This window comes from Aquarana catesbeiana, linkage group LG11 (genome assembly GCF_042186555.1).
Source record: "Aquarana catesbeiana isolate 2022-GZ linkage group LG11, ASM4218655v1, whole genome shotgun sequence".
Classification (NCBI taxonomy): domain Eukaryota; kingdom Metazoa; phylum Chordata; class Amphibia; order Anura; family Ranidae; genus Aquarana; species Aquarana catesbeiana.
This window is the reverse complement of record NC_133334.1, coordinates 281,137,168-281,281,346: the sequence shown is the minus strand read 5'-3', so window position 1 is coordinate 281,281,346 and position 144,179 is coordinate 281,137,168. Positions and strand designations below refer to the sequence as shown.

Below are 144,179 nucleotides of genomic sequence, written 5' to 3'. Positions count from 1 at the left end.
ACCCGGACATAATATTCATAATGGAAACCCGGACCCAATATTCATAATGGAAACCCGGACCCAATATTCATAATGGAAACCCGGACCCAATATTCATAATGGAAACCCGGACATAATATTCATAATGGAAACCCGGACACAATATTCATAATGGAAACCCGGACATAATATTCATAATGGAAACCCGGACACAATATTCATAATGGAAACCCGGACACAATATTCATAATGGAAACCCGGACATAATATTCATAATGGAAACCCGGACACAATATTCATAATGGAAACCCGGACACAATATTCATAATGGAGACCCGGACATAATATTCATAATGGAAACCCGGACCCAATATTCATAATGGAAACCCGGACATAATATTCATAATGGAAACCCGGACATAATATTCATAATGGAAACCCGGACATAATATTCATAATGGACTTTGGCTCCCCAAGTGACCACAACCGCTGAGTGCATAGGGGTGTGTACAGAACCCATTCCCATCCACAGACAGGAGAGGAGAGAGGACGAGATCTGCTCCTCCTTCTCCCACCCCTACAACTCTGACTGCCCCCCCACTCTACTCCAATCCCCGGTGTTCTGGTCCTCTGGAAAGGGATGTGTGGGCTGGAAATCTGAAGTTCAGCAACCGGCAGATACACCGTGGATGAAAGGTGCTGATGCCTGAGCCTCCATCCTTGGGAGAGTGAGCTCACCATCCAATGTCTGTAACTGAAGTTCCCCCCCCCCCCCACCCTCATTTCTCTCTCCTACCTCCGAGCGAGTTAATACACTAAGGTAAAAGGGACTCCGATGTAAGGGATGCCCTGTGGACTATGATTTAAGGGGGTATTTTGGAACCGCGATTTAAGGAGGAATGCTGGGAACTCTGATGTAAGTGGGAGGTTTGGTGAGCAGAAAACCCCCTTACATTGGAGTTCCCCTTTATATCAGAGTCCACAGCATTCCCTCTTAAAAAACCCTCGTCTGTGAGCCGCTAGCAGGGATATGCAATTAGCGGACTTCCAGCTGTTGCAGAACTACAAGTCCCATGAGGCATAGCGAGACTCTGACAGCCACAAGCCTGACACCCAGAGGCTGAGGCATGATGGGACTTGTAGTTTTGCAACAGCTGGAGGTCCGCTAATTGCAGATCCTTCCGCTAAAGTTTTGGGGTTTGGCTGGAAGAGAAGGTGGCGACCCCACGAGCGGGATTTCCCGCAGGAGGGCGGCTCTGCCGCAGTATATCAGCGCCGGATGTTCCATAACAGGTCATCGGCTCCCAAAGGCACATTGCGTTTTGTCCAGCCATTGCCACGCAATTTGAAATCACGGGTGGGAAACGCGGCGATTCTGCGCACAATTCCAAATCGCAAAGTGCGAATGGAGCCTTAAAAAAAAAAGAAAAGGAAAGCAGCCGCAATCTCTTGCGTTTGTGATTGGGGGATTTGATCTACTTTAAACAGCAGAAAAATAATCCCAACTTTATGGAAGCGCGCCCGGAGTCCGGCGTGATTTGCTGGGAGCTGTCATGGCGGCCCCTTTGTCGCTGGAACTGTCACTTTTGTCTATCTGTCACTCCGGCTGACATTGTTCCCTTTATCTGTTCTCCCTGCCCCCGCTCTCACGTCTCTGTGCCCTTCATCAATGTCACCAAGCCATCCTGATTGTTACACTGAAATACTAGACAGTTTCAAAACCGCGAACGCCCCCCCCCTCTTCCTGCACTCCACGTCGATGCACACTGCGTCCACGGGCGTTAGCAATCTGACCCCGGCTGATGCCCGCCAGGGTGGGGGGCAGCTGAGCAGATGTTGCCTGCCACTGGCACTCTCCGGCCCGGGCACGGCCACATCACATCACATCACGGCAGAGCAGCACAAAGCATATTCTGTCCGTCCTCCATCACCAGCTGAAGGACTCATGGCGCCCCCCCCCCACCCCCCCTGCCCGCCCCAGGGGCACCGAAACCAACACAAAGAGACGGAGCAACCGCACAAGACGTGCGTCTTCAGATCGCTGTATACGGTGCCGAGCCGATAGACAAGGGGGACTGGATGTTGTCATTGAGGGGAGATTTACTAAAACTGGAGCACACAGAATCTGGTGCAGCTCTGCATGATAACCAATCAGCTTCTGACTTCAACTTCTTCAATTAAAGGGGTTGTAATCCTTCGTGCATCCTATGCATTAAGGTGAAAAAACACCTGACAGTCACCGGCCCCCCAGCCCCCCCCGTTTTACTTACCTGAGCCCCAACGGCGAGGACGCGCTGTCCCACTGCCCGGGGTTCTCAGCACTTGATTGGATAGATTGATAGCAGTGCAGCCATTGGCTCCCACTGCTGTCAATCAAATCCAATGATGCGGGCGCCGAAGGGGGCGGTGCCAAGTCATACATTCAGCGGCTATAGACGCCGAATGCTGGACTCTGGAGCACGCCTGCAAGGTAACCCCCCCCCCCCCCCCGGAGAGCACTTCTCCAAGGGGGTTATCCGATGCGGGGAGGAGCCGCGAGAGCCGCTGAGGGAACCCAGAAGAGGAGGTTCGGGGCCACTCTGTGCAAAACGAACTGCACAGTTGAGGCAAGTATGATAGGTTTGTTATTTAAAAAAAAAAAAAAAAAAATTTGAAGCTTTACAATCATGTTAAGCTTGACAATAAGCCCCGGTTCACACTGCCGCGACTTTTCATGCGACTTGAAAGTTGAAAGTCACATGACAAGTTGTGCCCCATTACCAGCAATGGAACCGTTAACCTTTCTAATCTGTGTGACTCAAGTCGCTCCAACTAAGACCTCTTTCACACTGGGGCCGCGTTCGCGGTAAAGCACTGCTCGTTTTAGTGGTGCTTTACCGCTGTTTAAGTGGCGCTTTTCGGACGCTAGTGGGGCACTTTTAACCCCAAAGACGGGGTTAAAAACTCCCATGTTGCAGTGCTTCCAAAACACTTTTCAGGCGCTTCAGAAGCGCTGCCCATTCATTCCAATGGGCAGGGCGTTTTGGGAGCGCTAAATACACCGCTCCCAAACTGCCCCAAAGATGCTGCTTGTAGGACTGGTGGCAGGCAATGTAGCAAGTGACACGCTGCATCTGGTGGCAGGGGACATGGCAAGTGACGCAGCTACAATCCGCATCTGGTGGCAAGTGACAAGCTGCATCTGGTGGCAAGTGACAAGCTGCATCTGGTGGCAGAGGACATAGCAAGTGACAAGCTGCATCTGGTGGCAGGGGACATGGCAAATGACAAGCGGCATCTGGTGGCAGGGGACGTGGCAGGGGACTTGCCACCAGATACAATCCGCATCTGGTGGCAAGTGACAAGCTGCATCTGGTGGCAAGTGACAAGCTGCATCTGGTGGCAGAGGACATAGCAAGTGACAAGCTGCATCTGGTGGCAGGGGACATGGCAAATGACAAGCGGCATCTGGTGGCAGGGGACGTGGCAAATGACAAGCGGCATCTGGTGGCAGGGAACGTGGCAAGTGACGCAGCGACAATCCGCATCTGGTGGCAGGCGACGTAGCAAGTGACAAGCTGCATCTGGTGGCAGGGGACATGGCAAATGACAAGCGGCATCTGGTGGCAGGGGACGTGGCAAATGACAAGCGGCATCTGGTGGCAGGGAACGTGGCAAGTGACGCAGCGACAATCCGCATCTGGTGGCAGGCGACGTAGCAAGTGACAAGCTGCATCTGGTGGCAGGGGATGTGGCAAGTGAAATGCTGCATCTGAAGGCAGGCGACGCTGCAAGTGACACGTTGCATCTGGTGTCAGGCGATGTAGCAAAGTAACAAGCTGCATCTGGTGGCAGTTGACATGGCAAGCAACAAGCGGCATCTGGTGGCAGGGGATGTGGCAAGTGACTCAGCAACAATCCGCATCTGGTGGCAAGTGACAAGCTGCATCTGGTGGCAGGCGACGTAGCAAGTGACAAGCTGCATCTGGTGACAGGGGACGTGGCAAGTGACACGCTGCATCTGAAGGCAGGCGACGCTGCAAGTGACAAGCTGCATCTGGTGGCAGGCGATGTAGCAAAGTAACAAGCTGCATCTTGTGGCAGTTGACGTGGAAAGCAACAAGCGGCATCTGGTGGCAGGGGATGAGGCAAGTGATGCAGCAACAATCCGCATCTGGTGGCAAGTGACAAGCTGCATCTGGTGGCAGGCGACGTAGCAAGTGACAAGCTGCATCTGGTGGCAAGTGACAAGCTGCATCTGGTGGCAGGGGACGTAGCAAGTGACAATCCGCATCTGGTGGCAGGGGACGTGGCAAGTGACAATCTGCATCTAGTGGCAGGCGACGTGGCAAGTGACACGCTGCATCTGAAAGTAGGCGACTTGGCAAGTGGCATCTGAGGCAGGCGACGTGGCAAGTGACACACATAGAATGCATTGAGGTGAAAAACCTTGAGGGTTTACAATCCCTTTAAGAAACATATTTAAGTAGAAGAATGGTGACAGGGGTTCAATGCTTATTTTACCTGCTGTAAGTACCTGTAATAGTAAATGAGGGGAAGCTTTGCTGACTTCCATCATCCAATCATGTGCAAGCAAAAATGCATTTTTTTTTTTATTTCCCTTTTCATGTGATTGGATATTTCTGTAAAGTGAAAATCCTCCTCATTTACTAAGCTCTGGAGCAGCTGCACCTGCAAAGTGCACCGTCTATTTGCCTTCAGTAAATCTACTCCAATCTGTACACATACCTGAAAGCTTCACAAAAAAAATGCATCTGAAATTCAGGTCTGCACCGGGTAGGTAGACAGAGATCTTGTACTTTCCACAAAGGAATAAAACCTTTTTTACAATACAGCCAGGTGCACAGAACATGCGGCAAATGCGTCGCCAACACACTTTACACCAACTGCCTGGACACACCCTCATTTGTATTTTGCAGGTAAAGTATCAAAAAGCATTTCGGCAATTCCCATCATTTCTTTTATTTAGTGAAATGATCACATTATATATTAAAAATGTTCTGCAATTTTGTGACCTTCTACTTGTCTGGCAATACTTGTGCTGCCACAACTCCTGCTGTGCCTCTGATTTCACACACATCCCCACCTTGTAAGGTTAGGTGACGGTATTCTATACACACACGCGCTGGTTTTTGGGGGTCGCAGAGGTATACAGGGGGTGCCATATGAATACAGATGAGGGCATCAATCCTGAGAAGACAGGGTAAGTGGGCCATACATCCCCCCCCCCCCGCCCCCCCACCATGCCAGCCAAAGGAACAGAAGTGTACGGCGTGCTGTCAGGGGAGAGGATCCTGCGAGGATAGGAAGAGCAGCACATATAGCGGCAATAAAACCAGCCGAGCCTGGAATTTTTATCTGGCAATAAAAGATAATGTCAGCTATAAAGAAACTTGGAGGCCCAGCACCCCCCCGGGCACACATTCCACCGTCTGCTGATTGCTGCAGACACAGCACGGGCAGAGCGCGGAGAGCTCGCGCAGCACAATGCACAGAGCGCACAACATGATAGCGGGGGGCACGCGGGCGAGGGCAAAACGGCAACGCCAGCCAGAGCGCCGCAGACCTCTGGGCGTTAAGTGTTCATTTGAAAAGGGGAAAGTACAGCGCAGGGACGTGAATGGATCCATCGCGGCGTTAAAAAAAAAAAAAAGAAAAAGGTCACCGAGCTCAGCTTAGACAGAAAACAATGTGATAAGGACAAAGTGCAGAGCGCTTAGCTTGTCCGTAACAATGGATAAAAAAAAAGGGGGGGGGGGGGGGGGATAAAAAAATAAATGACAACAATGGGCACAGATGGCAATGCGCAGGGGATAATGATGCCATTAGGAAGGGTCCATGATAAACAGAAGACGGGGCACAAAGAGGGTACGGCAGCTGCAATGTCGCACACACCATGCAGAGGGCGCTGTGTATAGAATGGGATGGTGGGGGCCAAAAGTCATGACTGGCCACTATGAGTTACTGGGCTAAATTCACAAAACGTTATCCACCGGATTAGGATCAGCGGTAAATAAGCTCATAGCGGTTTTCTTTTTTTTTTGAACTTCACTAAAAGACCCTACGAATATACCGTATGTGCCATTTCGTAGTAGTGCGGTATTTTAGTTAGGGTTGCAGCGATACTAGTATTTGCAAATGCACTGATACCTGAAACCGATACTTTCAGGCTCGGTCATATGCGTCCGCAGGTAGGAGCCCCCCCCCCCCCCGGAATCAGGGAATGGATCAGGAGTTCCCCACTCGGTCTTTATCCTAGCGCCGGTGGCCGGCCCTGCTCGCACCTGTACACAGTTTAGCAGGGCCGGTGACAGCTGGTGTGAGGAGCAGGACAGCGAAGACCTCAAGGGGTGGGAAAGATGACATCACCTGGTCTACATAGTGGGAGCGAGCGGCCCAGGAGACGGAAGCCTCAGAAAAGGAGAGCAGCAAGACACCAGGAACAGCGGGCACAGCGTCCCCGGCGCCTCCCAAAGCCTGGAACCCCCTGGACTCCTTAAACCTCCTCACCGCTCCCAGGCCTGGAGGACAGACTGACCAAGGGGTTCAGTGTCTCTCGCCGTCAACCCCCCCCCCACATGTCCGCAGTCTCTTAGAGTCTCTTGTGCCATGTCTGCAGTCTCTGACCATCTCTTGTATCATGTCTGCAGTCTCTGACCATCTCTTGTATTATGTCTGCAGTCTCTGACCATCTCCTGTATCATGTCTGCAGTCTCTGACCATCTCTTGTATTATGTCTGCAGTCTCTGACCATCTCTTGTATCGTGTCTGCAGTCTCTGACCATCTCTGATATCATGTCTGCAGTCTCTGACCATCTCTTTTATCATGTCTGCAGTCTCTGACCATCTCTTGTATCATGTCTGCAGTCTCTGACCATCTCCTGTACTACGTCTGCAATCTCTGACCATGATAATGTGATAATGACATTATAAAAAAGGGTCAGAGCATGGGTGACCTTAAAATGATGCCCCTCCCCCCGCCCCCCGAAAAAAGTCCTGCGGATGCCCATGGGCTCGGTTCTTTGAGCTGTCAGTGGGGTCTCCCCTGTTGACAGCTAAAGTGCTAAAGAAGTCCGGTAATTGCTGAAACACTAAAATAAAAAGAAACATTGTTTCTTTTTGTATCTTTCTGTTTCTTCAACTGCAGATCAAAGGGATGAACAAATGTTCCTCTGCTTAACCCCTTATTAACCCTTCATTTACTCTAATCATCCTTAATTAACTCCCTATTCGCCTCCATTTAATTATTATTTTCCTGCTTTTTTTTTTTTTTCACGTCTATTTTATAAACGATAAACATGTAAAACTTTTTTTTCATTTGCTTTGTTAGTGAATATTTTTGCACATATATATAAACATATATTTACACATTTCACATTGAAAAAATGCAAAATTAAAAACAAAAATCAATTTATTTCATTTTGTAAATAACTTTTCAATGCTTTGTACCATTGCTGACTGCTGAAGTGAATACAAAACAGTTGCGGTAGGTATCGGTAATCGGTATCGGCGAGTACTAAAAAAAAAAAAAAAAAAAAAAAGTTTAGGTACTCGTAAAATGATATCGGTGCATCCCTAATTTTAGTAGTGAGATATTTCAAAACTGGCAACCCACCAGCGTCCTTAACAACCACGACTCGTCTGCTGTCAGCGAGATTCCCTGCAGAGGGCGCTGTGTACAGAATGTGATGGTGGGGGATAAAAGTCATGTGTGTGCGCTGACTGGCCACTATGAGTTACTGGGCTCAATTCAGGAAACGTTATCTATCGCTTTAAGATCGGCGGTAAAATACTTCATAACGTTTTTCACAATTTTTCTTTGCAATTCACTAAGAAAACGCTAATAAAATACGGCATGTGCTATTTCTTGAAGAACTGTGGTATTTTAGTAGTGACAATTTTGCAGTATTTTAACACTGGCAACCCGCCAGAGTCCTTAAAGTGGTTGTAAAGGCAGAAGGTGCATTCTATGCATTAAGATAAAAAGTCTTCTGTGTGTACAGCCCCCCCCCCCCCACATACTTACCTGAGCCCCCTCTCGATCCATGAGTGCCTCAGCCATCGGGGACTACTCCTGGCTGAAACACAGCAGTGGTGCCATTGGCTCCCACTGCTGTCAATCAAACTCAGTTAGCCCATCAGGATAGAGAGGGGGTAGGGCTGAACAGTCTGAATGGATACAGAGCTGCGGCTCGACTCGGGTGTCCCGAAAGAGGAGGATTTGGGCTGCCCTGTGCAAAACCATTACAGAGAGGAAGTATAACATGTTTGTTATTTTAATAGAAAGAAAAACCAAGACTTTACAAATCACTCGAACAGCCAATGATGAAGACATCAAAAAGATGTCTTCCTTACTATGTTTTTCTGTAATGTTCTCCATGAGCTCCTTTCCTCCCTGACCCCTCAAGTCTATGTGTTTGGAACGAGCAGTGCGCATTAGTAGTGGTCATGTGTGTATGAACACTCCAAATCCCATAGTCCATCTTGGGAATCACCAAGAGAGGGGGGCTACATTCCTACATACAGGGGGTCCAAGAGAGGGGGGCTACATTCCTACATACAGGGGGACCAAGAGAGGGGGGCTACATTCCTACATACAGGGGATCCAAGAGAGGGGGGCTACATTCCTACATACAGGGGGTCCAAGAGAGGGGGGCTACATTCCTACATACAGGGGGACCAAGAGAGGGGGGCTACATTCCTACATACAGGGGGTCCAAGAGAGGGGGGCTACATTCCTACATACAGGGGGACCAAGAGAGGGGGGCTACATTCCTACATACAGGGGGTCCAAGAGAGGGGGGCTACATTCCTACATACAGGGGGACCAAGAGAGGGGGGCTACATTCCTACATACAGGGTGACCAAGAGAGGGGGGGCTACATTCCTACATACAGGGGGCCAAGAGAGGGGGGGCTACATTCCTACATACAGGGGGCCAAGAGAGGGGGGGCTACATTCCTACATACAGGGGGACCAAGAGAGGGGGGCTACATTCCTACATACAGGGGGCCAAGAGAGGGGGGGGCTACGTTCCTACATACAGGGGGACCAAGAGAGGGGGGCTACGTTCCTATATACAGGGGGACCAAGAGAGAGGGGGGGCTACATTCCTACATACAGGGGACCAAGAGAGGGGGGCTACATTCCTACATACAGGGGGACCAAGAGAGGGGGGGCTACATTCCTACATACAGGGGGACCAAGAGAGGGGGGGCTACATTCCTACATACAGGGGGACCAAGAGAGGGGGGGCTACATTCCTACATACAGGGGGACCAAGAGAGGGGGGGCTACATTCCTACATACAGGGGGACCAAGAGAGGGGGGCTACATTCCTACATACAGGGGGACCAAGAGAGGGGGGGCTACATTCCTACATACAGGGGGACCAAGAGAGGGTGGCTACATTCCTACATACAAGGAGTCCAAGAGAGGGGGGGCTACATTCCTACATACAGGGGGGCCAAGACAGGGGGGCTACATTACTACATACAGGGGGACCAAGAGAGGGGGGCTACATTCCTACATACAGTGGGACCAAGAGAGGGGGGGCTACATTCCTAAATACAGGGGGACCAAGAGAGGGGGGGCTACATTCCTACATACAGGGGGACCAAGAGAGGGGGGCTACATTCCTACATACAGGGGGACCAAGAGAGGGGGGGCTACATTCCTACATACAGGGGGACCAAGAGAGGGGGGGCTACATTCCTACATACAGGGGGACCAAGAGAGGGGGGCTACATTCCTACATACAGGGGGGCCAAGAGAGGGGGGGCTACATTCCTACATACAGGGGGACCAAGAGAGGGGGGCTACATTCCTAAATACAGGGGGACCAAGAGAGGGGGGCTACATTCCTACATACAGGGGGACCAAGAGAGGGGGGCTACATTCCTACATACAGGGGGACCAAGAGAGGGGGGGCTACGTTCCTACATACAGGGGGACCAAGAGAGGGGGGCTACATTCCTACATACAAGGGGAACCAAGAGAGGGGGGCTACATTCCTACATACAGGGGGACCAAGAGAGGGGGGGCTACGTTCCTACATACAGGGGGACCAAGAGAGGGGGGCTACGTTCCTATATACAGGGGGACCAAGAGGGGCTCTATGTTGAAGTTTTATACCGGCGCTTGGATCCAATATGTGCCAAACCTAAAAAAATCCAAAAAACTATGAATTAAATAAATGTATTATTCTTAAATGTGCAATCTGCTTATGACCGGCTGCTGCTCTAATAAGGTTCTAGACCCTCAAGAACTGAACCAAACAATGAATGCGCTCCCTAGTCTATTCCACAAACCATCAGATAGATAAATGTGTCACAAAATCAATCAATTAAAATATATAAACACAGATATAATAAAAATGAGTCCATATGTGTGTTCTTCATTTTCATGAAATAACAGATAATAGCGCAGTCTCTAGTAGCGCCGTGCTCTATTCCTTAAAATACGGTGCAAATTGGCAATGTGGTGCTCCTCACCAGTCATCCCGCTCACTCACCGACCACTGTGGACTCTCAGGTAGATATAGGAGTCATACACACTGTTGTGCTGGGGCTTGTGGTCCTCCGCTTATGACTGTATCCTGTATCCACTGGCAGTATATCATATTTCATATATATCATATATTTTTTAAATGCTCTTAAAATCAGTTACAGTCACATGAGTACAATGAGTATACAAGCAGAGTGGCCGAATCGGAAGTAATGCACCGGCGTGCGCTCCACTGGTTGGATATGACGTCACTAATGGCTGTCAGCTGACGCGTTTCACTTCTCCTCCTGGGCATCTTCAGGGGTGAACCTCTGAAGAGGTGAAGCCTCAGCACAACCAGGATAATTTCACAAAGCGTGAATGACAGTATACAGTATATACCTGAGAGTTCACAGTGGTCGGTGAGTGAGCAGGATGACTGCTGAGGAGCACCACATTGTCAATTTGCACCATATTTAAAGGAATAGAGAACAGCAATACTAGAGACTGCACCACTATCTGTTATTTCATGAGTGAACACGTGGATACTGTTGGATCTAAATCCTATATAATAATAATAATAATTTGGACTTATTTTTATTTATCTGTGTTTATATATTGGTAGTGGTCTCCAAACTGCAGCCCGGAGGTCAGATACGGCCCTTTGTGTGCCTTTATCGGGTCCTTGGGGTGCTATTCCTTCCACTGACACCAATGATGGGGCACTATTCCTCCCACTGACACCAATGATGGGGCACTATTCCTCCCACTGACACCAATAATGGGGCACTATTCCTCCCACTGACACCAATGATGGGCACTATTCCTCCCACTGATACCAATGATGGGGCACTATTCCTCCCACTGACACCAATGATGGGACACTATTCCTCCCACCGACACCAACTATTTCTCCCCTAATACCAATGATGGGGATTGTTTACTCCCACTTGGCACAGTCCGACCCCCCTAAAGTCTGAAGGTCAGTAAATTGGCCCTTTGTTTAGAGCGTTTGGAGACCCCTGGGTGTAGGGGGATTTAAAAGGGAGGTTCTGGTTACCATGGACAACAAGAACAGTTCTTTCTTCAGCCACTTCCATAAACTAGGCTCAGTCTTATATAAGAATCACGGTCCATAGACAATGCCGGTCATTAGTCTTGTAGGCATTAGTCCTGTCATTGCCCTAGTAGTGGAAGTGGGATGTCACCAGTCCTGTGGCGAGGTCAGGAGGTTAATTGTGGAGCGGCGGACCCAGCACTTCCTTTTTAGATGCCATTTATCATATCAGATTCCTCTGGATTTATATTAATGATTCAAAGACCCCCCATCACCCACCCCCCCCCCCCCCCCCATCTCCCCTATCCCCATCCCATCACACAGACTCACTTCTTCATTACCTACGGTTGGACTGGCCCAGAGATGGATCGTTAGCGGTCTGCGTGCTATTTATTCCCTGCTGGGTCCTGCCTGTCACACGAACAGTTATGAATGAGCTTCTGCTGCTCCGTATTGATCTGACTGCCAAGTCCTGGAGATGTCACCGAAAATCAGGGCCACACTGGGGACGCCAACGCCGCGGTTAACCCTGTGCGTCACAGACAGTAATCAGATGGCAGTACGCTCCAACGTATAGATTATTCCTTTACTTACTGTGATACATTGCCGCGGGACACACCATAGGACATACCATACTACAGTGTCACCATGCTGGGACTTATTGATGGAGGACAAACTATATGATATGTCATCTTCATACCGGAACATATTAACGCCCGGGGACGCGGGGTAATAAACATTATATTCACAAGGTGACGCCTTGCTTTAGGTCACATCATACTCCATCTTATCCTTATACAATGACCTGACCAAAGTGACCATCATTCTATGACATATTGCTGCAGGATGTACTATAATATATATTATCTTCATACTGTTACGTATTCATTCCGGACATTCTACAGTGCATCCAGAAAGTATTCACAGCGCTTCACTTTTCCCACATTTTGTTATGTTACAGCCTTATTCCAAAATGGAATAAATTCATAATTTTCCTCAAAATTCTACAAACAATCACCCATAATGACATGAAAGAAGTTTGTCTGAAATCTTTGCAAATTTATATAAAAAAAAAAAAATGTACATAAGTATCACAGGCTCCTCCCATGTACATAAATATCACAAACTCCTCCCATGTACATAAGTATCACAGGCTCCTCCCATGTACAGAAGCATCACAGACTCCTTCCATGTACAGAAGCATCACAAACTCCTCCCATGTACATAAGCATCACAGGCTCCTCCCATGTACAGAAGCATCACAGGCTCCTCCCATGCACATAAGTATCACAGACTCCTCCCATGTACATAAGTATCCCAGGCCCCTCCCATGTACATAAGTATCCCAGGCTCCTCCCATGTACATAATTATCCCAGGCTCCTCCCATCTACATAAGTATCACAGGCTCCTCCCATCTACATAAATATCACAGGCTCCTCCCATCTACATAAGTATCACAGGCTCCTCCCATGTACATAAGTATCACAGACTCCTCCCATGTACATAAGTGTCACAGACTCCTCCCATGTACATAAGTTTCACAGACTCCTCCTATGTACACAAGTATCACAGGCTCCTCCCATGTACATAAGTATCACAGGCTCCTCCCATGTACATAAGTATCACAGCCTTTGCTCAATACTTTGGTTAAGCTCCTTTGGCACCAATTACAGCCTCAAGTCTTTTTGAGTATGATGCTACAAGCTTGGCACACCTATTTTTGGGCAGTTTCTCCCATTCTTCTTTGTAGGACCTCTCAAGCTCCATCAGGTTGGATGGGGAGCGTCGGTGTACAGCCATTTTCAGATCTCTCCAGAGATGTTCAATCGGGTTCAAGTCTGGGCTCTGGCTGGGCCACTCAAGGACATTCACAGAGTTGTCCCGTAGCCACGCCTTTGTTATCTTGGCTGTGTGCTTAGGGTCATTGTCCTGTTGGAAGATGAACCTTCGTCCCAGTCTGAGGTCCAAAGCTTGTCTATGTACATTGCTGCATTCATCTTTCCCTCGATCCGGACTAGTCTCCCACTTCCTGCCGCAAAAAAACATCCCCACAGCATGATGCCACCACCATGCTTCACTGTAGAGATTGTATTGGCCAGGTGATGGGCAGTGCCTGGTTTCCTCCAGACATGATGATTGCATTCAGGCCAAATAAATCAATCTTTGTTTCATCAGACCACAGAATTTTGTTTCTCATGGTCTGAGAGTCCTTCAGGTGCCTTTTGGCAAACTCCAGGTGGGCTGTCATGTGCCTTTTACTGAGGAGTGTCTTCCGTCTGACCACTCTACCATACAGGCCTGATTGGTGGAGTTCTGCGGAGATGGTTGTTCTTCTGGAAGGTTCTCCTCTCTCCACAGAGAAACATTGGAGCTCTGTCAGAGTGACCATCGGGTTCTTGGTCACCTCCCTGACTGAGGCCCTTCTCCCCCGATCTCTCAGTTTGGCCAGGCGGCCCGCTCTAGGAAGAGTCCTGTAGGTTCCAAACGTCTTCCAGTTGTGGATGATGAAGGCCGCTGTGCTCATTAGAAACTTCAATCAGGGCCGGACTGGCCTATTGGGATACCGGGACATTTCCCAGTAGGCCGCTTTGAGCTGTGGCTGTAGCGCTCCCCTCCTCCTCTTACGTGTCACACACGGCATGGAGCTGGGTCTGTAACAAAGTCCCGACCGCCCTAGAGCGGCCCGTGTGATAGAAGATGGAACACTGATTGAAGATATTTATACTAATATGTTGAATCTAATTTATACTTCCCCTACTTTAATTTATAAGGATATAGGAAGTCAAGGAGGAGTTTTACTAACATGGCACAGGGCATGGTGATTGCGGTTATTAAAAACGCAAAAAAAAAAAACGCAAAAAAAAACAACTAGCGTATTGATTAGCTAGTTATGTGTTATATTATTACTCTACACCTAAACACTATATAATACCATTATTGGCCTTCATGTAATAACAGTACTCTGCAAGGCAGTGTAGTACAATGATCTGCTCTGCAGGTAATTGCTATGTAATGCTCTGCATGTTATAAGTGTGCTCTGCATATAATGACACATTCTTGCTCCGCACAGTCTAATCCTATGTACTATACAATGATACAGCTCTGCAGATAATTCCGGTATAATGCTCTGTACAGCATAATACTGCTCTGCTGGTATTTCATGAAGTAGCAGAAAAGATCTAAAATAGACCTCCCAGCTTAGGCAGCGCTAAAACAATAAAAACACATTAAGTCTAAAAATAGTGTGTGAATCCAGGTGCCGAGAAATTCATCATATCAGTTCATATCAGTTCATGCAGCCACAGTTCATATCAAAAACATCAGCTGAGTAGACGTTCGACCATCACCACACCATGTGATTGTGATTCCGCTCCCTTTAGGAGTTGCACTCGCCGAAATCCCAAAACACAATCGCCTTTTGTATAATATGTTCAGCCTTTGTAATCAATGCCCAAAAGGAACTCAGCATGGAAATCCAATGTCGACCAACCAGAAGGATATCGAACGTTCTGATCCTGTGGCTCGCCCAGACTAAATAAGCCACAATCCTTTCCTACAGCTTGGGCATAAGGAAGGAAAGGAATCCTCATTAGTGTAAAACTGTAAAACTTTTATTCAACAGACAAACTCATCCCTTATGCTAATGCACTTACAAACATGTTATAAAAAAAAAGCATTAAGTAGATATTGTATACATTCTGTTCCGATATTCTCACCACCTCTTGTGGAGATCAGATCGTCCGTGGTGGTTCCCGGGGAAGAACTCGGAGCCGTTGACAAATGCAGCAAGCCGTGCGGTCACGCCTAGACGCGTTTCATCATTCCTAGACGAGTTTCGTCATTCCGTCTTTGTCAATAGGCATGACCCACACAGCACAGACTAGGAAATTTATAGACTACCCATATTGTGCGTTAACCCTTTCTGTATGTCAGTGCACGATCCTCAATTGTTCCCACCACAAACGATCACACTCGCACTGTGCACACCAATTCATAATATCTATCCAGACAACATCATCGTAGACTATGGGAAAGGTGGCCAAACAAACCAATAGACAAGAGTCATTGTATGTTTGTAAAGAGATGGTTGTCACCACCTATCACCAAAGCTAGCAAAATGAAAGCGTGCACATATATCAGAAGGGCTCCGCATATTAATACCTAATTGATTGGTATAATGTATTCAATAAAACCTAAACAGCAATAACATTAGTAATCAAAAATTGGTATATTAGAGGGCAACTATACATTAATAACTGTCCATTGACATGCATCTATTCCGCAATGTAGACAGTTAATTAATCGAATAATTTTATACATTATTCATTCTGCGGACATCATTATTTCAAATGTGTCAGCACCTCAAAAGGAATTCATATCCCATGAAACCCAAATTCTAAGCTATTCCAAAAAAACAATTAAATATATTAACGGTAGTAAAACATCCAAAAGGATATTTCTTGTAAATTTATAGTATGAATTATAAATTTTAAAATGTAATAATTCCTCAAATAGATCAACAAATTAATAAATGTGAATAAAAAAAATATATATTATAAAAAACTGTATATATACAGAAAATATAGAAATAAAAAAGATCCTAAAATTGATTCAAGAACTGGATATTAAACTCATAAAATTCATAGTATTCTGAGAAAAGATGTGAAGGGAGTGGGAAAAAAGTACTGTTCTTATGTTCACAACAAAGGGAACCAACACACAGCACTGCCCTATATTCCTCCTATATTCTTTTTTACTTATACTGACACTAGTTCATTATATTAAATGTACGACCTGGAAAATCAATAGATCCATTTAGGGTTAACCCGCTATCTTCCGCATAACCAAGCAAGCCATACAGTCTCACAAGAGACTGCATAGCTTATACCTGAATAGACCTTATGACGTGAACTCGATCAATAATCACTGATAAAGCAATTAAGATCGAATTCAACCCTGCAGGTTGGAGTGTATTAGTGGGATATATCCATTTTGTCTCACATTTGGAGATCTCCCTCACCATATTTAAACCCCTGGAGATCTCCCTCACCATATTTGAACCCCTGGAGATCTCCCTCACCATATTTAAACCCCTGGAGATCTCCCTCACCATATTTGAACCCCTGGAGATCTCCCTCACCATATTTGAACCCCTGGAGATCTCCCTCACCATATTTGAACCCCTGGAGATCTCCCACACCATATTTAAACCCCTGGAGATCTCCCTCACCATATTTAAACCCCTGGAGATCTCCCTCACCATATTTGAACCCCTGGAGATCTCCCTCACCATATTTGAACCCCTGGAGATCTCCCACACCATATTTAAACCCCTGGAGATCTCCCTCACCATATTTGAACCCCTGGAGATCTCCCACACCATATTTGAACCCCTCCATGTGGAGCTTAGTTTCTCTATACCCCCAGAACAGCAGACCTGAAGGATCTCTGTTATGTTTACATCTGAAATAAAGTGACTGATCCTTAAACCCAATCAAGATGTTGTAAATATGTTCTGAGACTCGTTTAGCCAGAGTTAGTTTTGGGCGGCCTATATACATAAGGCCGCACGGACACTGTAAAGCATTAACTACGTGTGTAGAGTTGCAAGATATAAATTCATTGATATCAAACTCCCTACTATCCGCCATAGAGGTAAACGACGCTAATCCTCTAATGTGAGTATTGGTCTTTTGGCACACCTTACAACTTCTACAGGCATAGAAACCATTCCAATCCCCAAACATCCTTGGGGTTGATTAAACACCTTTTTAACAACTTTATCCCCAAAGGAAGATGTCTTCCTATGAATGAACATTGGTTCCTTAGGTAATACTTTCTTGAGGGATTTGTCCATACTTAGAATCTCTCAATGTTTCTTAAAAATCTCCTCTACCTCCCTGAATTGAACATGGAAGTTACTAATAAATCTCCTCTCTTGTCTCTCATCCTTAATCCTCTCTTTATCTTCCAAACACAAAGTTTGTGGAAACTTGTCCCACTTGTTGTATAGTTGAATCCAAAATTTCTGCTTGATAACCTTTCTCCACAAATCTTGTTTTTTGTAAATTTTTGATTGGGCCTGATAGTCGGAGTCAAATGTGCAGTTCCTTCTGACACGTAAACTGACCCTTTGGTATGTTTCGTAGCCAGGTTGGATGGTGACCACTATGCATTGATAGGTAACTATTTTGATCTGAAGATTTAAAGTATACTTTGGTGACTAGTTGTTTAAACCGTTTCGAAACAGTGACATCCAAATAATTCACCTGATCTTTACTATACTGGTAATCCCATTTTATGTTATTAAGGTTAGAATTTAAAAAAAAAACTCATAAAACCTTTCAGTGACTGTTCCGTACCTGTCCAGACCAAGAACAGGTCATCAATATACCTTTTAAAAAACAGCAACTCAAGTCTTCCTTTGGGCATAGATGAAGTTATCCTCCCACTCACTCATGAAACGGTTGGCTAAGCTAGGTGCGCATATCGCAACACCCCTCCTCTGGGTATAAAAGGGACCTCCATACCAGAAATAATTATGTGAAAGGCAGTACTCCAGTACTAGTCTTAAGAATTTCTTTTGGATGTAGGGAATGTCTTCCCTCTGGCTAAATGCCCAATTAAGGGCTAGCAATGCATTGTCGCGTTGTATGATTGTGTACGACGACGATACATCTGCCGTTACCAAATAAGTCTCGACACCTTTTGGGAGCTTGATTCTACTAAAGGCACAAAAGAAGATCTTTGGTGTTCTTAAGATAAGCTCTGGTACTAGTTACACTAGGCTTCAGAAAGCAATCTAGGTATTGTCCTAATCTAGCCGAGACCGAACCTATATTGTTCACAATAGGTCGTGCCAGAGGGTTAGTCATATTTTTGTGAACTTTCGGGAGGGTGTATATTGTGGTACAAGACTTTTTTTTGCTTCTTTTCCTTAATGTTTTAGATCAATATAGCAGCTACTTAGTTTTATCAGGTTTATGTTCATATCTAAGCGCTGGAAAAGTGACCCTGTTACTTCCCTTAAAAGTATTTCATAAAACTGAATAAATAACAAGAGGCAAATTTGTTACCAATCCGACATTTCAGAAAATTAAAATGACCTTCCTTGTATAGAAAAGGCTTTTCAGTGCCCCTCTCTGAGAGTGAGCTTGGTTTGCTACGGAGGTCTCGGCTCTCTTGACTTTGGTCTAAGCCCCACCCCTTGGTGCTAGGCCCCCCCCCCCCCCACAAACCTGTCAGCTCACCTGCCTAAACCATCAGAGCACCCTTCTTCCTTATTTTAATGAACAGAGAGGTCAGGCTTAGCGCCGGGCGAGGAAAGCTTAGGCCTAGCAAAAAAAATCTCAGATGGTTTAAAAATCGCTATAAATATTTTTTCTTGCAATTTTTTCATATCTGGCTCTGGGAACGTGAAGGTTTTATTCTCCTTCATGGCCCCTGAACAGATAAAAAATACATTTCTGGCTATATTTGCAAAAAACGGGAACACTTGAGAGAAAAAATCCTTTTCAAAACGTGTTGGAGACCTGAACTTACAGCAGCAGAGAAGAAGGTCCTTATCTGAGTCCAGAAACACATGTAGTTTAAAGCAGAGGTTCTCAACCCTGTCCTCAAGTACCCCCAACAGGCCGTGTTTGCAGGTTTTCCTTCATCTTGCACAGAGTCAATGGCTTGGTATTTTGGACAGCTATTTTATCTAAGAGAAATTCACAAAACATGTCCTGTTGGGGGTACTTGAGGACGGGGTTGAGAACCACTGGTTTAACCACTTAAGGACCGGAAGGATTTGGCCCCTTAATGACCAGGCCATTTTTTGCGATACGGCACAGCGTCACTTTAACTGACGATTGCGCGCTCGTGCGACGCTGTACCCAAACAAAATTTATGTCCTTTTTTTCCCACAAATAGAGCTTTCTTTAGGTGGTATTTGAGCACCTCTGCGGTTTTTATTGTTTGTGCTATAAACAAAAAAAAAAGACTGACAATTTTGAAAAAAAAAAATCATCAGTTTAGGCCAATATGTATTCTTGTACATATTTTCGGTATAAAAAAAAAAAAAAAAAATCGCAATAAGTGTATATTGATTGGTTTACGCAAAAGTTATCGCGTATACATAATAGTGGATAGATTTTTGGCATTTTTAATATTAATCTTTTTTTTTTTTTTACTAGCAATGGCGGCAATCAGCAATTTTTAGCGGCACTGCGACATTGCGGCGGACAGATCAGACACTTTTTTGAGACCATTGACATTTAAACAGCGATCAGAGCTAAAAATAGCCACTGATTACTGTATACATGTCACTGGCAGGGAAGGGGATAACACTAGGGGGCCATCAAAAGGTTAAATGTGTTACCTAGGGAGTGTTTCTGACTGTGGGTGGGACTGCTGGAGGAGGAGACCGATCGCTGTTCTTAATCAGTAGGAACAGCAGATCTGCCTTTCCTCCCCTGACAGAACGGAGATTTGTCTATTTACATTGACAGATCTCCGTTCTACCTCTGTCAGGAGCGATGGCATGTGCGCCCCCTACATCTCTTGAAGCGGCTGACGTACCATGACGCTGATAAGCCCAGGGGAGCCAATATAACTGCGGCGGCTGGTCCTTCAGTGACTAAACAGCACTTGTCAACTTTTGAGCTAAAAGGGTCCACAAATGTGGCCCCTAACATCATCAAAGGGCAGCACATAATGTTTAATATATAAAATGCTGGAGACGCAATGCTTGCTTTATTTATATTCTCGAACTCTAGGCTTTGTTTTCTCTGTTTCAGAGCACTTCCAACCATTATCTCCACCATTCCCTGAAGAAGGGATTCACCCTGAAATTCCCGAAACGCGTTGGGATATAGAAGTGTCTCTTTCATACTATATGTATATTATGTACTGTTTTATATATGGTGCTGTTTTACACTATATTTTTTTTAACTTCTAAATAATACATTTTTCTATGCTTCAAAATATTTTGTTCTTAAGAGTTCGCCCTTAAAGTCCCATGATACCGGGGGGGGGTACTTTCTCCTTTTGAAATGCTGGAGAGGACTGTCAGAGACTGCAGACCTAATAGAGGAGATGAGGGTCAGAGAGTGAGGACAGGATACAATATTGGAGGTCAGAGAGTGAGGACAGGATACAATGTTGGCAGTCAGAGTGAGGACAGCATACATTGTTGACGGTCAGAGAGTGAGGACAGAATACATTGTTGGCGGTCAGAGTGAGGAAAGGATACAATGTTGGCGGTCAGAGAGTGAGGACAGGATACAATGTTGGTGGTCAGAGAGTGAGGACAGGATACATTGTTGGCGGTCAGAGAGTGAGGACAGGATACATTGTTGGCGGTCAGAGAGTGAGGACAGGATACATTGTTGGCGGTCAGAGTGAGGACAGGATACATTGTTGGTGGTCAGAGAGTGAGGACAGGATACATTGTTGGTGGTCAGAGAGTGAGGACAGGATACAATGTTGGTGGTCAGAGAGTGAGGACAGGATAGAATGTTGGTGGTCAGAGTGAGGAAAGGATACAATGTTGGCGGTCAGAGAGTGAGGACAGGATACATTGTTGGCGGTCAGAGAGTGAGGACAGGATACAATGTTGGTGGGGAGACAATATCAAACTGGGAAGATGTTACACAAGGCTGGTAGAGATCAATGCTATTCCCCTAATTTTATGTTCCCACTACAAAGTGCTGAGGGCCGAGGGACGCACATCATATACCAAAGAGCCACATGCAGCCCCTGGGTTGCAGGTTGGGCACCAGGGGTTTATATCTATGGAATGAGCAGAATATTTTCCTACCAACAAGCTTTTGCAATGGAGTTGCTATAGGGGTGTGGCCCGCACCTGGATGACAAGTGTTGACCACCACCCATAAAAAATATGGCTGTGGGATGACTTTGGTCTGCGCATGCGCAGTTCCAAAACCAACATGCTCGGCTATTTTCGGCCAGGCGGGCGCATGCGCAGTGACATCATGGCGCCATGTTTGAATGAATGGCAGCACAGCAAAGGGCACGCCTCCTGAGTCCCGACCCAGATGCTGAATCCCTGCCTGCCATCCCACCATCATGCCACTGTGAGCAGCACAGACATGGAGTTAGAGACTGGACCCCTGCCCTTCCCCATCCATCCATGGCTGTTAGAGACTCCCACCACACCACTGTGAGCACGGCCACACAGAGTCCCAGAGACTGGACTCTGCCACTTTCCATCCATGGCTACTGGAGACCCCCATGCCACCTAATTCGGCTGAGGCCACAATCTCTGACCATCTCCTGTATCATGTCTGCAGTCTCTGACCATCTCCTCTATCATGTCTTCAGTCTCCGATCATCTCTTGTATCCTCTCTGCAGTCTCTGACCATCTCTTGTATCCTCTCTGCAGTCTCTGACCATCTCCTGTATCATGTCTGCTGTCTCTGACCATCTCTTGTATCATGTCTGCAGTCTTTGACCATCTCTTGTAGCCTCTCTGCAGTCTCCGACCATCTTTTGTCCTGTCACTGCGGTTGAAACAGAACGTCGACTGGACCTCAAAAATGAACAAGCATACATAAAATTAGGGCTGAAACAACTAATCGATTAATTGACAACTAATCGATTATGAAATTAATCGATTACTATTTTCATAATCGATTAATCGGCCAGTAACATAATGGGATTAAAAAAGCTCAAATTAGCCCTATATAGTACAAAAAGAGCAAATAATCTCTACTGTAAATATTACTTTCACTGTTGCACAGTAAAAAAAACTATTTTTTGAATTTATTTTTTTTAACTCCATTACGTTACTAAATGTCTTAGGCCTGGTTCCCACCCATGTGTTTTTTGGTGCTTTTTGCAGAAATGCACTACAGTTCATTTAACATTCACATCTGTGCTTTTTTCAGCTGCTGTGTATTTGGAAAGGGTCAAGGACCTTTTTCAATCCAAAACGGTGCTTTTTTGGTTCAATATACTTCAATGGAGAAGCTGCATAAAAGCATGTAATATTACAGTTCTGTTTGAAAATCTGCAAAACAGTCTAGAATTTTTTTTTCTTTAAATAAAAAAAATTTGATCTGAGTCCAGATTCAACCTCTAATAGTATATAGAGTATATCTCTTCTGTCTGTTATTCCCAGAGATTAATGATTTTACTCCCTAACTATATAGTTGGTTATTTATATTTACCCCTGCGTATTAAGATATTTAGGAATAAATTGCCTTTTTTTTAAACTTTACATATTAACTAAATTATACACCACACTTTCTTTTAAGGTTATTAACCGATTAATCGATTAATCGAAACAATAATCGGCCAACTAATCGATTATGAAAATAATCGTTAGTTGCAGCCCTACATAAAATTAAAGATTAAAGAAATCCTACCAGTGTACCGGCTATAGAAAACGAGGCATATTGTCCTGTCTTTGCTTTGGGACCGCGCTGAGCAAGGCTAACCGGCCCAGCCCCAAATGCATGTGGTATGAACAGGCCCTTAAAGGTTATGGATAACAAACTTTTTTCTTTTTAGTTTCAGGTTAAGTAGGGAAGGCCTATATTGGTGGGGTGGGGGCCAGGGAAAAGGAAGGGGATCTACGGTATAGAGTTACTGGAGGGAGAAAGTGGTTACCTTAGCAATTAATGGTCAGTACATAGAAAAGTGGTATCAAAGGTAACAATTTATTAATTCATTATAAAATCACCTGGGTAAAGTAGACATACAGATGTACAAATTATAGCACTAGAAGATGCATAGGACTCCTAGTCAAGGTTAGCTTAAAAATGGACTAACAAACATGACAAACAAGACACACACACAGAACATACTACGGCACAGACACTGTCCGGACTGTTATATGCTGCTCGGCGGCCAGGCAGTCAGGTTAAGTCGTGGCAGTTATGGATAGGGACCAGTGGGAAATTTGGTGGGATGTGCTGCCGAGAAGCATATAAGTGGAGCGGGGAGGGGGAAAGAGACCCGGGGAAGGGGGATGCTTGGACCAAGGGGATGGCTGGGCTGGACTTGGCAGTTGAAAATGACCTTTGAGGTTATGAACAAGCTGGATGTTCAATAGCGATGAAGCTATAAGTCTATACACGATGAGATTCAATCATACAATGTAAGCAGTGGTAATAGTCCAGGTTGGTTAATAGAACTGATTATACACTGTGATCAGCAGGCTTCAGGGCTATGCATAAAGTGCAGTAAGGTGCGGTATAAGATGCTCCAGTAAACGTATGGCAGATACAGGACCAAGGCTATGCGTAAAGCTGTATAATGTCCCCAACTTTAAATGAGTTATGGATGCTCATACTTTACCCTCCGCAAGGATTCCTGGAGGCTGGTCCACAAGCCATACTGAAGATGACTGACAAGGTCCAAAGGATTGCCAGGCCGGCACTATGGCTGCAGCCGTTTGTCCCCTTGGAGGTATCCTGCCGGGTCCTATAATGAGGGAAATCCCTTGCTGGGTACAGGTCGCATGAGCAGCTCGAGGTGCCCTCAGCGTGTGCTGTGGGCTACGTGATGCCTCGCAGCTGTGCAGCTCCTCGCACTCCGTCCGCTCGATAGACAGCGCTAGTGCCGGTGGTGGCGTCAACGCGTTTCGCTGTTGTGTGGTAGCGTAGCTTCTTCCTGGACGTTTGATTGGTGAGGCCAGCACACACCTTTTTTATTTTGGCGAACTGGCTTCTGTATAGCCAATCAGCTGTGTGATTGGTTCAAATAAGATATTGCCTAGTAAAGGACAATATGGGCCGTGTAATTCATTCATTTCTCAGCAAACCAACATATGTGATATTAGGGAAGGGTTAAATCCTCTGTCAGGTAATTTTTTCTGGTGTCTGTCAAATCGGGGAAATTTTCGCTTCTTGCATCATGTCCGTGGCTGGAGGGGCATAACGGATTAGACCATGTTTTACGGTACTGGGTGACACCAACCCTAGTGATGCCACAAGCTTTTGGATTACACCTTAATTACAGATCAATCATTTTCCTATCCGATGGGTTATTGACCTACTAGAACCTAATTTTCATGTATGGTTATATCCACATCAATCATGTCATAATGGAATGATCAATGTTCGTAGAATCAGGTCTTCCAGTCTGGATGGCACCTTATCAGAAGATAGGGGAGTATTCTAGGTCTCCCTCACAATCGGGAATATATTAATGACAGACAATGGAAGGGTAACTGGTCAATGATCAGGGTAAGCAGAGACAGGTGGGGGGACAATACACACAAATATATATAGATCGTTATAGCGCAAAGAGTAACCAATCGGCTCTATATGACAGTCCTCTATATATATGAATATATATGTCCTAGCTGAAGAGTGCATTGTGTCCATAATAGGCACATCAAGGGTTTAGTCAGCTGGCTTCAGTGTGGACTTAGGGTTAACCCTAAGTGCAACATCTCAGCAATTAGGAGTATCTGTAGTAACACAAAAAGACACAAGAGGGCGCGATCTAAGTGCAGCATGCTGTGCCTTTATTGCTAGAACCAAACAATGGGCACTCACATGTTTTCAGATGTATACCGTCGGTAGTAAACCAAAGCTGTCTCAGGTGCCAGTGCTGAACATAGCAGTCAAAGTGATCGAAGCCTCTGGCTTGAAAAAGAGGAATTACCGCCTGGAAACGCGTAGCCACGCTCCCTTCCGGTATCTGATGTCACAACCTGGCTTCCCACACTGTCAGGTTGTCTTTCCTGGCCAGGGATTGCTTTAATGCCAGTGGAGATCCATCGCCTCTTGACTTGGACTCGGATTGCTTTTGTTCAGCACTGCCATCTGATGACAGCTTTGGTTTACTAGAGGCGTTCTACGTCTGAAAAAACGTGAGTGGCCATTGTTTTGGTTTTATTAATATAGACATGGCACGCTGCACTTAGAACGCGTCCTCTTGTGTCTTTTTCTATTTTTTTCTTTAGAAGTCAGAGAAAGAAAGACTTCTATCTAGGCTATACACAAACAGACAAAAACCCCTGTTGTTTAAGGGCCCTTTCACAGCGCCTGAAAATCTCAAGAAAAATGCTTCGCTTTAAAACCAATAAATGTTTCACACTCTGGTGTTGCATTTCCGTTGCAGTAAAAAAAAAAAAACTGCTTGCAACATGTTTGGGGAGCAAAAAAAAAAAAAAAAATGCACCAAAAACACTCCTCCTTATTGAAATGAAAGGTAACCCCTTCAAAAAGAGATTTTGGTGCAGTTTTTTAGTCACATGTCCTTTGAAAAGAGCACCGCAAATGCTGCAAAAGCGCTCCATTAATACATAGGTGTAATACATAGGTGTTTTACTGGCAGCCCTTAGCCTCACTTTAGAGTCCACTAATGAGGGCAGGTGACCTGAGCTGCAGTGCTGAGTGTTGGCCAGCAGATAAGAAAGGTTCAAGGTGGACACAAGTACGGTACATACAGTATTGTTTAGTCAAACACAAAGTAAAAATAGACGCAATCTTTATTTATTTTTATGTATTTCTCTTTTTGAGTTAAAAATTGAAAATCAAATAAAATTAACATAAATTAAAACAATAAATTTAATTCTAGAAGTTTACTGCACACCAAGGTCAAAACGTGGAAGTTTCCACACTTGAGGGATACCACAAACTGAGTAAATCAGCGATCACAAAAAAAAAAAAAAGCTAATTTAACCTCTGAACCTATGGTTATAGTGTTACACATTATGTGGTGCTTTACAGAGTAAAATGGTGGTGCACAGTAGTCCTTGTCCCCATGGAGCTTACAATCTAATGTTCTCCCACACTCATACGTCTTCTAGAGCAGTGCCTCTCAACCTTTTTACTTTGGAGGAACCCCTGGCAAAAAGTTTGAGATCTCGGGGAACCCCTGAAATAACGTTCACATCTCCAGCTCACTGAACATTGGGGTGATCAGCGCGCTGTTGATATAACAATTCATTTTAGAAATAGCATTAAATAGAATGAATATTAAAACGTACCTGTTTATTGTAAAACTTGTGCTTGGCCTTTTTTCTGCACAGATTTTCAATTCTGGGCCAAAAATTAGATAAACAGTGTACAGGGGGGCAGCAGGGCACATTACATGAGGGGCAGGACACATTATGAGGCACACAGCAGGGAAGATTAGATGGGGGCAGGGAACATTATGGGGCACATTATATGGGAGCGGGGCACGTTATAGGGCACACTACATGGGGGCAGAGAACATTATGGGGCACACAGCAGGGCAAATTATATAGTTGCAGGGCACATTATAGGGGACACTACATAGGAGCATGGCACATAACAGGGCACATTACATAGGGGCAGAGAGTCCCCGGACTGAGGACACTGTCCCCGGATTGAAGGGGCGGTGCAAGGTGCAGGGCTGATCCTGGGTGGGTGCTGAGGCAGAGGGGGGGAGGACGCCTAAGCCAGTGGCATACCAATGGGGGCTAGTCAGGCTAGATATATGGGCACTGGTCAGGCTGCATTGCTGCACACTAGTGAGGCTGCATAGATGGGCACTGGTGAGGCTGCATTCTTTATGTAGCGCATTGCTGAACTCTGCACTCTGTTTTTTCTCTATCTTATCTTCATAACATTTAGTAGTCATATCTCAAAAATTCTAACAAGTATCTTTTTTTGTCTCATGGATGAAATGTGGGAAATGAAATGGCACGTGTTGCAGTCTGATTAATGGGGAGGGGAAACTGAGGAAATAACAGTAAGAGTTGAGTCTACAAAGACTTTTCAAAAAACTATTTGAGCAAAGCACATACATGTAGCAAGAGACCTGTGCCCTATACGCTGCTCCATTGCCGAGTAATGGTCTCCTGTATTTGGCTGGGAATCTGACACTTCCAGGAGTGTCCATCTCCCGGGTCCCCCACACAGTGTCGGGACAAGGTCATCCAGTGCCCAGGGCAACAATGCCAAACTGCGCCCCCCCCCAGTGTGAGGAGGAGGTGGACGGGGGTAGAAGATAACATAAGAAACAGGAAGAAGAAGGAAGAAGGAAGAAGGAAGAAGGAAGAAGGAAGAAGGAAGAAGGAAGAAGAAGAAAGAAGAAGAAAGAAGAAGGAGGAAGAGGAAGGAGGAAGAGGAAGGAGGAAGAGGAAGAAGAAGAAGAAGAAGAAGAAGAAGAAGAAGAAAGCTCTGTGTGGCCCTCGGCTGTGCTCTCTCTCCCTTCCTGCCTCCTACCAGTGCAGAGCTCCGGTGTCTGATTACCTCTGCCAGCTTCTAAACAGTGGACTGATGCACTGACAGGAAGGAGGTGGGGGAGAGAAAACACAGCCCGCACCGCTTCCCCCTCCACCCTCCTTGCCGCTCCCACTGCTGCACCAATATGAGTAGTGATGCTGCGGTCACTACTTCTGTCAGCCTTGTAACAGAAGGAAGGCTCTCCCATCCCTACAATAAACCACTGCGCCCAGGGCAGCCTCCCCTACCGCCCACCCCTTGTCCCGACCCCCCCCCCTCCTCCTTGCCGCTCCCAGTGCTGCACTAACAAGAGTAGTGATGCTTCGGTCACTACTTCTGTCAGCCTTGTAACAGAAGGAAGGCTCCCCCCCATCCCTACAATAAACCACTGCGCCCAGGGCAGGCGCCCCACCTGCCCCCACCCCTTGTCCCGCCCCTGCCCCCACAGCTCTCACTGGTTCCTCTTGCTGTTCTCTGCATCAATACGGTGTCCTGTAGGTGTTGAGCCTCGTTTACAGGTACGTTGCTTCGTTCAAACCATTAAATGATGTGAAAGGGTCTCTTTAAAGCTTTCACATGTGTAAGGATGACCCACACCTTTATTTTGGCCAATTTACCAGGACGTATCAGAGGTATTTTCTTCTCCATTCTGGTGGTGTTAAATCAGCTATACCACCTACAGAAACTGGCCGCACAACGCCGTGCAGGCATCCACTGCTGTATCTGCATAGTGATCGTGGCCCCTGAACGCAGGGCTTACGATGAACGTGGTGTCCCGGGGTGTACAGGAGCGCGTGTTCAGGCAGGTATAGTCTGATTCCCCCCTTCTGGCTTGAGATAGAACAGAGACAGCAGTTGCTTTTTATTGATTTTTCCCATCTGGTTTCGGGGAATTTCTTCCACCCGGATGAGCTCAGCAGGAATGCAGTACGGGGCCATGAATGCCCTAAATGAGAGAAGGGAGCCTGGCTTAGTTACACGCATCATCACATACATGCTGGTGTCTGCACAACTGGTGTATGGCGACCACAGAATTCGTATTTAATAAAAATTACAATGCGGTTTTTGTTTTTTTTCAACAAGACGCTGTCCACTAAGTGCAATCAGTTCATTTAAAGCAGAACTACACTTCATCTGAGCACCGAAATAGCAAAAACGATATTTAATTCATTTTTAATAGTCAAAATAAACTCCCCCCTCCATGCTTTATTTTGCTGAGAAATCACTTGGAAAACACCCCCCTAGCATTTCTAGCTGGTGCCATTTTGAGTAAGGATGAGCTCAGGCGTATTCGCAAGTCCATGTGCCCGCCAGGAAGCTGGCACCGCTGATCACAGGTAGCGAGACATTCCCTGATCTGTGCAGCCGCGGATCGGGAAACGTCTCACTGCCTGTAATTAGCGCTGTGGACATGTGGACTTGCGAACACGCCTGAGCTCATCCGTAATTTTGAGTAAGGGCAGACGAATCATGCACAGGGTGTGCCAGAGTGCCTTGGCACACCCTAATCACCCTGTGCAGCGCAGATTCCTCCTACTTCTCTGGCCTACCCCTGCAGCGCTAATGGCTTCCCTCGGCTTCTCTCCCACCAGCTGCTGCGGGCACACACACAGGGGGATGTTTTAGGATGAGTGGGGGAAGGGGCCTGCAAATATGTAATTTACCAGCCCCTTCCCTTTCTGAATGAACACAGCGTGTGATCGGTACTGTGTGTTTGAGCCTTGGAGTGCACACCCTAATGCAATAGGCTGCGCACACCAATATTCATGTAGCATTGACTTCCTGGAATCCATCTGCCCTTAGTTCAGCCATACAAGCAGGAGGGCGTGCCTAGCTGAGAAAACCCCTCCTTCCTTCCTGATGACTCTTGGGATGTATGACATCATTTGCCTAGGCAAGAAACCAGGAAGCAACTGAAGAAATGTAAAAAAAAAAAGATAAAATAGTTTAAAACAAGTAAATAGGATATACTTTCCTATCTATTTACTAGGGATGGGCTCAGGCGTGTTGAGATCGTACCTGCAAGGAAGCCGTCACTGCACACCGCCAATCATAGGCAGGGAGGCATTTCCCAGACCGCAGCTCCACACACACACACACACACACACAGCCTATGATCGGTGGTGTGCAGCGACGGATACCTGTCGGGTACAAACCGAGCACATCGGAGTCCATCCCTACTACCATATTTACTAATGCAATGCTTGCAGCATGAAGGATTGAAAATACTTACTGTTGATTGGGAAAGAGTGAAGTTCCACTTTAAATGATTGCTAATGAAGCAACTAATGTGCAAAATTCCAACACTCCACTACTGGACAGTAGTGCATTCATGGCAGCGGTGGGGCTGCATTCATGGCAGCGGTGGGGCTGCATTCATGGCAGCGGTGGGGCTGCATTCATGGCAGCGGTGGGGCTGCATTCATGGCAGCGGTGGGGCTGCATTCATGGCAGCGGTGAGGCTGCATTCATGGCAGCGGTGAGGCTGCATTCATGGCAGCGGTGAGGCTGCATTCATGGCAGCGGTGAGGCTGCATTCATGGCAGCGGTGGGGCTGCATTCATGGCAGCAGTGGGGCTGCATTCATGGCAGCAGTGGGGCTGCATTCATGGCAGCGGTGGGGCTGCATTCATGGCAGTGGTGGGGCTGCAGATGGGCACTGACCCCTATTTTGCTTCATGGTTCTTTATTTAAAATTTACTTATTTTTCCTGAAACTTCCCTCTTAGGGTGAAGGTGTGTGTTACACGAATATAAATACAGTATATCCAAATAACACGCCCGAGCTCATCTCTTCACCACACACAGCACAAAGGCAATTCTTGTTGGGCCGTGTATTAGTGCTCGGACGAACACACTTAGACCGAATTTTAATGGTTCAAAGAATTTCAGGCAAAATGGTTGGCCCTCACACATGTTCACTTCATCAAATCTGGCCCTCTCTGAAAAAAAGTCTGGACACCACTGTATTACATCATGTATATAGCACAGTTTATGCAGGAGAAGGAAGTGGAAAGCCCCCCTTGTATTATGGAAAACAAGCTTCTATTTATTTTTTTTCCCACACACATTATTAATGTTTTTTTTATTGAAAAAAGGAGACACACATAAGATATATAGTCAACCAATACATTTATACATCTAGAACGTATTGGTGAATTTCATAACTAAAATTAATCAGCATGAACAAGGATTAACTATAGTCTGGTATTCTCTGCTAGTACTGTAAAAATATGATTACCCCTTTATATATTCTTTATTGATTTATTCATGGAGATTATATGGGAAATGCATCACAGGTGCTGCCTATCCTTTTCCTCTCTGGAGGTCAAAATGTGTGGCTCCTTGTATGCCCTCTGGAGCTGGATTTCGCCTTGAGGAGGTGTGGACGGCTCATGGAGGCCCTTGGATCGCAAAATTTCTTTTAAAATTCTGGTTGTAGGACATATTTTCTTGATTCCACTCTTTGATCAGTAAGTATACCACCAATATGTATATAGATGTTTGTACATTTCCATGTGTTAGAATTATGAGTTTTTTTTATATATCTCTTTAGAACAAAAATCCTCCTGAAGAAGACCAAGACTGTATGGGTCAAAACGCGTTGGGGTATCAATATGGATGGCAATTTTCTAATGTAACCATTTGTTCCTCTGTTCATATTTTAAACTAATTCATGAATTTGAATTCTACTTTGGTATAATAAAAAGATTTAATCAAAACATTCATTTTTGACCAAATTACTTTGCTGCTAAAAAAAAACCCTGGGGGAATCGTCCCATATTGCAAATATCTTGGGGTGTGCAGCCCCATCTTCTCTCATATATGTGTTTTCTAACAATCTTCTTCTCTGGCTCAGGCCCAATTCATCAGCACACACAGGGCTGGTTCACACCAGCTGCAGTGGGACTGTGTTTGACGGCTATTTCAGCGCATTCCCACCACATGGAAAAAAAAGTGTTGTCTCCTATGTGCCTCGTTTACACCATCGCAGGCACATGAACCTCAGTGACTGAGGTGGGCTATTACTACCTAAACATTTTTTTTACTTTAATGCAAGGAATGCATTAAGGTAAAAAATGTTTAGGCTTTAGAACCACTTTAGGCTTAGCTTCAGCTACAGAGAGATTACTTACAAATTTTTTTTTTTAGCCTCTCACCTTGCCCACTGCTTCAGTTCATTCAAGGAAAGAGTATGTCCATCCCGAAGTTTCACAACGGCTGACACGCGCTGTCCCCAGATGACATCAGGTGCTCCAATGACAGCCACATCTATAGAAGAAGATAGCATAAAAAAAAAAATTCAAAAGCTCTGAAGGTGGAAACATTTTTTTGGGGGAAATTCTTACATACCTGTAATGCTTGGATGAGCCAAGAGGTGGCGCTCCACTTCCAAAGCGCTTATTTTGTACCCTCCGCTCTTTATGATGTCTACAGAAGTTCGGCCGAGGATCCAGTATGATCCGTTTTTATACACTGCGGTGTCCCCTAGAGAGTTGCAAAAAAAACAAAAAAAAAAAACAATGCAGCAAAAAAGGGATACAGAACAATCACCAGGTTCAATCAGCAAAGGAAACAATGAGCACAAACCCCTTCTCCCATATATAAAAGCATTCATCCATCTTGGTTTTAGAAGAAAGAAAAATTTCACTGGCCAGTTCCTAAACGTATTGAACATTAAAGCTGAAATCCAGGCAGAAAATAAACACTATTTAAAGCAGATGTGCAGATATAGATATATCTCTCTCTCTATCTATAAAAATCTATTTTTAGATGCCGCTAGTATAAGTGCCTAAATCTATCCTCCTAACAGCTTCGTCTATGCAGTAGAATTCAGAGTGGAAGAGGGAGGGTCAGTATTCTGAGGTGCACTGCATACACATGGGCTGACAGGAGAACGGACAGAGATGATTTTATCAGTCTGATGAGGCTCCCTAATTAAGGGCTGTGGTTGGGGAGGTAACCAAAGCCTCATTGCTTAACTGCAGCAGAGAAACGCAACATAATCCACCCGGCTCTGTTGTGGGATAGAGCTGTGAAAGGCTAGCCATACATGTGTAAATTCCTCTCATTCAGCCCCACAGGGGCCCAAAAATGTCTGAACCCTATAAAGCAGTATTACAACACAACTGACAGAGGGCGCACCGTCTATCCAATGTACACACCTTCAGATGTATTTGGATGATCTTGGTTGTCTTGCACACAGCCACCCTTATTCGTACCCATTCTCCAGCTGCACTATTTTATTGATCATCTATCTTGCGGTCCCATTCACTGTTGTTTGACCTTGGCCATTCTAATTTTACTCAGGTCAAGCCAAGTGACCCTGGCAGTTCCATGTATAATAATGTTAAGCGGTGTCATGGACGGTCTCACAAACCTGGCTGTCCCACTATTCCACACTCTTTACTATTCACAACCATCTGAATGTAGGCTCAGACTGCCCATGCCATAGCCATCCAATGGTTCCTGTTACAAATGACCCTTCCTGTTCTATTTAACCCAGTAGGTTGTACAGGTCACAGTCACCTGTTTTACTGCTGAGCCATTTACACCCATCTCAGACTGGTTTTCTTACAGCCACCTGACCATGGCTGTCTCATCTACACTTGTCCCATGCCCATGCACTGGTTCCATTTCCGCTCATCCCAGACTGTCCTATTTGTTTGACCTGACCCTGGCTGTCCCACCTAAGCTTGTCCCAAGCCCATGTATTTGTTCAATTTCCGCCCATCCCAGACTGTCCTATTTGTATGACCGGCTCTGGCTGTTCCACCTAAGCTTGTCCCAAGCCCATGCACTGGTTCCATTTCCGCCCATCCCATACGGTCCTATTTGCTTGACCTGACCCTGGCTGTCCCACCTACACTTGTCCCATGCACTGGTTCCATTTCCGCCCATCCCATATGGTCCTATTTGTTTGACCTGACCCTGGCTGTTCCACCTAAGCTTGTCCCAAGCCCATGTATTGGTTCAATTTCCGCCCATCCCAGACTGTCCTATTTGTATGACCGGCTCTGGCTGTCCCACCTAAGCTTGTCCCAAGCCCATGGACTGGCTCTATTTCTGCCCATCCCAGACTGTCCTGTTTGTATGACCGGCTCTGGCTGTTCCACCTAAGCTTGTCCCAAGCCCATGGACTGGCTCTATTTCTGCCCATCCCAGACTGTCCTATTTGTATGACCGGCTCTGGCTGTCCCACATACGCTTGTCCCATGCCCTGGTTCCATTTCTGTCCATTCCAGACTGTCCTATTTGTATTACCAGACTCTGTCTGTCCCACATACGCTTGTCCCATGCCCTGGTTCCATTTCTGTCCATTCCAGACTGTCCTATTTGTATTACCAGACTCTGTCTGTCCCACCTACGCTTGTCCCATGCCCATGCCCTGGTTCCATTTATGCCCATCCCAGTCTGTCCTTTTTGTATGACCGGCTCTGGCTGTCCCACCTACACTTGTCCCATGCCCATGCCCTGGTTCCATTTCCATCCATCCCAGACTGTCCTATTTGAATGACCCGGCTCTGGCTGTCCCATCCATCGCCTTCAGGTTCTCCCAGACATATCCATCTCCTCTGTCTGTTTACAGTTATCATTCCGGTCTGCCTTGTAATAAACACAGCGATCTGTCCTAACCTGTAAAAGGCATGGAGATAATCTATCCCCACCAATATCTCAGAGGTAGTAAACACAGCAGTGCTCCCATGGGTGGAAGGGAGGGGGCTTGGGGTGAATTAAGAGCTGTACACATCATCTGCTTCCCGGAGAAGTCTGCCTGGGCATAGAGCGACTGGAATGGGTTGGGTAAAAAAACAAACAAAAAAAAACAGCTTTCATGCGCGTCTCTCACTTTGATGGCATTGACAAAAGGCGAAAAAAAGCAGAGACAAGCATTCAGTGGCCGATTTTGAGAACAGAAGCGCTATTATTGACTACAGCAACCAATCGGATTCCAGATGTTCTTTTCTGGTTCACGATAGGAAGCGAAAGAAACGATCTAAATCGATTAAGTTATCATATTGGCAGAGATAAAATTAAAAAGAAAAAAGGGCATTTGTAAGAATCTGGACCTCCACTCGTAGGCCTCATTTCACACCAGCGTTTAGGGCCACTGGGCAGCAAGCATCAGCGTAAATCTGTGGCATGGATCACAAGTGTGTGCGATTAGATGCGGCCAGGAATCCTGTACAAATCAATGACAGGCTGCAGCGGTCTGCATCTAATCGCACATCCAAAAGGTAGCACGCGGTTAGGGACAGATGAGTGCCACCCAGACGCAAACTGTGCAACTAATCGCATGAAGTCACTGGATATGAAGTTACATGGGAACAGCCATGGTACCCGTCATTGATTTGTGCTGGCTTCCTGGCTGCAATTGCACCCACCTGTGATCTCAGACGCAGCTTTACACTGATACTTGTCACACCCTGGCTGTAATTGGCCATGTGAATGAGGCCTTAAAGAGGATGTAAACCCGCTCTCATCCTTTCTAAACTACTGCCACGGGGGGTTATCTATAAGGATATAGATGCCTCCTGCATGTATCTTTACCTGTCAAATGTCTCCCCTCTGTCTGTTACAAGAACAGAAATACTGCAGATTCTGTGGGCGGGTCTGTTGTCCGGAGCTCAGTGGGTGGAGTCGTGATGTCAGTATGTATGTCAATATATATATACATACATACATATATATACACATACATATACACACACACACACACACACACTTTATAAGGTGCCTGAAAAGATGAAAAATGATTTAATGTGTAATATAAATGACACATTTTAATAAATACATTTGTTAAAAGAGATATGACAATCTTCTTGGTAAAATAATGTGACCAAAGCAATAGTAAATGTAGTATAGCTACTGTACAAGGACGTATTTCTCGACATGTTTCGCTAATATATATAGCTTCTTCAGGAGATTCGTAATGGTCTGTGTACAGCGTATTTACTGCAATACATAAAGGAGATAGATAAGACAGAATACAATAATGCAAAATAATAAGGAAACAAAAATGTCCTAATTCAATCATCTGAAAACAAGAACAGAATTGTGCAGGATCACTTTGGTTCTCCTACGACACACTGATATCCTTAATATTTGGCGGTCCGGTGGCCGTGGTGTGTTCGCATATTGACCTGAAATGAATTTCGGAGTAAGAGCAGTTCCGGTTGTTCCAATTAGGACATGAGGTGTCATTATTTTGCATTATTGTATTCTATCTTATCTATCTTATGTATCACAGTGAATACTCTGTACACAGACAATTACGAATCTCCTGAAGAAGCTATATATATTTTAGCGAAACATGTCAAGAAATAAGTTTTTCGTACAGTAGATATACTACATTTACTATTGCTTTGGTCTGATCACATTATTTTATCAAGAAGATTGCCCTATCTTTTTTAACAAATGTATCTATTAAAATTTGTCATTTTTATTACACATAAAATCGTTTTTCATCTTTTCAGGCACCTTTAAAGTCCCCTGTTCCATACTCCAAGTTTTAACACTTGTCAAAGTCGCAAAATTAGGCATTTGGCTTTGTTTTACCCTTTGGCATGAAGGCGTGTACCTGTAAAAAGGACAATTGTAACAATCCATCTCTCTACTATTAAAGAATTAAATGACTAAGGGCAGTCCGGGGGATTTAAAAGCAAACTGAACAGCCGACATCGTCTTGGATGTTAAACAGAAATCTGCTTTCCATACAGTCAATGATAACCAGGCAGGACTAAAAAATGGTTATTCATCGCAGGCGGCAATCGTTCTCTCATTTTTATAGTCATCACAATGAATGACCAGATGCAAAAGATTCCTTTTCTCCTGCACTGTATGTGGAAATATATTCGACTCAGGCCCGCGACCTCCCTCGCGTCTCAGCGGGGAGCTGAATCCTCCCTGACAGTGCCTCTTGTATGTGCGTGTGGCATCCCCCAAAATCCCCCCCCTCCCTCCTCCAAAACATAAGGAGCCGCATCAATAGTCCTCCATCTGCTCACATACATCACGCTCTTCATTTCAGTTTATTAGCCGGAATAAATCATAAATATTTCATTGTACATCAGCACGGCCAGCGGGGGGAGCCGAGTCATCCATCTCACGCCTGCTCCCGTCCTGCCACCCGCCAATAACCCTTCCACTCTATTAAACAAGATTGATACAGTAGTGGAATCTGTTCGCACGGGGACTAAGGGGGGTGGGGGGTGGAGGGGGTGAAGAGGCTCAGGGGACCCCGGGCAGGCCGGAGCTGCACAGGAATCCACTCGGCACAATGCAGAATTACGGACGCACACAGCGAGCTTTTCCCGTTGGTTAGTTAAAGTAAGTGAACGCGGCGGAGCGCAGGTGGAGGCAAATACAATAATGCCACACAAGAAAAAAAAAAAATAGAGCTTTGTAAAAAAATACTGTCTGATCAATAATGTACTTCACTGTAAAACTTCCCTCAAAGAAGTTTCCTCTGGATATCACTGGGAGCTGCTAATGGGGAAAAAAAATAAATATCTGAATTAATCTTTAACCACTTGCTTATCGGCACTTTCACCCCCTTCCTGCCCCGGGCCTATTTCCATCTTTCAGCGCTCTCACACTTTGAATGACAATTACGCGGTCATGCAACACCGTATTCCTATGACATTTTTATCATTTCCTTCCACACAAATAGAGCTTTCTTTGGTGCTATTTAACCACTTCCAGCCCAAGGACATCATATGTCCGAATGATGCCTGCAGCACGTTATGACGTCACGTCCGGGCCGCGGATATAAACAAAGCTGCCATCCCTGGTAAGCATGAGATCGTGGATTTTTTTTTCTTACGATTTCATGCTTTCCAGCCTGGAGGAGAGATGTGGGGTCTTACTTAAGTTTGGCGTCATTCAATGAGCGTGCGCAATTTTAAAGCGTGACATGTTGGGTATCTATTTACTCGGCGTAACATCATCTTTCACATTATAAAACAAAATTGGGCTAACTTTACTGTTTTGTTGTTTTTTAAATCATGAAACTGTTTTTTTTCCCAAAAAAAACGTGTTGGAAAAATTGCTGTGTAAATACTGTGCGAGATAAAAAGTTACGATGACCGCCATTTTATTCCCTAGGGTGTCTGCTAATATATATATATATATATATATATATATATATATATATATATATATATATATATATATTTATTTTTTTTTTTAGCAGACACCCTAGGGAATAAAATGGCGGTCATCGCAACTTTTTATCTTAATATATATAATGTTTGGGGGTTCTGAGTAATTTTCTAGCAAAAAAAAATTTTGATTTTTACATGTAGGAGAGGAGTGCCAGAATAGGCCCGGTATGGAAGAAAATCACCTCTGGGGTTTTTATTTTTTGCTAAATAAACAAAAGACCGAAAAATTTAGAAAAAAACAAAACAAAAACGGTTTTCATATTTTGTTATAAAATTTTGCAAACAGGTAATTATTCTCCTTCACTGATGGGCACTGATGAGGCGGCACTGATGAGACACTGATAAGCAGTACTGATGGGCACTGATAGATGGCACTGGTGGGCACGGATTTGCAGCACTGGTTGGCACTGTGTGGGACGGATGTCCCTCTAAGAGAAGACGGTTACCGGCTTTATGCTTTTCTTCAGGCCGACAGCGTGAAAAAAAAAAAAAAAAAAAAAAAAAAGCTGGTAACCGGCTTCTGATTACTTCTGTGATCAACGGTCATTGGTGGACAGCTGATTACGTGGTATAGGGCCCGCTGTGATTGGCCCTTTACCCTGCTCTGTGATCAGCCGAGTCCAAAGGGCAAGGCGATCACAGAGCGCGGGTGGTGCTAGAATGGGAGGACGTACATGGACGCCCTCCTGGCATTTGAAGTCCGCACTGTAGCCGCCTTTCAGCTATAGCGCAGACTTCAAACATTTCTATATTCTGTCCGTATCTCTGTCTTCCCAACACCAGCATATCCAAGTAATCCACCCGTAAATCAAAGCGATCTATCGCTTCCAAACTGTAAATCAATCTCTCTTCCATCTATTTATTCCATCATATTTCTCATTTATCCTCTCAATTCATTACCTATTCATCTATGTCCATTCATCTACCTTCTATACATTTACATATCTCTCTCTCTATATCTTATATTCATAAATTATCTATCCATTATCTATCTATTTACCTTCTATTCATATCCATTCATCCACTATCAATCAATCTTTTCCATACATCCAGCTATCATATATCCATTCATTTACCTTCTATACATATCTCTCTCCTATTCTATCCTAAACATTTATCTATTATATATTAATTTACGATCTATTGATTTTACTAATACTGTAAATCAGTCTATCTACACAGAAAAATAAAAGAGAGAGAGAGAGAGAGAGAGAGAGAGAGAGAGAGGAGACAGAGAGAGAGAGAGAGAGAGAGAGAGAGAGAGAGATGAGAGGAGAGAGAGAGAGAGAGAGAGAGAGAGAGGAGAGAGAGAGAGAGAGAGAGAGAGAGAGAGAGAGAGAGAGAGAGAGAGAGAGAGAGAGAAGAGAAGAGAGAGAATCTCTCTCTCTATAGATATATATATATATATCTATCTATCTCTATATATCTATAGCTCTCTCTCTCTCTATATATCTCGCTCTTTCTCTCATAGACACTTTTTTTTTTTATTTTATTATTATTATTTTTTTTTTTTTTCTGCAGGTGTGAAGAAATTCTGTAAAGTAGAATGTTCCAAATTATAGATTTTAAATGCTTATTTTTTTTTTATCAATTTCCACAATGCCAAAGCGGCTGCGAACAAAATCAAAATCCCAATCACGATTTGGTGTGACCGCACCCCTTTGGCTTCAAACCAGCATCAGTTCTCACACTGGCACTGTCAGGGGTCTTGTAGGATTAGAAACATATAGAAAAGGAAAGGAGGGCGCACCGACCTTGTGCCTTACCAAAAATAAAATTAATAAAATAGGTGTAACAGCGATGATCATACTCACATACAGACGTGGTAAAAAATAAGCTTGTCAATACAACAGCAAAATGAAACTGTCTCTCTAGAGTCTGCAACCTGGAGCGGAAATTACGGAGGGACCAGGACGGCATCGCAGGGCGGCCTACGCGTTTCGAAGGAGGACCCTCTTCCTCGGAGCCAAAGCGATGAATCAGCTCCAAGGATACCCATTGTTCTGAGGAGGGCAGCAAGACCAGTGACATTTTATACCAGGGATCCTCAAACTAAGGCCCTCCAGCTGTTGCAGAACTACACATCCCATGAGGCATATGTAAAACTCTGACATTCACAGACATGACTAGGCATGATGGGAATTGTAGTTCCTGAACAACTGGAGGGCCATAGTTTGAAAAACAATGTTTTATACAAAACTAAAGGGTTGACTGCACCACATACATATAGACTAAGCCCACAAGAGCAGGAGATTGTTCTGTATTTCTTGTAGGATTAGAGTCAGGTGTATGATTAACCAGTTATACCAAGCAGGTGCTCATGATCATCAATTTCATATGTAGGTTGAAACACAGTCATTAACTAAAACAGAAACAGCTGGGTAGGAGGCTTAAAACTGGGTGAGGAACAGCCAAACTCTGCTACTGAGGTGAGATTGTGGAAGACAGGTCAGGTCATACATCATGGGAAGATTTTAAAGCAGAATGAGGGTTCAAGATGTGCTGTTCAAACTCTTTGGAAGAAGCACAAAGAAACTGGCAACGTTGAGGAGCGTAAATGCAGTGATCGGGGGGGAACCTTGAGGAGCGTAGTGGTCAGTCAAGGAAACCTAATGCAGAAGATGAAAGACACATCATGCTTACTTCCCTTCCACATCGGATGATGTCCAGCAGTGCCCTCAGCACAGAACTGGGGTAAAACCAGTGGGACCCCGGTACACCCATCTCCTGTCCGGAAGAAGTCTGGCCAGGGGCGGTCTTCATGACTTTAGAATTGAGGCCAAAAGCCATTCCCCCAACATGGAAACATGGCTAGGCTTTATATTAGCTCCTTCACTTCCTGCTCCAATATTATTATTATAGATTTTCTCCGGAATGGCGGAGGCATGGTGGATGAAGAAGGCTGGATCGTCCGGAATAGGGCGCTCCTTAAATTTCTGTATGATTTGACGGACCATCTTTTTCCAAAAGTTTGTGAGTTTGGGGCAGGACCAGAATGTGTAAGAGTGCTCCTTCGTTCCTTTTGGCAGCGCCAGCAGCGGGCTGAAGCGGAGGGGTAAATATTTGTGTCATTGTGACGGGTTACGGTACCACCGCAAAAGGATTTTACAGATTGAAGGAAGAATACGGTGTCGTTGATTTGGGTTGAAACCTAATCTATTTTATTTTGCTTAAAAACTGGGTAAGTATCTGCTTGGCAAACCCTTGTACAAATATTGTGTCTATTAGAAAATTGGAATTACTAATTCTATATTAATATTAAATATATTATAAATGATATTAGATATTAATTCTGCAGGGTGTCTGCTTTCAGAAAATGCTTGGGGGTTTTAAACTAATCTTCAGGCCTAAAATGATTTTTTTTTAATCACTTGCCGACGAGATTATACTGCGGCAGGTCGGCACGATCCAGCGAACCGTTGTAGCTATATGTCCGCCCCTTTAAGTGCGATAGCAGGCGCGCGCGCGCGCTGCATTGTGGGAGTGATGATGCTCGTGGCCGTCGCAATGACCGCCGGCGCGTGCGATCGCGGGCAAGAGAGGCAGAACAGGGACGTGTGTGTGTAAACGCACAAATCCCTGTTCTGTGAGGAGAGGAGAGGCAGATCGTGAGTTCTTAATAGCTAGGAAACACGATCTGTCATCTCCTATATTCAGTCCCCTCCCCCCTACAGTTAGAACACACACAGGGAACACACTTAACCCCGTGATCGCCCCCTAGTGTTTACCCCTTCCCTGCCAGTGACATTTACACAGTAATCAGTACATTTTTATAGCACTGACCGCTATAAAATTGTCAATGGTTTCAAAAATGTGTCAAAAGGTGTCCGATGCGTCCGCCATAATGTCGCAGTCCCGATAAAAAAAAAAAAAATTGCAAATCGTCGCCATTACTAGCAAAAGAAAAAAATATATAATAATAATAAAAATGCCATCTATCCCTATTTTGTAGACGCTATAACTTTTGCGCAAACCAATCAATATACTGCGATGTTTATTACCAAAAATATGTTGAAGAATACCTAATCGGCCTAAACTGAGGAAAAAATTTGCTTTTTAAAAAAAAAAAAAAAATTGGGGATATTTATTATAGCAAAAAGTACAAAATATTGCGTTTTCTTCAAAATTTTCGCTCTTTTTTTGTTTATAGCGCAAAAAATAAAAACCGCAGAGGTGATCAAATACCACCAAAAGAAAGCTCTATTTGTGGGGAAAAAAAAAAGGATTTTTGTTGAATTTTGTTTGGGTACAACGTCGCACGACCGCGCAATTGTCAGTTAAAGCGTCGCAGTGCCGCATCGCAAAAAAATGGCCTGGTCATTGAGCAGCCAAATCTTCCGGGGCTGAAGTGGTTAAACACATGTGCAAATTACTCAAAAGCTGCTCTTGCAGCGAAAGGATGTAGGCTATGTTTCCACTTCTGCGACTTGTCCTGCGACTTGGAAACTGCAAAGTCGCATGGCAAGTCGTACCGCACGATTTCCAATAAGTACCATTCATATCTGGGTGACTTTAAGTCGCAGCGACTTCAAAGTAGTCCCTGCATTACTCTGAAGTCCCACTTTGATGCGGCTTGAGGTCCATAGACTTCAAGAATACACAGGCATTGATTCAAGTCCCATAAAAATCGTGGCAAAAATCGTGCGACTTTGAGGTCGCAATAGTGGAAACCTAGGCTAAAGGAGAACTCCACACTGCTGTTCCCTCCTGGGGAAGTGTAATCAGTGAACATTGCGGACCTTCTTTGCCTCCTTCACTCAAAATGCTGTGGAGAAGCACCGGGGGGGGAAGTCGTCCTCTTGTGGTCTGTGGGCTACTGCAGTTTAAATGCTGCACAACAGAACAGAACGCCGCTACTAAAGACACATCAACAGCAGCTACAGCGTACATCCTCTGCAGTGTCCGCCAGCAAGGGAGGTCAATGTAACTGACAGTTTAAGCTTTCTATATATGAGGGAACTTGACTGTCTGTTCCGATGTAACCAGACCCAAAGGGATTCCCTGTCCACCACGCATGCGCATTCAGCGTTCAGCGCACGCCGGGCAAGCGACTTCTGGAAAATGATCTGGTACTGATTTCTCTGTAGTGCGACTGTCTGTCTGTGCTAAAACAACAAAGAGAATTGGAAATCAGTGAACGTTCCAACAGGACGCATCTGATGGAAGCTCAATGCCGGTCTGCCTGTCTGTTGCAATTCTCTGTACCCCGGTGCCGGGGTCCCGGGGGGCCCCGCTGATCAATGAACCCAACAAACTGCAGCTGTCAGTTAGTTCTTTTATTATTATAAATGGAAGACGGTGCTCACCGTTTCCAAGACTTGACCGACTAAGCGCCGGAATTCACCCTCTCCGATCCTGTATACAGTGAGAGTGGGAAGGCTAAATATAATATAATATAATATAATATAATATAATATATATTATATAAAATCAAAAATATACATCTCTGCACAACTATAATGAGTGCATGTTCAAGCACAATCAATGGACGTCTAAGAGCCTTTAAATCAGGGGTAGGCAACCTCGGCCCTCCAGCTGTGATGAAACTACAAGTCCCATGAGGCATTGCAAGACCCTGACAATCACAGGCATGACTCCTAGAGGCAGAGGCATGATGGGATTTGTAGTTTCTGCACAGCTGGAGGGCCGAGGTTGCCCTACACCTGCTCTAGAATGATGAGTGGCAGGCATTCGGGTCATGTAACTGTGCTGTGATTGGCTGTCACATGATCGGAAAGCTCCCAATTGCAAGCATGCAAAAAGCATTGGACAGTGATCTCTCTGCTCTCTCTGTCCATCAGCATGTTACAAATCAATGCAGCTGGACACCCATCCCCCAACATCTGATTGGACAGCGATCTCTCACTTCTTTCCCTCCATCAGCGTGTTTATTATCAGCACATGTGCACTGCAGCACTCGTCATTGGCTCCCTGTGCTGCCCCCCCCCCCATGTGCAAGGAATGTGAGGAAGCGGATATAAAGTCTAACTCGGGTACTTACACTAGTTGCAGTTAAAAATAAATACACTCATTTTAAAGGCTCATTTATACTTTGCTTCGACTTTAAACACACAATTAAAGCACCTACCGCTTCAACATGATTTTTTGATGGGTTTTTCTTCAGTGATTTTTTTTTTTAAGCTTTAATGAAGCTTGGCAGATGAAAGGGGCCCTGTGGAACCCCTTCTCATTTGTAACCCCATTAGCAGATCGCTAGCTTATTAGTACTCTTGTTCAGCAGATCCCCTGCTCAGTAGTACCCCCAGCTCTGCTGATGCCCCACTCAATAGTTCTTCATTCTTTGCTCATTTCATTTCATTACACAGTAGTAACTCCCCAGCTCTGCTGATCCCCCGCTCACTAGTGACCCCCAGCTCTGCTGATCCCCCGCTCACTAGTGACCCCCAGCTCTGCTGATCCCCCGCTCACTAGTGACCCCCAGCCCTGCTGATCCCCCGCTCACTAGTGACCCCCAGCCCTGCTGATCCCCCGCTCACTAGTGACCCCCAGCCCTGCTGATCCCCCGCTCACTAGTGACCCCCATCTCTGCTGATCCCCCGCTCACTAGTGACCCCCAGCTCTGCTGATCCCCCGCTCAGTAGTGACCCCCATCTCTGCTGATCCCCCGCTCAGTAGTGACCCCCATCTCTGCTGATCCCCCGCTCAGTAGTGACCACCAGCTCTGCTGATCCCCCGCTCAGTAGTAACCCCCATCTCTGCTGATCCTCTGATTTTCTGATCCTCCTCTCTCTGGTCCCCACTCACCTCCCGCTATATTGCTCCCATACTGCACACCATGTGTGACATTGCTGGTTTCTCCTGCTACGGTTCCTCAGCTCTGCTGATCCTCTGCCGCTCAGTCCTCTCTCTCCGGTCCTGTTCATCTTCCACTATAGCATTCCCATGTTGCACACCAGATGTGACGTTTGCATCAGACACTCATAGAATATATACACATGAACTGGAAGTGACTGCTGATGACGTCTTTCCGGTTCGCATGTTGGTTTCCCAGTGCATCCTGGGATATCTCATACCTGCAATATCTCCAAAACCAAGCAAAGCTAAAACTGAATAAAAGCCTCTCAAAAGCTTCAGGTGCTGTTAGCGAGCGTTGTCATAGACATCTATGGAGGATTTGGAGATGCTCTGAAGCATCAAGAAGCGAACCATTTTATTTAAATGACAGGGGCTTTGATTGGCATTCAGAGTGCTTTAAAACAAGCGTCTCTAATGTCACATTTTGAAGCAAGTGTGAACCAGCCCTAATAAATACGTAGCTGTGTTACCTGTTTTGAACCAGCCGTCAGGTGTAAACGCCTCCCTTGTCTCCTGCACCTTATTCCAGTATTCTTTGAACACAGCTGGCCCGCGGACCTGCAGTTCCCCTTCTCTGTCCTGAAATCCCGGAGAGACCTAAAAACAAAAAAAAAACGAGCCTCAGATGAGATTACACAAGAACGCCCCTCACACCTGGGTGCCCTCCCAATGCAAACAGACACACACTCTCCCTGGGTACAGCTGGTGGTGACTTTGTGTGCTTTCTAAAGTTTTGGTAACGCTCCCACACATCTTTAGGAAAACATCTGCTGCATGCAGCATCTGCCAGTTGGGAGTCTTGGCACAGGCTGGCGCCAGTTGGCAGAGATAGAAGGGAGAGGGTTGCGGGGGGGGCCATTTCGGAAAGAAAAGGCGTGAAAACATTAACTCACAACTTACATCCTGCATCTCTGTGCACAATGGCGCCCCCCCCCCCCCCCCACCTGGTGTGTTTAACCCCTTCTGCGGCAGGCCTATGGGAAGAGGGGAGGGGTTTTTATGTCATAGAGCTCTCAACAGGGCTGAATTTTGGGGGCTGTGACGTCACCCTCCGACTTCCATCCATTGTCGCCACTCCCCTGCAGAAGCTACTCCAGGACATAGGGGAGCCACGGCTTCTGCATCACATGACCAGACTGGAGGGGATTAAAATAAGGTGTTTACACAGATCTGTAGTTGCCAACTTTAAAAAAAAAAAAAAAAAAAGTCAGGTACCCCCCAGTGCTTGGGGTCCAACACTGTCTTCCCGCAGTAGGTTCTTCTTATCGCTGTGGGTCCTCAGTGTCACCATCTTGGATCCAGGGGCTAGCTATGGCTTCCTGAGGAACCACAGCCGGATTCCCACCACGCATGTGTAAGCTCATGTGACGCTTTGTAAATGGTCCTGCAGCCTCCCAGTCACATGTCCCAGGAGGCTGTGGGGAGGAGAAGGGCAGGGCAAGGGTGTCATCCTCACCTAGGCAAGGATTGCAAAAGTGGGAGCAGGTACTGAAAATTGGTACTCGCTCCCCCCCCCCCCCCCCCCCCCCCCCCACAAAAAACTATAACTCAGTTACAGGCTGGGGGACTTTTCACATTGCTGCACTTTTTAAAAAAAGGGAACAAAATGCACCTTCCATTTTTAAGTGGTAGTAAACTCTTTTACACCACCTATAATAAAGCTTACCTGTAGGTGCTGTGAATATCTCCTAAACCTGCAGTTTAGGAGATATTCAGAGTGCATACAGCCGATGACATCACCGGCGCATGTGCTCTGAAGGTCCGGCTTACAGTGCCAAACCTTGAGAGCCCGTGCTGGAAACGGTGGCCCCAGCGTGCATGTGCGGGAGTGACATCATCGCGTCCCCGGCCACTCATGTAGCCGGAGGCCGTAAACCCTGAAGGAAGACGGGGAAGATGTCAACCCTCTCAGTGGTGACGTTGCGGCGCTGGAGGGCTTCGTTCTAAGGCAAGGTCTCTCATAACGTGCTAGTATGCAATGCACCCTGCACATTAGGACATTACTTTGCATGGAAAAAATTTATGGTAAACCACCTGCGGTTTACTACAGCTTTAAAGGGGTTGTAAACCCTCATGGTTTGCATTCTATGTATGAAGGTGAACAACCTTTCATGTTGCAGCAGCCCCCCAGAGCCCCCCCCCTTTTACTCACCTGAACCCGGTCTTTCCAGTGACGGGGAAGAGCACACCAGCTCCAGCCGGTGTCTGGGGTCCCAATTGGATAGATTGATAGCAGCGCAGCCATTGGCTCCCGCTGCTGTCAATCAAATCCAATAAGGCGGGAGCCAGGGGGCGGGGCCGAGTCCTGCTGTTTGTGTCAATAGGCGCAGCAGCAGTAAACGGGAGCGCACCCGCACGGGTGCCCCAAGGGAGAGCGGCTCTCCAACGGGGCACTCGAGAAGAGGAGGAGCCAGGAGCGTCGCTGAGGGACTCCAGAAGGAGGAGGACTGGGGCCACTCTGTGCAAAACTGCACAAAGGAGGTATGACATGTTTGTTAAAAAAAAATAAAAAAATAAAAAATTGAACCTTTAGATATCCTTTAAGTCAATAGAGACGCACCGAAAACACACCTAGAGTGCGTCCTTAGCAACCGCTGAAAAATGGAACCAGCCCTCGCTGGTGTCCTTAGCGACCAGTGAATAGTTATTTTTTTTAAGCCAATCACTGGTTGTTAAAAGGACCCTGGCGCGTGCCGTTTCCGCTATTCACTGGTTGTTAAGGCGCCAGCTCCTTAACAACCAGGCTTTCACCGGTTGTTAAGGACGTTGGTGGGTGCCAGCTACTTAACCAGTGAATAGCAGAGCCAGCACCCACCAGCGTCCTTAACAACCAGCTATTCAGTGCATATGCATTTCGTTAAATTTTAACACAACGCATTTAAAACGTTCTTTGCGTGTTTTTTAAAGCGCATAGTATGTTTTAAAGTACAGCAGTGTGAAACAGGACTTGAGGCAATGGGAAGCATGAACAACAAACTGCAACCATCGCGAAACAATCAAATCATTTATATCACCGATCGGTCTTCAGTAAACTGCATACGGTTTTCTCTGGGTTTCTGCACTCTCCACATAACCTTAGCTGCTTGTTTTATAGCCAAAATGAGCTATCTGGATTAGTTGCTTTTTCTTTACACCCATGAATATTAATTCTCAGTGAAATTTTATTTCCAAATTAATATTGATGTTGCAATATTTCTGCCGGGAGAGAGAAAAAAATACTCAAGTTGTGATGGTGTCATTTCACTTACAGCCATCTGTTGAAAGAATAAATAAAATCAGAAGCCAATCTTGTTCCCCGCTGAGCCTAACATGCCTTTCGGAAGTATGGGAAACGTCTATGGTAAAAAAAAAGAAAAAAACAGATTGCCAAAGACTCATCTTGCCAAGGAAACTTTGATAACCTCAACTGAACCCGGTTTGCATATCAGGGTGCGCAGTTCCTGAAGTTCATGCCCTATCACATAAAAATTCATTCTGTCTGTATTCACCAGATCATTTATTGATTGGCTATGTAATGGTCGGGGGCATTTCAATGACCTTGCTAGAAGAGTCACGAGTCAGGCAGAGGGTCTGCTCTCTCTCACATACCTTCGTTCCACTGACATTTCCTTCAGCAAGGACGGTGTAGGACATGCCATGGTTTTGAGGCACCTCAGTAGTGATACGGACTGTTACGCCTGGTAAGGGGTTGCCCACTGATCCTGAAAGGCAGATTAGAAGATACACGTGTCATTTAGCCTGGTATGCATGGCTGCTACATACAAAAAAAAAAAAAAAAAAAAAAAAAAAAAAGGATGTACCTTTTCCTCTTTTACTGTACTCTATGGCAGTGGTAGACAACCTCGGCACTCCAGCTGTGGTGAAACTACAAATCCCATCATGCCTCTGCCTCTAGGAGTCATGCCTGTGATTGTCAGGGTCTTGCAATGTCTCATGGGACTTGTAGTTTTACCACAGCTGGATGGCCGAGGTTGCCTACCCCTGCTCTATGGGGTCAATTCATAAAAGGATATTGCATGAGATATTTGGGTCATGTGACACATTTTACCCAAATATCTCATGTATATCATCAAATATCTGATATGAAAAATTCAACGACAGTATTTACTGCAAAAACTAAAAATGCTTGAGAGATATATATTTTGCATGAACCTGTCTAGAAGTCAACTCACACAAAAAAAATAAATAAAAAAATAAAATTAAAAAAAAAAAAAAAGTAAAAAAAAAAAAAAACATTCATTCAATCACCTTATTTGATATATTATCAATTTCCACAGAAGCCCCATGGAACCATACCTAGCACTGATTGTATATCACAGCTGTTACACTGGGGATCCTATTCCAATAGATAAGTGTTGGTGCCAACAGTTTGCCGCAGAGACCACCACCTCAGTTCCAGGGGATGATGTTTTTCCATAGTGCCTCCAGCTACTTACATTACCATTTTTTTTACCTCTATACTAATCCTAGGTAAGAGTTGTTGGGATCTTTTTTGTTCCCCCTCCTCCCCCCCATTTTTTTCTAATTACCATCATACTATCTTGACATTTTATTTTGTATTATAGATACATCTAACTTGCATTTGCTCCTGATGAGTGGAATAACCATGAAACGCGTAGAGATTTCTTACAATGCTACGTCACAGCAACTATATGTATCATATCAGAATTGTATCTTTTACCATGATGAATCGTTCCCTTATACACCATCATGTTTTTATATGATTATGCTTATTGCTTTTTTGGGTATGCATACTAAATGTCCATTATATATTGTATCATGTTGAAATACTTAGATGTATACATTTATGAATTACCTAAACGACATTTATTAAGACTTATTATTTTCTACTGTTACTAAGATGTATGTATACTCTTTTGCAATATTAAAGCATCCATTATGCACTTATTGGTTTGTTCATTTAGTTGTGTGCTTCACTTAAGGTCCCAAAAACTCCCCCTTTTAAATTAATAAAGGGTGGTATTTACTGAACACTAGCTGGTTGTTAAGGAGCTGGCACACACCACATCCTTATCAACCAGCAAATAGCTGGTTGCTAAGCAGCCGACACCCACTATGTCCTTAACAACCAGCAGCACAAAGCTGCACTGTCCCATTTAGCGGTGGTAGGAATACCACTGCTAAATGTTTCTGTTCCCGTTATAGCCCATCTACGATAAAATAACGTGTAAAAACATATACGTTTAATACCGATAAAAAAAATAAATAAAAATGAATGCTTTTTTTGTTTGTGAATTGCCCATTCAAGAAGTTAAATACTACAGGAGTTATTTTAACTTTAAATACCGGATAATTATTTTAAGTGGTTGGAAAAGGCAGAAGGTTTTTTTTATCTTAATGCATACATCTCGATCCAGCGATGTTGCATGAGAGACTCGGCTGTCCGGGACTCTCCCCCTTGATTGGCTGAGACACACAGCAGGCGCCATTAGCTCCCGCTGCTGTCAAAGTCAGTGAGCCAATCAGAGGAGAGAGGGGGCGGGGCCGAGCCACGGCACAGTGTCTAAATGGACACACGGAGCAGCGGCTTGGCTCAGGTGCCCCCATAGCAAGCTTCTTGCTATGGGGGCACTCAGCAGGAAGGGGGGGGCAGGAGCACCGGTGGGGGGCCAGAGACCAGAGAAGAAGAGGATCGGGACTGCACTGTGCAAAACCATTACAGTGCATGTTTTTTGTTTAAAAATAAGAAAACCCGAGACTTTAGTATCACTTTAATTTTAGTGAATGGGGCCCATTTTCCGCTTTACAGTAGGCTAGGAAGGTCAGTGCAGAGTTTGTCAATCAGTAACACCAACCAGCCACGTGTCCTTTTTCCTCAGTGATAACTCAGATGGGTGGGGGGGGGGATTTTTTTTTTTTTAAAGCAGATTCTAGTGCATTGCGCAGCACTTTTTAAGGCCCCATTCACATTTGGCAATTTGGAAATTGCCACGATTCGCAAATCGCTGTAAAACTCGCAATGCGAGTTTAGGTGCCATTCAATTTAAAAAAATGACACCCCAAATGCGGTGCGATTTTGCCGCAATCGGCACGTGACAGAATCGTACTGCAATCACGGCAAAATGCGATTTTTAAAAACGGCGTGAAGCTCGTTGCCCAAAAAAGGAGCAGGAGATTTTTTTTGGCACAAAATGTGCATAGAACAGCCCACTGAAGTGAATGGGCTGCCCTATGCATGTCACATGGAATCGCATTTAACAAATCACCCAAACAAGTGAGAATAGGCATTAAACTTCTATTAAAGGAGTTAATCAAATCCAGTGACACGGGAGCCGGGGGGGAGGGGCCGAGTCCTGCTGTCTGTGTCAAAGGACGCAACAACAAGACTCGGGAGTGCGCCCGCACGAGGGCCCCCCATGGAATGAGGCTCTATGAGGGGGCACTGCATGCAGAGGAGGAGCCGGGAGCGCCGTCGGGGGACCCCAGAAAAGGAGGATCAGGCCACTCTGTGCACAGAGGAGGCAAGTATAACATGTTTGTTATTTATTTTTAATTTTTTTTAAACGAAACTTTACAATCACTTTAGGGATATTTTGCTCCTGGAATATAAAACCTCCCCATTAAAAAGGTACATTTTAATATTTCCTGTGATCTCTGTGAGGCAGGTGTGGCTGTCACCTTTGACCTGCACCATGGACTCCACATAAAAATGTTGTTATCTGCAATCCTGTGCTACAACCTCCACCTTGCACGCCGGCAATCCTTTATGATTATCTGTCACCTACAGGCTTCTCCATAGGAATGTACAGTATGTAGAGTCCCACATGATCAACTATTATTGGGTGAAGACAATCGATATTCCATAAAGACTTACACACTTATTTGTGTCATTTGTTATCATACATTTAGATCTCTTTAAAATACAGTCATTGCAGAGCATGGCCATAAATGGCTCTATGAAGTACCCCGGAAGAAGTCCTCTTTGTGACGAAACCGGTCGGGTGGTGGGTCATATCCATGTCATCGCGTCTATCCGGATCCAATAACGATTGTTATCTGCTTACCAGTTGCACTCAATGCTGTTTTTATCCTGACAAATGTAAGTGTGTTACTTTTTAATAAAGCTGAACTGTAAATAGTTTTACACTATTTGCGCTGGTCTCTCCATTGGTATATGACATCGGCTCCGATGATCTGAGACAAGAATGTTGTCGGTACGTGTGTGGGCTGCTATAAAGACCTCAATCGACTCTTTCTGGCTGGACGTCAGAGGATGACATTTATATTACACACAAGCTTTTCTTGACCCCCCCCTCGTAATAGGAGGTCTATGCTCACTGGTATGACCCCCTTTCACACTGGGGTGCTTTTCCGGCGTTTTAGCACCAAGAATAGCGCCTCTCAAGCCACCCCAGTGTGAAAGCCCAAGTGCTTTCACAGTGGGGCGGTGCGCTTGCAGGACGGGAAAAAAAGCCCCGCAAGCAGCAACTTTGGGGCGGTGCGGGGTATACACCGCTCCCAAAACGCCCTGCCCATTGAAATCAATGGGCAGCGCTGCAGGAGTGCCGCAACATGGGCGCTATTAACCCTTTCTTCAGCCACTAGCGGCCGAAAAGCGCCGCTATAACAGCAGTAAATCGCCAATAAAAGTAGCGTGCTTTACCGCTAACGCACACACCGCCCCAGTAAAAAAGGGGTCTAAGAGCACATCTATACGTGGCGGTCTGTGAATTCACAAAAGGTGGTCTTTGGGATTTTGGAAATCAAAACTCATCTCATCCGTTTCACTGTTTTTGGGACTTTTGTTAGTGTCAAGCAATTGACATTTGGACTCGCTAACAATATTCACACACGCTTGTGTTTTATTATTTTGAATATTTTTATTTTTTCATTGCTTGCTGTGGGGACACTCGGGGGGGGGGGTTGCCAGGAGCACTGGCGGGGGACCCTAGAAGAGGAGGATTGGGACCGCCCTGTGCAAATTTTTTTACACAGAGCAGGTAAGTATGACACGTTATTTAAAAAAATATATATATCAATCACTTTAAGGAATGTTTTGGTATAACATAAGAATACAATATACAAAGCATGACTTTTGGTAGCTTTTGAAATTCAGGCGGGGGCAGGAAAGTTACCCTTTCATAGGGGCATTTATACAGACAAATGTGAATAAGGAAACGGATGTTTGTGTGAACTTCGTTGATAATTCTTTTTATGGAAAGACACCATGGATTTGTTTTTTTTTCCCGCATCTTGCACATAAAATATTCTGCGCCTAAAACTAGGAGCTAAAACCCAACACCTATTACCTCGGTATACAGAACAGGCGGACGCCCTTGCTAAACGCCTCAACCCCCCCCCCCCCTCCTCGCTGAGGCTGGCAGTGAGAGCAGAGCTGTGTAATTGAGGATGCTGCATGTGCTGGGCTCAGGGGGGTCCACATTCTGCTGTGTGTGGAGGGGCCCTGGGAGAATTGAGACAGGCCGGTGATAAGACACACTGTGATCCGCCTGTCATAATGCACCAGGTCCCTGCTGGAGCAGCCATTAGCCAACTGTGATCTAAACCTCCAATTAAAGCCCTGATTAGACCCGGAGAGGCGTGAGCTGCCCATGAATAATTCATAATTCTGTGCGTGAACAGAGAGAAACTCAGGCGAAGGCAGCAGAGTTAACTCCTTCCGCGCTCCGAGGCTCGGCTATAAACAGCCGGAGATGTTATTTCAACCTCCACCTTCCAAAGAGCTTGCAAACTCCGGCCACCCACCCATCAATCCCCGCAAACCCCGGCCACCCACCCATCAATCCCAGCAAACCCCGGCCACCCACCCATCAATCCCCGCAAACCCCGGCCACCCACCCATCAATCCCCGCAAACCCCGGCCACCCACCCATCAATCCCCGCAAACCCCGGCCACCCACCCATCAATCCGCGCAAACCCCGGCCACCCACCCATCAATCCGCGCAAACCCCGGCCACCCACCCATCAATCCGCGCAAACCCCGGCCACCCACCCATCAATCCGCGCAAACCCCGGCCACCCACCCATCAATCCGCGCAAACCCCGGCCACCCACCCATCAATCCGCGCAAACCCCGGCCACCCACCCATCAATCCGCGCAAACCCCGGCCACCCACCCATCAATCCGCGCAAACCCCGGCCACCCACCCATCAATCCGCGCAAACCCCGGCCACCCACCCATCAATCCGCGCAAACCCCGGCCACCCACCCATCAATCCGCGCAAACCCCGGCCACCCACCCATCAATCCCCGCAAACCCCGGCCACCCACCCATCAATCCACGCAAACCCCAGCCATCCACCCCTCAATCCGCGCAAACCCCGGCCACCCACCCATCAATCCACGCAAACCCCAGCCATCCACCCCTCAATCCGCGCAAACCCCGGCCACCCACCCATCAATCCCCGCAAACCCCGGCCACCCACCCATCAATCCCCGCAAACCCCGGCCACCCACCCATCAATCCCCGCAAACCCCGGCCACCCACCCATCAATCCCAGCAAACCCCGGCCACCCACCTATCAATCCCCGCAAACCCCGGCCACCCACCTATCAATCCCCGCAAACCCCGGCCACCCACCCATCAATCCCCGCAAACCCCGGCCACCCACCCATCAATCCCAGCAAACCCCGGCCACCCACCCATCAATCCCAGCAAACCCCGGCCACCCACCCATCAATCCCCGCAAACCCCGGCCACCCACCCATCAATCCCAGCAAACCCCGGCCACCCACCCATCAATCCCAGCAAACCCCGGCCACCCACCCATCAATCCCAGCAAACCCCGGCCACCCACCCATCAATCCCAGCAAACCCCGGCCATCCACCCATCAATCCCAGCAAACCCCACCCTCAGCTATATAACAGCTGGCATCGGGAAGAAGATTCAGTCAGCGGGAGCCTCCCATGGAGGCAGAGTTGTAGCGTTTTTTTTGTTTTGTTTTTTTTCGGTCCGTCTGCGCTGTGATCGAGGATGGATAGACATCACGGGACAGTTTTTTTTTGTTTTGTTTTTTAATAAATAGGACTTGCCCCAAATTGTCTACTCTCATTTTTAACATTTTGACACTTTTTTTGGTGAATGAGTAGGGTTACAATGTACCCATGGGGGGGGGAATTCCGATAAGCCCCCCGCAGAACCCCACAACCACCGGGCAAGGGTTGTGGGGATGAGGCCCTTGTCCCCATCAACATGGGGAGAAGGTGCTTTCGGGGCGACCCCAAAGCATCCTCCCCATGTTGAGGGCATGTGGCCTGGCATGGTTCAGGGGGGCGCTCTCTTGACCCCCTCCCCCCTGCCAGGTTGCGAGCTCGGATAAGGGTCTGGTATGGATTTCAGGGGGACCCCCACGCTTCTTTCATTTTTTTTTTACATTTTGGTGCTGGGTTCCCCTTAATATTCATACCAGACCCAAAGGGCCCCGGTAATGGACTGGGGGGGGGATCAATGCAGTTTTTTTCAAAGGTCCGGCGCTGGGAGACCTTTAAGGATGCAAAGTGCTTTGTTGTACTTTGCATGTAGAGTCCCATGGTGATGTCCCACAAGGAGCGGGTCCATGTCGCCCGGCAATCAGATGTGGATTTAATGACACTAGGGGGGAGATTTACCAAAACTGGAGCGTGCAAAATGTGGGTGCAGCTTTCAGGTTTTATTTTCAAAGCTTTATCCCAGGTTCACATTGGAGTGATTTGTCTTGTCAATACACATGCCAAATCGGCGGCTATTGGCAGCAGTGGCACCATCCGAAATTGGTGCGACGCCGACTTTGCGGCGCCTCACCGATTACCAAAAGCAGTTTCTGTACTACTTTTGGCGACTTTGGGTGCGATTTCAATAGACATCTGTGCATGAACCTGCACAGATGTCTCTGAAATCGCCCCCCCCCCTGAAGTCAGACTGACATGCGGGTATGAAATCGTGCGAGTTCAGCTGAACTCGAACTATTTCAACCCCGCGGCAGTGTGAACCTAGGCTAAGAGAGGAGTTCCAGTCAGGTTTTTGTTTATTAAAAGTCAGCAGCTACAAAAAGTGTAACTGCTGACTTTTAATAAACAGCCACTCACCTGTCCCACGATCCAGCGGTGCACTCACCCGCGCTGTGTCGTCCCCCCCCGTCCTCCCTCAGTGGTGCCGGCATCTCTACTATGGGCACCCGGCTGTGACAACTTGCAGCTTCACAGCCGGGTGCCCACTGCGCATGTGCGAGTGGTGCTGCATTCTGACTGGTCCCGAAGTCTTCTAGGACCTGTCATGTGTCTCAGGAGACTTCGGAAGGGAGGGAGAGAGAGCATCCGCTTCCGATTGCCTAAGGCGACCGGAACGGAAGTGAGAGCAGGTACCTGTCAAAATCGGGTACCCTATCCCCATCCCCCCCCCCAAAAGCTCAGTTTCACAAACGGGAGCTGGGGTGGTGGCCTTAACCACTCAAGGACCGAGCCTCTTTCTGAGATTTGCTGCTTAAAACAAAAAAAAGTTAAAAACAGTTTTTTCTTTGCTAGAAAAATACTTAGAACCCCAAACATTTTACATTTTTTTTTTAACACCCTAGAGAATAAAATGGCGGTCAATGCAATACTTTCTGTCACACCGTATTTGCGCAGCGGTCTTACAAGCACTGCCGACGGCTCCGGTAAGCGGCAGGGGATTGGGGGAGTGGCCACTCTCCCGCCGCTGATAAAAGTGATCTTGCGGCGAATCCACCGCAGAGACCACTATTATCAGAAACCAGTTCGCCTGCCGAAGAAGAGGAGGATACCAGGGTTATGGCAGCTACCTGCTGCCATAACAAAGCTATCCCTCTTCAAAGTTAGGATGTATATCGGCATGCAGCGGTCCGGAAGTGGTTCAAGCGGAAAGTTCCACATTTGAGTGGATTTCCGCTTTAATTGAACAAGTTGAAGTTAGAAGCTGATTGGCTACCATGCACAGCTGCAGCAGATTCTGAGTTCTCCAGATTTAGTAAAATCAACCCCCTAGGTGTCATTCAACCTAGAAGAGGAACAGTGCTGGACCTCACAGAGGGCTAAGTCGACAGGGGACAGAACTGAGGTGGAGGAGAATATTGCAGCCTGAACTGCATTTTAGGTCACAAAACACCTAGGCAACTACCAGGTAGGAAACTTACCTGGCACTCTCGGTCCATTTAGTGGGTTGGTTAAAGCCATGCCAATTTCTGTCATGCCGTATCTCTCCAGAAGTGTGTGACCGGTGATCTCCCGCCATCGTTCCAGAACTGGCACAGGCAGAGCCGAAGAACCAGACACCATTAACCTGACGGGAGGAAATCAGCAGTTTTCACAAAGTTTTATTTAAAGTTACTGTATCTTGTCAAGACCACAAAGCATGCAGCTAATCTGTAAGCTGGCAGCCAGTTCATCTTGAATAAAATCTATTGCTTCTTCAAAAAAAACAATTCTAGGCAAGACTTTTGGGTACGTGAGGACAATTATTAGCTAGGTTTATGTCGGTAGGCATGGGGTGGTGACAGGGTCTCTTTAAAGCCTAAATTTACAATGTTATTTTGGTATGCAGGCCTAATCTGATCACAGGACAATGACATGGACACTTACTCCCCAGACTATCCCTGAATATTGGACTTTGGGTTGCAGACATAAAGCTGAATTTCACTAAATTTAGCAACTTTGCAAAAAGTGCAAGCACACCATGATTCAAGTTTAATGAGGTGCATGTCCCCTCTGGGACTTATATTTACTTCTATGTGACAGGTTTATTGCACTCTTGAAGGATACACTCCGGCTGTGAAAAAGGAGGAGAAAAGCACACACAGCAGCTATGTCCTCACTCCTCTGCCTATTCACAGAAGCCTTTGTATTTTGTGACTAGCTTCACATAATACAAAGGCTTCTGTGAATGGGTGGAAGGAAGGGAGAGGCAAGCATAGCAGTTCCAGCGACTCTCTGCTCTTGAAGGAACTGAGACTACAGTGAGCAGTGTTAGCAGCTCCGGAAGTAAAGAGTCCCGGAGCACAATAAACCTTTCAGATGAGAATAATAGAGACATGTCGATGAGGCGGTACGCACCTCGTTAAGATTTAAACTCATGGTATGCCTAAAATTCAGCTATAACCTACAGCTCGACACAGGCAACAACGCTCTCCTGGCTTCAACCTTCTGTACTATACTTGGGGAATATTACTTTTTGCTATATGTAGGGAGAACAGCTCCTCCTTCATACGTCAGGTCCACTGCTGCTCGGGTCACTCTGGGTTGAAGCAGAGCCATCATACCTGATCTTCTCCCGGCAGACGGCTCGTATAAAGTCTTTAACATGTGGCTGAGTGAAATGGAAATCGTAGTATTCAATCAGTTTACTGTAGATGGTGGGGACAGCCATGAAGACGTTGATAGAAGGAACTTCTCTGCTGAGAAAGTGTTCCCATACCTAAATGGGAGACAAGAAGGGTCAATCATTCCAGGCTACTGAACATGCTGATATTATTAAAAAACAATATATATACATCTCTCTGAAAATTTTATTAAAAAGCAACTTTAGGAAACAAGTGAAAGCAATCAGTCAGCTACTAATTTTTTTGCATACATTGTAACGCTAGGTTCACGCCTATGTGTTTGCTGCGGCTCACGTTTGCACAGGCACAGCAGCCCATTCAAGCACTGCATGTGCTAAAAAATACATTTAAAAAATATCACTAAACCCCCATCATAAACACTCAATAAATGATGCATTACATGCTGTTCATACTCCTTTTCTGCAAAAATCCTGGTTGATCCTGCTGCTCTCTATCTCCCCCTCCTGTCCATGTCCCCAATTCAGTTGGGGATTTTGCAGCTGTGGTGTCAGCTCTGCACATGCTCAGTTTTCAGGGAGTTTCTATGCTGAGCATTTCCTCCCTATCACATCCGAGCAGCCCATGTGACTACAGAGTCACACATGTGGGGCGTATACACAATGACAGGCCACTCCCTCTTCCTCTATGCCCACTAACCAGCTAAAAACAATGGGGACGGCATATTACATGTAGATGGATGGAGGCTTCACCTCCCTCTTATCCTAAGACACAGGCTGGAGGGGGCGTGACACAGCCTGTGACTGGCAGAAATCCGCCCACACCATGTTGTTGTCAAAAAATAAATAAAGATTTGATTTCAAAAACATATTTGTACAATTTAAAACTGTTTATTGATATTATTTATTTTTACTCTGTATTCCAAAGGCTGTTTTTTTTTTTTTTTTTTTTTTTGAACATGTGACCAGCAGCAGAGGACTAGAAGCTCGCCCCGCTTTTGTTTCCCTGCAGACAGGCTGGGCGAGAGCCGGGTCATGTGACAGCTGGATATTCATTAGGAAAAAGGGACTTAGATGTTTTTTTTTTTTTTATAAAAATAATTGTAGCGCCGTCATCCACATACAGAAAAAGAAGGGAGAATGGAAATGACACAGCGTGCGTTTAGTATCACTTTAATGATGTAACAGTCAGCGAATACAGAGTGTATAAATCATTATATCTATATATATATACACATATACATACATACACATATATGCACACACCTGGGGTTCAGCTGGAATGATTTTGAACACATATGCATCTACATTCATTGGCGTTTTTTTTATAGATCTGCCCGGAGTTTGGCCTCAAGGCATCTCCAGACATCAGCAATATTCCGGGCGGATGTTTGCCGTTCGGTCCGGGGATTGCTGGCGTGACTGTAGGCTGTGCCCAGCCGCATGAGACATCCCCCTGCCCCAGCCTTGGAGAGTCAATCAGCTAGTTGGCTGAACGCAACTGTTATTGCTGGTGGCCATTGCCAGAGATGTCTCCTATATGCTTCCCCCTCCCCCTTTCCTTAATGACAAGCTTTCACATCCCCCACTGCAAACATGTATTGCCATCCTTCATTAAAACAAATGCTTTGGGTGGAATTGCTGTCTGTAGGTGACTATACAGCCACTAAAATACCTTTTCACACACACTTTGCAATCATCCCTTTAAAGTGGTTATATACCGCTGACCCTTTTTTCTTTTTCTTTTTTTCCCCCTGCAAGGTAAAGTCATAATGTGCTAGTATGCATCGCAGGTGCCGACCTGTGCTACTTCATCCAGAGAGAGGGGGCGCTCTAAGACCCCATATACACACTATTAGATTTTTCTGCAGATTTTTGTCTTTAAATTTACCAAAACCATATAATATGGGAGGTCAAACCTTAAGAGTTTCAATTTGTATGCAATCAGGCCGGTGTTCTGACGAGAAAGTGTCCTCCTATGGGATAGTGTCCGCCCCGTACTGCGCAGGCGCAGCGCTTGCGCAGTACGGAGGACAAGGAGATGCAGAAAGTCTCCGAAGTTGACCAGCTGACCATCAGCTGTACACGGCGCTTGGGCACTTAATAGTGAACGCTTTGTAACAGGGCCCCTCACTTCGCTCGCCACGCTTCGGGCACGGCCTCGCTACGCTCGGCATCTTTTTATTCTAACTCTATGTCCACTTGGATAGTGGGGCGTGAACCTGGACTCAGGGCAGAATAAGTGCGCAGGCGCCGCGTAGAGCTGACAATCAGCTGTTGAACTTCGGAGACTTTCGGCGTCTCGTTTGTCCTTCGTACTGCGCCTGCGCACTACAGGGCGGACACTATCCAATGGGGGGACAGTATGCGACAAAACACCGGCTCTTCCACTACATGGTTTGGGTAAATCTGAAGACAAAAATCGGTGACCGACCCCCAGCCCCCCCCCCCCCCCCGTTTTACTTACCTGGTCCCTCGAATTTGTCCTACGTGGACTCCCCGTCTCTCTGTCTGCGGTTCTCAGCTCTTGATTGGATAGATTAATAGCAGTGCAGCCATTGGCTCCCGCTGCTGTCAATCAACTCCAATGACGCGGGCGTTTTGGGGGCGGGCCCGAGTCATACATTTGGCCGTTATGGATGCGGAATGCTGGACTCGGGAGCACGCCCGCAAGGCAACGCCATCGGGAGAGTGTATCTCCTAGGGGGTTATCTGATGTGGGGCGGAGCCACCAGGGAGACCCCAGAAGAGGATGTTTGGGGCCACTCTGTGCAAAACGAGCTGCACAGTGGAGGTAAATATAATATGTTTGTTATTTAAACAAATAAAAAAATATAAAAAAAAAAAAAAAAAACGAACCCTTACAATCACTTTAAGAGTTTCAAATTCTCTGCAATCAGGCCGGCCCTCGCACTACATGGTTTTGGTAAATCTGAAGACAAAAATCTGCAGAAAATCTAATAGTGTGTTTGGGGCTTAACACACGAGGTGTGTTACTGGCCAGGTGACCAGGTGAAAACCGAGGGGTATAAAAAAAAAAAAAAAAAAAAAAAAAAAAAAAAAATCCCACGAATGCAACCGTCACATCTAACGATTGGTAATCTCCGATATATGACATCTGTGGGTTTATTACCACTTTGGAAAAAGACAACTAGCAGCGGCTCCGGTGGTGTCACCTGTAGGGGAAGTGGACAAATGTGAACACTTACTGAGTCTGCTTTCTGCATTCAGAGGACTTTCTACTACCATCCCCCCCCCCCCCCTCCCCACTCTGCTGATGTATGCGATTCCTAACCGGGCCTGACAGCCCCCCCCCCCCCCATTCCAGCACTACGCCATGAGCAGAAGCCTTCACAGGGAAAAGGAGAGCGGACTGATTAAAGGTGAATCTCCAGCAGCCTCAGCACACGGACGTCCTCCTCTGTGATCTTGTACTCCGGGCTTTATATTCCCCAGGAGCTGTTTATAGAGCCCCCCCCCCCCAACCCAACCTTCTCCTACCACCGCTCCAGAACAATTCTCCCCAAATTATTGCAGATAGAACCGCGCTTTACTGCAGCTAAGAGAGACGTCAAATCCGCCCGACAACCTCTTCATTCAAAAGCAGCCGGGCGGACAGAGAGAGGGAAATCTATGGGCTGGATTTACAGCAGGCGGCCATCTCTACAACAACATCATCGCTGGTCAGGTGCCATCTACACATTTACCTGATGAAGAAACTTTACTGGGAATGTCAGAGGGAGTCGGATCTCTCCTGCTGCTGACCGCTTAGTCTTACAGACTGTAATAGGAAAGGTTGGAAACTCACAAAACAAAAAACATGTCTATACTTACCTACTCTGTGCAATGGAGCAGCCCTGATCCTCCTCTTCTTGGGTCCCCCGCCGGCTCCTCTCCGTCTCAGTGTGCCACCAGAGGAAGCCGCTTACTATCATGGCTACACCTGTGGACTTGATCCTGAGCTGCGCTGCCTGCGTCCATAGACACACTTAGAGCAGGTTCCCCCCCCCCCTTCATTTGACACAGGATTTGACTGACAGCAGCGGGAGCCAATGGCTCAGCAAAGCCTGTGAGACCAGGAAGTGAGAGAAGAGATTGGCTGCAGATGGGAACAGTGCTGGATCGAGCGAGGATTTAGATAAATATGATTGGGGGGGGCAATACTTTTACTTAAACATATTTCACCTTAAATGCAAGAAATGCATTATTCCTGGTTCACATCAGTGCGATTTGACAGTTCAAAAATCACATGACAAGTTGCACCCCATGGAACCGTTCAAATCATTGTGACCCAAGTCGCAGTGACTTTGAAAAAGGTTCCTGCACCACCATTTTGCAATTCCATTGCGACTTGTGTTGGCTTCTGTTAAATGAAATCACAATGAAATCAGGGAGGTCCAAATCTCACTGATCTGCGGTTTTTAAAATCGCGCTGAAGTAGCGAGATTTCAAAGCCGCACCAATGTGAACCAGGGCTGACAGCGGTTCTAAAGACTGAAGACTTACCTTAAAGTGATTGTTAAAGTCACGTTTTTTTTTTTTTGTAAAAAATAACAAACATGTTATACTTCCCGGCTCTGTTGCAGTGGATTTGCACAGAGCAGCCGGGATCCTCCTCTTCCCAGGTCCCTCTTCTGTGCGCCTGGCCCCTCCCTCCTGTTCAGTGCCCCCACAGCAAGCAGCTTGCTGTGGGGGCACCCGAGCCCAGTCACAGCTCCCTGTGTCCATTCAGACCCAGGCCTCACCCCCTCGCTCTCCTCATTGGCTGACTAACTTTGATTGACAGCAGCGGGAGCCAATGGCGCCGCACTGCTGTCTCAGCCAATGAGGAAGGGAGTCCCGGGCAGCCGAGTCCTTTGTGCAACATCGCTGGATAGAGAAGGGGCTCAGGTAAGTATTAGGGGGGCTGAGGGGGCTGCACGCAGAAGGCTTTTTAATCTTAAATGTATAGAATGCACCTTCTGCCTTTACAATCACTTTAATGCATTATCTGTATTAAGGTAAAAAAACTGAGTGCAACTCCCCCCCCCCCCCCAGCCCCTTCTCCCCCCCCCCCCCTTTATACTTACCTGAGCCGCATCTCAGGCCAGCAATGTCACTGGATTCCGCTGCTGTCAATCACAGCCAGTGAGGAGGGAGTGAGGCGGCGGGGCCGAGCTGTGCTCTGTGTGCCTATGGACACGCAGCGGAGGCTCAGGAACGAGCGCCACAAACTGAAAATGCCATTTCATTCATCTTTTATATTCAAAGAAAACTCTCCCATCCATCCATTTGCTGAGAAATCCCCTTAAAAACACCCCCCGCATTTCTAGCCACTTCCTTCTTAAAACGGACCTGCAGTTATTTTTTAACTTTCCATCTATTAAATCTTCTGCCCAGGTTTATGACATCATGCACAGCTCTCTCCTGAGAGTTTGCCAGGAAGGCATAAGAGGGCCAATGAGAGCTGCAGAGCTGGAGGTGTGTCTCTGTGTAAATCCAGGAAGTGAACAGGCAGCAGCTTCGACAGCCCACAGTTAAAATGGCTGCAGCCAGACTCAGCGGAGGGAGATTTCTGCAGCATATTTGGCAAGTACAGAATCCCAATATATGTAAAAAAATATGCAAAGTGGTTGGAGGGAAGCTTCAGAATGGCAAAGAGCATTTACTTCTTGAAATCCACCTCCCTTAGCTCAGGCATGCAGGCAGGAGGGTGTGCTTATCTGAGGAAACCCCACTTCAGCTCCAGGAGGTTTACCCCCCTTCATGACCAGGCCATATTTTGCGATACGGCACTGCGTTACTTTGACAATTGCGTGGTCGTGCAACACTGTACCCAAAGAAAATTGATGTCCTCCTCCCCTCACCCCCACCCCCACAAATAGAGATTTCTTTTGGTGGTACTTGATCACCTCTGTAGGTTTTTATTTTTTGCACTATAAACAAAAAGAAAGAGCAACAATTTTGAAAAAAATAATAATTTTTTACTTTCTGCTAGAAAACATCCAAAAAAACAAAACACAAATGTAAGAAAAATCAATTTTCTTCATCAATTTAGGCCAATATATATTCTGCTACATATTTTTTGAAAAAAAAAAATTGCAATCAAGGGTGACGTTCTTTGCTGACAGCTCTGACTCGACGTTCCCCCACTAACAGTAAAGCGCAGGCGCGCTACCCGGGCTTCGGTCTACAAAATCCCCAAGAAAATGGCCGCCATAAGGACTCAATGGATAGTTCTACTAGGCTTCGGTCTGTAATATCCACAAGAAAATGGCTGCTAACAACCTAATGCACAGTCCTATTAGGCTTCGGTCTTCAAAATCCTAGCAAAAATGGCCGCCGATCCAATTGCACTTATTACTGGCCACACTATTTAAACTCAGGGAGGTACAGCAAGATGAACGCCCCAGTAGAAGTCTGACGACGAAACGTGCGTAGGGCGGGTTACGAACGTCTTGCAGCACCTCTAACAAAGGGAATTTGCTAACTTTTGGCATGCTTGATTTGTTCATTTGAAATGTGAGTACATTTGTCTATTAAGTTTTAATAAAAGTTCTCCTATGGTTTTACGCGATGGGCATACCGTCTTTCCTTTACATGTAATTACTACACCATAATACGCAAGTAAAGTTTGGGGGATATCCTTGATTGCTGCACAGTGGCAGACACTGTGACCGCGCATACCCCTGCAGGGGAAAGGAGAATCCGGTGAGTGCGAGCATTGTCAGAGCATGCAGACAAGGCACTAATTAAAGAAACCAGCACCTGGATAAGAAGCTTTCCTACAGACATTTGACCCTCAAAGATTGAACACTACAAAATACTCTAAAAAGAACTTGTTTTTTTCATAAACGGAACTTTTCCTATCCAACTAATACTGGTCACAGCACAAGAGTCACTATTTATGATGGATATTTTGCACAATGTTGTATGGATTTGTATGATTTAACACTGGTCACTTTAGTGATGCTGCACTATGCACTTTTGTTGAATAATTGAAGCACCTTATGTTGCAATTGTACCTTTAACAGTAAGGACTTGGCACCAGTCACATATTTATTCATTTTTGGCACACACACTTTAGGAATTATAAAGTCATTTTAAAGAGAGGTTTTTTTTTTTTTTTTTGTCTCCATAAGGGCAGCGCCATACTATTCCTGTTTCCCTTTTTTTTTTTTTTTTTTTTAACACTTTCCACTTAGATGATATTATATCTATATCCATAACTACTTTATTACTTAACTTAAAGGGCACAATGCACCTTTGTTGAACAATTGGAGCACCAGTTGTTGTATTTTCATTTTGAATAGAAATATTCACCACCAGTCAGTTTTATTCAATTTTTGAACATATACAGGTTTTAGAAGCAATTCTATAAGGATACTAGGCAATACATTCACTACAAAGAAGGAAAAGGGGAAAAAAAAAAAATAAATAAATAAAAAATTTTTCGTCTCCATAAGGGCAGCGCCATACTACTCCTGCTTTTTTACCATTTTTTAATACTTTCCACTTAGGTGGTATTGTATGTGTAGAGGCAGCAGCCATATCTATAACTAAAACATTCAATTCATTGCGCGGATTTACCCCATACACCAATTGGCTCTCGCTGTGTCCATTTACAGCAGCAGCGGGTTGCCGGCGGTACGTGTGCACAGCCCAGACCCGGAAGTGCCAGGTCACGTACCTAGTATGATATCTGGTGCAGAGCAGCCGCCCCGCCGCACTATGTCTGCGTGGAGCGGTCAGGAAAAGGTTAAAATAAATATAATGTACAGAACCTTACAATTTACTAACAGTGTTAGTAAACTGGAAGGTACTGTATATTATATTTACTTATTTTGATTGGGGGGGGGGGGGGGGGGGGGAGTGTGGCCCAATCTCACCAGTCCTTGTATGAAATGGTCAGATTTACAATAACTGGACCCCCAAAGTGACATTAGGACAATCGATGATAATCACGATGAAGAAGGTGGAGCGCTGAAGTCAATCAATACAAAGAAGATTGTCAAATTCTCTTCAATTTGTGAAACATAAAAAAAAAAGTCAGAAGATTTTCTACCTTTTGCGGGGAGAAGTCGGGGAGCATGACGCAAGTGGCGCCGACCCACAGAGGACAAAGCAGCTTGTTGACCACGCCGTGAACGTGGTGAAGGGGCAGCACATGCAGGATGCGATCGGTTCTATTCCACGCCCACTCCTTTATCAGAGCCGTCACCTGTATGGAGGGTGGAAAGAAATAAAATGATTGTCTGACCTTTCACACCCAGCCTTTGTTATGTCACTGCTACATCCAATAGTTCTGGAAAGGCCCGGAGTTCTGCCGGATATCAGAGGCCCGATTCAGGATCCCAGATCATAATACAGAACAGGAAGTCTCACACTGGCGCCCCTCCAGCTGTTGAGAAACTACAACTCCCATGAGGCATTGCAAGGATGACAGTTACAAGCCTGACTCCCACAGGCAGAGGCATGATGGGACTTGTAGTTTTGCAACAGCTGGAGGGGCCGGCAGTTTGAGACCACCCCGATTATAGAAGGACCTTTTAACCACTTCAGCCCCGGGACCATTTGGCTGGCAACAGACCAGAGCGCTTTTTGCGATTCGGCACTGCGTCGCTTTAACTGACAATTGCGTGGTCGTGCGACGTTGCTCCCAAACAAAATCGACGCCCTTTTTTCCCCCACAAATAAGGCCTCATGCACATGGACATTTTAAAAAACGTGCTGTAAAGCTAGGTCAGACGCCTGGAAAATGCGGTATTAAAAAACGCAATTTTTACGGCGTTTTGTATTAGCGTTTTTGCGTGTTTTTTAGCGTTAGCTAGCGTTTTTTAGCGTTAGCTAGCGTTTTTAAAGAAAAACACATCTCTCAGCTAAATGCACTCCCTTTGGAGCAAAAAAACGTCGGAGCGTTTTTGAGCGTTTTTACCACGGAACGTTTTTACAGCTTAAAAAACACCTAGGTGGGCATGAAGCCATAGACTAACATAGACAGGCATTTTTAAGCTGCAAAAAACGCTCAAAAAAGCGGCTGTAAAAAGGCCCGTGTGCATGAGGCCTGAAGCTTTCTTTTGGTGGTATTTGATCACCTCTGCAGTTTTTATTTTTTGCGCTATAAACAAAAAAATTAGCGACAATTTTGGAAAAAAAAAAAAAACGCATATTTTTTACTTTTTGCTATTATAAATATCCCCCAAAAATACATAAAAAAACATTTTTTCCCTCAGTTTAGGACGATACGTATTGTTCTACAGATTTTTGGTAAAAAAAAACAAACAAAAAAACACAATAAGCGTTTATTGATTGGTTTGCGCAAACGTTATAGCGTCTACAAAATAGGGGATAGTTTTATGGCATTTTTATTAATAATATTTTTTTTTTTTTTACTAGTAATGGCGGCCATCAGCGATTTTTACCGTGACTGCGACATTATGGCGGACAGATCGGACACTTTTGGCGCTGTTTTGGGACCATTCACATTTATACAGCGATCAGTGCAATTAAAAATGCATTGATTACTGTATAAATGTGACTGGCAGTGAAGGGGTTAACCACTAGGGGGCGCTGTAGGGGTTAAGTGTGTCCTAGGGAGTGATTCTAACTGTGGGGGGGAGGGGCTATGTGTGACAACGTCACTGATCACCGCTCCCGATTACAGAGAGCTGTGATCAGTGTCCTGTCACTAGGCAGAAGGGGGGAAATGCTTGTTTACATCAGCATCTCCCCGTTCTTCCTCTCAGTAAGACGATCGCGGGTATCCCCGTGGACACCGAGACCGCGGGACCCGCGGTCACACTCACGCAGCTCGCGGCGGGCGTGCACCTGCAAGCCGCTTCTTAAAGAGGAGGGCCTATTAAAAAAAAAAAAAAAATTAAAAGTCAGCAGCTACAAATACTGCAGCTGCTGACTTTTAATTGGACACTTACCTGTCCCAGGGTCCAGCGATGTGGGGGATCGAAGCCCCGCTCGTCCCCCCCCCTCCGTTCAGCGGCGCCGGCATTGCAACTGTGGGCGCCGGGCTGTGGCTTCACAGCCTGGCACCCACTGCGCATGCGCGAGCGGCGCCGCGCGCCGTGATTGGCCGCTCAGTCACCTGGGACCTGTAATGGGTCCCAGATGATTGACAGGAGGGAGGGAGCAGAGCGGAGCCCTTCCTGTGCCGAGGGGGAAGTGATGTCACCAGCCCAGGCACTGGAAGAGGCAGACTACGAGGGACCACCTAGCAACAGGCATTTAGAGGTAAGTTAAAAAAAAAAAAATTCCAAATGTTTGTTTATTTTTTTTTTGTTTTTTTTATTTTTTTAGGCACAGTCATGCATTTTTTTTTTTTTAGGGTGGAACACCACTTTAAAAGGGCAACGTACAGGTATGTTAATATGCCTGTATGTGGCCTTCTGCCGACGTATATCGGCATGAGACGGTCGGCAAGCGGTTACATTTACAGTGCAAGTTCATATTTTCAGAAAACAAACAAAGGTGAACGCCGTACACCTTCCCCCCCCCCCCCCCCCCGGTCCCTGCTGTACTTACCTCCATGAGCGATGAGCGGTCAGTCTCTTCAGCCAATGCAGCAGTCCAGAGATCTGAAATTCCCTCTTCTTCCCCCCTCTCCTCTGTGAATCGCTTCCAGGACAGATCAAAGCAATTCTGATTGGTCAACGCAAGTACAGAGAACCGCTCGGATTCATCCCAGAAGCAACACACAGAGAAGAGGGAGAAGAGCGGGAATGTCAAGTCCAGGGAGCGCTGCACTGAGTACATGGGCACTGACCGCTCATCACCTAAGGAGGTAAGTACAGAGGGGACCAGGAGGGTGTACAGTGCTCATTCACCTATTCATTTTTTCTAAAGTTGATATTAAGGTGATTCTAAAAAGGTAACATTTTCTTAACGCCTTCACTACCGGGCACTTTTACCCCCTTCCTGCCCAGGTCAATTTTCAGCGCTGTCACACTTTGAATGGCATTTGCACGGCCATGTAACACTGTAGCCATATGACATTTTTATCATTTTTTATTTTTTTTTTACACAAATAGAGCTTTTTTTGGGGGGGGGGGTGTGTTTAATCACTGCTGGGGTTTTTTTTGCTAAACGGCTGAAATTTTTGTAAAAACAAAAAAAAACAAAAGAAAAAAAAAAGCAAAGTTTTTCTTTGTCTCGGTTATAAATTTTCACAAATAATCTTTCTTCATAAATTTAGGCCAAAGTGTTTTCTGCTCCATTTCTTTGGTGAAAATAACCCAAATCAGTGTATATTATTTAGTCTGTAGGAAAGTTATAAAGTCCACAAACTATGGGATATATATCTGAAAATCGATCAATGCTGATGTACTGAAGGCCGATCTCATTTCTCGAGGCCTGAAAACACCAGAACAGTACAAATACCCCCCAAATGACCCATTTTTGGAAAGTAGACAGTCCAAGGTATTTAAGTAAGAGGGATCGCAAGTTTTTTGAAGTTGAAACTTATTTTTTTTTTTTTAAAAATTGATATACCGTCACCAGTGCAGTGCAGTGTCATAACTGGTGTGGCAGCGAGCAGGGGCACTGACTGGTGGCCGTATGAACAAAAAAAAAATTTTTAAAATGTGTTTTATATATATTTAATCGATCTATCTATATATTCCCCCATAACAATACATTGTTTTTTATTTTATTTTTTTCACTTTTCTTCAATTTATTTTTCTTTTTTTCCCCCATACTGTGACACCAGAGCAATATACAGTATTACCATAGTAACACTGTACTACTCTGGGGAGGTGAACAGTATTTATTTTTTATTCTTAGCAGTGAATTTCACTTGTATAAGCAAGCATTTTTACTAACTAAACTAGATTCAGTGTGTGTTGTTGTGATTATCTGTGATTGGCCACCGCTAATCACATAATACAGATGGGCTGTGATTGGCTCTGTCTGTACCATGTGATCACTGTGACCAATCACAGCAAGCAACACGATGAATTGCATGAGTCAAAGCCATTCATCGTTTACAATTGTCATGTGATCTGCTGTGATTGGTCACAGCGATCACATGGTACCAGCAGCAGGTCAGTACATTGATCAGTCATCCCCTGACTTCCACCGGGAACAATAGGGCTCCCACTCTGGCGTCTTTTTTACAATGGCCCAGGTGGGAAACAGTTAAATAATAAACATGTTATACTTACCTGCTCTGTAATGGTTTTGCACAGGGCAGCCCAGATCCTCCTCTTCTGGAGTCCCCCCCACCAGCGCTCCTGGCTCCCCCCACCCTACCAAATGCCCCCATAGCAAGCCTCTTGCTCTGGGGGCACTTGTGCCTTCTCGCTCTGGAGCTGGCTCTGTGTCTATTGACACACACAGCACAACTCAGCCCCGCCTTGCTCTCTGCTCACTGGCCAATGGCCTTGCTGCTGCCTCTCTGTCCAATGAGGAGGGAGATAGAGGCTGCTCACGTTCACATCGCTGGATCGAGATTTATTTATGGAGATGGGGCGCAGGTAAGCTTTTAGGACGGCTGCATGGTGTTTCTTGGCGCGGGTTCTTTAACTTGACAACAGCAGAATATGTCTGCGCGATGTACCCCAAGACAGCAGCTTGTAGTCTCAACTGCTGGATCGTGTGATAGGATGACAACACAGGGGCAGAACTGAGAGACAGGGACAGAATGTTGTCACCGTATAACAAGAAGTGCACAAGGATCTTCAGTGCAGAATCACCGGGTCTAATAGTATTGAAAACTACTTTTAATACATTGACCTGTTAGGGACTTTGTACAGGACTCAGTGCTTGGGCTTACATTATGCTTTTACCACCTGCCGCCCACTAACAGTACAGTTACTGAGGGGCGGCACAGCCAGGCACCGCAATGCACCCGTATGTCGCGGTGTACTTCCTGGTTTAGAGGCACACTCCCCCTGCTGACCCGTGCTGTGATTGGACACAGCAAGAGTTTGTCAGCAGGTTACAGCCCAATCATTTTGGCTTCATACCTGCTGATCCTCTGTGGTCAATCACAGCACAGGTGTGTGTACACAGGCTCTGACTGGATTTTTCCCTGCCGTTCAGAACTGAAGGCAAGAAGAGAAACCCAGCCAGATCGGGGAGTAAAAGCAGCACCCACACACTTTATCCACAGTTAAAGCGATATTAAAGGATATGTAAAGGGTCGTTTTAAAAAAAAAAAAAAATTTTTTTTAAAACCTGTCATACTTACCTCCTCTGTGCAGTTGGTTTTGCACAGAGTGGCCCCGGTCCTCCTCTTCTGGGGTCCCTCAGTGGCGCTTCTGGCTCCTCCTCTTCTCGAGTGCCCCGTTGGAGAGTCGCTCTCCCTCTGGGCACTCAGGCGGGTGCACTCCCGAGTCCTGCTGCTGCAGCCATTGACACAGACAGCAGGACTCGGCCCCGCCCCCCCACGTCATTGAATTTGATTGACAGCAGTGGAAGTCAATGGCTGCGCTGCCATCAATCTATCCAATCAGGACCCGAGACACCGGCTAGAGCTGCTGTGCTCGTCCCCGTCACTGGAAAGACCAGTTTCAGGTAAGTAAAAAGAGGGCTGCTGCATCACAGGAGGTATTTCACAACCCCTTTAAAGCTTTGTGTTTTTTTTTTTTTTTTTTTGTTTAATAACAAACATGTTATAATTACCTGTTCTGTGGAACGGTTTTGCGCAGAACGGCTCCAATCCTCTTCTTTTCGAGTCCCGCGCCAGCGTTCCTAACCCCCCCCCCCCCTCGAGCTGTGCCCCCAGAGAAGACCACTTGCCCTGGGGGCACCGCTGCCTGCTTACTACCGAGCCGCTGCTCTATGCGTCTATAAAACATAGAGCCGCTGCTCAGCCCCGCTCCCTCCTCATTGGTTCACTGGCTGTGACTGACAGCAGTGGGAGCCAATGGGCTGTCTCAGCTAATGAGGAGGGAGCGTCCCGGAGCAGCAGAGGCGATCGTGAACATTGCTGGATCGGAGGAAGCTCAGGTAATTATTGGAGGGTGGGGGGGCTGTTGCACACAGAAAGTTTTTAACCTTAATTTTTTAGAATTCACGAATACTAAAAACTTTCAGCCTTTAACCCCTTGATTGCCCTCCTGATCACCCCGTCACCCAGCCAATGGCACTAGTACAGGGTCAGCGTACAATACTATCACTGTATTAGTTTCACCAGCGACGTCAGTGTCAATGAGTGTCCCTCCCAACCAGGGTCAGTTAGCGCCATATTGTCCGCCACACTATTACAGTCTCACTAGAAGTCGCTGACCACCGCCACTAGTAGTATGGTGTCTGTATGGATCAGCATTTTGATCACGATCAGAACTATATCACTGCCAGCACTTGGGACATGTAGCAGAATACATTGTGGCCTAAAGTTATGAAGACATTTGATTTTATTGGATATGTTTTATAACAGAAAGTAGAAAATATTGTTTTTTTTAATCAAAATTTTCAGTATATATATATATATATATATATATATATATATATATATATATATATATATATATATATACAGGGGGTCCCCTACTTACAAACATCCGACTTACAAACGACTCCTACTTACAAACGGAGGGAGACAACAGGAAGTGAGAGGAAATCTACCCCTAGGAAGGGAAATTCACTCCTGTAAGAGTTAATATGAGAAAAAGGTGTCTCCACTGATGCTTTATTACCTATCCTTATTTCCCTAATAACCCCAAATTTTCAAAATCCAATTGTCATTGGGACAGAAAGTGAGGTGAAATCTTCTGAACAGGGGCACAGACAGCAAAACAAATGTTACAGGGGTGATAACCCTTCCCTATGCTATCTACAAAACTTAAAAATAGATTTTTTGGCTGGAGCTACACTTAAAAAATGTACCCGTTCCGACTTACAAACAGATTCAACTTAAGAACAAACCTAAAGTCCCTATCTTGTTTGTAACCCGGGGACCCCCTGTATATATAGTGATCAAATACCATCAAAAGAAAACTGTGAAAAAAAGAAAAAATGATATAAAATTTCAGCTGCATGACCGCGCAATTTCCAATGAAAGTAGTGCAGTGCCGAATAGCAAAAAAAAAAAAAAAGGGTCTGGTCATGAAGGGGGTAAAACCTTCCAGAGCTCAGGTGGTTAATGATGGCCTACTAAAAACAAGAAGCAATTTAAGTGCACATCAGAGTAAGTTATGCAAAGTTGCCATTAGTTGGAGCAGCAAGTCCTTTCCTGTACCCCCCAATGTAACGTCACCTTGTTGCGTTTTGTTGTTCTTACCATAGCGCTTAGATTGTGGTGAGTGCTGAGTACCCCCTTCGGACTTCCAGTCGTCCCGCTGGTGTATATAATCATGGCCCCCCTCTCTTTCCAGTCCAGGCCAAATTCAGGTGCGTCCTCCATGACCTCACCCGACTGTCTAGGCGGCACGGTAAGTTTTGCGATGCCCAGCTTCTCAGCCAGCGGTGCCATAACGTCTGTATATGTGGTCTCTGCCAGCACCAGAGCACTCTGGGAATCCTGCAAGATGTACTCTAACTCAGAGGGTGGGTGATTCTTATACAGAGGGACAGCAATGGCGCCGCTCATCCAGGCTGCCCACTGGCTCACCACATAGGAGGCGTCATTGGGGCAAAGGAAGGAAACTCGTTTGGGGCGGGCGTCATTGCTTGGATCGCCCAACAAAGAAGTTATCTGTCTGGACAGGGCGCAGCTCCTGCGATATAGATCCTGGTAACTGTGCTGCCCATGTTGGTCAACCAAAGCAGTTCTATTGCCGTATTTCGGTGCCTTAAAAAAGACCGGTGCCCAGGACTGGGAATGGCTGGAAACGTGAGTGTAAAGGGAGCAGAAAAGTGGGCGGTGGTAGCAGAGTCTGAGCGGGCGTAATAAGAGGCGACACCCAGCAGCCATCGCCCCACTTATCAGCGGAACGCACAGCAGATCCGAAGGCTTGTAGTGCCAGTTCTTAAAAGCAGGATCATTTCCTCTATTAGCGAAGACGCTGTGCAATTCCAGCTGGAGGATCCATCAAAACTGCAAATAACAAAGCCAAGAATTACTTTATATTATAAAACTGGCCAAAGCCGTAAGTTACTTTATATTATACCAATCAAAGCCAAGAATTACTTTATATTATAAAACTGGCCAAAGCCAAGAATTACTTTATATTATACCAATCAAAGCCAAGAATTACTTTATATTATACCAATCAAAGCCAAGAGTTACTTGATGTCTTAGTTGTTCCATTTCTCCTGTTAGTAACATTATCACCTTCGCCAATTTTGACATTTCTCTCGTACATGTAAAAATCTGTCATTTTTGTTTGCTATAAAATTACCCAGAAACCCCCAAACCTTATATACCGTATATACTCGAGTATAAGCCGAGTTTTTCAGCACTTTTTTTGTGCTGAAAATGCCCCCCTCGGCTTATACTGAAATCAAGCCCTTTTCTGCAGCAGAGAATGACATTTTCCGAACCGACTTTGGGGCCCCGTATCTCGGGGCCACTTGGTGCTAGGAACCCCAAATTTGGTGTGCAACCTCAGGGGAACTAGCACTACAATGTATTCAATTGCCCATTTGCAGCCTCACTGTGCCCATTTGCAGCCATAGGTCCCCCGAACTTCAAACTCAGTAGTTAAGGGTTCCTAGATGCCCCCCTAGCTGCAGCCAAAATTTGGGGTCTCTGGACCCAAAGGGTCCCGAAATGACATTCCTGCAGATGGACACAGTTGACTGACTTTGAGGCCCTGTGTCTCGGGGTCACTTGGGGCTAGGAACCCCGAATTTAGTATGCAACCTCAGGGGAACTAGCACTACAACATATTCAAAGCTGGGGTTCCTAACACCAAGTGGCCCCAAGATACAGGGCCCCAAATTCGGTTCTGAAAATGTCAAGCACTTTTCTGCAGCAGAGAATGACATTATCTGAACCGACTTTGGGGCCCCGTATCTCAGGGCCACTTGGTGCTAGGAACCCCAGCTTTGAATATGTTGTAGTGCTAGTTCCCCTGAGGTTGCATCCTAAATTTGGGGTTCCTAGCCCCAAGTGACCCCGAGACACAGGGCCTCAAAGTCAGTCAACTGTGTCCATCTGCAGGAATGTCATTTCGGGACCCTTTGGGTCCAAAGACCCCAAATTTTGGCTGCAGCTAGGGGGGCATCTAGGAACCCTTAAAGAGGAGTTCCACCCAGGGGGGCCATCAAAAAAAAAAAAAAAAATTAAAAGTCAGCAGCTACAAATACTGCAGCTGCTGACTTTTAATTGGACACTTACCTGTCCCTGGGTCCAGCGATGCGGGGGATCGAAGCCCCGCTCGTCCCCCCCCTTCGCTCGTCGGCGCCGGCATTTCAACTGTGGGCGCCGGGCTGTGGCTTCACAGCCTGGCACCCACTGCGCATGCGCGAGCGGCGCCGCGCGCTGTGATTGGCCGCTCAATCACCTGGGACCTGTAATGGGTCCCAGATGATTGACAGGAGGGAGGGAGCAGAGCGGAGCCCTTCATGTGCCTTGGGGGAAGTGATGTCACCAGCCCAGGCAGAGGAACAGGCAGACTACGAGGGACCACCTAGCAACAGGCATTTAGAGGTAAGTAAAAAAAAAAAAAAAAATATCCAAATGTTTTTTTGTTTTTTTTTTAAGAATTTTTCCAGGTATTTGTTTTTTGGGTGGAACCCCACTTTACCGAGTTTGAAGTTCGGGGGACCTATGGCTGCAAATGGGCACAGTGAGGCTGCAAATGGGCATTGTTGACTCTCTTTTCCACTTACAGTAGCTGCGCATTTCTCACCCTAAGCTTATACTCGAGTCAATACATTTTCCCAGTTTTTTGTGGTAAAATTAGGTGCCTCAGCTTATACTCGAGTATATACGGTATGTGTTTTTTATTTTTTATTTTGCAGAGACCCTGGAGAATAACATGGTGGTCACTGCAAATTTGTTATGTCACACAGTATTTGCGCAGCGTTTTTTTCAAGGAGGTTTGGGGTCGCTCTGAGCAAATCTACTGCATAGAGCAGGTAAGCATAACATGTTTGTTATTTTAATTAAAAAAAAAAAAAAAAAAAAACACAATAAAAAGAAAATTATAGTATACTAAAATCATAACAAATGTGTAATCTATGCAACAATATTCACTGTGATGATCTGGTGAAAAAAAAAAAAATAAATATGTGAGATACAACTTAAATTTCCATAAAAATACAGTGATGATTCTTAACTCCAAAGTGACGGTGGACAACATGCGATTAGCAGTGAAGCTATGTGGATGAAGGAAAAGATCCTCTGTCATAAGGCAATGGATGGGTACTCTTACCAGATGTGGTGGAGCCGCTTACCAGAGGTAGTGGGTCAATCGAGCTTGTGTGGGCCGAATGCCTCACAATGTAGATCCGAATGGAAAGGTGGTCACTCCCAGACTTCAGTGATGACAACCCTGGCACCATACCTGGATCCTTGTAATGACACCGAATCTTCACTCAATGTACTGACCCTCAGAGTGTAAGAATGTGTAATGGAGGCTCAACCAACCAGGGCAAAAATGGAGGAAAAAAAAAAAAGGGAAAAGGCTCCATAAAAGGTGCAGGTCAAACCAAAAAGGTTTATTTAAAATGACAGAACATCAAAGTTCAATGAGTACATCTAAAAGTGATCACGTGACCATTCGGCCCACACAAGCTCGATTGACCCACTACCTCTGGTAAGCGGGTCCACCACATCTGGTAAGAGTACCCATCCATTGCCTTATGACAGAGGATCTTTTCCTTCATCCACATAGCTTCACTGCTAATCGCATGTTGTCCACCTTCACTTTGGAGTTAAGAATCATCACTGTATTTTTATGGACATTTAAGTTGTATCTCACATATTTTTTTTTTCACCAGTTCATCACAGTGAATATTGTTGCATAGATTACACATTTGTTATGGTTCACTATAATTTTCGTTTTTTTAGCACTACACTTTATTTCTATATTCTGTTTGTATTTTGTTTGTTTGAGTGTTAGCTGCTTATGCACATCAGTTTAGCGCAGCAATTGCCACCAAAATTTTCTACACAATAACGAGACAATCATTTTTAAGAAATTTAAAAAAAAAAAAAAAAAAACCACAACACACACAATATATAGAACAAAGAAAGATGATCAGCTGCACTCCCACACGATGCAATGTTGGCTTTATTGTGTCAAAAGCAGTTAAAAAAAAAAAGTTTTTTGCTGGCAGTGGCAGGGTGTGCACCTCACCGGCTGCAGCATTCTATGAGGATTATGGTCTATTCCACTCACCTGTGAGCAGCAGTTCCTTTCACACACACAATAGATAACCCAATTTTTTTTGTAAAATATGAAAGATGATGTTATGCCGAGTAAATGGATACCCAACATGTCACGCTCATGGAATGGTGACAAATTATAGTACTTAAAAATCTCCATTAGGTGACGCTTTAAAAATGTACACGTCCCCTCCCGCTGTCTGTAAAAGCAATCCGGCAGCTAATCAGCCACTAGGATGGCTTTTACATTACAGGGAATCACCAGCTGAAAAAAATAAAGATAGCTGGATGATGCCTGTAGCTGCAACCATCATCCAGATACAGCCACTTCAAGTCCAGGACTTCATATAAACGTAATGCGGGCGGAAAGTGGTTAAAGAAACAGCATTGTTAACCACTTCCCATCTGGCCAATTGTAAAACGGCGGCCGGGCGGGAGCTTCCTTATCCTGGGTGGATATCATATGACGGCCTCCCAGTCTTGCTACTCATGAGCGCCACCTGCCCTCATTTATCCATCAGAATGCATGTGCCTCCACTGTGGGGACACTTATTATTTAGTGTTAGGACCACAGATACCAGGGTGCCGTGACAAGGCTCTGTGGCTTACGCATGCGTGCGAACTAAAGCCCTGTTTTTTAACGCGTACTGTTAGACAGGTTAATTTGGTTGTCTGCAAGCTGGTTGGTAAGTAGGCTTGGGTTTTTTCCTGGGCATTCCCCAGGCTTTGTTGCTACTCATGAGCGTCCCCAGCAGCACCATCTGTGATGGGGTAAAGAGCCAATGACAGCGGCTCTTTACCACCTGATCGCTGAGTCCAATCACAGAATGTAAACAAATACTGGTACACGCCATTACCGGTTCTCCTTCCTCACACAGACGCCGTGTCAGAGGAAGGAGAGACCGGGAGCTGTGAGAGTTAGCAGATCTTACGGTTCTTGTACTGTAAACACACACAGAGCCCAGGTTACATCAAGTGTACCTGTCACATCAGTGCAGCCATCATCAGGACTGATCAGTTTTCAATTATATGTACTGAAGAAGTCACCGCCTTAGGACGTAACTCTGATCGGCTGAGCCAGTTTGTACACATGCGCTTTTCTTTGGCACTTTATGGGAAAAGTGTCTTATTTTGTAAGTGCGATTTTTAACATTAAAGGTTTTTACGGGGTACACTACATGCTCTCTCTTGTTTTTATATGATCTCTGTCTCTTGCATGGAGTTTGCTGATGAGGAGAGAAGAAGACTGCAAAGACCCCAGAGGATTATCCCCTTAAAGGGGAAAGTGCTCTGTTGCCCCGCCTACAGCTCCCTCACCACTGGCTTTGATTGACTGAAGCAGAAGCCAATGCCTTAGCAAAGCCCAAGAGACCAGGAAGTGAGAGAAGTGACTGCAGGCGGGCACAGTGCTGGATCAAATGAGGGCTCAGGTAAGTAAAAAGGAGGGATGTTGATGCCGAAACATTTTTATGCGCCAAGTACGGGGAAAGCTCATTTGGCTGTACTCCTCCTGTGGATCACAGGAGTGCAGTTCTTTCTGTGACCGGTTTTCAGCAGACAGCGGGCTGAAACTGATGTCACAGAGCCGCTCCAGGCTGTGGAGAGATCGCGACCATATGGTCAGGATCCACCCAGGAGCCTCAACCGGCATGGAGCCGCTGAGTCAGAGCCGGCCACCCCCGCCCCCTCCACAGACCAGTGCTCCAGTGAGTGTGGGAGGAGCAGAGCAGAGAGCCAGAGACTGACAGTCACAGCTCTCTGCTCAGAGCCGAGGAGAGAACTGAGCGATCAGCAGTGTTTGATCGCTCATTTCTTCATCTTTAGAGACGGTGGGGGGGACAGTACAATGCTGCATTCACCTAGGCAAGTGTGATTTAACCACGTGCCGACCAGCTGCCACAGTTGTACTGCGGCAGAATGGCACGGCTGGGCGAAACGACGTAACGTCGCTTCACCCTGTGGCCACTAGGGGACGCGCGTGCCCCCCCCATTTGCTCCCAGAGCCGATGCGAGTGCCTGGTGGTCTTGATCATCACCGGGCTCCCGTGATCGCTCGGGGCACACCGAGGACCGGGATCTGTGTGTGTGTGTGTGTAAACACACAGTTTCCGGTTCTCTGAGGGAAGAACAGACAGATCGTCGCTGTTCATCCAGAGTATGAACAGAGATCTGTCATCTCCCCTACACAGTCCCCTCCCCCCTTCAGTTTGAACACAAACTAGGACACACTTAACCCCTTCACTACCCCTTAGCGGTTAACCCCTTCACTGCCAGTGACATTTACACAGTAATCAATGCATTTTTAATCGCACTGATCGCTGTATGAATGGTCCCAAAATAGCGCCAATAGTGTCCGATCTGTCCACCATAATGTCACAGTCACAAAAAAAAAAAAAAAAAAAAAAAAAAAAATCGCAGATCGCCGCCAGTACTAGTAAAAAAAAAAAATAAATAAAAATTAATAATAAAAATGCCATAAATCTATCCCCTATTTTGTAGACGCTATAACTTTTGCGCAAACCAATCAATATATGCGTATCACGATTTTTTTTACCAAAAATATGTAGAAGAATACGTATCGGCCTAAACTGAGGAAAAAAAATGTTTTATATATATTTTTTGGAGGATATTTATTATAGCAAAAAGTAAAAAATAATGCGTTTTTTTCAAAACTGTCGCTCTTTTTTTGTTTACAGCACAAAAAATAAAAACCGCAGAGGTGATCAAATACCACCAAAAGAAAGCTCTATTTGTGGGGAAAAAAAAAGGACGTCAATTTTGTTTGGGTGCAGCGTCGTATGACTGCGCAATTGACGACGCAGTGCCGAATCACAAAAAGTGCTCTGGTCAGAAAGGGGGTAAAATCTTCCGTGGCTGAAGTGGTTAAAAAAAACAAAAAAAACCAAAAAAAAACACAACACATACTTCTCTTTTAATGTAAGGATCGTGTTAGGATAAAATTGTTTTTAGGCTTTAGAACCAATTTTGTAACCTATGATTTGCACAGATTATATAGTGATTGAAGATGAACACACACATTTGGATTGTTTCTTGATTGTTTCTTCCCTCATTCTCGAATCTGATGTATATAATCGGTACAATGAAGTGTGGCTATCGGGGCCCACGTTACATTTCACAATGGCATCGAGGACATGACTGGGAGGAGACTCAAAGTGTTCTCCGCCCCATTTATCAATCTGAAATCGTGCCCCATCGCTGGTGTCAGTGGGGGGGGGGGGGGGGGAGATCGTGCCCCATCACTGGTGTCGGGGGGGGAGATCGTGCCCCATCGATGGTGTCAGTGGGGGGGGATCGTGCCCCATCGATGGTGTCAGTGGGGGGGGGGGAATCGTGCCCCATCGATGGTGTCAGTGGGGGGGGGGGGAATCGTGCCCCATCGCTGGTGTCAGTGGGGGGGAACGTGCCCCATCGCTGGTGTCAGTGGGGGGGGGGGGGAATCGTGCCCCATCGCTGGTGTCAGTGGGGGGGGGGATCGTGCCCCATCGTTGGTGTCAGTGGGGGGGGGGAATCGTGCCCCATCGCTGGTGTCAGTGGGGGGGGGGGGATCGTGCCCCATCGCTGGTGTCAGTGGGGGGGGGGGATCGTGCCCCATCGCTGGTATCAGTGGGGGGGGGGGGGATTGTGCCCCATCGCTGGTGTCAGTGGGGGGGGGGGGATCGTGCCCCATCGCTGGTGTCAGTGGGGGGGGGGATCGTGCCCCATCGCTGGTGCCAGTGGGGGGGGGGGGATCGTGCCCCATCGCTGGTGTCAGTGGGGGGGGGAATTGTGCCCCATCGCTGGTGTCAGTGGGGGGGGGAATCGTGCCCCATCGCTGGTGTCAGTGGGGGGGGTCGTGCCCCATCGCTGGTGTCAGTGGGGGGGGGGGATCGTGCCCCATCGCTGGTGTCAGTGGGGGGGGGGGATCGTGCCCCATCGCTGGTGTCAGTGGGGGGGGGGATCGTACCCCATCGCTGGTGTCAGTGGGGGGGGTCGTGCCCCATCGCTGGTGTCAGTGGGGGGGGGGGATTGTGCCCCATCGCTGGTGTCAGTGGGGGGGGGTCGTGCCCCATCGCTGGTGTCAGTGGGGGGGGGGGGGGGATCGTGCCCCATCGCTGGTGTCAGTGGGGGGGGGGGATCGTGCCCCATCGCTGGTGTCAGTGGGGGGGGGGAATCGTGCCCCATCGCTGGTGTCAGTGGGGGGGGGGGAATCGTGCCCCATCGCTGGTGTCAGTGGGGGGGGGGGGATCGTGCCCCATCGCTGGTGTCAGTGGGGGGGGGGAATCGTGCCCCATCGCTGGTGTCAGTGGGGGGGGGGAATCGTGCCCCATCGCTGGTGTCAGTGGGGGGGGGGGGGGATTGTGCCCCATCGCTGGTGTCAGTGGGGGGGGTCGTGCCCCATCGCTGGTGTCAGTGGGGGGGGATCGTGCCCCATCGCTGGTGTCAGTGGGGGGGGGGGAATCGTGCCCCATCGCTGGTGTCAGTGGGGGGGGGGAATTGTGCCCCATTGCTGGTGTCAGTGGGGGGAATTGTGCCCCATCGCTGGTGTCAGTGGGGGGGGGGAATTGTGCCCCATTGCTGGTGTCAGTGGGGGGAATTGTGCCCCATCGCTGGTGTCAGTGGGGGGAATTGTGCCCCATCGCTGGTGTCAGTGGGGGGGGGGGATCGTGCCCCATCGCTGGTGTCAGTGGGGGGGGGGAATTGTGCCCCATTGCTGGTGTCAGTGGGGGGAATTGTGCCCCATCGCTGGTGTCAGTGGGGGGAATTGTGCCCCATCATTGGTGTCAGTGGGGGGAATTGTGCCCCATCATTGGTGTCAGTGGGGGGAATTGTGCCCCATCATTGGTGTCAGTGGGGGGAATTGTGCCCCATCGCTGGTGTCAGTGGGGGGAATTGTGCCCCATCGCTGGTGTCAGTGGGGGGGGGGGATCGTGCCCCATCGCTGGTGTCAGTGGGGGGGGGGGAATTGTGCCCCATTGCTGGTGTCAGTGGGGGGAATTGTGCCCCATCGCTGGTGTCAGTGGGGGGAATTGTGCCCCATCGCTGGTGTCAGTGGGGGGAATTGTGCCCCATCGCTGGTGTCAGTGGGGGGGGGGGATCGTGCCCCATCGCTGGTGTCAGTGGGGGGGGGGAATCGTGCCCCATCGCTGGTGTCAGTGGGGGGGGGGGAATCGTGCCCCATCGCTGGTGTCAGTGGGGGGGGGGGGGGAATTGTGCCCCATTGCTGGTGTCAGTGGGGGGAATTGTGCCCCATCGCTGGTGTCAGTGGGGGGGGGGAATTGTGCCCCATTGCTGGTGTCAGTGGGGGGAATTGTGCCCCATCGCTGGTGTCAGTGGGGGGGGGGGGAATTGTGCCCCATTGCTGGTGTCAGTGGACGGTGGGATCGTGCCCCATCGCTGGTGTCAGTGGGGGGAATTGTGCCCCATCGCTGGTGTCAGGGGGGGGGATCGTGCCCCATCGCTGGTGTCAGTGGGGGGGGGGGAATCGTGCCCCATCGCCTTGTGGACGGCCTTCCCAGAAGAGTTGAAGCTGTTATAGCTGCAAAGGGCGGAGCCAACTCAATATTGAACCCTACGGACTAAGACTGGGATGTCATGTGTGTGTAAAGAGGGCAGGTGTCCCAATACTTTTGGTAATATAGTGTATGGGACACACGGGGCTCACAATGACACTGTCCGGACACACTTTGGGAAGGAGGAGGGGCTCTGACACAGGTGACCTCTGACCCCTGATATGACCTTTATTCCCTCCTATGGAAGGTCAGTGTGTGGTGTACAGAGGAGTCTGGAGACCAACATGGAAGATCTTTTCCTCCTCAGCCTCTCAGACTTCCATCCCTATCTATACCCCTCCCCCACTGACCAGCCTGGTCCCCCCCCCCCCCCAAATCTGTGCTGACATAGCAAGACCTCCTCCACCCGCCTGTCCAGCCCCTCACACCGGCTCCTCCACCCCTGAGAGCAGCTTCTACAGCCCTACTGTCTGCGTATTCTCCTAGCAGAGCTCACCTTCTGCCTGTGACTGGGGGACGGTCCGTCGCTGCACCCTTCCCCCGGAAACAAGAGAGGCGACTCATCGTTCCGCCCGGACAACGCTGGCCAATCAGAGTGCAGCACACCATGAAATCAATGTTCCTTATAAAGAGCCTCTTATATCTGTCAGCCCGGCCAGCTGCCCCTCATACCCCATATATAATGAGCTGCCCCTCATACCCCATATATAATGAGCTGCCCCTTATACCCCACACAACGAGCTGCCCCTCATACCCCATACAACCAGCTGCCCCTCACACCCCACACAAGGAGCTGCCCCTCATACCCCATACAACCAGCTGCCCCTCTTACCCCATACAGAGAGCTGCCCCTCATACCCCACACAACGAGCTGCCCCTCATACCCCACACAACGAGCTGCCCCCTCATACCCCATAAAACGAGCTGCCCCTCATACCCCATACAACCAGCTGCCCCTCACACCCCACACAAGGAGCTGCCCCTCATACCCCACACAACGAGCTGCCCCATACCCCATACAACGAGCTGCCCCTCATACCCCATACAACGAGCTGCCCCTCATACCACATATATAATGAGCTGCCCCTTACACCCCATATATAATGAGCTGCCCCTCATACCCCATATATAATGAGCTGCCCCTTATACCCCACACAACCAGCTGCCCCTCACACCCCATACAACCAGCTGCCCCTCACACCCCATACAACAAGCTGCCCCTCACACCCCACACAACGAGCTGCCCCTCATACCCCATATATAATGAGCTGCCCCTTATACCCCACACAACGAGCTGCCCCTCATACCCCATATAACGAGCTGCCCCTCATACCCCATACAACGAGCTGCCCCTCATACCCCATATATAATGAGCTGCCCCTTATACCCCATACAACGAGCTGCCCCTCATACCCCATATATAATGAGCTGCCCCTCATAACCCATACAACCAGCTGCCCCTCACACCCCATACAACCAGCTGCCCCTCACACCCCATACAACCAGCTGCCCCTCACACCCCATACAACCAGCTGCCCCTCATACCCCATACAACGAGCTGCCACTCATACCCCATACAACGAGCTGCCCCTCACACCCCATACAACGAGCTGCCCCCTCATACCCCATACAACCAGCTGCCCCTCATACCCCATACAACGAGTTCCCCTCATACCCCATACAACGAGTTCCCCTCATACCCCATACAACGAGCTGCCCCCTCATACCCCATACAACGAGCTGCCCCCTCATACCCCATACAACCAGCTGCCCCTCATACCCCATACAACGAGCTGCCCCTCATACCCCATACAACGAGCTGCCCCTCACACCCCATACAACGAGCTGCCCCTCATACCCCATACAACCAGCTGCCCCTCATACCCCATACAGAGAGCTACCCCTCACACCCCATACAACGAGCTGCCCCTTATACCCCACACAACCAGCTGCCCCTCATACCCCATACAACGAGCTGCCCCTCATACCCCATACAACCAGCTGCCCCTCATACCCCATACAGAGAGCTACCCCTCACACCCCATACAACGAGCTGCCCCTTATACCCCACACAACCAGCTGCCCCTCACACCCCATACAACGAGCTGCCCCTCATACCCCATACAACGAGCTGCCCCTCACACCCCATACAACGAGCTGCCCCTCACACCCCATACAACGAGCTGCCCCCTCACACCCCATACAACGAGCTGCCCCTCACACCCCATACAACGAGCTGCCCCTCATACCCCATACAACGAGCTGCCCCTCATACCCCATACAACCAGCTGCCCCTCATACCCCATACAGAGAGCTACCCCTCACACCCCATACAACGAGCTGCCCCTCACACCCCATACAACGAGCTGCCCCTCACACCCCATACAATGAGCTGCCCCTCACACCCCATACAACCAGCTGCCCCTCATACCCCATACAACCAGCTGCCCCTCATACCCCATACAACCAGCTGCCCCTCATTCCCCATACAACCAGCTGCCCCTCATACCCCATACAACGAGCTGCCCCTCACACCCCATACAACCAGCTGCCCCTCACACCCCTTACAACGAGCTGCCCCCTCATACCCCATACAACGAGCTGCCCCTCATACCCCATACAGAGAGCTGCCCCTCATACCCCATACAACGAGCTGCCCCTCATACCCCATACAACGAGCTGCCCCTCATACCCCATACAACGAGCTGCCCCTCATACCCCATACAGAGAGCTGCCCCTCATATCCCATACAGAGAGCTGCCCCTCATACCCCACACAAGGAGCTGCCCCTCATACCCCACACAAGGAGCTGCCCCCTCATACCACATACAACCAGCTGCCCCCTCATACCACATACAACCAGCTGCCCCCTCATACCACATACAACCAGCTGCCACTCGGCCGTGTCCTCCTTCCTGTACTACAGACACAGCTGTGTCCTCCTTCCTGTACTACAGACTCAGCCGTGTCCTCCTTCCTGTACTACAGACTCAGCCGTGTCCTCCTTCCTGTACTACAGACTAGGCCGTGTCCTCCTTCCTGTACTACAGACTCAGCCGTGTCCTCCTTCCTGTACTACAGACTAGGCCGTGTCCTGCTTCCTGTACTACAGACTCAGCCGTGTCCTCCTTCCTGTACTACAGACTCAGCCGTGTCCTCCTTCCTGTACTACAGACACAGCCGTGTCCTCCTTCCTGTACTACAGACTCGGCCATGTCCTCCTTCCTGTACTACAGACTCGGCCGTGTCCTCCTTCCTGTACTACAGACTCGGCCGTGTCCTCCTTCCTGTACTACAGACTCGGCCGTGTCCTCCTTCCTGTACTACAGACACAGCCGTGTCCTCCTTCCTGTACTACAGACTCGGCCGTGTCCTCCTTCCTGTACTACAGACTCGGCCGTGTCCTCCTTCCTGTACTACAGACTCGGCCGTGTCCCCCTTCCTGTACTACAGACTCAGCCGTGTCCTCCTTCCTGTACTACAGACTAGGCCGTGTCCTCCTTCCTGTACTACAGACTCAGCCGTGTCCTGCTTCCTGTACTACAGACTCAGCCATGTCCTCCTTCCTGTACTACAGACTCAGCCGTGTCCTCCCTCCTGTACTACAGACTCAGCCATGTCCTCCCTCCTGTACTACAGACTCAGCCCTGTCCTCCTTCCCGTACTACAGACTCAGCCGTGTCCTCCTTCCTGTACTACAGACTCAGCCGTGTCCTCCTTCCTGTACCACAGACACGGCCGTGTCCTCCTTCCTGTACTACAGACTGAGCCGTGTCCTCCTTCCTGTACTACTGACTGAGCCGTGTCCTCCTTCCTGTACTACAGACTCAGCCCTGTCCTCCTTCCTGTACTACAGACTCAGCCCTGTCCTCCTTCCTGTACTACAGACTCAGCCGTGTCCTCCTTCCCGTACTACAGACTCACCTCAGAGCCATCCCCCCTTCCTGGAAAGTTCCGTTCCTTTTGTAATGTTCACTTCAAACACCTCATGCACTTCAGTTACCTCACTCACCAGGTCACGTCATTCACCTAATTGAGGCATTATCAGGGTGCATTATCCTGCTGAAAGAGGCCATTCCCATCAGGGAATACGGATTTCATGAAGTGGTGGACTCAGTCACTTAGGTAGGTGGTATGTATCATATAACATCCCCATGAATGGCAGGATCCAAGGTTTCCCTGCAGAACATTGGCCAAAGCATCAAACTACCTCCGCCAGCTTGTCTCCTTCCCATACTGCATCCTGATGTCATCTCTTCCACCCCCAGCCATCCACATGAATCCTCAGATCATGCCACCTTCTTCCATTGCTCCTTCCTCCAGTTCTGAGTCTCACTTGCCCATTGCATATATATTTATTTGTATTGCATTTCATTCTCTGGTCAGTGAATCTACAGTTCTGTGTTGACGGGCTTGGGCCTCGTGTTTATGACGTCAGTCTAAGATGCTTCTGAGCTCTCTCAGAATTCATTGACATTAATTGCATCTTAGGGATTTGCACTCATATACAATAGATTTGTATGGAAATGCAAAACCTGTCTGTCAGAAAGACTCAGGCCCTATAAGAGGTATGTAGGCCCTATAAGACGTGTGTAGGCCCTATAAGACGTGTGTAGGCCCTATAAGACATAGGTAGGCTCTATAAGACGTAGGTAGGCCCTATAAGAGGTAGGTAGGCCCTATAAGAGGTAGGTAGGCCCTATAAGACGTAGGTAGGCCCTATAAGAGGTATGTAGGCCCTATAAGAGGTAAGTAGGCCCTATAAGACGTATATAGGCCCTATAAGACGTATGTAGGCCCTATAAGATGTATTTAGGTCCTATAAGACATATGTAGGCCCTATAAGACGTATGTAGGCCCTATAAGACTTAGGTAGGCCCTATAAGACGTATGTAGGCCCTATAAGACTTAGGTAGGCCCTATAAGACGTATGTAGGCCCTATAAGACGTATGTAGGCCCTATAAGACGTATGTAGGCCCTATAAGACGTATGTAGGCCCTATAAGACATATGTAGGCCCTATAAGACGTATGTAGGCCCTATAAGACTTAGGTAGGCCCTATAAGACGTATGTAGGCCCTATAAGACTTAGGTAGGCCCTATAAGACGTATGTAGGCCCTATAAGACTTAGGTAAGCCCTATAAGATGTATGTAGGCCCTGGACTGAGCCAGACCTTCAAAAGTTTTTATAGAGGACAAAGCTGGGTGAAATCTTTATTTGAAATGTGTTTGATAAAACGGACTCTGTCAGTCAGCGTACGCACGGCGTTTCCCAGAGTGGCGTTTCCTAGGCACAGACCTTCTTACTCAGTCTGCCTCCAGGTACAATATTTATTATTAAATTGCTGCCATTTGGATGACACCCCATACAAGAGCATTATTTACGATCCGCTTGGCATGCATTGCAGGTCCTTCTTCCACAATGACCTTGTAAAAATCAAAGTTTAATTTTAACTGCTCATCCAGTGCATTAAACTTTTATCCAGTACACTGAATGGATGTCGGATTTAGAGGGAATATTTCCGAACGAACGCTTTTGGAAGGATGTGATTTTACAGGGGACGAGGCAGGGGTGGGTCTATGTATGAATCGGAATATTTTTTTCCTGCAGGATTACTTTAAAAGCTTTATAATTAGCCCTTTTTTATGCTTGGTTTACCCGAGGATGATTCTTGGAAGTAAGATTGAGTCAAAAGACATGAGTGCTCCCTTCTATTAGGAAGTGCAGTGCTTGCATCCAGCACAATCCCATGTTTGACATTGATCATTGAAAATGACAGAATAGGTTTATTGAAGATAAACAGGGAACAACACATTTCAGGTATCTGCGTCCTCTTCTTCTGGGCCTTTTACATAAACAGACTGGTATGGTACAGGCCAGTGTTTCTCAACTTTTTTTTTTTGGTCAAGACACCCTTTAAAATGATACACAGTCTCAAGGCACTCCATTCAAAAATGTAAAGAACTAAACTTATAGTTTTACATATCGCTGCAACATCCATACACAAGGGACCCCCAATGTTAGAGGTGATTTATTTTTCCAAAGCAAATACACCTTTGCACACTGATACTGACTAGTATTCCAATGTTTCCCTTCTCCCTCACTCAATTGTGACTCTAGTGCTGACAGAGAAGGGCAGAGGAGTTCCAAACAAAGATGCTGTGTAGGGGCTATGGTCCTCCTGATCAACTGATGTCATTGATTGTTAGGACATAGGTGGCTGGAAGGTTCTAATGGTGCACAATAAAAACCTGTGGCTTTGTGCAACTAAAAGCCAGGCTTCTTTCACTTGCTAGCTTGTATGCCATTTTTTGACAATTTTAAGGCATTTTGCCAAGGCACCCCTAAAGAAACCTAAAGGCACCCCAGGGTGCCTGGGCTCCATGGTTGAAAAAGTTTGGCATAGGCAGGCCTTTCTTTCTCTGAAAATAGGTGCAGGAACTCAACCACGACCCCCGAAATCCCCTTCTCCCCCACACACATACTCAATCAAATAGTGGGTGTGGTCAAATTTCACAATGGGCGGGTCTTAAAGAGCAATAAATAGCGGGACTGCAATACGAACAGAGGGCAGAGTTCGGAGTGGGGGTTACACACAGAGTGCAGAGTTCGGAGGGGGGGTTACACACAGAGTGCAGAGTTCGGAGGGGGGGTTACACACAGAGTGCAGAGTTCGGAGGGGGGGTTACACACAGAGTGCAGAGTTCAGAGGGGGGTTACACACAGAGTGCAGAGTTCAGGGTTGCGCTACGTGCAGAGTTCGGTGGTACACTACCTACATAGTGCAAAGTTCAGGAGTGAGCTCAGCCTTCTTCCACAGCTGCTTACCTCTGCATCCCCCGTCCACATCTCACTTTCACCCCTCTTCAGCTCTGACCTCTGCATGCAATCCTCCCTCCTTAAAAGCTCCACCATCTTCCACGTGTCCAACTTTTGCTGCTGTGTTAAGCTGAAGCACCCAGCCGGCTCCAGGACCTTCCCTCACACTGTAGTTTGCCCTTTGCCTTTCTCACTTGCAGGGAGATCATAAAGTGGGGGTGTTGGCATCCGCACTGCACCCTGAACACCTGCACCCCCCTTTTCCCCATCCTGCACTCAGTGGGAGCTGCTCAGGAGATCAGATCTGTGGGAGCCGTTGGGAGACAAGCTGTCATTTGTAAACACAGAAGCCAAGTGATGGCGGTGAGCAGAGAGCAGAGGGTCTGAGCCAGAGGTGGTGGAACTGAGTTCCACCAAGTCCCAGCTGAAAAAAAGCCCTGGGTATAGGCATCCCAGGCCGGTCTGCGATTTCACAGATATAACAAAGAAAAAACACCAGTGCTAAAGGTGAATAGGGATCTTAAGTCTTTTTGAGTCTTTATAAATGATCTTGAGTATTAATCTCCTTCCAATCTCATCAGAAAGAAGAAGAAACCATCCAAGAGGAACTCTGCAATGTATGGGCCATGCTGCCCTCTTCATATAGGGGAGACTTTTACACCATGTAGCTGAAACAGACAAAGAGAGAGCTCACGAGTCTAGTGAACAACTTCAGGCATATGCAATCGATCCAGTACAGGCACTCGAACGATGCCTTCTGCAAGAGCCTACCTTACACGTTTCAAGGGCAATTCTCTCTTCCTCAGAGCTCTGAGTATAATTGAATGATTGCACCATCTAGTAATTAACTACGGCACCCAACATGGACTGTGGGGGAGCCTAAAAAGAGTGCGATGAATAACATACAACTTCTTCAGTATGGTATAGGAACAGTTGGAATAACTTAGCAGCAAATAAATATCTATAGTATTAATATTATAAGTAGTTTAGATAATTGATAAAAATGTAAATCATTATGATATGATCATTAAAATCAACAAAATAATCTTGGGCCTAAGAGTCAGAGCTTATGATGACCATACACTTGTGGAATTTCTTTTGAAAAAATGTTCATTTTGGGAACATCTGAATTGATGACCGCAGTGAGATGAAAATGAATGCAAAACGTTCAAGGTGGAGAGGCAGAGTGGTGATGTCATAATCTCTACCTCGTCCAATCGGAGAACACTTTGAGGTTGATTTACTAAAAACTGGAGGGTGCAAAATCCTATGCAGCTCTGCATAGAAACCAATCAGCTTCCAGGTTTATTTTTTTTGTCACAGCTTAAAGAGGAAGTAAACCCTGATGGGTGTTACTTCCTTTTTGTTTCCCTGCAAAGGTAAAGCATAATGGGCTACTGTGCATTACATAGTAGCCCATTATGTGACACTTACCTGCAGGAGAAGCCCGCAATGTTACCGTCTTCCTTGCTAGTAGCGAGCGCTCATTCTTCACCCCTCTTCCTTCTGGGGCCGCAAACTCCAGCTCTGTGACTGGCCGGAATCGCGTGACGTCACTCTCGCAGATGCGCGCGGGAAGCCGCCTTTAACGGCATGACCCGAGCTAGAAACAGGACAGCGTGCCCTTTCTAACTCCTTATGGCTGCACCATCTTTAATGCATCTTCTAGGGTGTGCCCCCCAAATATCTTGTTTGTTTATCTTGTTTGCCCTTTCTAACTCCTGCGCATGTGCAGAAGAAATCGCCCTACGGCGATTTGCAAATATCTCCTAGACCGTGCAGGTCTGGGAGATATTTCAAGCCACCTACAGGTAAGCCTTAATCTAGGCTTACCTGTAGGTTAAAGTGGTTGTAAAGGATTTACAACCACTTTAAAGGCTACCATGCATAGCTACACCAGATTTTGCACTATCCAGTTTTACTAATCAGCCCCTTTGATTTCCTTGGGAAAATGCAAAGTGTTATGTTCCCTGAATGGTGCCCGTTGGCAAGCAAATGACCTCCTGTGTTCACAATGCAGCCGGGGCAGTCATTTGGCACAGAACCTGGAAGCTAGTGGAGATCCATGGTGCCTGCTACAGTGATTTCCAGCTTCCATTTTGATCCCACAGGTATGGAACATACATACTGACATTGGTCCAAGCTGGAACTTGTAATTGTAGCAATACTCAGTTTTACTTACTATGGAGATGATTGAAATTTTTCTTTACCTGTATTTCAGATAATGTGTCGGCAGAGAAAAGAAAACTTAATTCTGCATGCTACCGGTATGTGTAATGTGTAAATATTAACCATTTTAATGTGATATTAATTATTTAATTGTATTTATTATTTATATTAATTGCTGTTGTTTTGAAAAATTAATTGCTAGATCTGCTTCCTGAATGATGCAGGGGTATACAAATCAATGCAGAATTCAGATGCCAGTCAGTCCAGTTTAGGAAGCGATATGAAATTCCATGGAGCCCGGGATAGGGAGATTTTGTTGACAAAGAGGTACTTAACATATAATGGGCTAAGAAAAAGTGCAGTTGTAAGATTTTAGGGGTTTGTCCAGCCCGGTCACAAGATGTACAGTATGTAGCCAGGTGCTGGGCTACAACAATATGAAGAAGGAGACATTGCCTTTTATTCTTCTCTCCTACTTACTGTAGATACTGATGTTATGTTGCACCATTCTCCTCCTGCCAGCAGGGAGAGAACTAAAGCCAAGCAGGCCCATAGACTTCTATGGAGAGCGCTGAGAATCCTGGGAGTTGTAATATGAGAGGGCAGATATATAATGGGACAAATGGACTTCTTACAATACAGATCCCAAGAGGCACTGTGCAGTAGAAGGAGTGGAGAGATGATTTTTATTAAACTGCCAGAGAAAGATATTCCTCTTGGGAGTTAGGGATAGCTAGCCCCTCTGTCTGGATGTTTGTTTGCCATCGGGAGACCATACCAGCTGGGATCCAAGCCTGAGCCACGGAGTGAGGACACCTGGGGGCAACGCAGCACCACCCACATCACAGTACCTACACAGCTGCCACGGGAAGACTTGAGGGTCCACTCACCCTCTGCTCCCCACCCCTGATCACCAGAAGCTTCCAGGGAGAGACAGAGGGGTCCCCCCTTCTACAACAAGAGGTCACTGCAGCATCCTGGGAACTGTTGAGAGGGCTATTGGCCCACTGCTGATACTGCTAGCAAGGACTGAGCCACTCAGAGCAGGACACCAAGTGCACCCAATCCATACCACACCCATACTGCGCTCTATACCGCACTTATTCCAACCCTAGACTGCACCTATACCAACCCTATACTGCATTATACCAAACCTTTACCACATCTGAATCACATCTACCTTGCACCTGTATAAAACTATACCATACCTACACTGCATGCAGGGTAACTAGGATTGTTGTTAAGTATAAAGATGCTCTCAAAGGGCCCCAATAATAGCCGGCATTAGAACAGCTCAAGGGACTTTCTCTCTCATAAAAATTATTCTGCAAGCCCTCTTTATCCCCCTGCCCCCTCCGCTGCCATCCTGCTTTTCTTTTGGACAGTGCCCACCCAGTCGGCCTAGGACTATCACCTGGTTTGGTGCCTGTTTTCTTTAATATAGCACTACTACTGGATACTAAGTATAACTTTCAGTGATTTCTTGTGATATTTTATGTTTGTACCTGGTGTGTCAGAGGGGCTAACACAGGGAAAGAACAGGATCCATCCTATCCAGCAGCTCCTACGGGGGTAGCGCTGCATGTATAATGATGAATACTATACATTGAAGTTGTTATGGACAACACAAGCACTTTCCTTTCAGACCCCTTTTAGACACTTTGGTCCACTGGGCAGCACAATGGTTCGAAGGTTAGAGTTTCTGCCTTGCAACACTGGGGTGCTCAGTTTGAAGTCTGGCCAGGACACTACCTGGATGGAGTTTGTATGTTTTCCCTGTGTTTGCATGGGTTTCCTATGGGTACTCCGGTTTCCTCCCACACTCCAAAGACATGCTACGTAGGTTAAATGGCTCCAGTTCAAAATTACATTGTGAGGTATGTGAGCTTTTTGAGGGCAGGGAGTGGCGGGAATGTACAGCATGTAAAGTGCCGTGTAAATTGTTGGCACTAGATAAATGCCTGTAACAAGTAATAAAATAAATTCACAATCTACAGTAAAGCACAGAATGATATTAAAGGTCACCCCAGGCCTCTATGACCTGAGCTTCTTTAGGCTTCGGCCTTGTGCGTTGGCATGCTCCTCTGCCATAGAAATGTTCTGATACATAACTGTAGTAGGCGCATGGTTCCCATTATCACATTGGCCGCAAAGCTCGATGGAATTCCCCAGCATCAGCTGTTCCCTGTGGGGACGCCGGGGTTTTTCCCAGCCCCTGTTGTGTGTATCAATGTGGAAATCTGATTGTGAGAAGAAAACTGCTTGAGTTACCAAAGCATGTGTCAGCAGCAGATGAGCGAGGACTTGGCACGGCGCACCGTTTTTTCGAGGCGAGGACCTACTTGGCACACAGAACACGTTGGGCACATCTGCCGCTTCTGATAGCAGCTGCAGCATGTGTTGGCACACACAGATATGCGTGGTGTTATTATCCCAGCACGGATGAGCGTGTCACCTACCTGTAGCGTTCCCATTAACGTCTCCCATATGTAAACATTGCATGGGTATTTACGCCCATCCTTATGCTGATAGGTTGGCGAATGGAGCAGCTGCATGGTACGTCGTATTAGGGGTTGAACTTGTTATCTCCATTCTACAGGATGGAATTGGACTTTTTCAGTAAGACCGACAATGTGCAATGAAGATGTCAGGTCACCACAGGGTGTGCAGCCATTGGTTGTGTTCTGCCTGTCAGGTGTCATGGCTTCGAGTCACACATTGGCAGCAGCAACTTAGATGGCATGAACATGGGGCACCTGTTTGCTATAATGTCTTTCTGTAAAAAGGGTATAACGTTGGTTGGATATGTAGAGCTACCCCCCGCAGGAGCCGCTAAGTAGATGTCCCAGGTCCCTTTTCCCATTAGTTTCCTCACAGCCAGGCACACAGTTCCAATCACTCTTCAGGCTCACTATCCAGTATAGATGTACGCTTTTTATGATGCTTTAGTAATAAATTGGATGGGTGTTGGGTACTGGTAGGATATTCCAGTAACCCTTAGTCATGATTTGAGGACACTGAACTTTCTCTTGTAGAACTGTGAGTGAAGTCCTTGGACAAGTAGAGAATGGACTGAGATTTGTAGTAGCAACTTGAGGAGATTTGTCTTCCTCATTGGACAACCCGAGCAAAGTCCTTTCACTAATGCCGCGTAAACACGACCGGTTTTCCCGTCGGAATAAACTCTGAAGGTTTTTCCGACGGAGTTCCCGACGGAATTCCGCTGAGACCGTCTTGTGTACACACGATCACACCAAAGTCCGATCGTCAAGAACGCGGTGACGTACAACACGTACGACGGGACTAGAAAAAGGAAGTTCAATAGCCAGTAGCCAACAGCTTCCGTCTCGTACTTGCTTCAGAGCATGCGTCGTTTTTGGTCCGTCAGAATAGCATACAGGCGAGCGGTTTTCACGATAGGAATTGGTTCCGTCGGAAATATTTAGAACATGTTCCATTTCTGGGTCCGTCAGAATTTTCGAAAAAAAAAAAGTCAGATGAGGCCTACACACGATCGGATTAGACGATGAAAAGGCTCCATTTGACTTTTTCTGTCGGACATTCCGCTCGTGTGTACTCGTGTGGCATTAGGAACAAATAGGCTGAGCTCTTCAGGACACCAGACACAATTGGGTTGACTTACTAAAACTGGAGAGTGCAAAATCTGGTGCAGCTGTGCACGTCAGCAAATGCAGGCTTCTTGAACCTCCCCTAGGGAAGGAGAGCCTTGACTGATGGGGGCATGGCCAGATGCCGGACAAAGGGGTGGGTTATGATGATTGGTGGCAACACGGGGGATGGGCCTGAGCTCAGGGAACGTGTGCCCCAGGGTATTCTGGGTTTTTTCGGAAGAAGAAGTGGATGGAAGAGCTGCCCACCCTCCCGCCCCTTTTTTCCTCGGTTATGGTATGACACAGCTAGCTGTCGTTTCTTGACCTTGCCAGCATTTAAAGTTGCTGTAATGGGCTATGCCATTGATGAAAAAATTGGAACCAGGCTGTCTGTCCAGGACTTATGGTAAGGACAGGCCCCACTTCCCCCTTTTGGTATTGAGTGCTCACAGTACCGTTTCCCCGAAAATAAGACCTAGCGTGATTGTCGGTGATGGCTGCAATATAAGCCCCCCCCCCCAAATAAGCCCTAGTTAAAGTCCTTGTAGGTCTTATTTTCAGGGTAGGGCTTATTTGGGGGGTAGGGCTTATATTGCAGCCATCACTGACAATCACGCTAGGTCTTATTTTCGGGGAAACAGGGTACCACTGTGACTGTCACTGGTTAAATGTGTTCACATGTTACCGGTTAGAATTTAATAAAGCTGTGGCCTTGCCCTTTCCAACCTAATGGTTGTAAGTGTTTTATCTAATGGGGTTAAAAGGGCAAGGGTGGTAGGGAATTTAATACCATGGTGTTACATTCATTTGTACCTATGCCCATTGCGCCTCAGCAGTCATGAGCTTCAGCTTGTTCAGTTAAGCTTTGACAATAAAACCTGGAAGCTGATTTGTTTCTATGCAGAGCTGCACCAGAGTTTGCACGCTCCAGTTTTAGTAAATCTCCCCCAATGCCTCTTTTCAACACGCTGACTCTAGCATAAGAGGGATGGCACCAACCCACAGTCTCTAGGACCATGATGGTGAACCTTGGCACCCCAGATGTTTTGAAACTACATTTCCCATGATGCTCAACTACACTGCAGAGTGCATGAGCATCATGGGAAATGTAGTTCCAAAACATCTGGGGTGCCAAAGTTCACCATCACTGCTCTAGGATCTCTCTCACCAGTCTGTACTCACAAAATCGGTAGCCTTCTTCCAATGCCCTCCTGATATTTTCAGCCTGTGGTACCAGATTAGATCCTCAGATGACAGCCCCATCAGTCAGTTTCAGCAACTCTCGGCAAAGCAAGTCTCCAGCTAGCCACACTGAGAACTCAACACCCCTCGGGTACATGGCAGAATGGCCTACGGGGCTAACAGTCCCCCCTAGGTTGTGATCGCATCCTCTGGGAAAAAGACCAGGCTGCTCTCAGTCTCAGAGTATTTATGCATACTCCCAGCCAGCATCTGGGCACCTCTCTCCAGGGATTGGCCAGGGCTGCATAAATATTCAGCTGATGGTTAGACTTCTTCCTGTCCACTAACTTCCAGATTTATGGACCAACCAGGGGGAAGAAGTCAATTCTGCAGCCACTGAAACACAGAACAGACCAGAGTAATCAAACACAATTGCACTGAGTACAGTGAGCCCAAACTAAATTTACCTAATCCTAGAACCTATCTAGGAAGGTGCTACAGATATTTGAAACATATCAACAGAGTTCCAATGAGGAAAAAATAACAGGAGGCCAAGCTCCATTGGTCAAAAATGCCCACGGAGGACTAAGGGAAAGAAACACTTAACTACCCCACTCCCCCAGCAGCATTTATTCACCTTTCCTCACTCCCGCTCCACTCCTTTGGACTACCAAGAGGGAAGTAAAATATATCTCGTGCTTCCAGGTATGGAGGAGCCTGTGACACCCTCTACCATGTGAGAGCATGGTGCCTGGTTATTGGCCAATCACAACCGCATGGGGTCAGGGATGGAGCCCTGCATGGGCAGAGGAAAATTTCACTAAAATCCAACAACCAGACAGTTTTTATTGCCCCCATCCTCTCCTGGAGCTCATTGGTGTAAAAAAAAGAGGGAGTTGAGGTCTTTAAAGGGTGGTCACGATAGTGATAGGACACAATTTATAACCATGTCTGTGTCTGGTGACTTTACTCCTCAATCAAATTACTTGAGAAGACGCTTCTTTATCAGTCTGTTTATGAAGTAGCGCTAGCTCTCCCCTTGGTAAAGGGAGGACTACTTGTGGCTGATGACCGTTCTTTCTTATTGTAATGTAATCTGTACTAATGCCGCGAAACACACGATCGGAAACGCCGCCAGCAAAACTCCGAGGAGAGCTTTTTGTCGGAAGTGCGACCGTGTGTACACTCCATTGGTCTTTTGCTGGTGGAATTCCAGCCAGCAAAAGATTGAGAGCATGTTCTCTATTTTTCGGTCGGGAAAAGTTCCTATCCAAAAATGCGTTCATCTGTATGCAATTCGGATGCGCAAAAAATCACGCATGCTCGGAAACAATCTGACGCATGCTCGGTAGCATTGAACTTCATTTTCTCGGCTTGTCGTAGTGTTGTACGTTGCCGCGTTCTTGACGGTCAAAATTTCAGAGAACTTTTGTGTGACCGTGTGTATGCAAGGCAAGCTTGAGCGGAATTCCATCAGAAAAACCATCCAAGTTTTTTCTGATGGAAATTCCGATCGTGTGTACACGGCATAAGTCTATTTTGCAATTGATTAATGGTCTTGAATTTTTGACATATCTGGAAGAATTTAAAAAAAAGAGGGCAAGTTCAGAGTTCGGCTAGAGATGAGTTCGGAGGATACCCAAGCTCATCTCTGTTTTTTAGGCAGTAAAGCAAGGATAAGGACGACACCTTGCAAGTGGAAAATTGTATCAAATATGGTACTAACCATAATTTTCCTTTCCTGGCGCCAATCCATGGCAGCATACTACCACAGGTGTGCTGCCATGTTGGCACCAGGAAAAGGCATTTCCCATTGTTATTTCCGATCTTGGGCAGGATGTCTATCAAAAAAAGTTTTCCTGGTGCCAACATGGCAGCATACAACTATATGTATGCTACCATGGATTGGCACCAGGTAAGGAGAATTTGATCCAATTTTCCGTTTCCTGTCCCTGATCCTGGTTTTAATTACATCTCAATTTCCTCTTGTTCAACCCATGGGCCGAAACAAGAGAAAACCAGCCAGTTCCTCCATCAACACTTAGAACGTGAATGGAGGAATCTCACTGTTTGTTATCATTTTTTCCCCTGGCTCAGTTCATTTGTAAATCAGCTTTTATTGATTTCGGCCACTTTAACAGGATTTATCAGAAATTCAAGCCATCTATGGCCACCTTTACGAAGAATGTCAGTCCTGGCTTGGAATCAAGTTCTACCCCCTCCTCACCACCTTGTCCGGTGACGGCATCCCTACTGGCCGCTGTTCCCATGGGAAAGGGAGGTTTTCTCTGGTGTCTGGCTCTGCTTTCTGTTCTCAGGACCTTTCCTTCTCAGGTTCAGATTAAAGTATAACTATAGGCAAAACCCTTTTTTTTTTTTTTCGGATAGAGCAAGGGATGTCTATGGACTCATTTTCTCAGTTGTCAGTGACGGTTGTGAAAGCTGGACACCACAGAAACAGGGTAGAAAGAAGATCTCATTTGAGTTTTGGGGCTGGAGAAGGATTTTATGCATGCCGTGGACACCCCGAAGAAATAACCACTTGCCGACCGCGCGCTGTAACTTTACTGCTACAATGAGGGCCCGCTGTGCAGAATCACGTGTATATATATATACGTGATTCAATCTTTACAAGCAGGGGGGCGCGTGTGCGCACCCACCGGCCCAGCCGTGCTGTGATTCGTGCCGATCAGCGGGTTTCAGCCAATGATTGACCACTGGCACCCGACGATCGGCTCCGATCTTCCCCCGAACAGGGCTCTGTGAGTGTAAACAACACAGAGCTCTGTTCAGTGACAGGGGATCTCGTTGCTAAGCGGGGAATGAAAACAAGATCCCCGGTAAAAACAGCACCCCTTGAAAGCCCTAGATGTTAACCCCTTCCTGCCCGCTGTCATTAGTACAGTGATAGTGCATATTGTTAACACTGATCACTGTAATAATGGCATTGGTGATGTCAGAGGCAGTTAGTTAGTCCCCCCCCAGTTAGTGTCAGATTTTCCGCTGCACTATTGCAGTACCATTATAAGTGGCTGATTGCTGCCATTGCTAGTATATAAAACAAAAACAAAAAAATTCCAGCATATATATCCCATAGTTTGTAGACTCTATAACTTTCACACAAACCAATCAATATACGCTTATTGGAATTTTTTTTTTTTTTTTTTTTGCCAAAGACGTAGCAGAATACATTTAGGCCAAAATATATTAAGAGATTTTATTTATTTATTTATTTTTTTTATGGCATATATTTTATAGCAGAAAGTAAAAATTATTGTTTTTTTTTTTTTTTCAAAATTGTCGTTCTAATAAAAAAAATGTAAAACCCAACAGTGATCACATACCACCAAAAGAAAGCTCTATTTGTCTGAATAAAATTATATAAATTTCATTTGGGTACAGCATTGCATGACCGCACAATTGTCAGTTAAAGTGGTTGTAAACCCTTACAGACACACTTTCACCTACAGGTAAGCCTAAATTAAGGCTTACCTGTAGGTGCTTGCAATATCTCCTAAACCTACATGGTTTAGGAGATATTTACTATTTCCCCGTACGATGAGTTCTTCTGCGCATGCGCACTCTTGAAAGGGCACGCTGTGCCGTTTCAAGCTGGGGCCATGCCGTGACTGGCGTCACGCGACGTCACGCGACTCCGCCCAGTCACAGAGCCGGAGTTCGCGGCCCCCGGAAGGAAGAGGGGTGAAGAATGGACGCTCACTGCCAGTGAGGAAATCGGGGACATCGCAGGCTCCTGTGTCAGGTAAGTGACACATAATGGGCTACTATGCAATGCGATGCGATGCGATGCATAGTAGCCCATTATGCCTTACCTTTGCAGGGAAACCATCAGGGTTTACTTCCTCTTTAAACCAGCACAGTGCCAAATGGCAAAAAATGGCCTGGTCGTGAAGGGGGGTAAAACCTTCCAGAGCTGAAGTGGATAATAGATCAAACCGGCTATGTCACTAAAAGCCCAAATAATGAAGTTACGATTGTCCTGTTTTGGTCACAATGTCAGAAGAGAGAGATCACTAGAGAAGAAGATAATCATTTATTTAACAACCATAAACATGACATAGTGTAGCCAAAATAGGTATTGCATTGAAGGTTGTAATTACATCAACTCAGATACAGCAAAGGATAATCATGAACCAATAATCACCAACCTCATCTGCAGATATCGCCCAAATGGTCCCCTCCGCTCCTCCCAGGACCTCCCGCTCTCTAGCTCCCTTGTTTCCTCCTCCCATGCTCGCCTTCAGGACTTCTCCAGAGCCTCTCCCATTCTCTGGAACTCCCTGCCCCAGAATGTCCGATCAGCCCCTAACCTGTCCATCTCCAGGACTTCTCCAGAGCCTCTCCCATCCTCTGGAACTCCCTGCCCCAGTGTGTCCGATCAGCCCCTAACCTGTCCATCTCCAGGACTTCTCCAGAGCCTCTCCCAACCTCTGGAACTCCCTGCCCCAGAATGTCCGATCAGCGCCTAACCTGTCCACCTCTAGGACTTCTCCAGAGCCTCTCCCAACCTCTGGAACTCCCTGCCCCAGAATGTCCGATCAGCCCCTAACCTGTCCACCTCCAGGACTTCTCCAGAGCCTCTCCCAACCTCTGGAACTCTCTGCCCCAGAATGTCCGATCAGCCCCTAACCTGTCCACCTCCAGGACTTCTCCAGAGCCTCTCCCATCCTCTGGAACTCCCTGCCCCAGTATGTCCGATCAGCCCCTAACCTGTCCACCTCCAGGACTTCTCCAGAGCCTCTCCCATCCTCTGGAACTCCCTGCCCCAGTATCCTGTCCACCTTTAGGAGATCCCTGAAAACTAATTTATTCAGAGAAGCCTATCCCACACCCACCTAACAACTATCCCCGAGCCACCCCCCCCACCCCCCCATCAAATCATTCTCTGCAGCTATTACCTTTTGTACCACCACCCCCTCCCTTTAGAATGTAAGCTCTACGAGCCGGGCCCTCCTGTCCCTTTTGTATTGAACTGTACTGTAATTGTGTTGTCCCCCCTATACATTGTAAAGTGCTGCGTAAACTGTTGGCGCTATATAAATCGCGTATAATAATATTAATAATAATGAACCATGGAAAGATATGCGATACCGTTACCGATATTGCTCCATGTACAAATCCAAAAAAAAAAACATATTAACAAGGAAAAATGTCCTCACAGATATAGTCATTAGGATATGCATCTTTGTAAGCTTTACGCGTTTCGGGGGATAAGTACCACCTCATCAGGAGCTGATGCGTTTGACAGTTCTGTAGAAAGAATGATATGAAACATTGAACGTGTATTACCCCCCAATAACAGAAAAGGTCAAGGGAAAAGGAGATAAAAAAGAGAGGGAGGGGACCATGGGAGGGGAAATGTTCATCCCCCTAATCACTTGAGGACTCGACATGTCGCAGCAGGATACTGGGAGGCCAAGGAGTATCGCCAATGTCTCCACCGGGGGCTGAGGCGAGAAGGACCCCCAGGACAGAGCACAACCACAACTCCCCACCGGAACAAGGAAGTTCATGTTGTCGTGGCTGGTGATGTCTAATATGGACTTCAAAGTGTCTGTGAAGAATATAACTGAGATATATACATGGTAGATAACCATATAAGTGTTGATAGGAAGTGAAAAAAAGACAACCACTTGGAAACAGGTGTTAAAGGAAAGTGGTGAATGTATAATAGCCAAAGAATGAGCAGCATAACTAAGTGCAGGGGGTTTGGAGAGGTGAAAGAGAATGCATGTAGCCTCCCCGAGTAACTGGGAGAGAAGGACTTTTGGAGAAGACTAGAGGGTGGCCTCTTGCCTACTGACCCTGGCTTTTGAGAGAGCAGATCATTCTTTTTAATGATGGACAACCACGTGATGAACGCTGAGAGCGAGGCTTGGATTAATTCTCTGGATAAGGACAATAAAGCTTCCCTTCTGGAGTGGATGGACAGGTTAATGGACAGAGGAAATATGGTGGCCCTCCTGCACACTGGGTTGGAGATCCTCCTTCACTTGGTACAGAAATATTTATCAATCTCCTTCAAGAAATCTATGAAGGTAAATAAATCCCACCTTTTCAGACTGCTGGAACATTGTACAGTATAAGTTTTGTCTCGTAGATTGTTGTAGACTATTACCGGGCAGACTGGGATCCAGTGGCGGCCGCTCATGCAGGGCACTACATGCATAACTCTTGTCAGTTTTTTTTTTGCCATCCGGGCCACATTGGAGAGATTTCCTTTTGCTTCCTGTCCCATGGCCAATACATGAAGTGAGAGGAAATCCCTAGAAATTAAGGGAATCTCTTGGGCCCCCTAGGTTACCACAACTAATGTCCCCATTGGAAGATTTCCCCTCTATTACTGTTCTGGGGACAACCCAAAACGTGGGATTTTCTTTTTTTTTTTACTTGCATTGAGGTATGTTACATGACAGTGCTTATATTAAAGTATAACTACAGGCTATTAAATCTTCACAGCTCCATAATTGCAGAGATATCAATTGGCAAAGTTCCAAAGAAATCATCCCAGTTTCACCTGCTAAACCTGCAAGTTTGCGGCAGTTTGTATCATTTCTGGCAAAGAGGGGCTGACAACTCTGCAAGACGGTTTGAAAAATACCATCAGCGTTGTCACCGTCTTCCTGCAGCACTAAAGCATATTGAGAATCTTCTGTGGTTTACATCAGCTTGTAGGAAGTGCCGACACCTCCTGGTCTGGAGGAGGAATTGCTATGCGGGTGTGCAGTCATGTTGGAACTGGAAGGGGCCACCCCCAAAATGTTCCCACAAAGTTGGGAGCATGAAATTGTCCAAAAGGTCTTGGTATGCTGACGCCTCAAGCGTTCCCTTCACTGGAACTAAGGGGCCAAACCCAACCCCTGAAAAACAACCCCCACACTATAATTCCCCCCCCCCCACCCTCCAACAAATGATTTGGACCAGTGCACAAAGCAAGGTCTATAAAGACATTCATGAGCGAGTTTGGGGTGGAGGAACTTGACTGGCCTACACAGAGTCCTGACCTCAACCTGATAGAACACCTTTAGGATGAGCAGAGACTGCGAGCCAGGCCTTCTCGTCCAACATCAATGCCTGACCTCACAAATGTGCTTCTGGAAGAATGGTCAAACATTCCCATAGACACCCTCCTAAACCTTGTGGACGGCCTTCCCAGAAGAGGTGAAGCTGTTATAGCTGCAAAGGGCGGAGCCAACTCAATATTGAACCCTCCGGACTAAGACTGGGATGTCATTAAAGTTCATGTGTGTGTAAAGGTGGGCGTCCCAATACTTTTGGCAATAGAGTGTATTTTTTTGGGGGGGGGGGTTTAATATCGATTAAAAAGTTATTAAAATTCTTTTACAGACACTAGCTCTTGAATATTATGGAGACCCTTCAGAGCTTGAGACATGTGACCGGCAGGACACTGGGGCCCCTCGTTGGCTGCATTCAGAATATTCATATGTTTGAATTATGCATGCCGGGATGGCACTGTCACACTTGTGCAGGCGGCACTCACTCCTGATAATTGGCCGCACTTTACTAATCATTGACGAGGTGTCCGGGTCTGTGTAGTGAGTGTTAACCTATAATTGGCATCCAGCCCCCCTCTAACAGACTGGAGCGTCCCTCAGGACCCCGTGTATACCATATTCATGGGACAGGGCCAGTTAACCCCTTCACTGCAGGCGCCCCCCACAAATCCAAACTCTACATCTGTATACATATAATTACAGATGGACTCGGAGGGAAGTTAAAGACAGCCACTATGAGCCAAGAAAATCGATTGCTTTTGAGATGAGGATGATGATGATGATGATGATGATGATGATGATGATGATGATGATGATGATGATGATGCGGTGTTCATGTGTTCACTCTGCTTTTCCATTGACCTTGTGTGATGGATTAAAGAGGAACTCCACTTTTTGGTGAAAAAAAAATCCCCTCCCCTTTTTCATTAATGAGAATCTCTCCAGTAGCCTTTAAGATTCACACAGAGAATTTCTTAAAATTTGGACCCCATGGATCCAATACACCCACCCTTCTAAATCAACGCCCAGTTATTATTATTTATTATTATTACACAGGATTTATATAGCACCGACAATTTACGCAGCGCTTTACAACTTGAGGGTAGACAGTACAACTGCAATACACCTTAATACAGGAGAAATCGGAGGGCTCCGCTCCTTACAGCTTACATTCTAGGAGGGAGGGTCAGGAGATACAAAAGGTTATAACTGTGGGGGATGTGCAGAAAATAAATGTACAGTTGTTAGGTGGGGGCCAGATAGGCTTCTCTGAAGAGATGAGCTTTCAGGGGTTGTCTGAAAGTGGACAAAGTAGGAGATAGTCGGACAGATTGGGGTAGGGAGTTCCAGAGGATGGGAGAGGCTCCGGGGAAGTCCTGGAGGCGAGCATGGGAGGAGGTGATGAGGGAGCTAGAGAGCAGGAGGTCTTGGGAGGAGTGAAGAGGACGATTTGGTTGGTATTATGAGACTAGGTTAGTGATGTAGATGGGGGCTGAGTTGTGGATGGCTTTGTAAGTTATTGTTAGTATCTTGAATTTAATTTATTGGTTGAGTGGCAACAAGTGGAGTGATTGGCAAAGAGGGGTGGAGGACACTGAATGGAGACCAGTGGAGGGATTGGCAGAGAGGGGTGGAGGACACTGAATGAAGGTCAGTGGAGGGATTGTCAGAGATGGGTGGAGGACACTGAATGGAGACCAGTGGAGGGATTGGCAAAGAGTGGTGGAGGACACTGAATGGAGGCCAGTGAAGGGATTGGCAGAGAGGGGTGGAGGACACCGAATGGAGGCCAGTGAAGGGATTGGCAGAGAAGGGTGGATGACACTGAATGGAGGCCAGTGGAGGGATTGGCAGAGAGGGGTTGAGGACACTGAATGGAGGCCAGTGAAGGGATTGGCAGAGAGGGGTGGAGGACACTGAACGGAGGCCAGTGGAGGGATTGGCAGAGAGGGGTTGAGGACACTGAATGGAGGACAGTGGAAGGATTGGCAGAGAGGGGTGGAGGACACTGAATGGAGGCCAGTGGAGGGATTGACAGAGAGGGGTGGAGGACACTGAATGGAGACCAGTGGAGGGATTGGCAGAGAGGGGTGAAGGACACTGAATGGAGGCCAGTGAAGGGATTGGCAGAGAGGGGTGGAGGACACTGAATGGAGGCCAGTGAAGGGATTGGCAGAGAGGGGTGGAGGACACTGAATGGAGGCCAGTGGAAGGATTGGCAGAGAGGGGTGGAGGACACTGAATGGAGGCCAGTGAAGGGATTGGCAGAGAGGGGTGGAGGACACTGAATGGAGGCCAGTGGAAGGATTGGCAGAGAGGGGTGGAGGATACTCAGTGGAGGCCAGTAAAGGGATTGGCAGAAAGGGGTGGAGGACACTGAATGGAGGCCAGTGGAGGGATTGGCAGACAGGGGTGGAGGACACTGAATGGAGGCCAGTAAAGGGATTGGCAGAAAGGGGTGGAGGACACTGAATGGAGGCCAGTAAAGGGATTGGCAGAGAGGGGTGGAGGACACTGAATGGGGGCCAGTGGAGGGATTAGCGGAGAGGGGTGGAGGACACGGAATGGATCCAGGGGAGGGATTGGTAGAGAGGGGTGGAGGACACTGAATGGAGCTCAGTGGAGGGATTGGCAGAGAGGGGTGGAGGACACTGAATGGGGGCCAGTGGAGGGTTTGGCAGAGAGGGGTGGAGGACACTGAATGGAGAGCAGTGAAGGGATTGGCAGAGAGTAGTGGAGGACACTGAATGGAACTCAGTGGAGGGATTGGCAGAGAGGGGTGGAGGACACTGAATGGAGGCCAGTGGAGGGATTGGCAGAGAGGGGTGGAGGACACTGAATGGAACTCAGTGGAGGGATTGGCAGAGAGGGGTGGAGGACACTGAATGGAGGCCATTGGAGGGATTGGCAGACAGGGGTGGAGGACACTGAATGGAGGCCAGTAAAGGGATTGGCAGAAAGGGGTGGAGGACACTGAATGAAGGCCAGTAAAGGGATTGGCAGAGAGTGGTGGAGGACACTGAATGGAACTCAGTGGAGGGATTGGCAGAGAGGGGTGGAGGACACTGAATGGATGCCATTGGAGGGATTGGCAGAGAGGGGTGGAGGACACTGAATTGAACTCAGTGGAGGGATTGGCAGAGAGCGGTGGAGGACACTGAATGGAGGCCATTGGAGGGATTGATAGAGAGGGGTGGAGGACACTGAATGGAGGCCATTGGAGGGATTGGCAGAGAGGGGTGGAGGACACTGAATGGAGGCCATTGGAGGGATTGGCAGAGAGGGGTGGAGGACACTGAATGGAGGCCATTGGAGGGATTGGCAGAGAGGGGTGGAGGACACTGGATCCAGGGGAGGGATTGGCAGAGAGGGGTAGCAGACGTTGAGTGGTTGGTAATGTGGATGAGTCTGGCAGCAGCATTCATATTGGACTGAAAGTGGGATAGTCTATGTAAAGGTAATCCAATGAGGAGGGAGTTGCAGTAGTCGAGGCGAGAGATGACCGGGGAGTGGATTAGAAGCTTTGTGGTGTCATTGGTTAGAAAGGGGCAAATTCTGGAGATGTTGCGGTGGTTGAGGCGGCAAGGTTTGGACAGTGATTGGATGTGGGGCAGAAAGGAGGGTTCAGAGTCCAGGATTACCCCTAGCACCCTGGCATGTGGGGACGGGCTGATGGTTGTGCCATTGATCTTGACAGAGAAGTGGGGCACATGGGGGAGGAAATATTATGAGATCGGTTTTGGATAGGTTTAGTTTGAGGAAGTGATGTGACATCCAGACTGATACGTCTGTTAGTAAGACTCTTGGGATGTATGACATCATTTTGGCCTAAGCCAGAAACCAGGAAGTAACTGAAGAAGTGTAAAAAAAAAAAAAAGTTTAAAACAAGTATATACAATATAGAATTTTTTTTTTGTATAAAAATAGAAAGTCTATTCATAAATTAGCAACACATATTGGGTTCAATAAAAAATCAGAGTATGATACAAATCACATTGAATCACTGGTGTCCATATATAGAAGGTGATCAGTACTAGATGTTGTATCCCAACATGTTTCGCCAACTTTGGCTTCTTCAGGGGATTTATAAGGACCACCAATTCTCTTAAAGCTCCAGAGACACATAAAAAAAGTCACCAAGTAAGTCCACAAAATGGAGGGAGGGCTCTGTACGATCACAGGGGATACATGGGGACCAGGAAAACTCTGATATAGACACAGATTAGTGCAGGGGCACCAGCAACTAGCTGAGATCATGCATACATGGTGCAGGGGCAACCATTATGATTTTGTGCTGTAAATGAGAGTGGTTGTTATATGACAGCACCATATATGCATGATCACAGCTAGTTGCTGGTGCCCCTGCACTAATCTGTGTCTATATCAGAGTTTTCCTGGTCCCCATGTATCCCTTGTGATCGTACAGAGCCCTCCCTCCATTTTGTGGACTTACTTGGTGACTTTTTTTATGTGTCTCTGGAGCTTTAAGAGAATTGGTGGTCCTTATAAATCCCCTGAAGAAGCCAAAGTTGGCGAAACATGTTGGGATACAACATCAAGTAGCTTCTATATATGGATACCAGTGATTCAATGTGATTTGTATCATACTCTGATTTTTTTATTGAACCCAATATGTGTTGCTAATTTATGAATACATTTTCTATTTTTATACATAATGTATTTTTCTCAATCTTGGGGACCGTTATAATCCCAATCATCCTGTTGCTGATACTTTCTATTCAATAGGGATGAGGTGCTGGATATTTTAGTGTCACCTAACCCATCATTTGATCTATTACATATAATATATACCTTCGTATCTATTTACTAATGCTAGCAGAATAAGGATTCAAAATAATCAATGTTGATTGAGAGAGTGAAATTCCGCGGTGGAGGACAGTGTGGAGGAGTGGAGGGGGCGTTCCTCGGCAGGCTGCATTTTTTGAAAGAACTGAAATCCAGCCAGGCTGGAGGGGACACGGCTACAACAGTGGTTGTCAACTTGCAAAGGAAAGGGGTCCTTAAATGCTGCCCCCTAGTGTCTCCAATGGGCCGCATATCATACTTATTGCATGTAATGATCCAGAACATTGTCCCCGTCTGAAGACTTACCGAAGGAAATGGTCAGAGATTGTTCTGCGGGAGTGGTTGGAGACTGAAGTCATTCTATAAGTGACTGTCAGAGACTAGGGACGTGTTGCATGAGACCAATCTACAATTAAGGGACACTTTACAAATCAATGCGCCCTCTACTGACTGTTGGGGCTCAAGGGCCGCACTTCGAACACCAAAGGCTCACATGTGGTCCTCCGGCCTGCAAGTGAGACACCAGGGGGCTAGAAGATGCTGGACGTCCTCCTGCCAGGAAATAAGCCTGGGTCTACCTGGCTTGTTTCAATTTCTAATTAACACTGTAAGGACTCATTTACACTTTGCCCTGACTGTTGAAGTTAAGCATTAATGCACCTACCACTTCAACACGCTTCTTTGATGTGTTTATGATGCGTCTGTGATGCTCTACTGAAGCTTTAATGAAGCTTGGCAGCTACCCCGTATGCATTGATTTTCAGTTTGTTTTAAAGGGGCCCAGTAGAACCCGAGCTCAGTAATGGCCAACGTCAGCAGATCCCCAGCTCATTAGTACCCTTGTTCAGCAGATCCCTAGCTTTATAGTACCCTCGTTCAGCAGATCCCCAGCTCATTGGTACCCTTGTTCAGCAGAACACCTGCTCAGTAGTACTCCCAGCTCTGCCGATGCCCCACTCAGTAGTAACCCCCAGCTCTGCTGATCCCCCACTCAGTAGTAACCCCCAGCTCTGCTGATCCCCCACTCAGTAGTAACCCCCAGCTCTGCTGATCCCCCACTCAGTAGTAACCCCCAGCTCTGCTGATCCCCCACTCAGTAGTAACTCCCAGCTCTGCTGATCCTCTGATTTGCTGTTCCACCTCTCTCTCTGGTCCCCACTCACCTTTCGCTGTATTGCTGACATCTGCTAGTTTCTCCTGCAGCGGTCCTCCAGCTCTGCTGATCTTCTGCCTCTCAGTCCTCTCTCTCTGCTCCCCGCTCACCTTCCAGTATAGCATTCCCATCTTGCACACCACGTGTGCTGTCTTCTAGTTTCTCCTGCTCCAGTCCCCCAGCTCTGCTGATCCTCTGATTTGCTGTTCCACCTCTCTCTCTCTCTGGTCCCCACTCACCTCCCGCTATATTGCTGACATCTGCTGGTTTCTCCTGCTCCAGTCCCCCAGCTCTGCTGATCCTGTGCTGCTCAGTCCTCTCTCTCTGCTCCCCGCTCACTTTTTCACTATAGCGTTCCCATCTTGCATACCACGTGTGCTGTCTTCTAGTTCTCCTGCTCCAGTCCCCCAGCTCTGCTGATCCTGTGCTGCTCAGTCCTCTCTCTCTGCTCCCCGCTCACTTTTATAGCGTTCCCATGTTGCACACCACATGTGCCGTCTGCTAGTTGCTCCACTTCAGTCCGGACCCCGCTCACCTTCCTGCTGCTCCACACCAGATGTGACGTTGGCATCAGACACTCCCAGAATATATACACATGAACCGGAAGTGACAGCTGATGACATTTTTCCGGTTCACTTGTTGGTTTCCCAGTGCATCCTGGGATATCTCATACCTGCAATACCTCCAAAACAAAGTGAAGCTAAAGCTGAATAAAAGCTGCCCAAAAGCTGAAAGTGCTGTAAGTGAGCATTGTCATAGACTTCTATGGAGGCTTTAGAGACACCTTGAAGCACCAATAAAGTGACCATGGGGATCATTTTTGAAGCGTCCAATGCCACATTTTGAAGCGAGTGTGAACAAACCCCAAGAAGCTCACAGTGTGCGGGGAAATCAGAGTAAGCCAGTCCAGGAGAGGAGCCGAGGGGCAGGAAGGTGTACACAGTACAGGGAGGTGGGGGGGGGTGGGTGGAGGAAGGTGTACACAGTACAAGGAGGTGGGTGGGGTGGAGGAAGGTGTACACAGTACAGGGAGGTAGGGGGAGGGGCAGGAAGGTGTACACAGTACAGGGAGGTGGGGGGAGGAAGGGGTACACAGTACAGGGAGGTGGGGGGGGAGGAAGGTGTACACAGTAGAGGGAGGTGGGGGGGGAGGAAGGTGTACACAGTACAGGGAGGTGGGGGGAGGAAGGGGTACACAGTACAGGGAGGTGGGGGGGGGAGGAAGGGGTACACAGTACAGGGAGGTGGGGGGGGAGGAAGGTGTACACAGTACAGGGAGGTAGGGGGGAGGGGCAGGAAGGTGTACACAGTACGGGGAGGTGGGGGGGGAGGTGTACACAGTACGGGGAGGTGGGGGGGGAGGTGTACACAGTACGGGGAGGTTGGGGGGGGGATGTGTACACAGTACGGGGAGGTGGGGGGGGAGGTGTACACAGTACGGGGAGGTGGGGGGGGGGAGGTGTACACAGTACGGGGAGTTTGGGGGGGGGGGAAGTGTACACAGTTCGGGGAGGTGGGGGGGAGGGGGGGTGTACACAGTACAGGGAGAGGGGGGGTGTACACAATACGGGGAGGTGGGGGGGAGGGGGGTGTACACAGTACAGGGAGAGGGGGGGTGTACACAGTACAGGGAGGTGGGGGGGAGGGGGTTGTACACAGTACGGGGAGGTGGGGGGGAGGGGGGTGTACACAGTACAGGGAGAGGGGGGGGTGTACACAATACGGGGAGGTGGGGGGGAGGGGGGTGTACACAGTACAGGGAGAGGGGGGGGTGTACACAATACGGGGAGGTGGGGGGGAGGGGGGTGTACACAGTACGGGGAGGTGGGGGGGTGTACACAGTACGCGGAGGTGGGGGGGGAGATGTACACAGAACAGGGAGGGGGGGTAGGTGGGGTGCCAGCGCTCTGTACATCTGCTTCCACCACAGAGCAGCTGGCACCGTACAGGGAAGTGAGGTGTGTCTGAACTCTCACTTTCATTTTTGGGATTCCCCGAAATCAGCAGCTTTGTGAACGAAAATATTTGCAAACCCTCCGACCTTCACATCCGTCTGTCTTATTTTTGTTGCTTTGTTTGGTTATTGCGGCTGTTTTCCATTTGTACCCGACCAATAAAGGGACACGGTAGACGATTTTCCGTGAGTGCACAATTTTCATTTCTCGGAGTGTTCACCTTAGGTCAGTGGTAACCCAGCCTGCACCCTTTAGGAGATATTCACCCCGGACGCAGCCGATGACGTCACTGGCGCATGCGCTCTGAAGGTCCATCATACCGTGCCAGACCTTTAGAGCTTCTTGCAGGAATCGAGGGCTCCTGCGCGCATGCACGAGAGTGACATCATCGCGGCTCAGGCCAATCACAGCGCCGATGCCCGCGATCCCGGAAGAAAGACTGGGGGGAAGATGTCGGCCCTCTCATCTGTGACAGCGCGCCACTGAAAGGGCTTCGTTCTAAGGTAAGTACTCCATAATGTGCTAGTATGCGATGCACCTCCCCCACACATTATACCATTGCTTTACAGGTGGTTTTTGTTTTTTTTAACTCTGCAGCAGTTTACTACCACTTTAAAGAGGAAGTAAACTTCCTCTGCTGACATTTACCTATAGATGATCCAATAATAAGGCTTACCTATAGACAGGAATGGACTGACCATTGAGCCACTCGGGCACTGCCCGAGGGCCCTGGGCCACTAGGGGGGCCCATCAGGGTTGCCAGCCTCAGTAAAACCAGGGACAGTATGTAAAAATCTGTGTTTTTTTTTACATCTGTCTCTGAAATGTCCCTTACCCACATCCTTTTGGTTTAAAAATCCAGAGATTATAGCTGCCCCACCTCTCCAGTACCTTCTCAGCCAATAGAAACATGTCTGTGTATACTGTGTTATTGTATACTGTGTGTGTGTATACTGTGTGATTGTATACTGTGTGTGTGTATACTGTGTGATTGTATACTGTGTGTGTGTATACTGTGTGTGTGTATACTGTGTGTGTGTATACTGTGTGTGTGTATACTGTGTGTGTGTATACTGTGTGATTGTATACTGTGTGGCCCCATAATCTCTGATTGCCTGGGGGCCCCATAATCTCCTATTGCCCGGGGGCCCCATGAGTTGTCAGTCTGCCCCTGCCTATAGATGATCCTATAATAAGGCTTACCTATAGGTAGTGTAAATATCTCCTAAACCTGCGCCGTTTCGGAGATATTTACATTACATGCACTAGCGCATGCGCTCTGAAGGAATGGCCACCGGTGCCGCTCCAGAGCTCTATGCCGTAAAACGGCAGCTCCTGCACGCACGGGTGTGACGTCATCGCGGCTCCGGCCAATCACAGAACACAGAAGCAAGAACGGGTGAAAATGGAAGCGGCTGCAGCGCTGGAATCGCTTCATTTTAGGGTAAGTTTTCACATAATGTGCTAGTATATGATGCATACTACTAGCACATTATGTCTTTATATTGTGTATATTGTGTAAAATTGCTTTAATAAATATTGGCCAAAATGTATTCTGCTACATGCAAAAAAATCCCAATAAATGATTGGTTTGCGTGAAAGTTATAGTGTCTGCAAACACTATATACTGGAATTATTATTTTTTTTTTTTACTACTTATGGAGGCGATCATCGACTTATAATGGGATTGCGATGGTGCAATGGTCGGTTCCTGCGATGGTGCGATGGTCGTTTCGTGCGATGATCAGTTCGTGCGATGGTCGGTTCGTGCGATGATCAGTTCGTGCGATGGTCGGTTCGTGCGATGGTCGGTTTGTGCGATGATCGGTTCGTGCGATGGTCGGTTTGTGCGATGGTCGGTTCGTGCGATGATCGGTTCGTGCGATGGTCGGTTCGTGCGATGGTCGGTTCGTGCGATGGTCAGTTTGTGCGATGATCGGTTCGTGCGATGGTCGTTTCGTGTGATGATCAGTTCGTGCGATGGTCAGTTTGTGCGATGATCGGTTCGTGCGATGATCGGTTCGTGCGATGGTCGGTTCGTGCGATGGTCGGTTCGTGCGATGGTCGGTTTGTGCGATGATCGGTTCGTGCGATGGTCGGTTCGTGCGATGGTCGGTTTGTGCGATGATCGGTTCGTGCGATGGTCGGTTCGAGCGATGGTCGGTTCGTGCGATGATCGGTTCGTGCGATGATCGGTTCGTGCGATGATCGGTTCGTGCGATGGTCGGTTCGTGCGATGGTCGGTTCGTGCGATGGTCGGTTCCTGCATCACACCGCTGTGAACCGCCACTTAAAGTTGCGTTTTTTTAAAGCCCACTGTGTAAAAGTTCTTATCAATAAAAATTAAATAAATAATTAAATTTTAAAAAAGACTAAAGAATTGTACAGTATATATATATATATATATATAGAATAAGCTGCTAAATGCTGCAGAAAGTGAACTTGATTGTCAGCTCTTCCGACCAACAGAGGGCAGACAGGCAGCAGCTGTCACTTTCCGGGTGATATTTGTCCCCGGCTGAGCGTCTCTGTGAACTTACACAAGGCCAGGACAGCGAGGTGACGTGTGTCAGCCGAACCCCGGTGACAGCTGTCACTCTCCGCAGCTCCTGTCCTCGCTTTACATGCCATCTGTCCACCAGCCGGGGGAGGGGGAAGGGGGGCGCTTGTCAAGTTTTTTTTTCTTTCCTTTGTGGGTGTGGGGCTGTTATTATTCATTGACTGTGAAATGAGACAATAAGATAGACTTGCCTTTAACAAGCGAGCGTGCTCTGGTGCACTATTGTCTTTTCTCCGTAGGGAATCGGAAATGACAGACATACGAGAGCGGCTTCTGATACACACCGAGGAGGAAGGACGCTTCGCCGCGGCCTCGTACACACCGGGCCTAGAAAATGAAGTTTTTTACAGGCGTTTGGCGTTTTTGTTTTGAGCGCTATGCCAGCCTATGGGGTGGATTTACTAAAGGCAAATAGACTGTGCTCTTTGCAAAGTGCAGTTGCTCCAGAGCTTAGTAAATGACGGGGGGAGCTCTGCTGACTTCCATCATCCAGTCATGTGCAAGCAAAAATGCATTTTTTTTTTATTTTCCTTGCACCTGATTGGGTGCCCTGTGCAAAGTGAAGCCCTACCTCATTTACTAACATGTGGAGCAATTGCACTTTGCACAGTCTACTTTGCACTACAAGTGCACTTGGAAGTGCAGTTGCTGAAGATTTGAAATGAGGGGAAGCTCTGCCGATTTTATCATCCAATCATATACAAGAAAAAAATGCTGTTTTTTTGTTATTTTCCTTGCATGCCCCCCCCCCCCCTCCCCTCAGATCTACAGTAACTGCACCTCCAAGTGCACTTCCAAGTGCACTTACAGTGCACTTGTAGTGCAAAGTGGATTTTCCTTTAGGATATAGACATGTGCAATTTGCTTCGTTAATTCGGAAATATCCAAATTAAGGATAACCCGTTTAACAAATTTTTTCGAATATTCGTGAATTCAAAAAATTCGTAACTTCGTACATTCGTAGATTCATACACTCCTAAACTTCGTACATTCGTAGATTCATACACTCCTAAACTTCGTACATTCGTAAATTCATAAATTTGTAAATTCAGAAATTCAAAAATTCAGAAATCTGAAATAATAATGAACTAATATTAACTAGACTATAACTATTAAATTCTAGGTATTGGAATTTCCTTTCAAATTTGGCTGTTTAGTGAACGTAACGAATACAAATTTATCCGAAGTTACGAATTATCCGAAATAATGAATGCCGTATCTAAACGAATGGAATGTAATCAATTAATAATAATGAATAACAATAATAATAATAATAATAAAAACTTTTTATTTCTTATTATTATTATTTATTATTAATTTGTTACGTTCCATTTGTTTAGATGCGGCATTCGTTATTTCAGATAAATTCATATTCGTTACGTTCACTAACAGCCACATTTGAAAGAAAATTCCAATACCTATAATTTAATAGTTATTATTATCTCAGATTTTCAAATTTTTGGGTTTTGGGATTTTCCAATTTCAAATTTCCTAATTTACGAATTTTCTAATTTCCGAATGTACGAAAGTACGAATTCATGAATTGCGATCATAACAAATGACCCGAAAAACTAAAAAAAAACAAAAAAAAAAAACAAACGAAACTAAAAACGAAAAACGAACACATTTTTTGGCAGTGCACAGGGGGGGTTGATTTACTAAAGACAAATAGACGGTGCACTTTGCAAAGTGCAGTTGCTCCAGAGCTTAGTAAATGAGGTAAATGTTCACTTTGCAAAGAATACCCAATCACATGCAAGGAAAAAAAAATGCATTTTTTCTGGCACATGATTGGATGATGGAAGTCAGCTGAGCTTTTGCTCATTAAAGCTTTGTTTCCACTACTGCGAGTTGTTGTGTGACTTGACACGTGTCAAGTCGCATGACAAGTCAAAATCCATGTATTTCAATGGTCCCCGTTCTAATTGATGCGACTCCAAAAAAAAAAAAAAAAGGTTTTTGCACTGCTTTGTTCCGACTTCGGTGCAACTTGTTCTCTCATGGTTCTCACCAGTCGCAGGATATCGCATCAAAAATCGCATTGCAAAGTCGCACTGTAAATCGCGCGGGTTTGGGGGTCGCAATAGTGGAAACCGAGCCTTTAGTAAGCTCTGGAGCAACTACACTTGTAGAGTGCACAGTCTATTTTCCTTTAGTAAATCATCCCCTACGTACCTATGCACACACAGGCATTTACCGGTGTATTAGAAGAGGAGCGTTTTAATTAAAAAAAAAAACATCACCAGAACAATTAGAACATTTCTGGCACTTTTTGTTTAAAAGTTTAAATCGGCATTTTTTTCACACAAAATTACTTATAACCCCCAAACATTATCCATTTTTTTTAGCAGAGACCCTACAGAAAAAATTTTTATGGCAAACTGCACTTGAAATTGCACTGAAAGCGCACTTGGAAGTGCAGTCGCTGTAGACCCGAGGGGGACATGCAAGGAAAATAAAAAACAGCATTTTAGCTTACACATGATTGGATGATAAAATCAGGAGAGCTTCCACTCATTTCAGATCTTCCCCTAAGATTTACAACGACTGCACTTCCAAGTGCACTTTCGGTGCAGTTTCAAGTGCACTTTGCACTTGTAGTTTGCACTTGTAGTGCAAAGTGGATTTGCCTTTCTGAAATAACCCCCCATAGTTTTCTGTGCAGCAATTTTTTTGGGGGAAAAAATACACTTGAATAAATTAAAAAAACACGAAACAAAATATATACCCCAATTCTTTTTTTGTATAACGTGAAAGATGATGTTACGCCGAGTAAATAGGTGCCTAACGTGTCACTTTAAAATTGCGCACACTCAAAGTATGGCGACAAACTACGGTACTTAAAAATCTCCATAGGCAACGCTTTGACATTTTTTACAGGTTACCAGTTTAGAGTTACAGAGGAGGTCTAGTGCTAGAATTATTGATCTCGCTCTGACGTTCGCGGCGATACCTCACATGTGTGGTACAAACACCATTTACATTTGCGTGCGCAACCTACGCATGCGATTGCTTTAATGAAGAAAAAAAATTGTTTACTTCCACCCTGGACAGGAAGTGACATCATAACACCACTCCGGTCCTCCAAGACTTTAGTTACATAGTAGGTGAGGTCAAAAAAAGACACAAGTCCATCAAGTCCAACCTATGTGTGTGATTATGTGTCAGTATTACATTATATATCCCTGTATGTTGCGGTCATTCAGGTGATTATCTAATAGTTTTTTGAAATGATCGATGCTCCCCGCTGAGACCACCGCCTGTGGAAGGGAATTCCACATCCTTGCCGCTCTTACAGTAAAGAACCCTCTACGTAGTTTAAGGTTAAACCTCTTTTCTTCTAATTTTAATGAGTGGCCACGAGTCTTATTAAACTCCCTTCCGCTGAAGTTTTTTCCCTATTGTGGGGTCACCAGTACAGTATTTATATATTGTGGGGTCACCAGTCCGGTATTTATATATTGTGGGGTCACCAGTCCGGTATTTGTATATTGTGGGGTCACCAGTCCGGTATTTATATATTGTGGGGTCACCAGTCCGGTATTTGTATATTGTGGGGTCACCAGTCCGGTATTTGTATATTGTGGGGTCACCAGTCCGGTATTTGTATATTGTGGGGTCACCAGTCCGGTATTTGTATATTGTGGGGTCACCAGTCCGGTATTTATATATTGTGGGGTCACCAGTCCGGTATTTATATATTGTGGGGTCACCAGTCCGGTATTTGTATATTGTGGGGTCACCAGTCCGGTATTTGTATATTGTGGGGTCACCAGTCTGGTATTTATATATTGTGGGGTCACCAGTCCAGTATTTATATATTGTGGGGTCACCAGTCCGGTATTTGTATATTGTGGGGTCACCAGTCCGGTATTTGTAAATTGAAATCATATCCCCTCTCAAGCGTCTCTTCTCCAGAGAGAATAAGTTCAGAGCTCACAACCTTTCCTCATAACTAATATCCTCCAGACCCTTTATTAGCTTTGTTGCCCTTCTTTGTAGTCGCTCCATTTCCAGTACATCCTTCCTGAGGACTGGTGCCCAGAACTGGACAGCATACTCCAGGTGCGGCCGGACCAGAGTCTTGTAGAGCGGGAGAATTATCGTTTTATCTCTGGAGTTGATCCCCTTTTTAATGCCAATATTCTGTTTGCTTTATTAGCAGCAGCTTGGCATTGCATGTCATTGCTGAGCCTATCATCTACTAGGACCCCCAGGTCCTCCTCCATCCTAGATTCCCCCAGAGGTTCTCCCCCCAGTCTATAGATTGCATTCATATTTTTACCACCCAAATGCATTATTTTACCTGTAGCACCCTTGGGTTTAGTCAGGGACACCCCTCACAAATTTACTTGCCAGGAGTAGTTATCTTGGTCGATTGATAGAGATCTATTGACTTCTCCCTAAGTTTGGCCTTGTTGTACTTTTCTCTTCTACCACTAGGTGGCCGGGAACTTGGTGGTACTAGATATGAGAAGGACAACTCAAGGTCAGGTTATGGGTATATGGTAGAGCTGCACGATTCTGGACAAAATGAGAATCACGATTTTTTTGCATAGAATAAAAAGATCACGATTCTCTCGCTATTCTCGCGGCGTAAAATCTTTCACGTTATACAAAAAAAATTGGGCTAACTTTACTGGTTAGTTTATTTTTTAATTCATTGAAGTGTAATTTTTTTCCCAAAAAATTGCATTTGAATGACTGCTGCGCAAATACAGTGTGACATAAAGAATTGCAACAACCACCATTTTATTCTCTAGGGTCTCTACAAAAAAATATATATATATATAATGTTTGGGGGTTCTAAGTAATTTTCTAGCAAAAAAAAAAAAATGTATTTTAACTTGAAACCAACAAATGTCAGAAAAAGGTTTAGTGTTTAAGTGGTTAAACTTCCCTCATTTTCACACCAAAGTGTATTCCTTTGATCCAAAGGACAACTTGTTACAATGTTTATACTTAAGTTCCACTGCTAAAGAATGTTGTGATTCTTGGCAGACTGCCCGTTTTTTTTTTTTTCCCTTTCTTTTGATGGCTGTTGGCTTTAGCAGAGCAGAGAGAAATCTCTATATAGAAAGAATCAGGAAATACTTTTTTCAAGATCGCAATAACGATTCTTAACGATTAATCGTGCAGCTCTAGTATGTGGGGCATCTCAGCCAATGGGCAGGGGTTTTCTTGAATCCCTTGGCCTGCTGGGAGCACCTATATATTTGGGTGGAGTCAGGTGATCTGTGTTCTGTGCCACCTGGACGGCTGTCAGGGTGGACGTGTGTCGTACGCCCCGGGCTGCTAGGCCGGAGATTGGGCCTATCCTGGGGGCATCTGGCTGCCAGACTGTCTGAGGGCCTATCCAGAAGTAGGAGAGCAGCGCAGGGTTGGGATTGCGCCTTGCAGTCCAACCAGAAGTGACCGTTCTGCCGGCCGGAGAACCTGTCGTGGTTGGAGGTAGAGAGGAAGCTGTCACCACTAAGGGACCATCCACCTTATTACCAGGGACCACAGTGAGTAACTGAAGCAAGTACCAGAGCAGTATTCTCACTGAACGGGCACAGTGGAGAATCGGGAAACTTCGGGCGGTGATCAGGTCAGTGCAGGGGCGGATCCAGGGGGGGGCAACGGGGCGATTGCCCCCTCCGAGAATGATGGTGAGTGAGAGAGCCGACGGGTAGATCCGCGGATGAGAGAGCCACTGGGCGGCTCCGTAGGTAAGAGAGCCGGCGGGCGGCTCCGCGGGAGAGAGACAGCGGGCTGGCCCGGCAGCTCATTTGGTGAGAGCGCGGATGAGCAGCTGTGCGGCTCGATGTGTGAGCATGCTGCTGGCCAATCAGGGAGCCAACGGGCGGGGGAGCAGAGAGATGACATCATCTCTCACCGCCCGGCGCCCGCCCTGCATCCCTGCAGTTCCCCCCTCACTGTGCAGGCAGCGACGGCAGCAGAGGAATTACATCATCTCTCTGCTGCCTGAGAGGTATTCTGCTGTCTGACTCTGGGACACAAGAGACCACCTTAGCAGGAAATTGACAGAGCAAGTGACTGTCAATCTGCAATGTGTGGCAGGTGACGTGACAATCTGCATCTGGTGACAAGCGACGTGGCAAGTGACAATCTGCATCTGGTGACAGGTGTTGTGGCAAGTGACACACTCGGGGCTCCCACTGATTCTGCATTATGGTGAGTTAAACTATTTAATTTTTTATAACAATGTAATAATAGTAATAATGCGCTTCAATCATCCTGACACCATAACAACTATGGTGCCGTGATGATTGAAGCGCCAACACCAGCCATTTCCCCGATAGATTTACCCCAAAAATGTATATTTTCTGGCAGTGCCCCTCCCGAGACTGGACTCTGGATCCGCCCCTGGGTCAGTGACCCAACCAGCGGAGGTGACACTTGCAGAGCAGCCTTGTGTGTCAAGCCAGGGACCGAGCCGGTCATCAGGAGTGAAGCTTGAGAAGTATCTGGAGTGCCAAGCTAGGGACCCAGCAGAGAAGCGGGGGTGATGCCGCTTGAGGGAGATACCACCACAAAGATTTGAGGAGCTCCAGGGATTCAGAGTCAGTGAATCGGAGAGTCCAGTGAGAGAGACCGGGAGCTCAAGGGGCTGAAGAACTACAAGTATAAGTTGTAGTAAAGCTGAGAGAACTGTTACGATTGTGTTAGGAACTGTTAAAGACTGTGGCCATAGGAGACAGCAATCCTGCACGTGCAGAAGTGGCGCCCTGCTGGGGCCTTTCCCTGTACGGCTGTCCTCCTATTGAAGTCTCGGAGTCTGCCAATTGAAATTGCAACAGCTTAAGGGTGTCCTGGCCCTAACCCACTATCCCTGTGAAAGAACTAAACATTTCTTTTGCATTCAAGAAGTGTCTGGCGCCCAATAACTTACACCCGCTATGCCTCACAACCCTCCACATACAGAAGGATGTCAGCTATCTTTGGCCTTAAAGGTCCTCATTAGACTGGAGGAGGCCGGAGACTTTGCTACATACGTTTTTCCACATTGAACCTCATTTGCCATGTAGTCGCCCCTCCCCCATTCATTTGTTCAGGTCTTTTTGCAAGGTTTCCACATCCTGCGGAGAAGTTATTGCCCTGCTTAGCTTAGTATCGTCTGCAAATACAGAGATTGAACTGTTTATCCCATCCTCCAGATCGTTTATGAACAAATTAAATAGGATTGGTCCCAGCACAGAACCCTGGGGAACCCCACTACCCACCACTGACCATTCCGAGTACTCCCCATTTATCACCACCCTCTGAACTCGCCCTTGTAGTCAGTTTTAAAAACCTCTCCCACCTATTAGCACACAGCAACAGCCCTGAAGGAGGACTTTTGAGGCATTCCCCCAAAACGCGTTGACTTGATGTACATCAGGGGCGGACTGACCATTGAGCCACTCGGGCACTGCCCGAGGGCCCTGGGGCACTAGGGGGCCCCATCAGAGTTGCCAGCCTCAGTAAAATCAGGGACAGTATGTATAAATCTGTGTTTTTTTTACATCTGTCTGTGTATACTGTGTGTACATGTATGTGTATACTGTGTGATTGTATACTGTGTGGCCCCATAATCTCTGATTGCCTGGGGGCCCCATAATCTCCTATTGCCCGGGGGCCCCATAAGTTATCAGTCCGCCCCGATGTACATGTTTACATTTTTAATAAACGTTTTATGAACCCTGCATAAAAAGTCGCATTTTTCTGGACCCCGGGCGCTCCTTCCTTCCCACCCAAGTCTTCTTGCTAAAATGACCAAAAGGCCATACCTGAAAGGTAGTAGCCCAACCCCCCCCCCCCCCCCCCAAGAGGGTCCAACACCCACTGCTGGGCACAACCTACTGGGAGTAATTCCTTCCTCACCCACACAGCCACCTACCCACCACTAGAGACCCATCCAGGCAGTCCAGCCCAAACCTTCACCAAACATTTGTGACTTTGGCGGTAAGTCCCCTTCATGTGCCGACGGCAAAATATCCTCCTGCAGAATTCTACATTGGAGTCATTTGTAAATATGTATTGTAGACATTTGCTGCGGAGTATGTTTCAGAGATATTAAATACGTCAATGGGAAAAAAAAAAAAAAAAACATAACTCTTAAGTGGATGCTCGGCAGCTAAGCTGACTCCCTGAGCAGATGTCCGGCCTGTCCTCCGCACCCCCCCATCCCATGGCTTTATCCCTAGATGCACTTGTAGATTGCAGCCATCTGCAGCGTCCCACACCCCTCCCTCCCCGCTTCATTCACACTAAGACCTGCATCTAACAGAAGGACCTCAATTTATATAACTCCCTACACCATATGTATTTAAAGCTCTCGCCCTCTCTGTGACAGATCTGTGATATGAAATGATTGCATAAACCATTTTACTTTTGCTTTAATCAGTTTTTTTTTTTTTTTTTTATATAGAGCCTGCATATAATCTGCAAGTTACAGGACTCAAGGGGAGAAAAAGGAAAACATGTTAATTGTAATGTAACAACGTATGTAACATTATGTAAAAGAAAAAAAACGAGACACATATATATTAATATTATATACGCTTATTGTAACTATATATACTGTATGTGTGTATATATATATGTATATGTGTGTATATATATATATATATATATATATATATATGTGTGTATATGTATATATATATATATATATATATATACACACATACAGTATATATAGTTACAATAAGCATATATAATATTAATATATATGTGTCTCGTTTTTTTTTTAATATATTTTTATATATATATATATATATATATATATATATATATATATATATATATATATATATATATATATATATATATATATATATATATATATATATATATATATATACGGTGCTCAGAATAAAGGAGTACACCCCAACAGATTTGTCAGAAAACCTTTACTTTCCTTCCAGAATCAACATCTTCTCCGGGACATTATACTACAAACTCCTCCCACACATGCGGGCCATTTGATTGCAACCCAGATTTCTTAATTTGCGCACACATTTATTTTTTCCTAACAAATTCATTCAAGACCATGTTGCAAAAATGAATACACCCCGACGAAAGTCTTAGACCCCTTTCACACTGGGGCCACGTTAGCGATAAAGCGCCGCTCGTTTTAGCGGCTCTTTAGTGCTGTTTAAGCGCCGTTTTTCGGCCGATGGGGGGGAGGGGGCGCTTTTAACCCCAAAAATAGGGTTAAAAGCGCCAGTGTTGCAGAGACCTCAAGTTTTTGCACAGGCATTCCCTGAAATCGTGTCAAAATCGCGGCCGCGGAATTCGATGTAAAATCACAGCAAAATCGCACGACTTTCAAGTCGCAGCAGTGTTAAAGGGGCCTTACTTATCAGTCAGAATACTGGAGCAAAAGTGATACAAAAATGTAACAAAGATGAAAGTGCAACCATCTCATAGTGATGTCCAGGCCGTCCACGGAAGTTATTACCCCGACAGGAGCGCCTTCTGATGAGAAGGGTTGAAGAAAATCGCCATGCAAGTTCACTGCCGTTAAGTAAAGAAGTAGGAAGCCAAACTGGGGTGACTGTTTCCCGTGACACAATACGGCGTACACTGCAGAGGAATGAGATGCATTGGGTGTCGTCCACGAAGGAAGCCTCTCCTAAAACCCACGCACAAGAAAGCCCGCCTAGAATTTGCTGAAAAAGAAGACTACCGGGACTCTGTACTCTGGAGTGATGAGACCAAGATAAATGTTTTTGGGACTGATGGCTTCAAAACTGTATGGCATGGCAAAGGTGAGGAGTACAAGGAAAAATGCATGGTGCCTACTGTGAAACATGGTGGTGACAGTGTCCTTCTTCAGGCTGCATGAGTGCTGCTGGTGTCGGGGAGCTGCATTTCATTGACGGTATCATGAATTCACAGATGTACTGCTCTATATTGAAAGAGAAGATGCGACTATCACTCCGTGCCCTGGGTCGTCGTGCACTTTTCCAACATGGCGATGATCCAAAACACACATCTAAGACCACTGTTGTATTTCTGAAGAAGAACCAGTGAAAGTGATTCAGTGGCCGTCTCCTGATCTGAACCCAATCGGGGAACACCTATGGGGAATTCTGAAGAGACGACCATCACTCTCCATCCAGCATCCAGGCTCTAAAAGATGTCGTTCTTGAGGAATGGAAAGAGATGCCCCCCCTTACAGCATGCCATTCTTACAGACAGCTATAAGATCGTTGGTGTCATGCCACTGGCTCTGCCAAGTGGTATTGGCCCCTAAGCTACGCAGGCACCATCACATGAAAGGTCAATCAGCCACAGTTCAAGGAACCCCTAACAACCTCTAGTGGAACCCTAGATGAGAAGTTGGGAATGGCTGCCGTGATGGTACTATTGCATGCTCTGGTGAATGCTTTTTTCAGAATTTCTGCATGAACATTCGAACCAAATTCTACAGATGTATGGCCAGTTCTACTCTCAACCCCAATGGACATGACCTGGGCTGTTATGCCCCGTACACACGGTCGGATTTTCCGATGGAAAATGTTGGATAGGAGCTTGTTGTCGGAGATTCCGACTGTGTGTGGGCTCCCTCAGACATTTTCCATCGGAATTTCCGTCACACAAAATTTGAGATCTGGACAACAAAATCCGTTCTCGTAAAATTCCGCTCGTGTGTACACAATTCCGACGCACAAAGTTCCACGCATGCTCGGAATCAAGCAGAAGAGCCGCACTGGCTATTGAACTTCATTTTTTCTTGGCTCGTCGTACGTGTTGTACGTCACCGCGTTCTGGACATTCGGAATTTCCGACAAGATTTGTGTAACTGTGTGTATGCAAGACAAGTTTGAACCAACATCCGTAGGGAAAAAATCCATGGATTTTGTTGTCGGAATGTCCGATCGTGTGTACGCGGCATTAGTCTGATTCAGCCAACCAAAAACCTCCAATTTTCTATGATTGCTGCAGCCATTTCTAAGGCCTATGACACTAGTAACCAAAGACAGCTATAGAAACAAATATATACATTCCTCCCAACATTTTGAGAAGGGAATGTGGGACACCTACTAGCAAACGTATGTAGGCATAGGACACGCCCCCTGCCACATCCCCTTAAAGGAGCATTAACCAAAAAAAGGTTAATTAAATCTACAAGGGCTTTTTTTTACCACTACTGTTCCTTTATATTGGCTTTTAAAATGTACAAATGCTGCAATTTAGAATTTTGATGAAAGGTTTAGCATTCTTTTTGAAAGATAAAAAGTGCATTTTATATACAACTATATGGATCAGACCAAAATGAGGGACAAATGAGGGGGAAAGAGGGACAGAGGGACATTGCTCCAAATCAGGGACAGTCCCTCGAAATCAGGGACAGTTGAGAGCTATGTATATACAGTATATACTAAACAAAACGCTCACATGTTTCTACATTGTTGCTTCCTGACAGGTGGAAAAACTGCGCCAGGGACGGAGCGACACCTTGCTCGTCCGGCCAGCATGGAGCCAGTCCTGTAGAAAAAGCTAAGTGGCCTCCTTTCTGCCCTCTATAGTGATCATAGGTGTGCACACAGGGTGTGCTGGGTGTGCCTAATCACCCCGTGCGGTGCCAATTCCCTCTGCTTCTCCCCCCTGCAGTGTTGCCGTCTCTCCTCCTCTCCTCTCAGGAGCGGGGAAGGGGCTGGTAAATATTTCTCCTCCTCTCCTCTCAGGAGCGGGGAAGGGGCTGGTAAATATTTCTCCTCCTCTCCTCTCAGGAGCGGGGAAGAGGCTGGTAAATATTTCTCCTCCTCTCAGGAGCGGGGAAGAGGCAGGTAAATATTTCTCCTCCTCTCCTCTCAGAACCGGGGAAGGGGCTGGTAAATATTTCTCCTCCTCTCCTCTCAGGAGCGGGGAAGGGGCTGGTAAATATTTCTCCTCCTCTCCTCTCAGGAGCGGGGGAAGGGGCTGGTAAATATTTCCCCTCCTCTCCTCTCAGGAGCGGGGAGGAGGCTGGTAAATATTTCTCCTCCTTTCCTCTCAGAACCGGGGAAGGGGCTAGTAAATATTTCTCCTCCTCTCCTCTCAGGAGCTGGGAAGGGGCTGGTAAATATTTCTCCTCCTCTCCTCTCAGGAGTGGGGAAAGGGGCTGGTAAATATTTCTCCTCCTCTCCTCTCAGGAGCTGGGAAGAGGCTGGTAAATATTTCTCCTCCTTTCCTCTCAGAACCGGGGAAGGGGCTAGTAAATATTTCTCTTCCTCTCCTCTCAGGAGCGGGGGAAGGGGCTGGTAAATATTTCTCCTCCTCTCCTCTCAGGAGCTGGGAAGAGGCAGGTAAATATTTCTCCTCCTCTCCTCTCAGAACCGGGGAAGGGGCTGGTAAATATTTCTCCTCCTCTCCTCTCAGGAGCGGGGAAGGGGCTGGTAAATATTTCCCCTCCTCTCCTCTCAGGAGCGGGGAAGAGGCTGGTAAATATTTCTCCTCCTTTCCTCTCAGAACCGGGGAAGGGGCTAGTAAATATTTCTCCTCCTCTCCTCTCAGGAGCGGGGGAAGGGGCTGGTAAATATTTCTCCTCCTCTCCTCTCAGGAGCTGGGAAGGGGCTGGTAAATATTTCTCCTCCTCTCCTCTCAGGAGCGGGGAAAGGGGCTGGTAAATATTTCTCCTCCTCTCCTCTCAGGAGCTGGGAAGGGGCTGGTAAATATTTCATTAACCAGCCTTTCTTTTCTGCATGAACACAGTGAGTGATCTGTACTGATCGCTCCTGTCTTCATTCTTAACTGAAGCATAGCAAACTATGTTTACTGCAGGCTGCAGAGAAAGGGACTGGGGTAATCCCTGTCCTCGGGTTTCTTTCTCTGTCTCAAACGTGAGATATCAGGGGCCTGTTTAGACCTCTGATATTTCACCAAAGCCCCATAAGCCCCATAACCTCTGATATTTCACCAAAGCTCCTAACAAAATTGTAAAAAATTAATAAATTAATTAAAAATTTAAAAAATTTAAAAATAATAAAAATTAAAAATGACTGACATCGTACACTGCCCTACTGACACCGTCCTCTGCTCTGCTGATACACACACACACACGTGTGTTTGTGCTCTGGCGATCCTGTCGCTGGTCTAGTCACTGTTTATCCTTTTTTATGCATTTGATACCTCAAGAGCCTGTAAAAATATACCGGAACAAATCATAGTTACATAGTTACATAGTAGGTGAGGTTGAAAAAAGACACAAGTCCATCAAGTCCAACCTATGTGTGTGATTATGTGTCAGTATTACATTGTATATCCCTGTGTATTGCGGTCATTCAGGTGATTATCTAATAGTTTCTTGAAGCTATCAATGCTCCCCGCTGAGACCACCGCCTGTGGAAGGGAATTCCACATCCTTGCCGCTCTTACAGTAAAGAACCCTCTACGTAGTTTAAGGTTAAACCTCTTTTCTTCTAATTGTAATGAGTGGCCACGAGTCTTATTAAACTCTCTTCTCCGAAAAAGTTTTATCCCTATTGTGGGGTCACCAGTCCGGTATTTATATATTGTGGGGTCACCAGTACAGTATTTGTAAATTGAAATCATATCCCCTCTCAAGCGTCTCTTCTCCAAATCGGGTCAATACATTTTAAAAGTCGTATTATTTACTTGCCTTGCCGCACAGCATTAACAGCAAAGCTGTAGTTCCACTCCAAGTCTACAATCACTCATTTTCCATATGATACGGGAGGGGGGGAGGGGGAGTTGGGTACAAAGCGACGCGATGATGATTTTTGATCTGGTAGTTGATAAGGCTGTAGCAGGCAAGGAGTTAACAAATTAACTCCACTTTGGCTGGGCTCCTTCTGTTTTGGCCCTGTGCCATCTGGAGTTCCTTCTGTCCCCCCCTCCCGTCGCTTCTCACACCTAATCCCCAGCCTAATAACACGGTTGCACTTTTAATGATGATAATGAAGCGTCTGGGGTGTGAACACAGGGCTCCTCACTGGGGGGTATCCGAGATTATCCATCCCTGGCCGGCTCTAAACTGGCAAACGACTCGTTGCTTTGCTTCCCTCGGCTGCATTGCCGGTTGGGATTGTGTTCGGTACCTCGATAGCACGACTGGAACCATCGTGTGGACCCGCCATTGCACTTAGACCCCCCCATAGTCAGTGAAGGGTGGTGAGGTTATCTGTCCTCATCTCAGTCCTCCACCTCCAGGACTTGCCATGACCTCGTTGTGAATCGGGAGGTGTTTATCATTTGCAAAATTGCAAGAAAATAAAACAGACTTTTCCCTTGGAAGGACACTATGATGATCCTAAAAAAACGTGTAGGAGGGGCTTCGTGGTTGGCTAGAATTGGCACCAAGAGCACATGTCCCCCCCGCTCCTGTTCTGCTAGAACATTGCCCCCTCCTGCTGGGGCCGAAACCCTCCACCATATTGTGCCCCATTCCATGCCAGGGGCCTCCACGCAACGGAAAGGGATGTCCACCCATAAGAGGAGATTTGCAGTCTACTGAATTGAGGAAATGGCATAACAGTCACATCACATCGGCATACATTCCGGAGCCACTGGACATCACACAGATTTAGTGGACGTCCCGCAGTAAACACATGTGAAAGCATATGCACCACCTTCTTTAGCAGCCATCCCCTCTAACAGTCTCTCCTTCTACCTTTTTCTTAGTTTCTGTTATAAAATTTTGCAAATAAGTCATTTTTCTTCTTCACTGATGGGCACTGTTGAGGCTGCACGGATGGGCACTAATAGGCTGAACCATAGGCGTGCGCACAGGGCGTGCCAGGCGTGCCTGGGCACACCCTAATCAGCCCACGTGGCACAGATTCCCCCTACTGCCCGGCCGCCACCTTCCCACCCCGCAGTGCTGCCGGCTTCCCTCCTCTCTGCTAACGCCGGATGCTGCGGGGGATGCTATAGGATGGAGAGCAGGGGAAAAGGTTGGTAAATATGTCATTTATAAGCCCCTTCCTTTTCGAAATAAACACAGTGAGTGAACAGTACCAATAACTCACTGTGTTCATTCATAACTGGAGCATAGCAAGCTTGTGATTTTGTGATTGAACAGGAAGCCGCTCCACACAGGGCACTTCCCATTCATTCACTGTCTAGTGTAGCTGAGGCTACAGAGAAAGGGGCTGGGGAATCTCTGTCCTCAGTCCCTTTCTCTGTCTTAAAAGTGAGACATCAGGGGTCTGTTTAGACTCCTAATATTTCACCAAAGCCCCTAATGGGGCTCCTAAACAATGTAAAAAAAATTACATAGTTAAAAATAAGATTGTAACATGTGTGTTTGAGCTTTGGGGTGCACACCCTAATGCAATAGGCTGTGTACACCTATGGGCTGCACTGATGTGCACAGATGAGACTGCACTGATGTGCACAGATGAGGCTGCACTGATGTGCACAGATGAGGCTGCACTGCTTTCTAAGCTAAACAACCCCCCCTGCTTAGCTTAGAAAGCACCTTTTTTTAGATGAAAGAGAAAAAATGCTCATGAAGACTCCTGGGATATATGACACATTTTGGCCTAGGCCAGAAACCAGGAAGCAACTAAGGAACTGTAAAAAAAGTTAAATCAGTAAATATAATATACCAGAAGGTTAGCAGCATAAGGATTAAAATATTTTTTGTTGTTAGAGAAAGTGAAGTTCTACTTCAAAGTGGTTGTAAACCACACCTCCCAACTTTTTGAGATGGGAATGAGGGACACCTATCAACAAAAGCATGCAGACATAGGACACACCCCTTGCCACGCCCCCTTAAAGGAGAATTGTACAAAAAAAAACAGATTGGTTAAACCCACAAGTGCTTTTTTTTACCACTACTATTCCTTTATATTGGCTTTTGGAATTTACAAATGTAGCAATTTAGAAATCAGATGAAAGGTTTAGTGCTGGAAAATACTTTTTGATAGATAAAAAGTGCATTTTATATATGTAGCACTAACTCCCGGTGGAGCTGCTGGTTTAAGCGGGTCTGTTACCTTCACTTTGCTTCCCTCTGTTTCACCGGCACCGGGTCTAGGGGTTCCGTTGATTTTACTGAAGGACGACACACGCACCAACACTGGAGTACGTTTTCAATGCTTTATTAAACAGTCAAACTTTAGTAAGTAGCAGGAAAGAGGCGGAAAAGGAAACTTTTAGGAGAAACTCAAATATCTTCTTACAGGATTTTAGCGACAAATGTCCCGGTAGAATTCAGATAACTATGTGGAATGCGTTCCCCTCATGGGACGCACTCTTTGCTCGTCTGGATAGGCCTCTCTCACCGGTCTAGCAGCCAGTACGCAGCACGAATCAAAGTCTCTGCCACAGACTTACTTGGGGGGGTAAATCCGCACGATCCTCTGCCACAGGTAGGGCTGGGAAAAAAATCAATTTAAATCTTGAATCGAGTTGAGAGGTCAAATCGATTCAAAATTTAAGCAAATCGATTTTTTTAGATTTTTTTTTTTTTCACCGCGCCGGTCCGGAGGCGCTGCGGGCATGAGTTTTTAGGCGAGGCCGCGGCTTCGGCCTAGTCCGCGGCTACGGCCGGACGGCGCGGACTAGGCCGAAGCCGCGGCCTCGCCTAAAAACTCATGCCCGCAGCGCCTCCGGACCGGCGCGGACACCGCGCCGGGCCTGAAGAACTGCGGGCAAGGAGTTTTTAGGTGAGGCCGCGGCTTCGGCCTAGTCCGCGAGGCCGGACGCTGCGGACTAGGCCGAAGCCGCGGCCTCGCCTAAAAGCTCATGCCCGCAGCGCCTCGGGACCGGCGTGATTTCCAAAAAAAAAAAAAAAAAACTCGATTCGAATCGTGAATCGAGTTTTTTTTTAAGAGAATCGAAGATTTTTTTTTTTAAGAAAATCTCCCAGCCCTAGCCACAGGATGTATCAGATCTTCTGAAGTGAACAGTCAGTCACAGCGCCTGAACCTTTAAGCCGAACCGGCGTCACTATGCTGTATAATTACTTCTTTTGGATACGTCCTCCAACCGAGTCACCAGGCCCCTCTATAGACCAGCACGCTGCGTGATCTCTCCAAGACGGGTCCTCCCCTGGGATCTCCTCGGCTGTCCAGCTTCGTCACACAGGACCGACAGCTCAGGACCATTCCTCGGCCGCGGTGGTAGGCCCCAGACAAGCCTCTGGACCCACCCCTGCGCCGCAGCATCGTGGGCCTCCCGAATGGAGGACCACGAGGTAGCTCCTTAACGCATACCTGTCGGCCAGGAGGGCCAGCAGGTGGCTGCAAAAACCAACCCTAGAACATGGCGTCTGTCCCATAAATACCCTCACCCAGAATGCAACTCGGAGGACCACCTCCACCGAGCTTGTCTCCGAGACAGAGGAGCATCCATACACTTCGACACGTTGCCTTTCCAACACTGACTATTGGTAACAGCGACACCCACCGGTCAGCACGGAAGCACACACAACATCAGCCAAGCTGGAACAGAGGCAAGCTTTTAACCTTCCTAACACACAATTTACTAAATTTACCTAATCTGCGGTAGATTATAAATCTACCAGCGCTACATATACAACTCTATAGATCAGACCAAAATGAGGGACAAATGAGGAGGAATGAGGGACAGAGGGACATTGTTCCAAATCAGGGACAATTGGGAGCTATGTGTAAACCCTTCCATACACCCGATAAAGTGACTGTCCAAAGTGCTGAATTTATACAGCTTGTCTGAGAGTTCAGAAAAAGGGGTCGGAGAACTGAAGTTACACCCTGCAGAGCTCAGGTTCCAATTCCTCGCCGGCCCTTCCAGCACAAATCCACCCCCAGCCCCCCATCCTAGCACAAAACCACCCACCAAAAATGTCCCCTGCTAGCACACATACCCCCCCAATCACCCCTACTAGCACAAATCCCCCTCCCCAAAAAAATATTTCCCCTCTACCATAATACTTTTATAGCACAACCCCCCCCCATACCCCCCCTCCAAGCACAAATCCTCTTCCCCCATCCCCCCTGACAACACAAATCCCCCCCCCCCCCAATACACCACTACTATCACACCTACCCAAATTTGTCCTCCTAAAACAATTCTTACCCCCTGCCGCCGCCCCAGATATCCCTTCTCAACACAACCCTCCCCATCTATATGTGGTGCCCTCCCACCCTATAAGATGATACCACGGTCCGCCCCCTCCTGCCCACCCCTTGTCCCGGCCCCCACTTCAGCTCCAGGCGATTTACTCCCCTTCATGACCAGGCCATTTTTTTGCGATACGGCACTGCGGAACTGACAATTGCGCGGTCGTGCGATGCTGTACCCAAATAAAATTGACGTCCTTTTTTCCCCACAAATAGAGCTTTCCTTTGGTGGTATTTGATCACCTCTGCAGTTTTTATTTTTTGCGCATATTGATTGGTTTGCACAAAAGTTATTGCGTCTACAAAATAGGGGATTTAGGGCCAGTTCACACCACATGCAGTCAAGTGCGTTTGTTTTTTGCATCAAAAATGCATAGAAAGTAAGTTATATGGTTTTCAATGGCACAGTTCACACCAGTGATTTCAGTTCCAGAAAAAAACTTTGCCACGCTGGCTGCCACCAGATGCGGAATGTCACTTACCACGTTGCCTGTCACCAGATGTGGATTGTCACTTGCCATGTCACCTGCCACCAGATGCGGAATGTCACTTACCACGTTGCCTGTCACCAGATGTGGATTGTCAGTTGCCATGTTGCCTGCCACCAGATGTGGATTGTCACTTGCCATGTCACCTGCCACCAGACGCGGAATGTCACTTACCACGTTGCCTGTCACCAGATGTGGATTGTCAGTTGCCATGTTGCCTGCCACCAGATGTGGATTGTCACTTGCCATGTCACCTGCCACCAGATGCGGAATGTCACTTACCACGTTGCCTGTCACCAGATGTGGATTGTCAGTTGCCATGTTGCCTGCCACCAGATGTGGATTGTCACTTGCCATGTCACCTGCCACCAGACGCGGAATGTCACTTACCACGTTGCCTGTCACCAGATGTGGATTGTCACTTGCCATGTCACCTGCCACCAGATGCAGCTTGTCACCTGCCACATTGCCTGCCACCAGATGTGGATTGTCACTGCATTGGTGGCAGCACTGGTCCTTTTAGCGCAGAGGCAGGCCTGTGTGCAGTGGTGGGTTCCGAGTGAAGGCAGGAGAGCAGTGATGTGGGGTGGGCGGTGAGAGATGATGTCATCTCTGCTTGCCCGCCCGCTCGCACCGTAGTGCATATAAAAAAAAAAAAATAATAATTACTGTGTGCCGCTAAAGTGTTTGGGTTTGGCTTGAAGAAAAAGTGGCAACCCTAGGTGGTGCGCATTCGCGCCAGCTACCCGTGATTCTGCGCACAGCGGCCGCCCATGTACCAGTAAAACTGCTATAGAGCGATCGGCAACTGGTTAAAGCTCACCTGTAGCTAAAAAGCTCAGGCAGGTGACAGGTCAGCATCTATGGGGGGGGGGGGGGGCTTACCGCATGATGCTGGGCTGACATTTCTGCTCTTAGACAAGGAGAGAATCCGAGTAAATATCAGCACACACACCCATCCCACGGGAATGTCGGGCTGCACTAAAACAACTTCATTTTCGAAATTCGGAAATTGTAAAAATGCCAGTTTCCGGCTGTTTTTTTCTAATTAGGTATTTCGGCCCTTTACCATACAAGAAGCCCGAAGAACAAACACGGGGGGGGGGGGGGACTTTCATTATCTCGCTGGGAAAGAAGGGTGACAAACGAGAGGGGGGGTTAAACAGACAGACAGGCCCGGGGTCTGCGGATGAAAAAACTTTGTAACTTATTACGGTGCTAGACCTGCCTGGCATCCGAGTGTTAATTAACGCTGAATTCCACCAGAAGGGCTCCTGGAAACCCATTAATACTCAATGCATTTATAGTCATTAGTGCTTCTGTATGAATTAATAATGAGGAAGCATCAAAAGCCACTTAAAAGAATACCTGTTAAAGGCAGCAGTCTGTTAACGACTCTGCCACCTCGCACTCACTGAATTACAAGAAAGACAATTTAAGTGAATAATTAATAATGAAATGAAAGGAGCTAACAGTTTGAACAGCCTGAAACTGGAGTTAGGGCATTAACCCTTCCCCGCCCGGGACGACCGCAGGATGGCTCTCGGAAGAGGCTGTGGCTTGTCAGGGTAGTCTTGTTTAAAGGGGTAAGAAAGGGCCGAAGCTGGTTATACCGGCCCTGCAAATAAATAATGTATAGAATATTGAGTTAAAAAAATGGCAAAAAAGAAAAGCATTTTGTTACTTCTTGATTGAAATGCTTTTTCTTTTTTTTTCATATTTCTTGCGGCTTACTGTTTTTAATGGTTGCTGCTGTTATTGATGTTAATTGAAGCATCCACAATGGCAGGAATGGGATTTTAATGAGTCTTTGGACAATCTATATGTGCTCTAGCATTACCGCTGGCAGTATATGTCAATTGAAGGGCCCTTGGCCCACTTCTCGGGTCATCTAAGGCAGCCCCCCCCGGTCAGATCTGACCACACATGTATATGGTCCAACCCACCAGAATGAAATTTACTGACAGTTTGTAAAAATCAAATTTTTTTTTTTTTAGGGCTGTTACTGATTAAAATTTTCGTGTTTTTTTAATTGACTAATTTCGATTAATTATAACGCACATACAGATCCAACTACTTTTAGCTGACGTCATGCGTAGCTCCTCCCCCGTGCGCGTTACATTCAATCAGAACTTCCTCAGGGGGACGGGGCTACGGCGTCACCCTACAGTCTATTTAAATAGCACCGTTGTGCATCAAGGGGACCGATGGAGAGCCAGAGACATCCATCACCTGCTGAGACAGCGAAGTGTCAGCTCTTTGGGGAAAAAAAGTGCCCTCATTATAAATGTTTCTTGATTGCCGGATAACCAATCAATGTCAGTTCATCGTCAAACTGACTTACAACCAGAAAAGTTTTATTTATTGCTTTTTTTAACATATCAGGTACATACAAGACCCATTGGGCCACACACACAAAAAAAAAAAAACTATTTACATTTCTTCAGCATTGACTCTCTCCTCCTTCCTCCAGACCTTCACTCAGTGGAAAAACTAAGATAATAGTAATTAGGCCACCTTTTCACAATAACAGCCAATGAAAGATTTAAGATATGTCAGATAGTTACATACATGTTAAAAACCCACTGTAGGTATATTTCATTAGGTACCACTCAACCCGCCACCGTAGTTTCACTATTCATCCAACTGCCCCACACTTTATCAAATTTTTGTGGTATGCCCCTGCTAATGTATGTAGCCTTGTATAAAGGTGCAGCCCTATTCACCACACCCTTCCACGCTGATACAGATGGAGGATTGGGATTTTTTCATGATAATAATACTATAATTTTTCTAGCGTAATAGATCAGGATCGTCAGCAAAGTACGAGTTACTCTCTTTGGGGCTAGATTGTCCACCAGCCCCAAGAGGCACACCTCAATTGTGGGCTGTAGAGGAATGGCTGTTACTTCTGCTATACATTCTGTGACTCCCTTCCAAAATACTTGAATGTTCGAGAAATTCCAGAACAGTTGTTTGTATATTGTAGACAAGGCCTTGTCCAAAGTGTCCTCCCTCAGTAAAGACCCAATATCACTCATTTTCGGGGTAATTCCAGTGTTTTTCAAATTGGGCATTGTATGCATGCCTTAGCTGAAGATAACGGAACAAGTGAGTGTTGGGAAGATTAAACTTAGTTTTTAGGGTGTCAAACTGTAGAAGTTTCCCACCACCCACTATGTCTTTCAGTGTCTTAATACCAAATTTAGTCCAGATGATCGGATCTGGGTGTTCATAGAAGTGTGTTACTTTAGGATTCTTCCAAAGTGGTGTGTGAGGAGAAATCTCAGAAGCGCTGCCCATCTCGGTCACTGCTATGCATGCCCTACTGGTCGCACGCATGGATATCGTGGGTCTATACGGAGCCCTGAAACCCCCGAAACGGGAGATGTTTCAGTGCCTCATAAGAACCAACAACCGCAGCCTCTAGTGTGTTAGCAGTGTCATCCTCAGACATAACAAACCACCTATGTACGACTACTAGCTGACCCGCTAAGAAATATCTGTGAATGCTTGGGGCCAAGATAACGCTAGCTCACGCCTGGAGAAAACCTTCGGTATCCCTTCGCCAGGACAAACAGAAAATTTCCTGGATTATGGCGCAGGAGAAGGTCTCGAGCAGAATTTTAGACACCTCTGATAAATTCAGACTCATTTGGGAACCCTGGGCTCGGTTCTTGGGTATATCACTTCTTACCTGATTCTAAATAATCTCTAGGTAGCTCCTCGGTACTAGGCGGCTCCGGGCCCTCCTCTTTCTCCGCGAGGGTTCTTGCTCCTAACACTCCCCTACCTCTTCCTCTCTTCCCCCGCTTATGTCCCTCTGTCCCTCCTCCCTCTTTCCCTTTCCTCCTACTGTCTTCTTTCTAAACCTCACTAAGTGTTATTTGCACAGGTTAAGAGTAACAGACCTTGCAGAACTCTCCTTCCCTTCTTTCTCTTCCTTTAATTGCTTGTTAATGCTGTATTCTATCGGAATGAAAACATCCACAACATAGTTGTTCGGCATGTACCACCTCTACTGTTGGGGATAGTCCCCCAGTATATGTGATATTATTTCTTACGTTATTGTTGGGCTCATAATATTACTATTTGTTACGACAGAGTTTTTGTCTTATCTAACGATGGGTTGGCTGTGAGTTCAGGATGGGACCAGGGAAGGTCTTCTTGAACCCCCAGTGCTCCACTTGGTTGGTCCGCGCACAACAGGTTCCCATTCGGGGTGCGTGGCCTACTCTAGAGGAGTCCTGGTACCTGCGAGCTATAGCTCCCCTATCCTGACCTCCGGCAGCCATTCTCTGGGAGATGGAGTGTTTGATGATGCCCTAGAGTTTATAGGTGTTTACACATCCATTTTGAGCCCGACTCTGCTTCAGGTACGTGTGTACCTCACTTCTAATGTTATTTACATTGTTGTGATATCTTTTTTGGCGATTGCCAATTTAATACCTTTGTACTGTTATTTCTTTTTCAATAAACAGTATTTAAACTAAAAAAAAAAAAAAAAGAAATATCTGTGAAAGTCTGGGACCGCCAATCCCCCCTTGTTTCCACGGCAGCTGTAGCACCCGAAGTTTTATGCGGGGGTGTCGCCCCTGCCACAGGAAAGTCGTTATGAGCTGATCTATTCTTTTGAATATACATCTCGGAATCCAGACAGGGGAATTACGAAATATATACAAAAACAGAGGCAAAAATTTCATTTTCACTAAGTTCACCCTACCTATGAGCGTCAAAGGTAAATTCTGCCATGCCTGTAGCCTGGACTTTAGTTTAGTCAAAAGTGGATCGACATTCAAAGCAATAAAGTCTGATATGGAGTTGGATATATGTAACCCCAGATATCACCTCTACCCTCTGCAAAGGACAATCTGTGGGAATCTCACATCTGGGGGGTGGCATCCTGAGTGGTAGAATCTGGGAGTTTCCCCAGTTGACCTTCAGACCCAAAAAGCGAGCAAAGGAATTTAGGGTGTTTAAAGCTGCCGACAGGGAATTCTTGGAGTCTCGCAAAAAAAGAAATTGTCTCCTTCTTCATGTTGCTGCAGCCCGGCGCCTGGATACCCATGCTTCTGAAATTAATCAACTTTTTAATAGATTTCTCAACCAGCAATGTACAATGTGATTCTACAACACTGCATTGCTTCAATTACATTTAGATTTCACCATGAGGCCCATTGTTGAGTGTATCGGACGCAGTATCACTCTTTGCTGGATTTGATTTCTGAGCATGGGAGGCATTTTTCCACTGCAGACCCTACGATACCATTCCCAACAATGGTGCTGAGCATAAAAGCAGTTGTTTTCTGGATCACCTAACACACACATTATTTAGGCAATTCAACGCAGCACTTCAAAAACTGTCAAGGTGTCAGGAGCGTCAAGCGCTCCTACTCCTCATTCCAGCATCCTGGCTTTGGCTGTGGCATTGTCCTTGTCTGTCTGTTCACTTGCACGGTGATTGAGGGTGACCAGTCTCTGGGTGGAGACCAAACCTGATTTAAGTCCACCAAACCTGCAGTCTCATGCTTGTGATATTGCGTTTGTAAGACGTGATCCAAGCTCCCAGTTTATCTGTCCTCCTCTGCTTTTTGGCTTCCCTTGTTGACAGTCTCGGATCAGATATCGATTATTCTCTGTACTCTGCCTGCCTTGTACTCGGACTGCCATTGAACCACTCTGCCTGTCTGCCAACCACAGGTACCTGTTTGCTTTGCTCAGTTCGCGCCTGGAGGGATGGCCATGCACTATAGCAACCGAGTACCGGCAGGCCTGCTTGCCTTATGGGAAAGGGGGCTGCTATAGGTGAAAAACACAGTAACCAGCTATAGTGTCTGACCACCTACGTTAGGGGTAAGCATGACACAAGGACCTCACACTATGAGAGCAATTAAAGGAAACTTGACATCAAAAGAAACAGCTGCCATGATTGACCTCTGCTTCCTAGAATTCTAGAAGCCTGGGTGTCATGGTGAGTGGTGACCCTCTTGCTTCAATACTTTGAGTCACAGACTGAGAGATGTCATGGAAAAGTGCAAAATCTTGTTTTGAGTGAAAAAAAAAATCTCTCCATGTATAGATAATATACATTTTTGAAGCAGCACAGCCATATGTTATATGTCTTCTCCAGGGTTTGGTGGTCTCTGTGGTCTGATCTAGTTCTTTGGTCAAGGCTGATGTGCTGCCTCCTATGGTAAGCAGATCATATCACATATGTACTCTTTATGGTCAAAACAAATTGCTGGATCCAATGGCTGACCATCAACCTGGTTAGCTGATGACACAACAGGTTTACAGTTGGTGGTCAAACCAAAGTTCTGGATCCCGTGGCAGTCCATCATTGTGATTGGTTGAGGCCATCACAGATGTACCATTTGTGGTCGGGACAAAGTGTTGGATCCCATTGCTGTCCATTAGTGCGATTAGCTGATTCCATACATATGGTCACTTGGTCAGGATAAAGAGCTGGTCCCATAGCTCTCTAATGTGAATAACTGTTGCCATCACCGATGTTCTGTTGGTGGTGAGGACCAAGTGTTGGATCCCATGACTGTCCGTCAGTGTGGTGAGCAGATGACATCACAGATGGTGGTCCAGTGGTACAGTTGGTGGTCAGAACCAAGTGTTGGAACCAACAGTTTTCCATTATGGTGATTAAATAATGACATCACAGAGGTACAGCTGGTGGTCAGGACAACGTGTTGGATTCTATAACTTTCCATCAGCGTAGTTAGCCAATGATCTGACTTGTACATTCGGTGGTCACTGGCTGGCTGGATTTTTGGCTGAGAAGTATGCAGCGGTTAGGGATGCAATGCTGCACCCAAAATCGCAAGCAAATCCCAGGCGGCAGGTGCACTAAGTGGGTCCACCCACTCCCCACATTCCCCCACTGTCCACAGCAGCGTCGGAACCCCCCCCCCACACACACACACACACCATGCCTGCAATGCAATGGAGAGCAGCACGAAGGACGCCACACAGCACCGAAAACCTAAGCTGCACTGAACTGCCACGAAACGGCAGCATGCATGGAGGGCGTGGGGCCACACACTCCCTGTCTCCCCCCACCGGCCATGGGCAGCTGGCAGGTGAGGCAAACCAAAACCTCCATGCTGCACCCGGTAGGAGAGAGGGCACAATGGAAGGGAACAGAAGACAAGTATTGTAGAAATCTGAATCTCAAGTAAGTGGCTGGGGATTCTGATTTTTATTCCCCCCCCCCTCCATTCTGGCACCCCCAAGGTGGCTGCCCAACTGATCACGTCACCAAATCTGGTAATCAATTAAAAAACTCTGTTAGTGATTTTAAACCAATAAATTAATAGCTTGTCACCTTAACTAGCAAAATGGCTATTTTTTACATTTCAGTTTTTCACTGGTTAGCAGATTTTTTTTTTTTTTTTGGAGGGATCAAAACTGCATAAAGGTTTGTTACTGACAAACCGCATTCTTAATGTGCTTTATCCACAGCACAGAATCATGTTTTTGGTGAACTCATAAAATACTTAATAAAATGTAGAAGATCAAAGAGGCCTTTGATCTGTGCAGCATCCTTCAGAAATTGTGAGAGAATGCGGAAGAATTATTAGAAGTCACGATTCTTAGCACTGGTCATCCAACATCAGAAAGTGGCGGCTTTTCAAAGACTTTCTTTGACATATGCAGATTCAAGCCACAGGTAGGCCCAGCAAGTAGCGGATTCCCTATCATCCTCTGTGAGAGTGAATTACAGGTGATTCCAAAGCCATGACATCTCGGACCTACATAACAAGAGATAATGATTAGGTTTAAGCAGTTATTTCAGACGCCGGTGGATACCGGCGCACTGATACACCCACAAGCTTCTTATACTCATCAGGGATTCCAGTGAGATTTCTTCAGTATCCTGGTCTGCCCGCCTGCTGTGGACATAGCAATATGGTCAGCGTTTCATGCTGGGTTTTTAAAGGGTAACTCCACTTTTGTAGGAAAAAAAGCAAATAAAAGTATAGCACCCTCTAGTATAGAGTGCTAGCTGTAAATAGTTAGTGTTTAGTGTAGGTACATTTTAGCCTAGCTGAGAGCCAGGCTGGGTTAAATCTGGGTCAGGGTGAGGGACTCAGGGAGGCTGGATGACTCATCGGCCAGCACCTCTGGTACCTCCCCCTACTTGCTGGAACCTTGGAGAAGCTTCCGGAAGAATGGGTGGGAGGTTAGGAGGAGCTGCCTGGGGTATTGTGGAGGGCCCCAGCCATTCCCCAGAAAGTGGGCTGGCAAGAGGTGGGCACCTCTTAAATACTCTGGATCATGCCAACAGAGGGCAGATGGGTGGAAGATGGAGAGGAAGTGCTGAGTAGGCTGTTAGTGGCCCTTGAGGGTGCCCCCTAATCTGGGGGGGGGGGGGGTGACCTCGGGCCTGGGGCTTGGGTGCTGGAGGGATCCTCTGACAACGCAGAGAGGAGTCCTGTCCTGGATGAATGGGAGCCGGTGTGAGGACAGCGGGAGAGAGTCCGCATGTCCAGGGGATCTCAGGGGAGAAGTCAGCCAGGTGGCTGGTGACTGTGACAGTCTGGGAGGACTGTGGAGAAGTAGCCAGGTGGGCTGGTGAAGGGGGCAGCTGCAGCCAGCGGGGCTGGCAGTGCCTGAAGAGGTGATGCTGGGATCAGTAGCCACAGAGATGTAAGCTGGACACTGTACTTTGCTACACAACCCAAGGGGCCCAGGGGCCCTGCCTGTAAAGGGCTTTTCTTCCAAGATTTGAATGTTGCCTTTTTGTCAGATTAACTATCAGTGTGCCAGCTGGAATTCTGCAAACAAATGTGCTGGAGGAAGCAGTGGAGTGTATATAGACTGTGCATAGGAGAAGTTTTCCCTGCAGATTTGTTCTAAGTCAAGTGAACATCCCAAAATATTCCTATTCCCTATCCAAGATTTATCCCCTCAATAGAATACAATTACAAGCATTGGAGTGTTTCTTGCTCTGGGACCCTGTGAAGATTTGGTGTGCTTGGCTGTGTGGGGGGGGATCCCTATTCACCAGCGGCTCCTACGTGGGGTGCGCTATAAAAAAAAAAAATAAAGCATATATAATTGCGACACAAGTCATATTGTAATTGAATGTTATTAAAAATGACTTTTCCTTTCTGTAGCTGTTGTAGTTTTCTGTGAAATGCAAAATGGCCACCTGGAGGCGCTCTGTACACAGATGGTATACAGAACCCCGCCTCCCAGAAATGTCATTTTCTGCTTGTGTGATTGGCTCACTGATTTTCCCAGAAGTCTGCCCTAAGATACAAGTCAGATTTTGAGCATCCCCTGCAACAAACATTTCACTTTTGGTGAGATACTTCCAAAGGGGGATCACGTCTGTCCTCAGCTCACCCCAAACAGCAGTGACTCCACAGCTCAGCTTCCCCTGTTCCCCCCTCCCAGCAGTGGCTCTGCAGTTCAGCTTGCCCTCTAAGTAGTGACTCAACAGCCTTCCAGCCTTCACATCTCTAATGTAAACAAGGGGCTGGTGCTCTGGGAGCAGAGCCAGACAGTTTTATTACTTCTCTGAACTTTGAGGATGAATTGCTTTATAGTGCCTGCAGCTGCAGAGTTCAGCGGGGATCAGTGAGACTCCCTGCATTTCCTCCTGAATGCTTCTTTGATCCCCAGTGTCTCCTTGCATTGCTTCTGTGACCCCAGCATTCCACAGTGCTGTCTGTCTCTCCTTGTGTTCTCCAACCTTGTGATCCCTGTGCACTCCAACCTGTACCTTGCACCTGAGTCTGCTCCTGCGATCTTCATTCTGCATCCTACTCCAGAGACATGGTGCACCCCTGCCAGCATCCAGGCTCCCTTCATCACTATGTCTTCCTGTGTGTTCCAGCCAGCCTCTCGTTACCAGAACCTGAGCATTCCCACTCTTTATTCCTCCTACGTGCCTCTGTGTAGTTTCGTGAACCCCTACCAGTGTACCCTACAGACTTGTGATCCTTGCATCTTCACACTCAGTTCTCAGTAACTGCCTGCCTGGTGAGTCAGAGGGCCGCAACCTGGGTGTACAATCTGTCTTCCCCTTCAGGAGTTCCAGCGAAGACAAGGCGGTTCCTTAGATTCCTTGCCTTGGCCCTTCGAGTACTGCAGGGTACCCTCCTGTGCCAACGGGTACCCTGCTTCTACAAGTATCAGGACACGGATCTGGACCTGCCACCTCTGCTGTGTCTGGCAGTATTTCTTCTTGCTGAGCCACCTGAGATGCTGGACAGCTCCCTGCCTGATTCCATAGACAACCTTGCCTCGTGCCTTGTTTCTCTTGAACCTTGTCATTTTTGCTCCTCCCATGAACTTCCTAATTAAGCCATGGCTTTGCACTTCCTTTTTGCCAGATTATTGTGCTCTCTCCAGCCAATATCTTGCTCTTGTCACTCCTGTTGCTGTCCGTATCTTCACTACCACTCGTTACTGACCTTTGGCTTGTTTACATACTATGCTTTTGCTTAATCCCTACCTGCTATACCGGCTTCCTTACCCTCTTGATGGGGTGATCCTGGGGATGGCGACCTGGTACTACCACACAGAAAAACCCATCTCCACCATCAGAAGTTCTGGTGGATACCGGTAAGTGCTTAGACTCCTCAGCTGATCCTGCTTGACCTGGGAGGGTGACCTGCTTGTATGCCTATACTGCTGGTTGGTGGGAGCCTCTCTACTGCTAAAGCTACAAGCAAGAACTGCAGGGAGGTAGGTGCCCATGCCCAGTGGCGTCTCCAGCTTTCATATTTAGGGGGGGCACATGGGGGGACAGGGACAAAAGTAGGGGGGCAACTATGAAACGCATATATATATATATATATATATATATATATATATAGATCTATATATCTATATATAGAAATATAGATCTATATATAGATATAGATCTATATATCTATATCTATATATAGATATATATCCTGGGGCCCTTTACTACGACCCCACAACGGCGCTTTCACATGTTCTGCAGGGAGCTCCCTTCCTACTGTATTGGGGCCCCCAGGGTGGCAGGAAACAAGAGATATATGTCACCAGCATACCATGAAAATATAAGGGTCTAAAGCAGTGGGAGAACTATCAGGGTTGCAAAGGTTGTCTTGCCACCGGGCCCTGGTGTTCTGCTACTGTGGGGTTTCCCAGCCTCCTCTTGCTGTCCTGCCCCTGCTATTGACTGCTCTGGTCTGGCATCTCTTGGAATTTACAGGCTGGTTCTCCTGTCCTAAGGACGGGAGAAATCAGTCTGTTTTTTCAGTAACTGAGAGTCCTGGTGGAGTCCTTCCTGCAACTCGCTCTTCTCCCTGCCAATGAGGATGCAGGGGAAGGAGCAGATCAGGCAGCAGTGGTTGTGTGAGCGCTCGCATTATGCAGTGTCAGCAAGCAGAGGGAGTGGGGAGGAATCACCCGCAGGAGCTGACTGGGGACTCTCTCCCTCTTAGACATTGATTTTTTGTAAAAAAAAAAATTTTATTGGGGGGGGGGGGAATACATGGTGGGGCACAGCATAATGTTGGGGGGGTCAGGGCCCCCTCTGGCCCCCCCTTAGGGACGCCATTGCCCATGCCAAGGATACCTACACTACAATGGTCTCCGAGCCTGACCCCTGACCGTGACACCAAGACTCCCTACAGTTCTCTATGTCTTCTCCGTGGCCGCTGCCACAGTCTAGCCCCAACTTCGATAACTAATTATTGGTTAGCTAGTCCACCTCCATTGGTAACAGACTC

At 46.8% G+C, this 144,179-nt stretch overlaps 1 protein-coding gene across 1 annotated transcript; it reads right to left on the bottom strand.

Annotated features, from left to right (window-relative positions):
• Positions 1-25,954: 25,954 nt before the first annotated feature.
• On the bottom strand, positions 25,955-83,182 carry ACSF3 (acyl-CoA synthetase family member 3). Its single transcript, XM_073605940.1, has 10 exons — positions 83,124-83,182; positions 73,122-73,877; positions 65,952-66,107; positions 57,891-58,045; positions 56,769-56,914; positions 48,247-48,359; positions 45,129-45,255; positions 32,030-32,164; positions 31,837-31,948; positions 25,955-28,623 (listed from the first exon to the last, which is right to left on the bottom strand). The coding sequence occupies exons 2-10, from the start codon at positions 73,752-73,754 to the stop codon at positions 28,476-28,478; spliced, it is 1,725 nt and encodes a 574-aa protein (XP_073462041.1). The 5' UTR covers positions 73,755-73,877; positions 83,124-83,182; the 3' UTR covers positions 25,955-28,475.
• Positions 83,183-144,179: the final 60,997 nt, after the last annotated feature.

What these genes read in the sequence shown, in the direction of transcription:
- ACSF3 (XM_073605940.1), bottom strand. Translation starts at nt 73,754, where the DNA reads ATGGCTGCTGGGTGTCGCCTCTTATTACGCCCGCTCAGACTCTGCTAC. An exon ending in AAATGGACCGAGAGTGCCAG is followed by an intron (nt 48,360 to 56,768) that starts GTAAGTTTCCTA and finishes TCTGCCTTTCAG; the next exon opens with GATCAGTGGGCAACCCCTTA. An exon ending in GGCTCATCCAAGCATTACAG is followed by an intron (nt 31,949 to 32,029) that starts GTATGTAAGAAT and finishes CTTCTTCTATAG; the next exon opens with ATGTGGCTGTCATTGGAGCA.